Here is a 144,179-nt window from a genome sequence, read left to right on the forward strand (position 1 = left end):
TTGGAGCCTTCATTGACAGAAGGGACATAAGTAAGAGTTGTATCTCCACTGGTAGCAGCTGCTTTGTGGCCTTACATGGTCAACTTACTATTCCTGGTTTAATTCTGTGAATGCCTTATGGGAGATATATATAGGTTTTCTTTATCATCCTGGTGTTCCTAAACTTAGGCTGTGGCTGAACAAAGCACTTGAACATTAACTAGAAGTCCTGCTAGAGTTAACCCTGGCCTACAGACAGCAAGGTTATAGATACACAACATGCACCTGGGTTAATGGTCTCACACCCATGCCCCTAAGGGAAGTGTGGCAACCTCCTACTGCACATTAATGCTTTTGCAGGGACTCTCTGGCCTCAGTGAAAATGGGGAAATGTTATTCAAACAAAAAATAAACATGGTTTTAATGCTGGACATAGCTTTTTGTGCTTAGTGTTGAGATAGCTGTCCTTCAAAATCAAGCACAAGTTGAAGTGTAGTATTCAGCTGGACCTTAGTGAATGTAGTCATGCCTAACTATATGTTTTCTTGGAATCATTCCTCAGGATATACTGTAATAAATAAGATTGTGGAAGGCCTTTTTTTCTTAATCCCTGAAAAGTGACACACTGAAAAATTTGGCCTCAGTTGACAGTTCACTACAAACCTTCACAGAAACATGATGCAGTATCATAAGCAATTTTGTTGTATTCAAGCAGACAAAATGTAAACTTACTCTTTGCTCATTGCCTGGTACTTTCTATCTTTAACCACAACGTTTGAGTTGATATTTGAACAAATTATTGTTCCTGAAGTAATGAACCCATCACTGATAATGCCATACTTAATACCAGTATAAACTGAAGGATACACATACTTTAAAATTAGGTTAAATGAAATATTTCAAGACTTGTATTCCATTTTTCATGTTGATGTACAGACAGTACACAGGGGCTAACTATAAGGAGAGCTTCAGTTCATAAATCTTATTACTCTCTTAATTTAACACAAAAGATTTAAAGACTATGGTGAGATTTTGCATGTGGAAAAAATAGCACATTACAAACAATTTAATCTCATTGGCCAGGAACAGTGTCTGCTTATAGCAAAATTTTAAACACTAGCTAAGTCTGAGCATAAAACATCTTTTAGTATTTGATATATTTTTGAAATGCTGTGAGATGCAAAGCTGACCACCCAAGGGGCTAACAATTAGCACTTGCCTTGCTCAAATCCAGCAGTTTCTTTTACTGGGTGTTGCAACCCTTCAGTTTTGCTTTATGTGCTGGCCTTGCATGAATTTAAAAACCGTGACAGTCAGCAGAATCAACCCCTTTTTAACAGAGCAACCCGGATCACCCTGAATCAAAGACCTAACTTCAAAAAATACACCCTGAAGGATAACGAGTCTGGGCCATGGAAGGATGCAATTAATTTTCATGGCTATTGTGGTTACAAAAGTAGTGCCTGCGGAGAGCAGTGATGTTCCCTGGGTGAGGAAGGCACTGAGCCCCAAACTGCGACAGCCCTTTGCAGTCACTCCAGTTGCCATTACTCAATTTAATGATCTTTGCAGTAGACCTCAGACCATAAAACCAAGAAATACAATTTCACTTTGGCCCACACAGAAATTGGCTTTCTTATCCTTACTACTAAGCCAAAATTTAACAACAGTAGGAAACAAAGTAAACTCCTGCAATGATAAGGTACCCTAATTTTTACAAATTATCCCCAAGAACATTTGTCAGTACTGCTTGATGGATCCATAATTAGCACTGAAATTTATTTGTCAAAATAAATCAGTTTGGTGATGCCTGATGGGTTTTTTTCTCCTCCCCCCAACCCCCCCCGTGTTTATTTGTTTCCTCAGTGGGAACTGAAGACTTTTGAATCAGAGAAAGCCTTTCTCTTAACCCTCCCTATTCATAAATTCAAAGTGCAGGAGGGATCACTAGATTATCCTGTCTGACCCCCTGAGCAACATATGCCATGATATCATGCACAGTTACTCCTGCACTGAGCCCAGAAAAGTGTGTTGATGCTAACATATATCCTCCAGAAAACTACAGCATGTTTGTGGGTAGAAGTAATGTCTTCAGTTGGAACAACTCTTTTTTAGAGTGGAAAAAAAAGTGTGTTAAAACTTTTTTAAAGGCATATAGAGAATCCATCACATTTTTGTTTGCCTCTTTGATTTTTTTACAACCTAAGTGTTTAAATGTTAAAATTATTGGTAGCCATAACTAAAGTATGGAGAATGTTTTCCTTGAATGCATGTTTTTTATCTCTTTTACACTGCAGCATGTCTTGATGGATGTCTAACATATTCCTTTCACTGTTAATTGGTAACTCATCAGCAGTCTAAGAGTCCTCAGCCAGAAACCTACTCAATATTTATTTAAAAATACTTAGTAATTTTAAATCTTTCTTTAAATCCAAGCCACTTTGTGATATGTCCTGACTGTGAGTGCCTCAGTCCCAGTGGCTATTTCTCTTGGACAGCACTGATCTCATCTCTGCAGGCTAAATCTCTCTACACTGTCCAATAAGGGAATGTGGGAACATATTTTATCTTTTCTGTCCAGATATCACATGAGAAATCTTTAATTTTTTTTCAAAGAATTCTTCAGGGGAAGTAGAAACAATTCAGAAAGATAGGGCCAGGAAGCATTATTAATATGCTAGGGGTATTAGAAATTGTTGCCTATCAAGTTAGATTAGTCTAGATGTGATGTAAACTCACATACATGGAAAATATATTTTAACGAAAGCATTTGGGGGAGGAAAAGTTAACTCTCACTTGACTATGCAAACAACCAGGACTAGGAGATTTAGATAAGTGGAAATTTGCTCCATCATGCTGAATTTCACTGCCATCCATCCAATACCTTCCTGCAAAGGATGCTATTCAAAGCATATGAGGAGCCACAGTGCTTCCAAGTCTTCTCCTGGGGACAGGCCACCAGCTCAGGGCACAAACACCAGGGTCCTTGCTGCCTCTAGCCCCAACCCAGCATCACCCCACGTAGAGTCTGGTGACCACAGCTTCTGGAGCAGGCACCACCGTGAACCCCCAGTATCACGTTCTCTGACTGCAAGCATCCAGAGGCCAGGCTGCTGCACACTTGCAGGATGCCATGCTGCAGCTACAAACCCCTGTTGCTAATAGCAGCACAGCACAGAATCAGAGTCCAACAAGATATGATTTATTGTTTGATAGTGCCTTCCAAACCCTCACCAGTGTTTTGAAAATACCAGGCTCTGCCAAGAACACAATTTGTCAAAAATAATGAAAGCTTTGTTCCTTTCATCGTATAATATCTAATGTTTTTTTTTTTCTCGAGTCAAAGTTCTTTTCTGGCCTTGGACTAACTACATTCTCAGCTTGCAGCAACAAACATTTGCTAATAATAATCACTGGAGAGCTTGGAAACTGGTTTCACAAAGTGTCCTTGATCTCTAGTTTGTGAAGGAAAAGAGATGCAGAATTAGCTGTACTTTTTTTCAGTCAGCCAGAATGGTGTGTGCATGTCACCTTCCATATGGAAAAGCCTGAGCTTTTTGCAATATAGATAAAGATGCATGATTTTGTGAAATATATTCAAGATGGCTGTGAGGTAAGTTGAGCCCTATGCCTCTGAAATGACCCAGTGGACTACAGTAAGACACGGTGTTAGGGTAAAGGCCCATTGCATACATGAGGTGTTAATTAAGTCTGAATATACTTCTGACTGTCTTACTGTATGATGTCTTGAGTATCCCAGAAATCTTGGGTTAACCTTTCTGTGGGTGGAATCAGGGAGTTGTATTTGCAAGGGCAAATTGCTGCGGTGCAACATGTGCCCATGAAGCATTATTCAGGAGGGGGATTGTTTTACAAGGCATGCTAAGTGTTATGGAAAGGCTCAAAGTGTGGCTTGTAGCAGGCTTTAGTGTGGTTTGGTACACAGAGCAGGATGGAGCTGTGTGCACGGGCAGTTAGCGCTCGTCCAGTCTTGGCTTGAAAGGTAACTCTGCTGCCTTTCCTGCTGTGCAGACTACTCCAACAGCCCTGCTCAGCCAAGTTACCCACTCCAGCAGGCATCCCCAAACCCCACATTGACCCCTGTCTGGTTCAGCAGTGCTGTCCTCCATGCCATGAGCACTGAGAGTTCCTCCCTGGAACCAGAATTTTTGGGCTCTGGGCAGCACTCAATGACTCACTGACATTGCACATCATAGCAAGACTTGGCTGCAGCTGGGGGGGTCTCCAGTGGCTGGCTTCACTGCAGGGTTTCATGGCATCATTCTGGGTGGCAGGAAGGGAAGAACTCTTGTGTTTGCAGTCTGCCAGCCCTCAAGCAGAGTTCTGATCTGCCTATGCTGATCAGGGCCCCTGCCTCTGTCCCTGCCTCAGACCAGGTGTTGCAAATGAGAGCACTAGAAATCCTGAAGGTGACAGCTACAGAATAACCTGCCAACAGGGAAAGTTTCCTCCAAATCCTATTACTCAGATGTTGGCTTTGACCCTGGAGCATTAAGCTTTATATTCCCTGTAAGCACTGCCTCTGTTTGGTCTCTGTGTCCCCACTATGGTAACTGAATCTTCTGGGTGTCTAAAGAAAGGACAAACGGTCTCACTGCCATTTTTCTGTTTAAAATAGAGCAGTTCTTTTAAGTTAAGAAAGGAACATAGAAAGAAAAAATAAAGTACAGTGCCACATATCACTCCTATCCTGGAAGGACTTCATAATCACTTTCCTACCCTTGGGGAATAGTTCTGCTCTAGAGTGACAACTGCCTGGTAGGCTGTTCAAAGAGAAAAAGTATATGAAATACACAGAATAAGTGATGTTGAATAAACGCAGTTCCAATTACATTATGTTACAGGAGGATGGGAATAGTAGGGACACAAGTAAGCGTGAAGGGATGGCAGTCAGATAATGCTTATACATTATTACTTCTAATTTTCTAAGTTATCAATGAGAAGGACAGAAAGTTAAATGCTTGCATGGACTGTCAGCAGTATTTGGTAGAAATATCAACTGTCATTCTGAACTTGGCTGAGTACTTTAAACATAGAAAACTTAGACTTATAATAAAGCCCCTTTCATCTGATAAAGTTATCAGGGAGTATAAAGTAATTAAACATATTGAACCATGGTGCTGCCAGCTCATGCCCTCTCAGCAGGCATGGTGCTGCAAAACTGGGCCTGAAACCTGTTCTTCAGTTGGCATGCGGCCCCCAGTCCCAAAATCTCCCCTCCGCCCTCCATGGCTGGCCAGGCAGTTTATCCTGACTGCTTCTGCCACCAGCCTCTTCCAAGTCTGCAAGACTTGTTCAAGAAAAGGGTTTTGCACTAAGGGATTTTCTGCAAGGAACAGGAGGACAGCTGTATGAACACGACATTTATGACACAAGGGTCTGCCTTGTATAACTGTTTGGCATCCTTGCATAAGACTGAGGTGTTAGTGTTACCTTAAGATACCAATATCCCTGTAACAGTCTTACAGGAAAGAGAGTACATCAGGTGTAAAGCAGCGAGAGAGATGAAGGCAAAATAAAAATTGGAAGAAGGAGTGTACTTAAGGAGAAAATGGTTGTCAGCTGAAGTCCTGAGAGAGTATTGAGGTAATACAAAATTATCACTCTAAAGGACTGGGGGAAAGGCTGGGATACAAGAAGGATTAAGAGTATAGAAGAATGAATGGAGAATAAAGAGGTAAGAAGTAGGGAAAAATCAGAGATGGAAGAAATCATTATTGTCATTTTTTTATTTTGTAGAAAATGTGCTTTTGTACAGCATCTGATTTAACCATATATCAAACAGACAGCCTCAAAGAAATTCACAATGCTGGAAATAGAGGCCAGAGACAAACTGTGTATGCTTTGCTCTGACTTTTCTTGGAGGCTACAGATGTTCATTGTTTGAACACACAATGGACACATTAGTATCTCCAGATGTTCACCATCCATCCTCCCAGAACAGTAATGGGCAGGCCAGGGAATGAATGCTTTTAGCACAAACTTCAGTTTCCGCTACTGCTTCAGATGAAGTATTTTGTCAGTGTTTACGTTCTGGAAAGCACCTGCTGTAAATGTAGGGAGCCTATGCTACAGAGCAGTGCCCCTCTGTGCCACCAGCCAACACTGCACAAAGCCTGCAAACCATCCATACAGGTGCTGATGAACTGACTTCCAAAGAGAATGAGAATCCAGCATTGCTTTTGACTATTTTACCTGATAAGAATAAGGAAACATTTAAAATTACAAAAGAATGTAAGTAATTTAATGGCACAGAGATTCAGCGCAAGGGTAGTACTTCTCCTTAGCCACAGACATAATAAGACAACTTTTGTAAGCGATTTGAACAGGAGTTTGTCCATAATTATACTTCTTATTCCCAGAGGAAAACAGCATGCCGTCAAATTAGATACAACTGGTTGTCATGCATTTACTTATTCTTGCAAAAAACCTTGTAATGGTATTTTTTGTGAAGTCTCTAAAGCGGCTTACCACCAATTCTTGATGTCATATTATATAAAATCACAGGTGAAATGCTGCTGAAAACCAGTAATTCAGCAGTAGCACCCAAGTCTCCCTGAAAATTATTGAGATAGTTTTGAAAATGCTACCTTAATTATGATTGGCATGGTTCCCTCTCATTCTCATTCATGAATTCTCATTCATGAATTCTCACTGGCCAAAAGTAACCTGCTGAAGCAGATTTAGTCCTACAAAAAATGCTGTAAGTGAAGGAAGTACACTTGTTTGCAGTGTATGAATCTGTAAGAGAAAACAGGACAGGATTTGGTCTTTCACTGATATGAAGAGGATGTTTAAGAGGCGTGTGCTTTTTCCAACATGCATCATTTCAGTGCAACGGATGCTCAGCTGGCAGCTGGGAGAACTTGAGTTTCTCAGATTGGGCCAGAGCTACATTACAGATGCATGCTGTCCTGCACTGGAGCATCTCACCCTGAGAAGAGCAGTGCCCTACAAGAGGCCATGCTGTTCCACTGTTTTTAATGCCCGTGCTGCCTGGAGTGGCACCCGTTTTCCTGTGGGATGGTCAGGTCACTTCAGCTGACCTGAATTTGCTCTCAAAATGCCTTTGCAATAAACCAATGGAAAGAAAAAAGTTCTGGAAAACTGAATATAAGATACTGTCTCTTCTTCAGTGAAATCATAGAAGAATTTAGCTACTCCTTTCAAGAGAACAAGGAATTCACCCCCAAAAGATCAATATCCAAGAAACCCACATAAAATCTGTGGGAGCTGTTGTATGCAGCTGTTTTGAAAAAGCACTCACTTCTGCCTGCAGGAGGGTAACCCACTTACACAGGAAAAAAAGCATATTTTGTGACAGTCAGCAGAAGATAAGAAAGAGACCCTTGACAGAAAGAATGCAATTAAAAAAATTAGCATGCCATTAAACCAAGTATAAATACACATTGTATTACATGAGTGAACAGTGTTTTCTTTAGTGTATGTGCCATTTTCTATTAATTCATACACTAAGTGCTAAAGTGTTTCCTAATGCCATTAGGTGGTGCTTTCAGTAAATAACAGAATAAATATTTCTTACACAGTTCTTTTCTGCACTGTGGTCTCATTTTCTGAAGTAAGAGGAAATTTAAACAAAACACCAAAGGTGCCTCCTTCTTCCAAAGCCCACCAACCTCTCACAAAGCTGTGTATCATGTTTCTGAGGCACTCTGGCTCCCCTCGGGTGTGATAAACTGCACTTTGGGCACGATGAGGGAGGCATTGGTTCTCCGCATGGAATTGCTCCTTCGAATGGAGTTGTTCCTCCTCATGGAGTTGCGTTTCCGCAGGGAGTTTTGGTGGGACAGCTCGCTCTTCTGCAGTGTCTGGATGAGAATGGATGGCTTCTCATCGAGCTCTCGAGCGCTGCAGCGTGGTGCTGCCACTTTGACAGTGTTGCCAAACTTGGAGTAGTCGACTGAGTACACGCCTTCCTCTTCAGTGACAATGGGCACAAAGCGGTGACCCCACAGGATCTCCTCTGCTATGTAGGAGGTTCTTGCCTGCGTTGTAATGCCAGTTGTTTCTACGACTCCCTCAAGTATCACGATGAGCTCCAGGTCCTGGAGTGCCAGGTCAGCAGCAGAGATATCGTAAAGAGGACTCCGCTTGTCTATAATGTGACAAATGATTAAGGGAGCCACGAGGAATATATTATTGCTTTCAATGGGGTTATCCACAGGGATATCTACTTGGTGAATGGGTATGACTTCTCCTTCAGGGGTCGTAGTCTTCCTCACAACCTGGATTCTCACTGAGGCACTAATGATCATGCTTTTCCTCAGGTCTCCCACTCGAAACATGAAGCAAAGTTTGCCATTTCGAACTGCAATGACTGCCTGCCGGCTGAAAATCAAGGTCTCAGCCCGCCTGTGAGCTTGTGCGGTTTTCATGAATATGCAGCCCAGCATGACAGCATTGATGATCAGACCTACAATGTTCTGCAGGATCAAGACTGTGATGGCCAAGGGACATTCCTCTGTCATCATTCTGCCCCCAAAACCAATGGTCACCTGAACTTCAATGGAGAAAAGGAAAGCGGAGGTGAAAGACCTGGAGAAGAAGACAAAGTTAATGCTAAGGATATTGAATACAAACCAAGAAGCTATTACCATATACTTTCTAGAAATTAAGGATCTCTTTGTAGAGTTCTGGTACATTTATGCCTTCCGTTAACACCAGAAAAAGCATTGCATGCTCAGTGACTCTGTTTTTGTATGATCAGTGCAGATTCTGATGGTGACAAGGAAGACCTCAGAGCCTGAGCTCCTAAAACATAATCTGTAAGCTAGGTGACCTTGAGAAGATCACTAGATCCTCCGTTCAGGAACACATGGTGACCACTGTGTTAGTCAACAGTGCAGTAACACCTGAACTTTCCACCTTCCCAAACCATGAAGCTCTTGGTGGAGAGTGGTGTTTTTGGCAATAGTGAGCAATTGGCCAGCACAGCGGAATTCTTCCACCAGCCTGTGCAGGGAAAGGAAACAGGGAAAACTGCAGCATTTCACTCATACTACCTGGAACACTCCCAGATTCATGACACCTCCCAAACCCTTGCTCGCACTGCAACTGAGCCCTTAAGATCTGGCTGCTGAGAGAGATCAGTGGCTTCTGTGGTCCCTTCTGCACATCCCGGCAGGAGGACAATGCTGTGACCCAGGGTTTGGGTTCATCTCACTGCTGTGGCAAGACTAGCTGGAAAATTTCAGTACAGAAGTGGGTTGTAGAAGTTAGAAGTGGTTTAACTTAAATGTCCCTAACACGCTGTAGTGCTGGACATTAGAGGATGCTGTCCACAAGTTTTCCACAATACATTATTTATAGTAGTCCACAATGGCCTATATGCTGTATATACCAGGGCCTTTAGTTTCCTTTATAATCAGATACATCCTTCAGAAGAATCTCTTGGTCTAAAATCAGTACCTTGGGGTTTATTGAGGAGAGGTGCAGCACATTGGGTCTCATATGAACTAGTGTCATAGTCATCCTTTTTACACAGTGCTATACACCAACATTTGAAGCACTGCCATGCTCAGCACAGTTTTACCTATGGAAAATATGTCTTCCCCAGGAATATGGATCTAAACTATTCATTTGGTTTCATTTACTTTTAAATTAATCTGCTTTCAAATATTTTTTTCTCTTTGTTCCTAACCATATTTTCATTGAGCCTGATGTCAGAAATAGACATTAAAATAGCTTAGGCAATATTAGGGATAATCTTCAGTAGAATGAGAAAGTCCATGTCTCAGAAATCCAGTACAGATATCTTTGAAAGATCTTTGTCTTTCTTTTTTTCCCTTTTTGATTTCTTGTAGTTTTAGAGATTCCCTTGTATTGAGGGGTTTATTTTTGCATTTCACACTGAAGAAATCAGGAATGAAGGAGTTAATTAATAGAATCCATGGAAGGACTTCTTATGTTTATGAATGTTTAGTTACATGGAGAATGCAGATTCTGGTTTAAACTTAATTCAGCTTAATTCAACTTAAAGCTTTGTGGAGTAAATATTCTGATTTCCCTAAACAATACTGCTTCTTAAAAAAAAAGAGAGAATCCATCTTTTTACAGTGTAAGCAGTGTAAGCAGCAAGTTTATACAGCATTTTCAACACGTGAAGAGGGAGCCAGAAACACCAAACCATGCTATAGCCAGGTCTTTCTCTTTAGACCTGTGTAAAATGTTTCCTCTTTGTAGAATGTTTGCTTTGTGTGGCAAAGAGATGCAAGACTTAGGCATTTCTCCAGTTCTTTGAAAAATTAAAGTGCTGTGCATGGTCTAGGCACTAGCTAAAATTTCCAAAGGCAGGTTTCCTGTAAGTCTGTAATGGCACCTACCCAAGAAAGCTCTCCTGAAATATCCATGCGCTTAAATCTCAGGAAAGTATGTTAAAAAATATTTGCCTGTATTTTGGCACACATATCATTGCAATATGAAATATAGTTTACATCCAACAACACACCATTCTTCAAAATGTTAACAATCATGTTGCTATTCTATTGCTTTGTCTAAAGAGGTAGCCAGATTTAACAAGATGAAGTATTTCGTTATGAAAGGAAAAGATTTTCCATGGCTTGGGCATGGGTACTTGAGCAGATGTTACCTGAACCACCCCAAGTATTTGCATGAGGGAGTGATGTGTTTTCTTTCATCATGGGCTAAAACAGAAAGTTACATGGACTCATCTGCTCTTTTTTTTTCCCACCTCCCAGCACACGGCTGCCACAGCTATGGGGAGGGTGCAGGTCTCAGATCTGTAGCCATGGTCCCCCATTTCGTAGTGGCACAAAGCCCAGGCAACCAGCTCAGGCTCTGCAGGGTGGCCCAGGAGAGCTGTGGGGAGTCCCACGAGGTGGCCAAGCTGAGGGGGCCACCAAGCAAGCAGAGGGATATCCTCCCACCTTACCCTGAAGAGCTGGTGGGGTGTAGCTACTTGATAATGCAGGTTGGATGATTTCCACAAATCCCAGAAATGCCAGGGGTAACACCCCAGTGGGCGCAAGCTGGGTGATGAAGTCTCATTCCATTGCCACCAGTAATTGGAAAAGAAATAAAACAGCACCCCCTCCATCCCAGCCTAATGAAAGTTAGCTTGGAAAAATCCCTACTTCCTTTGTTTTGGAAAATCCCAGTTTAGCAAAAAATGTCAAAATCAAAGAAGAATGAAACCTCTGCTCCCTCATGAGCCAGATACGATATCCATTCAAACTTGGAGAGGTGCCTTAAAACTATGTGCAGGAGGAAAGAGAAAAGGGAAGTGGATACTCTAATATCTCAGCAGACCCTGTAGACCCCCCAGTCCCTCACAGTACTTAATGTGTAAAGGTAGCTGATCTGGGGCAGTCCGGAGGTACCAAATCAGGATTTTTCTGCTGAAAAACTTAGTGCTATAAATATAGATTTTACTGATGAGATGACAAAGCGTTCTTACTGCTTACCCCACCTTCCGATTACACTCTCTTCTGTGTGCAGATGTGTCAGTTTATCAGTGCCTTGAAAATTGTCATGGCTTTGGGGAAGGGGAATAAAACACTTTAACAGGTGACATTCAGTCTGCTACTCCCTTAAGCTTTCACTGTCTGTCACATCATGCACACTGTGGAAACTGTTCCTCTGTCAAACTACTGGCCTATGGCTTCATCAAGGTATTTTGAAGCACCACATTTTTATCTGTCTCATGAGAGTCATCTTGAAAGACTAGTTTTGCCTTAAGCAGTGCTTTTCTTGCTAGCCCTGCCTGACACCCATGGTTCATACCCTGCTTCTCAGACACTGTTCCCGAGGTGGCCACCTTTCAATGGCATGGCAAGTGGCTTGCACCACGCTGGGGATGCTCCCACTGCCGTAGACAAGGTTACAATACATACAACACATACCCACTCTTGTAGCAGGCTCTTATCTCGACAGGCAAGGTATGTTACCCCCAGAGTGTGGAGACACATGAAAAGCAGCAGGTCTCCCTTTCTTTCAGATCCTGTAAGGAATCAAAGAAATCTAGAGTACAGTATTTTCCAAGCCCAGAAGGCTTGCTGAATTTATGTAATCTGGAGGAAAACACTGCACTTTTCAACTGTCTCAACCAAACACAATGGTTCATGTAAACCAAAAGATGCATTTTAGCATCATTAGGACAGCAGGCAGCCCTGTTCCACCCCCTTTCTTCATCCCACTGACCATATTTTACCTCACACATGTCACACATGGTGTCCACTTTGTGCTGTTTGCAGTGCTTTCTGTGCTTGGGTCCATGTCACCATGGGCAAAAGCCACCAGCCACCACATCATGGCAAAGAGCAGCCAGCTGCACAGGAAGGACATTGTGAAGATGACCAGTGTATGACGCCACTTCAGGTCCACCAAGGTGGTGAAAATGTCTTGCAGGAATCGCCCCTGCTCGCGGATGTTCTTGTGTGCCAGGTTGCATGCCCCGTTCTTGGCGATGAAGCGGGCTTTGCGAGGCCGGTCTCGGATGCGTGGCTTGCGCAGGTTCTCTGCAGCAATCCGTGCCAACACATACTCTTCAGGGATGATACTCTTCCGAGCCAACATCTTCCTGCCACCATAGTCCACTCAGCTAGATGCGAAATGGGGGGTGGCCCCTCTACTGTGTCTCCGTAGGGCTCACTCTACCCTGAAAAAAGAGAGAACCTGGTTAGATTTGTGCACTACAGGAAGTAGCCCTGATGAGATGCCACAACATTGAATGTCACTGCATGACTACTTATTCTACAGTGCACAACCTCTTTCAGATCATCATTTTTATATGAGTAATTGGCAATTGCTCGTAGCAGAAACAAACTATGCTCTTTTGACACTCCTTGCAGGGAGGCTGCAGAACAGTCTTGCAAACTTGGCATAAAGTAACACGACGTACAACGGGTCAGTTTCTCAGGTTGTTTCTCCAGGAGTCAGCAGTGCCCAGGTGAGTACTTCAACACAGAACTCTAAGTTACTCGCATCCTTCAGGACCTGAAGAATCAGACTTCCCTGGTTTAAACCAAAGCTAGTCTGTGGAGATCGTGAAGACTCATTTCTGATGGCCACGGCCTCACAGCGCAGCCCTGCCGAAAGCCCCTGTCCTGTCCCCCAAAAGCATCACAAGCAGGAACTGAGCAGGCACAGAGGGAGGCAGGGAACGGGACTCCACGGAGCAGGCGACAGCACTTTCCCTTCGCAGCTCTCCGTCCTTTTCCGGGATAAGGTGGGAAAACCCTCCCCTTTATTCCCAAACTTATGTTCCCAGAAGGGTGACAGAACAAACCTACGGAAAGCGCGGCTCCCCTCCGGTTGGCCCGTCCCACCGCCGGACGGGAGGGGAGGACAGGGGCTGCCTGAACCCCCGCCGCTTCGCTGGGAGCCCCCACCCCGGCGCGGAGTTCAGTCGGGCCCACGGAGCTCAATCGGCCCCCTCCCTGTCACCAGCCCCCCGCCCGGCCGTCGCGTACCGCAGAGCGGCGGGGCAGGGCAGACCGGGAGGGGCGGAGCGGGGCGGAGCGGAGCGGCGAGGAGCCGGGGGGCGGCGGGGAGGGCTACCCCGCGTGGTTGGGTCTGAGCCGTGCGGGGCGCAGGCGGTACGCACGCTTTTTCTTCTTTTCTGTGCGCCCGACCTGCGGCAGATGAGGCGGTGGGGCATCTCGGGCTGAGCCCAGCAGATGTAGCAGAGGAGTGAGGTGCTTATTTAGTTGGTTTGAGCATTTCCGTTCGGGAGCTGGCTCCGTCCAGGCAAGCAAAGCCAACCCCCGGCTGCAGCAGGGCACGCTCCTCGCTTCCTCTGCTAATCCCAGAGTTGTGCCTTTGTAACTTTATCTCGGATCTGGCTGAGGCAGTTTGCATGCAGAAAGCGAAGCGTGTGAGTAAGAGTCTGGAGGACCAAAGCCAGAATCTCGCGGCCTTTACTGCTTTTGACAAACTTAACTACCTGTTTCTGCAAGAAAAGAAAGAAGTATTCCTTTTTATGGTTCACGACTCTCACTGGGCACAGTCAGCCCCCTTATAATGTTCAGCTGGTGAAACGGGCTGTATGAGTGTTTGTACATGGGATGGATATAGGAGAAATTATGACTAATGGCAGAAACGAAACAGTGAAATCAAAGTTCATTCTTTTTGCCACAGGTAGAGGTTGACAGTTTTGGCTCTTGTATTTAATGGAAGCTTGCATTCTTGGAAATTGCAGCTTTTTTTTTTCCAAAGTCTTAGGGTTTGTAGTAAGAAGAATAAACTGTATATCAACTCTATGAAAAGATCTAAATTTAGATTTTAATGAAGTAAAGTGCAGAGATTTCATTGTGTCAGATTAACTCCCCCATGTCCAGGGAATGTGTGCGTGTGTGTGTGTGTACAGTGGGGAGGTTTCTTAACTTTTCTCTGTATGACTCAAGCAAATGACCTATATGGTATAAAATTTACACAGAACAAAGTACTCTCTGTAAACTAGAGAAAAAAAGAAATGCTTGACAGGCCTGCTGCAATCAGGAAGGTTTTTAGTGTATTCAGGCTTGGAAAAATTGAGAAGGCGTGTTTGACAGGCAGTGTAATCCTCAGCTTGAAGATATCCACCCTGTTGAACACATGCACGTGCTCAACTTTAAATAGATGAGTGATTCTTGGAAACTTTTCTAACACTATCCTTTTCTAATACCAGATATCCAGTAGTCAGAAAAGAGACTGGCTTAAAGCCCCAGTCACATCAGGCCATTAGCTAGGCATTTGAAATTAACTTTAAGCAGATGACCAGCTCCAGTATGAAAAACGGGGATATAATTACCTTTATCTTTAGATGCTAACCAGACTCAGAGTACACATACATAGTCACTTGGGTGGGTATCTACAGGATCAGCATTGTTGCTGCCAGCTATGGGACTTCATGGGCTGGGCCTGGAGAACTTGTGACTTTACAGTCAACACTACAGATGGGGTGGCAGATGCAGCCTCCAAAAGTGCATCTCAGCTGGGTGTAACTGTTGGAAATAACTTACTTAATTCACATGAAAAAAAAAAAATCAATTTCCTTCTCCCTTTTTCCTTTTATTTATCCTTTTCCTCCTCCTTTCTCCCTTTTAGCTCCTATGAAGTATTTGTTCCATGCTAGGGCTAGAAACAAGATTGAGGTCCCCTAGTATGGCTGCTAGAGGGTTCTCCAAAAATAAAGAACTGTCTGGGAACTGCATGGAAACCCCCATCGTTTTTCACAAAATTCTTGAATTGTATTATTTTGCTTCTGACACAAAGTGCTCATAAAATCCCATCTTTCCATCTCTGTCTGCTCAATACTGAAGGAGATTCCCCCTAACAAGAGGGGATGCCTTCCTCCTCTCTCACACCTGAGATTATCTGTGAGGAAGCATGCTGGGCCAGTACCACTGGGGTGTGTAGATCAGAAGCACCAGAACTATTCCCTTTTCCTTGTTAAACATTGTGAAACCTGATTTTGAGCACAGCATCAGCCTCCCCAAGTTACAGTGGATGAATATGCTCTGGAGAGTGACAGCTACTAAAAATGTTCCCCTTTGCCCTCTTAAATACTTGCTTGTTTGCCACATGCACATTTAAGTCTAAGATTTAAGTAATAGCTGGGAAAATCTCCCAAATGTCTCCTAACCCATTTTGTAAGGAACATAGTGTCTGAGTGCTGTGAACACAGCCTTTTCAGGCAAAAAATGATCAGAATTGATGGTGGGTTTGGGTGTCCAGTTTTGTTATGGCCCATCATGTTCCTGCTTTTTCCCTCCACTCACAAGAGCTACTGATATTATGGTAAATATAACTTTGCAATTATCTTTATCTAAAAAAAGGATTAAATAACATGCTTAGACATGAATCTGAAATTTCCATGTTATAGCTGTGTCCAGCCCTTTCAGAAAATCCTGCTTTGTAATAAGTTTTGTTTGAAATTCTAATCTTAGCTTAGAGATAGGATGACTCTGCAGGCATCCAGAGATGTCATGCACTCAGCACAAGGCTTCCACAAAGACACAGAGCTGATAAGCTGTATTTGGACAGCATGGATGAACTCTTCCCCAGCTGGCAGTAGATCCATCAAACATGAAAGAGCAGAAACTGCAAAGTAAGGGCATCTATTACCCTGAACCAGCTTTTTTCTCCTCCTGTTTCATGCAAAAGCAGCAGAGCAAAAATTAGTCTTTATCATCAAAATACATGTAATTAGTGCCTCTCACCCAATATTACGAATTTGCATGTGAAGTTTGTTCATTACATGCCCCTTTCCTGGAGCAGGAGGTTCTTCTAAGGCACTGGGAAGAGACCAGTTTGGTATTGTTTGTTCGCCTCCCCGTCATAGTTTATGGAAACGTTGTAAATCAGTTTCTAGGTAGATTTAACATGGTTACAGTATTTGTCTAGCTGTGTTAATTTGCTGCAGTATTCTTTACCCTAAGGACTTCTCCCCTCTGGCTCACTCACTATTTCTCTAATGACTTTTTTTCCTGTGGGAAAACTGTCTGCTGATCCATCTCTCTATGATGCTTCTCATTTCTGAGTTTATGGGCCAGACCAGCCCCTGAATAGGCTGAGTATATAGGTGAACTCTTTGCCTCCTCTAGCTCGTGGAGATACGGATGCTCCTTTTCCTCTCTTTGCCAAAGTCTTATGATCAGTCATCAAATGGAGGTATCAAATGGTTTAAGTTCACTGATGGGAGAAACCAAAGAGTAGGAGCTCTTCCTACAAGATTCTAACCTGTGGCACAGTGCCAAAGTGGCTCCCTCCAGCTGCGGTGGAAGAGCTGGTGGGAAGCTTCAGTGCTGTATTTCATACCACTAGGGCACTGGGGAAAAGGTAAACAAGTGTTTGGGATCCTTAGCATCTTCCTCTTGCATTGCTCCATTTTTCCCCCATAGGTCTACACCTAAAACAGCAGAGCTCTCCAAATATCTGAGCTGTTCCCAAGCTCAAAGGAGTCTCAAAGCAAGATCTGTTAACCTGATTCTCAGCAGCCAGGCACGGCTCTGTGGTTCCCTGGATGTCATTGCTCTCTGTCCTTTGCTCCATCTCATCTCAGATTTCCATGCAACATTTGAATTTTGAGTCTTGTAGAGCACGGATTTCCTCACTAAATGACATCTCAAAGTGTCTAACACCTGTTTTTTGTTAAAACATTTTCCACTGCAGTGTTGTTTTTCCAATTTTTCATGGCAGGGTTTTGGCTTGTGTTGGGTGGGACATTCCCCACCCACTAACCATGCACAGTTTGGATGTGGAAAGCCTCAGACATGTTTCAGAGTCTCTTCTAAATGCACAGGATGGACAAGGCAACCTTCTTTTGGGAAAGCTATGATTTTAGACATATGGATAGTCTCACAAGTAGGCTGTGGCACTTTTCCCATTTTATTTAGTAGTATAGGCAGCACCTAAGAGTAGACTCTAGGAACAGGTCTACTTGTGGCAAAATGCTGGAGGTGGCAAAATGCTGGAGGCAGCAAAAGGGCTTTTTGGAAGGAAACTAAGAGAGGACAGGTACTTCTACTGCTGAGACAATCTATATATACCATCTCTCTTCTCCTTTTTTTCTGCTGGTATCTGGAGCAACAAAGCCAGGTATTGGTGGAGTCAAGGGCTTTTCATTCCATCTCCTTGTCCAAACTGTGCTTATTCCTCTAATGTTGCAGGAGCCAGAAAGCTTCTGACTGGCTTCAGCCTCAGAGTAGTATAGTAGAATTTTTTTCTTCTGAGAATCCCAGAGCTGGCTCAGAAGGCTGTATCACCAGCTGAAGGTGATTTTTCTTCTGATTCGTGAAATAGAATGTTTTTGTATTTTCATCCTTGTGCTTCCAGGTCCCCTTGCTTGCAACTGATTGATATCTCTGCTTGCTGCAGAGTGAGGGTTAAATTAAGATGTCACTGATGAAGATAGAGGTCATCTCTCTTCTTAAAATTGTATTACAGAATAACTAGCAGCTCCAAGCCTTCTGATCTCAGATGCCAAGACCTGGGGAAGTAGATGGCCCCAAACCCAAATGATTCACCCATGAAAATCTGCAATATTCAGAGACTCTTAGAACCTCACATTTCTGTCATTGATGGAGAAGTCTAATGGTCATAGATGGTATTTCTGAAAAAGGAAGGGCCTAATCTAGCTGGAACAATAAAACCACGTATAACTATTAAATATGAACCTCTAAGTTTCTGCTTTTCAAAGAATATGCTGCTTTGAGGCATCTGTAACTGCGATACTTAAGGGTGGTGGTTCTGGACCATGTCATTTACACTAAGCTGCATTAGTTCCTTAGTTACATGGTTAAATATTTTACTGGATGTTGAAGTGGTATTTATGTATGTAAGCTGGTACAGCCAGAAAACCCTGAAGTAAATTAAAAGGAGAGCTGAGAAATGTCATGGGAATAGCTATGAGTTGCTCTTATGGGCAGTGCTAGCTGGTGCTGTTCATTACTTATTTATACCATTTATCCAAAGGTCGTATAACTATGTAAAGTAATGTATTGGTATATTAAACGGGCTAATATACATACAAGGGAATGAATGCATTGGGCAGTGAAATGTGCAACATGGTAATATGTGAGCTGAATGCTGCATTGTTACATAGGAATTCATAGGATGAATAACTGTGTTCGATGAAGATGAGAGAAAGCATCTTGCACATTATGAATGTCAGTTGAACCAAATGAAAATTGATTTAAAAATGTATTTTATTAGAAATGTATATATATTTTGTTAATGACTGTTTGTTTCTTGTCTCTTCAGAGTGTGGCTTATTATATGAGAGAAATAAACAGCTCCTGCTAGGAATGTCCGTTAACGTTTGCATGGGTAGTGTCTAGTAGCAGACAGATGCTATCAATAGGGAAAATCTAATAATAACTATGTAGTAAATAAATTAAGACTTTTCTAAAAATCTCTTCTCTTGAAGGATTGCATTTGGAAGCTTCTCTGAACTCTACAGTTTTCTACAAGCTGTCCTGCCAAAACAGCATCAGCACATTGTTAATTTGTAAGAGTGAGAGAACTTCTGCCTCACAACAATCTTTTGACAATTTGAAAACCTGATAATCTTTCCCAACAATACCACATAGCGGTCAGTTCTGGTGGAGAAAAAATAAAGCAGTAAAAAACCAATGTGGAAATGACTGGGATGTTTGCATGGCAATGAAGAATTTGATTTACAGTTTTGTTTTCAGACTTTTTTTAGTACTCTGTTAGTTTTGCCTTTGAAAAGATTTATTTCCAAAGAAACTGAAGAGTGCTTCACATGTCATCATGGAATCCATATGAAAGAATTTGCATTATTAATTTTAAATGAGGCTTTTTAAAGATACTACTTGAGGATATAAACTAGTACATGTGCTGAAATAATTTTTGCTTTTAAACACATTTTATGGGAGAATAATTGCTCCAGAGAGATTTTAACAAGTAGCGCTGTGGTTTCAATAGCTATTTTAGAGCTGATTTCTATTGGCAGTGCCAAGCTGGGGATACTGGGCCATAGTGCTTGCAAGGGAAACATACTCCAACTTTTGCCACTATATAATGGAAATATGATAATGGAAAATGGCCCTTGTCCGTAGTTTTTTATAAAGGGAGTTTTCATCTCAGATATATTATACCTCTATTTGTGATAAAATGCCTACACAGCTTGTGTAAAATACAAGTGTGATGTGAAATGTATGTGTGATGTATGTTCAGCTTCTCATGACATGTTAGCAGAATGGTATGTCAAAGTATTGCCATCTTGTTGTTATCAATATTGTAGCCAATTTCGGTTTAAAGTATAAGTTTTATTAAACTGAGTAAGTGATAGCAGATAAAACAGCCCTGGGTGCGCCAGGGAGCCCTCCGCTCCGCCCAAGATGCGCACACGCGGTCCCCGGGAGGTGCTCCTTTATCTTTTCCGGTTCAAGGCCCTGGCCAATCCTGTCGCCCCTCCTCACTCGGATGTTGACATGGCTCTTCCCCATTGGTTCCCTTTGTTGCAGGGGGTCTCATTACCGAGAAGTTTCTGGAAGTTTCGAGAAGCTCCGAGAAGCGTCCACTGGCAGCCTCCTCACCGCCGCAGCCCCCTCCCCTCAAGCGTTGCAACAAGACACCACTTCGAGCCACCCAGCCTCCTTTTCTCTCTCACAATCCTGTGCAACAATACAACTGACCTCCCCCCCATTACTTACGGAGTACAACAGTTACAGAGTCAAAAAGGAGTATTGTTTCACATAAGGACAGCCACAGAGAGCCTTCCTCCCCCCAGACTTCTTGATGAACAAACCCCACACATTACATTGTCATAAGGAAGTACTAAAGCCAATAGCAAAATTAATTTTTTGCATAAGAAGTTTGAAGAAATATGTTTTACATATAATAAATCCTTTAGGGCATATTCATGTTGGTACTAATTGAATTTAGTGGAGGTGTATTAATTTACAGCAGAAGTATTCTTCTAGTTTACACTAACCTAAAAGGGGCTCATTCAAGTGCTTGAGAAGATTTTGATAAAATATTCTTTCAGCAGAATGATTCAGTTGGGAAAAGCAGACACACCTTTGCAAATAAAGAGCTTTTTCAGGTCTGCAAGGAAATTGGAATCTATGAACCCATGAGATACCTCTTTTGCATATCAATTTGTTTAACAAAACAGTGATTTCTCCCTGCAGACTTTGCCTTGCTTATGCCCCTGGCTTATCAGAGCTATCCCAAACTCCTATGGGGAAGTTTCCTGCCTTGCAGGAAATGCCTGTGGATTAGTCCATCCCCTTTGGTTAATACATGGCTAAAAATCACACACTGATTGTCTATCTATACCTGTCAGGGACTCCCTGAGGCTGTAAAGCTAGCAATCAAAAAAGCAGACATCTAGTTCAAGCTCATTGCCTGGACTCCTTCTGCATACTTGGGTGAAAGACAAGCACCTCCAGAGGGAGAATCATCCCTTTGGCTGATGTGATGTGGATCTCTGCCTGACATAGAGAAATACATACAAAAGGTTCTTTAGAAACCTTTCTTCTGAATACAAAGGAAATGAACCTTACTTGTACCACATGCTTCTTTAAAGAAAAGATTACATACGTGTTTGTGTGTATAAGCATACACACATACAGATAACATACTGTATATCAAATAGAAAACATCCAGGTGGTTTTAAGAGGTCTTCGTATCACAGCAAAGGGAGTCTGAAGTTAGTTACAAGGGACTCTTTGAAGTAACATATAATATTAATCTAAAACAATTTTGAAGTTGCAAAACCTCAGGAACAAGCTCAGCTCTTGCAACTTTCCTATTTGGTAAGTGTATTGTTTGAAATATTAAGTCCAAATAATTGTCATGCTCCCCAAATCCCTGAAGCATAAATAATAATTAGCAGAACACAAGTGGTTCAGGCAAAGATATTCTTAAGGAGATTCTTATAATCCTGCAATTGCCTGGAAAAATTCATCAAAATAATTCACCTTACATGAATTCCAGCATCCACTGTGCTGATGTAGAACCCCAGCAATGTGAATAAATGGAGAGTTTTCTGATTTAAGTCGTGGATCTTGAGGAGGAAAAGCTTCCTCTTGCTACCTGTCAACAGTGCTGCTTCATCACAGAGGCTCGAAGACCTGTTTCAAAAAGTGCTTAAAATCCCTACAGTGTGTTTCCCAGCACAATTAAGTTTTGGCTCAGTAATAAACACAAAGGTTGTGTGGGATATTAGCAGTTTAGAAGAAGCAGTAATAAGTAGATAGATGTCATGAGTCTGATGAAAGGCCATGTATAGGAAGGGAGCAGTCTCCTTTCTGCCAGGCACTGGACCCAGCTCAGGGAGTGGGAAAGATAACCCACTGGTTGCAAATCAGATGTTGAGAAATGCTGTTGTGGCTCCACAAGCAGCTGCACAAGAAGTTTCAGTGTTTAAAGGGGGCGTACAGGAAAGATGGGGAGGGACTCCTTATGAGGTAGCATAGTGATAGGACAAGGGGTAGTAGTTTTAAACTGAAAGAGGGTAGATTTAGATTAGATATTAGGAAAAAATTCTTTGCTGTGGGGGTGCTGAGGCACTGGCACAGGTTGCCCAGAGCAGCTGTGGCTGCACCATCCCTGGAAGTTTTCAAGGCCAGGCTGGATGGTGCTTTGAGAAATCTGAGTTAGAGGAAGGTGCCCTTGCCCATGGTAGGGAGGTTGGAACTGGATGATTTTTAGGATCTCTCACAGAGATGATTTTCCTCAATCCATAGTTAAAAGAAATATATCCATGGTCAATATTTGCATTCATAGCTCCCTTGTAAACAGAAGACCTTAATAGTTCTGGAGCATAAAACAGCAATAATGAAAGCTTGCTTAGTTTAATGCTTGGGAAAAAGAACAAATGCCATAACATGATGACACTACAATAAGTGTCTCCCTGAAAAGGAGGGGTGCTATGATAGAAAGCTAGAGAAAGGCAGGGTGGAAGGAGAGTGAGTGCAGATCTGTGTCAGAGAGGAAACGGAGCAGAGGGTATGGAGGTAAATCAGGAAGGAATGGGAGGCTACAGGCAGAATAAGGAGCATTCAGCAATACAAGCAGGAGCCTCAATACAAGCAGGAGCCTCAAAGAGGGTATGATATAAGGAGATGGAAAGAGAAAGGGCTGACTAGCAGAAGAGTCAGTGTAATAAGTCAAAGAAAGAAAATCTCCTTTACCATATGCACCACAGCTTAAGGGAACTGCTCCTAAAGGGCACATATTTAAGACCTTTACATGAAATGAAATTTATTTCAAAGTCTTCATCAGTCCTGCACACTTCTTAGTAACGAAACAGCTGTGCAACTGTTGGGAACACCCTCTCCGTTACAGGAAAACACAAAAAAGCAAAGTTCAGCGTAAGCCCTTGGGACGTATCATGTGCACAACATATGCACAGTGGCTATAATGTGAGGAGATCTGGTATGTCTATAGCAGTTGGTTGATGTTTGCTATTTCTCTTGGGATTTGTCTGTGTTCAATAGGATTCATTGCTTCAAGAATGAAATAGTGCTTTTAAACCTTCTAGGCAGCTGTGGGATATATTACAACAATCATCAAATATTTTGATGATTGTTAATGTTGCACTAGGGCCAACACTGCACACCTCCATCAAAATGAATGAAGCAAGCTGGTAGGTTTTTCTCATGTCATATTGTATATTCTTTTCCAACTGCTCAAACAGCAGTGTGAAGTTCTATAGGTAGGAGGGTTGGATGAGCAAAGAAGGTGATTCTTATGCCTGCAATGGCTCTGTAACAAATGCAGGTGGAAAGAGCTACTAATTATTGATCCCTCTTAAGTACTGGATCTCAGTGAACTAGTTGTCACCACTTAAAATCAATCAGGATTGCATCATCATCAAAGATACACAGACAAGCAAAGTTACTTGTACTTCATACTGACTGAGTTTGACAGCAATGAATCCAGTTAGCTTTTTGCTGAAGACAATGAAATTAAGAATGATTCTGGCATTTTGGTTTTGAAATCTGTATAACAACATATACTTCCACTGGAAACACCTGCTTTATTTTTTTATTTTCTTTGTATGACAAAGGTTGACAAAGGGAATTAATCCAGAAAAGAGAAAACACATTTCACAGCAGTAGCCAGGGAAATCACAGAAGTACTCTCCTTCATACAATGTTCAAGACTGAGGTTTTTTTTTTGTTTAGTTGCATCACACTGCTTTTATTTCCAATAGTTAAGGTGGGAAAAAAATATATAAACAAAAGAAGGCAAACCATTTTACTATTTTTACATGACCAGGCTAAATTGAATCCTAAATCCTACAACTTCTCCAAAATTTATAGCATTTTTTTTTTGTGCCAAGTAGTCTGCCTTTTGTTCTTTTAATTACAATAGAAATAGGCTTAAGTGCACCTTATGATCTTCCTATATCTTACAACAACAAATGAGTAAGATTCACGTTGAGTGCTAGTGAAGCTGATGTCTCAAGCTGTGCAGTTGGAATTATGTCTGTGAAACTCCTTCTGGAGGTTTACTTTCCATTGTGCAGTTGTCATGGTTCAAGATCTAGCCATATGCATTAGTCAGGTACATGCAAGCTTTTCAAAGCTGTATGATTTAAATACATATCTAGATTCACCTGAATTCTTAAAGATATAGCAATAATTTGAAAATCATACCTTTTTGGACTAGATCTGATTTAGAGATGCCAGAAACGTGTAAAGGAGAAGAAAGATTGTCCCAGGATAAAAAATAATGTGAAGGACTAAAACCATACAAAACAATTAGTGGTTGGCTAATTATATGCCATATTATGTAGAAAATTGTAGGGACATTTTTAAAAGATTGGGTAATACAAAGTTTATAAATTCATACTGATTTGAATACAAAGCCTTAAGATACTGTACAAAATTCCTCTATAGGCCTACCAAAGCATGCATAGTTATAGTATGATTTGCATCTTTGATGGAAGAAAGTCTGCAGAACAAATACGGATTTAGGAATTGACTGTAGGGATAATACATCGCTGCACTGAAAATAGTACTGTGACAAATATCGTGTGCTAGCTGAACTGAAGGACAGGAGGAGTTTCCTTATTTCTGATGGAATTCCTTTCACTCTTTCAATGCTCCTCCACAACAATTTGAAGAGCAAAGGTTATGCCTTTGGAATGCAGCAGATTGCCCCAAGTGTTATGGGTTTGGATTTGATTTTTTTACATTTTGCCCCTCTGGGGACAGAATGCTCGTGCGGATCTCTTGTTTCCTTGACAAACTGCACAATTTGATTGCCAGTTCCAGCATAACATATGCAGTTCATAACAGCAGTGCATTTTTTTGCTTTCTGTAAAAGAAAATAAAGTCACTAAAAAGTCTAAGGAAATGTCACATTCCCAGGAAATAAAAAATGCTGTGTGTGCATGTGTGTGCATGTGTGTGTAGTTTAATAGCTTTTGAAAGAAGTGACATTTTTATTGCTTTGAGGCATACATGTATTGCAATAGGTTTTATTATTTTGGAAGTTGGAAGCATGAAGAAAAAATCTCTAAAAAATAAAAGATAAAAGTGATGTTACATTGAATAAAAAATATTTGCATTTCATTTGTTTGAAAATAAGCTATTAAGATGCATCATGCAATTCTTCACATGTCAGCCCGGACAAATGAAGCAAAGATGCCATCTTCTTGAGAAAGTAGGTTCTCAGGTGTATCATATTCTAAAATGTTCCCTCGCTTCATGACGATGACCAGGTCTGCAGTTAGGATGGTGTGAACCCGATGCTGCCATACAGAAAAGCATACAGAAGTTGTCATTATGATAATTCTCAATGCAGTTAATTAATGGGCCTAATCCAAGGCACACTAGGTTAGTGACAGGCTATCCTTGCTTACAGTCTCTGTACTATACAACTTTAATCTGAAGAGATCTCCACTTACTTTACCGCCTCTGCCACCAAGCCTGCAAATACTTCACTTTTGGTCCACTAATTGCCATCCTGGACAGCACAGCTGTTGGAATAAATCCTACAGCATGACTGAAATACATCTTCCCCTTTAGGAGATATGGGCGATAAGTATCTTGCGTATGCCTGCACTGTCAGGAGGCTTAGTGTCCTACTTCAGTCCTTGGTGTCTGTGCATCTATCTTATGGCACTCCTGCGCTGTCTCCATCTGTAAATGAACTAGCTCCCTCTGAGATTAAATTTGAGTGTGCTACAGGCAATAGTTAAACCCTGTAGGCAACAGGAATGTAATGAGCCTGAGTTTTGATTTCAGTGCCATATGAATACAGCCAGTCAACTATAGACAGGGTGAACTCTTAAAGTGGGATATTTCACTATACAGACTAAAAGTCAGGGATTGGTCCGGGGGTGGATTCCTTTGACGTGATAAATTCAACGCTAGCTGCATGTCTAAGCTTTACTGAAATATGATTAGCATAAATAGTCTCGAAATTAAACAAACCTAGGAACCACACAATAAACACCTTCTTGCACTGTCATCTCTGAAGCTGTGCAGTAGAAAGGAAGCAGAGTGAAAGGAGTGAAAGGAAACTAAAGAGTTAAAAATACCAAAGAGCCTGAAGTCTCGTGAACAGTGTGGACTGAGAAAGTCTACTTGTGAGTCTTCACCAAAGTGGTGAACAGGCCATCCTCTTTGAGGAGTAGGTTTGAGGCAGTGTCACATTCAACTAGAAAGCCCTCGGAAAGGACTAGGACAATACTGGCATCCAAGATGTGAGATACGCGGTGCTGGAAAAAAAGAAGAGAAAAACGGGTGGGTGAAGAAAGGATCAGCCATGAATGAAGAGAGGAAGGAAATGAAGCCAACTTTGTGATGAAACATAAATATTAACAGGTGGTATTCTGCTTGAGACACCGACTTTGGAAAGGCAAAGCAAATGAAAAGTGAGATTCCAGTCAGAAAGACAATGCTGCAAACTTACATGCAAAGCATGTAACTGAAGACTATGCTTACCGATAGCATCTTCAGCATTTACACATCCAAGAACATTAGAGCCTATTGTCAGTGAGCTAGGTTAAGTGGTTTGCCTGACACAAACTAGTCACTAACAAACAGACTTGAAACCAGAGACCAGGAGGCATAGCTCTTATCTCTAACCACAGGACTAGATTCCAGACAAAGCAAATGGAACAGCTGTTGAAACACGTATTTATCTCATGGATAAAACATTCACTTGTTGAGTAAGTCTGCTGTCACAAGGTGGAACTATTCCTAATGGTATCCACTGTATATGTGTGCATGTATATGCATACCTGCACACATATATGGAACTTCTGGGCTCTAGAAATGGCAGGAAAACAGGCAAAAAATGAGTCATAAACCCTTAGTTGAACAAATATAAATTTTTGAGAAATTCCCATTGATTCAGATTTTTAAAATCTTTATCACAAACCCAACTTTTATTCTGAAAGACAGAAAAGATAACCCAATTTAAGAAACCACACCAAAAAAGATTTTGAAATCTTATCTCCCTTTATATAGTTGTGCCACTATTATAAGCACTACATAGACTTTCAGAGGTAAATTTCAAATCTGGATTTCGATGCAACTTTCAATCAAGGTTTAACCCATGGGTTTTGTTTCAATTTTTTTAGTGAGAATGAGCTCAAATCTTCTTGGAGACAGTGTAGAGGCTGAAGTCCCCTGTAAAGTCCTTCTTCAGGGAAGCAGTGTTTCAGATTTGGCCCACTTCGTAGCAAGATAGCATTCACTGCAAAATTTCAGGTTGATTGTCTTCACTTGTTCTAGTACCTGGAAATATTCCTACCTTGTGTCCTAGTTTTATTTTGTGATGTTTTTAATTTTATCTAGTGATGTTTAATGGTGAAAGGCGAGATTAACTGCCTGAAGAATGAGGAAATAAAGCATTTGCTGGCATCAATACTCACTGCTATTGTTACAACTGTGCGGTCTGCAAAGGCAGTCATCACGACTTTCTGCAAAATGTTTTCCTAAAAACCAAAAAGGCTCACTTCAGTTACTTCACCTTTTTACACATCCAGTAAGCATCCAGTAACATTCAGTTATACATCCTTTTAATTCATGTGTCTTCAAGCACACAGGAGGGAGGATCATGTTCCATACTATCTATGATCTGCGCACTAGATTCTTACTAAGGAAATGTCACACCTGTGAAAGCTGAGATTTTTTATAACATTTTGTCTTTTTTCCTCTTACCATAAGCATCAATCCCCAAAACACATCAACAGCAATGGATGAAACCAAATGCAAGAGAAAAGCAAAAAAGCTGTAATTTTTTTCCTGCTAAGAGGTCTCATGGCTGACGTTTAGGAAAGATGCCTCTTATACATCCACACATCAGTGGTGCTAATTGTAATACTTACTGTGGCCATGTCAATAGATGCCGTGGCTTCATCCATGATAAGAATACTGCTCTTGCGGACAAAGGCTCGGGCCAGACAGAAGAGCTGCCTTTGCCCTACACTGAAGTTCTCTCCTCCTTCCGTGACCATTGCGTCTGTAATAAAGTCAATTACTTTGAATGTAACACCACTGAAATGCTATACTTTCATACCTAGTGATTTTGAGTAGGTACCATGAAAGCTCTGACTGTGCAGATTTCCAGTAAAAGCCAATTAGCATAATCCTGACTGTACACTGGAAGGGAATGATACCAAAAAAAGTGAGTACAGCTTCTTGGGAAAGGAGCAATATATCATTAAGCAAATAGTTGGCAAAAATAGCAGATCTGGTAGTGTGCAGGATAATGTCTTAGTAATATGAAACACACAATATGAAAGAAATATGTGAGTTTCCTTCATGAACCAGAACTAAAATGATAAGAAAAATACTCTGTCAGTGTTCTAGACAAGAGCTACAGCTCTGCTGGCAAAGCCAAATTCTCCTGAAGGTATGGAGGTAAAGTTGCTCTTTTTTAACTCTTTAATGACTAGTCACACCATTATGATGCTGAGATGCTGAGGGTTTTTCTGCAGTGAGTGGAAAACCAGACTACTCTTCAGCTTTTTAGTAAGAATAGCATGGAAACAGAATATTCATTAGGTGCCTGTCAACTCCTATATGGTTCAAAGTGTGAGATCCCTGGATCTCTTTATATGTGTGCATGCTCATGCACGTGTAATTTCATTATTGGCCTATGTTTCCAGAGACTTGGTTCAGACTTACCAAGGCCTCCTGGCAACGACTTGACCATGTTCTTCAATTGGGCAATCTCCAAAGCTTCCCAGAGTCTATCATCAGTGCACTTGCATTCTGGATCCAAATTAAAGCTGCAAAGAAAACCATAAAAGGAGTCTCGTTACTGCAATTGCAGCTCATTCAGGTCTTCTGCAAAGGAATACTTTGGCATTATGTGTATCACTTGACTTCTCTTGGATATGACTGGATGCAGCTAGAAAGGTTTCTACCCTTTTCCATCCCTTCCTGTTCCACAGTGCCCATCACAAATATGCCATGCAATGCTACTTCTCCCCCACTACGGCATATACCTACCGGATGGAGCCACTGAACAATATTGGATCCTGGAGAATAATGGACAGTCGGGAACGGAGAGTATGAAGAGGCAATTTGCTGATGTCTATTCCATCAATCACTATCCTCCCTATTTAAAACAATGTGCAGAAGATATGTGAGGGAATTGCACAAAGCATGTGATCTGCAAGTAGGAGACAGAAAGATAAAACAGCTGGATTGGGCTGGACTCCAGTGAGGAGGCAGCTTGTCTCTGTGATCTCTCAGCACTACCATATAAACACAGGGAAGGTGAGTGGATGTAGTAATGCAAGCTAGAGGGAATGCAGCTTGTTATTAGTGACACTGTTGCCTTGCTGTCTTTCTTTCCCTGCTCCTCCCTTAGAGGAAATAGGTGGCTTCCATGCTATGTGATTAATGATAGCACCAGAAGGAAATTTTATTTTGGATCAATCTCAGCTTTACAGCCAAAGTGAGTATGAGAGCCGCTTCCATAAGTAGCTACATCCTGTGCCTTTCTTTGTTCCCGTTGACTTTAACAGTTGCCAAAGGTATTTAATTTGACATTGTGCACAATTTCTTTTGCATGATATATGCATGTATCTGCAATCCATTCATCAGGAGCCAAAACACCCAAGGAACAAGGTAGCATTAACTTTTTAATGAGAGGCAGATCAGAAAAACAAAAAGGATGTCCTAATCCAAGGCATTTTAATACTATTCATGCTGGTTCCTACAGCTTAGTTTCATCTGAGCATTTGGTTGTGAATTAGCCACATACTGTTCTGCTAGCATAATATTACTGGAAGCAGTCACATTAATCACCCCTTAACCAAGTATTTCATTCCCTGGCAAGAAGTTGCTGCAACAGCTAGGATACTTGGTGAAGTAAGAGGATTTTCCTTTTCTAGTCACCACTTCAGGTCAATGAGCCTATGGATCTCATCTGAAAATCCAATTTATGATGTGCAGGGTGTGGCAACTGCTGATATTAAAGCCAGGGAGATACAGGAAACGTACAAGAGAAACTGGTTGGCTACTTTGAAAATAGAGGGTGAGAAGGGCAGAAGGAATGTTTTTCCTTAAATCTTCAAAGAAAAGCCAAGAACTATTGGCCACACTGACTTTCACTGGACACAAAAACCTCCTCCATGTTACGGGGAAGGGATGGGCAGCAATGAGGTAGCAGTCATTGCATAAACTTAAACAATTCCTTTTCTTCATAAATGAGAACATAAGGTGGACTAATCAGGGAAAAAATTAGTATGTCATGCCTTGGGAATAGAGGAGTGCATTTTTGATAGAAGCCAGGGTGCTCGAGGAAAAGAACAGAGTGGATGAAGAGGCTTATGGGAAAAAGTAAATTAGAGATGAGTTGGGAAAGCGGGAAAGTAATGAAGGGCATCCAAGCAAGACAGATGAGAAATGAGACATAGTTTGAACAGAGGGCAAGAAAAGAGAAACACTAAAGAACAAAGAAAGAAGCAAGAGTAGGGGAATAAAATGGAACACATACACATTTAAAGAAATAACGGAGACATAAGGAACCAAAATGGACAACATGAATAAAATCTTGGTCCTAGTAAAGTTACTTCAAATCTTGCTATGTAACTTTTGTTAGAGCCAGGACTCTACCCAGAAGTGGACGAGCATAAAGGCCAAATAAGGGTCTAGCTGAGAGAGAGAAAGAAGTGCACGAAGAATAAACGGAAGTCAATTAGAAAAGATTTAGGCATTCCCATTGGGAAAAATCAGAATTCTGAAGGAACAGACAACGAAAAGATACATAAAGGAGATTAAAGTAGAAGGAAACTTCAAGCTGGCTATGAACATAATTACTATTTGTTTGCATTACTTACATATCCAGGAACCCTGGTCATGAATCAGAAACCTATTACCATAGATACATATAGACACAGAACCACAGCAAAAGCATGTATTAGCTGCATCAGATTTACTTATCCTCCTACATCCTACTGGGGTTTCCCTAGCAAATATTCCATGCAAAACAGCTAGACTAGAAACATGGAAATCTTTGAAACAAAAAGATAACTTTCCAGTAGGTTTCCATATTCCCATAATAGTATACATGCATGTGTATTATAATTTGCGAGGGTTTGTATTGCAGCATATAAGTTCAGGCCAGTTAGCTGGGAGAGTGAAGTGCCACAGGAGCGAAAACACAGCAAAATGTTTCCAAACCGTTTAGGCATTTTCTGCTGCAACTGTGGGAAACCACAATAAAATAAAAAATAAATACCAAGGGAATGGACTTGTTGAGTTCTAGCTTCTATTCTGCTAATATTTTAACAGCTATCAAAAGTTAATGCAATTATTCATTAGAGAAAAATTTAGAGGCGAGAGAGAGTTGCACATTTTCCCCTCCTATCTCAAAATGGCATATTATATTGTCAGAATATATGTAAAAAGTTCCAAAAAAAATACAAGTATAACCTGTGCATAACATTTCCTGGAAGAACTGAGCACTACTCACAATAGACACTTTGTACTTGGAATGATAAGACATAACAAGCCTCATTCTAATCAAGTATCTTCTGAGCAAGACAGCCAAACTAGCAAAATGTTTCCTCAGTTTTTCTGAAGAAAAAAGCGGGGAGCAGGTCAGGAGTCAAACATACTACATTGAAAACTAACCATCAAATATGTCCACCATTCTGAAGAAGGCCAAAGACAGGGATGACTTGCCGCTGCCAGTACGACCACAGATCCCAACCTGCAAGAGAAAGGAGGATGTTACTTATTTATAGAGGGAAGCCATAAATCAGACTTGCAGTCCATTTGGGAAAACTGGACTGGATTGCCCTTCTATTGAGGAGAAATATCCTTCCCAATGGCCAGTCACAGACTCCAGGGGGAAAAAAAGACAAGACAGCACAGCAAGCACACTTTTCTGCCTCTCAGCATCATGGGGACTTGTCCCAGGAGCATTTTTTATACTTCAGCATTTTGACCTGGACTCCAATGATACTATACACTGAAATGTGAGATATTCTTGCATTTTCTGCTCAGTTCCAGTCTGATATCTGTCTAATCTCGTCTGGCCACCTAGACTCACTCTACGTGGAGAGATGGGCTTGGAAAGAAGTAGAACTGCCAGAAGGAAAATTGAGCCCAGCCAAGAATAAGATATCATCTGTGTAAGTTTCTTGACCCATGCCCAGGGACTTCAGAGAAAACCATCAATATATGTAGCTGTCACTGCAAGTTATTATTCTTGCTTTTCTGCCACTTTAGAAAGGGAAAAACAATAAAGAAGGATCTGCTCCAGAATGAGGATGATAGGCAATTGCTTCACACTGTACCTACCTTTTGCCCTGGTTTGATATACGCCTTAACATGCTTAAGAACAGGCTTCAGGTTGTTTTCGTACCGAACACACAAATTTTCAATCTTGATTTCCCCCTCCTGGGGCCAATCTTTGGGGACTTGAGAGGGATCTGAAATAGTTACAGTAAAACCAAAATGAATCTATCTGAGGGACACTCTTTACAACATTCCCCTTTTTGCCTCTCTCTGGGCACCCTCCTGAAGCCACTCAAGAAATGGAGTTGCAGTTCCCTGCCAAGAGTGAGCTGGGATCAGCCTGGTGTGCACATTAGCACTTAGCTTCCAGATCATAACACATATGAAGACAGAGCAGATGCTAAAGTGGCTCTTGGCAACAAAACCGGGAGAAGCCAAATGAGGGGAGAAGAATGTAGTGTCAGTGCAGTGTTAACATGTTCCTCGGTCAGTAACCCGCACAGGAAGGGCAGTGCAAGGAAGAATGTTGCGGCCATACTACATTATCACAGCTAGCATTTCATCCCGATTTCCAAATACACGGGCAGGTTTTCTCTCCAGACTAAGGGGCTTGCCTTTCCAGGGAAGTTTGCTGATCTGCAAGCCTTTTTGGTCTTGCACTTCAAGCACTTCTAAAATACCGATCAAAGCGTGGAGTATGAACACCAATGTGCAGTTCAAGGAAGAGCTGTTGAGGTCTGGTGTCCTCAACAACTGATCAGTCCTGTCCTGTAGTCCCCATTTGCTGCAAAGATCAGAGATTTTGAAGCATGTGACTGATGGCACATTTCTAATTTTTATCCATATTTTTGTTTTCTAAACAGCTATATGGATGTTTTGTTCATCCCATCCACAACTGTGCCCTGGTATTTTCTGTTTGTACTACAGGGCCATGCTCTGTCTCCCTGGAATTTGGTAGAGAGTTTTTTTATGTTGAGTAGCATGGGCTACATATCTTAGAGCTTTTTTTTGGCTACCCTTGTCACTCAGATCAGTGGGAGTTCCTACACGTAAATAAGAACAGATTTTGGCCAAAGAGGAGTTTATATTTTGCATGACCAAGAATACCACACTTTCACATTACCACCTTAAAACCCTAAAAGATTTGAGAGCAATACCCAAGTAGCCATCGTAGTTCTCCGACTCCATGTTCAGGAAGCTGTGTACTTTTTTTACTGCACCCATTTGCACCTCCAGATCAGCCAGATTCCTCACCACCCAGTTCAAATAGTTGGTTATCTGCATCATAAAATGAAAACCAGGACAGTGCTCAGCTTTCTGTCTGTTCATCTATTTGCAAATAAAAGTTGGATAAATATGCAAAAGTTTTTGACCTGAATCAATACCGTAGGTCTCTTATTGATGTTGCAACAGTTCAAGACTCTGTGCAACACCATCAAATACATAAGCCAGTCATCCTCCAACACAAACAAATCTGACAAAGTTTTTTTGAAGGAGAACTATGGAAACGTTGTACCGACAATCTGAAGGTGTGACTGACTAAGGGAATCTCTTGTTCTCAGCATTTAGTGATCAGTACTGAAAGGCATATTTAAGCACACAAGCAGAAAAAAAAATAATCAAAATTAGCAGCGCTATGTGTAAATATTACATTTTCTAATCTTTCAAAGACTGCAACTAAGGATTAAGAAAGTTCACTATTTGCAAATAGATTGAAAAAAATGATAGGCATTTCATTTCTGTTTCTGTCGTATTTAAATAATTAATTTCTCTCTGTGGAAAATGTGAAGGGCTTTTAGCAGAAAAATATATGAAAAAAAAGTGTTATCAGCTCAGCAGTACTTCCTTCTTGCTTTTTATTCTCATTTGTAATGAAAAGGATTTGATCAATAGTAAAGGTATTACTTGTAGTAGATAATAGCTGATAATTAGTTGTCTAACAATAGCCAGTAGCTCAGACAAGCTGATCTCTAGTCAGGACTGACTATTTAAAGCTGAAAATTGTAAATCAATTTCCTAAATGTTCTTAAGTCCGTATTTAGGTGCTCATCTAAAGAAAAACTGATCTTACTTAAAAAATTGAGATACTTCACGTACCTGAACAAAGGTTTAGAAAGGTAACACAGTGAAAATATCCTATACATATACATTCAGAGAAAATTTTTGTTGTTTATTTGCGGGAGATTGCTGAATCTGCCAAATAAGAACTTTTTTATGAACAAGTTACCTAGCCCCACTTCTTTTCCACAAACCTAATATTGATGCAATAGGCATAGAGTAAATAATTTTCACTGAGTTTCATCAATAACATTATTTTTGATTTAGAAGATTTAGTTGCTTGCTTTATACTTAAGATAGAGTTAGTCAAGGGGATGTTATTTTCTTTGTTGTTCAGAAACCTGCTCATTTGGTGCCCAGCCTTTGAGTCAGAAATGCATACATTTGCAGATAAGCTAAACACTGCAGAACTGCTGCTTGTGGAGTAGCAGACTGTAATCATAGACCTGGCAGATCTGATAACAGATCCTGCCATCTGAAAGGCTCTACCCATTATTTCAGCCTTCACTGTAGTTGTACAAGGGAGCTGGCAGCGCTTATGCAAGGGGAGAGAATAAGCTTATGGATGTCTATTGTAAACACAATGTCACTGCAGTTTGCTGTCATCCAGGTCCAAACCTCAGCCCTCTCTTACCTCCAAAGAGAAATTACACAAAAGCATGTGTGAGGGCACACAGGTAATAATCCAACTGTATTCAAAATTTCATAAATGCTGTTGTGGGGCAGAAGAGACAGGTAATCACTTGGTGCCAACAGCATTTTTTCTCTGCTATGCCAGATGTCAGCACATGGCTGATTTACACTAACAATCTGTTTGCAAACACAGACTAAATACAGAGAAGCCAAAGATGATGCAGACATGCTGGCACTTCCAGATCTCTGCTAATGAAGCAGGATTACCAGGAATGTTTTCAAAGTGATGTTGAAGCACTAGGACTAATTCTCAGTTGCTGTCAGGTTCTCACACTGCTGCAACAGCATCACGAAGGGGATCTAAGTCCACCCTAAGGCAGCTGCTGAGAACTTTCTGCTGTCAGCATTTACATGCAAAGCCACCCTCAGTGTTAGACCCCCCTACCCATATCCCTCCCTCATACCAGTGCCATAAAGCAGCCATATTTTTGACATGCCACCCATGATTTAAAAAATTCTTTCTGCCACTACCTGAATCCTGCTTTTGTCTCCACTCTCATGGTTAATTTAATGGTATTTTTACTTTCTATGGTGATGGTAATCTGTGCTCATGATGCACTCTCAGCCTCTTTTAAAAGCCTCATACCCTAAATCACTGTTCCTTCTCCATGACTTAGCTCAAACTGCTCAGTATTAATGGCAGTGTCACAATGAATCAGCTAGTGTGCCACCAAAATCTCATTATTCCTAACCCCACCACCTCTGCTACCTGTCATGATGAACCATGCCTACCAGCCCCAAAGGTGCCAATCCCCAAATCCATTCAGAGTTGCATGGACAATACTGGATGTCTGAATGGCTTCCCTCTAAAGGCAGAACTGGTATTTCTTATTCTTTAGCAATTATTTTATTTGGTCTTCAGTTAAAGGTTATGCAGATTATGAGTATTTTCAGGGAGGTTTTGCTATATACAGATGGAGCCAATACTGTGTTGTGCAAAACAGGGTGCACAGCAGGTCCTCTTACGCATTTTTAATTTTCCTGCTCTGCTTGGGAGCACACGGGGCCTGGGAATGGTTGTGTTTTTTTAATTGGCTCATAAAAACTGAAGCAAGTCCAAGTTGCCCTGAACTCTCTCAGCTTTGGCTTGAATCCATTATTTGCAAGATTGTTTTTTTCAAGATTAAGAAAGCTGGGAGATAACCATGTATATGTGGTTTTGAAAATATTATAAAATGAATACATTAGTCTGAAGGCTCTTACGCTTTGCCTTGGTACGTACCGTTAGAGCATACAGGAGACCCAGCCCCACAAACCCTGAGTGAGGTCCTTCGGTGATGGAAGTGACAGCTGCAGTCAGAACTATGCAAGCACCAAGGTAATCCTGGAAGGAGAGGGAGAGAAAGATTCATTAGTCATAAAGCAGACTCACTTTACTGAGGATTATTTCTGTAATGATACCTAGTCCTTAATTCTGTTTTGTTCTTTTTTTCCTGGGAAAGGTTATGGGTTCTGGTGCCCCACCTGAAACACTCTAAAGGAAGTTGCTGAAGCCAAGTGAAACAGGCCAGTGTATTCTAGAAATCCATTTGGGCTAGGGTATCTTATTGTGTCCACCCCAAAAATCTAATAAGCTCATAAAATGGTAAAATATAATAATGGCATAACAGTTCTTCCACCCCTAATTCCTACCACTAAACCAATTCCTCAACCTCTACTCTTCTTCACGTCTTCTTAAACGTGGGTTTACCTTCCCAGAAGGAGAAGTATCGATGACTGCACAGAGTCCATGAAGAATTTTGGAAGAGTTTATACAGGTCATGCAACATGTTTTATTGGCACAAGTGGGCAGACTGACATACAGTGTCTACATCATGCAAGGGGACACTGTGCATGGTGAAGGCATCCCTAAGCCTTCTATACACTCACAGCCTGTGGTGAAACACCATGTGGGTGTTGGCAGTGTGGACTTTGAAAGCAGTATAGCTGTGTAGTTGTGGTGCTGCAAATGGGCTACTAAGCCTTGCTCCTGCCACAGCACTTGGAGTTTCACAGTGATTCCGTGGTAGATACCTGAAGGATCTCAGCTCTGTTGCATGTTGATGACTTGCTTTAAAGAAATTGCTGTGTAGGCTGTATTAGAAAGATCTGACTTCTCACAAGCTTTGCAGGAGCTTGAACCCATCTTCTTGATGTACATCTCAGTTTTGAAGTGAATGCCACATGTGATCTCATGCAGTTGTCAAGGTGCCTGATTCATGAGACTGCTGGTATTCCCACTGCTCCCTGCATTATATTTACTTTGGATTACAGGGTTAGCATTTTCCATCCATTCTTTTTTTCTTCCTGTCTGATAATATTCTGCCTGGAATCTTTCCTGCTGAGATTTGAAACAAGGGCTGCCTAGTTCATCTGTCTGTAAAAAGCGTTGATGAGCAGATGGCAGACTCACAGAAGCACAATGGTCTCAAGTCTCCGTCAGCAACTGGGACAGGACTTTGCTCTTGCTATTAAATCCTGCAAACTTTTGAGTGATCTTAGTACCATTGTGACACTAGGCAGGGCTAAATGAGCTATTCCTTGGAAAGCCCTCATTATTTCTAATGCTATGATGAAGCAATGATGAAGCTTTGATCAAATTAATTCTGCATGTAAGAAAGCCTAAGACTATGAGACATTAACAGGCATCATCACAGCTTATTCCAGGACTGACTGTTGCTCTGTTATTTATCTGTCTTGATTTGGAAGCAAGTTCAGCTTGATCTTGAATGCTGTAGGAATCTGAAAGCTTCATGCACAAGGGAAGGTTTTGCCACCATGAGAAATGGAGCACAACTTTGTTGCTCCACCAGCATATCAAGACGTGAAGGTGAGGATACAGGCTTTGATGTGAGGATTAATCATGCCTCTTACTACTTGTGTCTAGCAGAATCAGGTCACTGTTGTGTTTATTCACTGCTCTTTCAGTGTCAGGTAAATAAATCACAGTGGCTTTGCTTGCGTCTCTTGGCTTGCAGATCAGAAAAGTTCCATGTGTGCTGTCCCTAGGGAGCCCCTGTAAAACCCAGGAGCCTGTCCCACTGGCAGTGGCTGTGTTTTGCCCTACGTTCATTTAGTTTTCAGTTGGAGTCTAGTTCTGCCATCTTTCATGATACTGATCAGAAAAATCACAGAGGGTATGGCCTCATGGCTGCAGTAAGGGCACTGCAAAAAAGGGGTTTAAATTACAGCTGTGGGATTAAACCTGTTACTGGAGAGATACTTCAGGACCTGAAAAATCAGCGGTGCCTAGAACAGACCTGGCAGAATGACGGCACAAAGCTACTAAATAGTCATGCTCTGCTTTAAAAGTAGTTCCTGCTGCAACAGGTCTGCAGATGCTGCACAGTAGTAGAGCAAACCTCATTTAAAGTTATGTAAATGTTTGTCCTTGCACTTTCTTCAGGCGCTAGACATCACAACAGCAAAAGATGAGGGAGACTTGTATTTTCTTACTCCTGGCCAAGGCAGCTGAAAAACCTTTATGGGTTTAACATAAACAATCCTGATCTATTTTAAGGAACAGTGTGTATAATCTCATCGTGAGATTAATTCTCATTATCATCTTCTCTGCATCAGGCAAAGTCTTTGTTTGCTTCCAAGGTTTCAAAACCACGGCTGGGACGAAACTGAACGTACCGTCCTGACCTCCAGCCATCTGTTGGCAGCTGATAGAAATAAGTAGGCAATGTTGTTCGTGTCCGTTAGTTCCAGCATACGTTGTTTAAATCTGGCTTCGTGCCTGCCAAGAGCAAGGTTGTTACAACACATTACACACTCATACACACAAGGATTAAGCATTAAACTTCTGTCCTTCCCCTCCTGCCAAACCAAAACTTTCTATCCCTTCTGCTTTTGCCAGACTTTGGGTTAAAAACTCTTCCCTAAGGAGTTGTACCTGCTGCCAAGGCTTTCCTTAACCAGGCGGAGCAACATGTACAGCAGCGAGGAATTTGTGCAACAAGATTTGGATCAGAGACTGTCCCTTTAAAGAGACAGAAGTGCCAACGTGCTAAGGACAGGTTTTACTCCCCAGAGAATATCCACTTCCATAGCTGTGGACTGTGGCTGCTGCTGCCCTCCAGTCCTCTCACTGGTGAGTGCTGTCATGGTCCCTCACTTTCTCCTCACAAGCCAGTTACCTGGCCAGCTTCAGGAGTGCTCAACAGGAGTGACATATCTAAAGTCTCAACTAATGCAGAGTGTAGATTGAGCAATAGATCAGTGCCTTTCAGCTACTCAGCTCAGCTGTTTTCTCAGGCAGCCACACATTGCCTGAGCAACTCGGAAAACTGCAATGAGGGAGAGCTACAGATCATTCCTGAATTACAAAAATGAATGCTGGAACCTCCACACTGTCACTTGTTTCTTTGTACCCCACATAATGTCTCTCACATTTAAAAAGCAGTGCAAGAATATTATAGTGCTAAGAGCTGAAGTACACTTTGGGAAAGGTGGGGAAAATCTGTGTTGCTGTAAGTATATTCATGGCACCTTGCAGTACTTCAGGTATGACCTGCAGGCAGATGGAAGCCATTTTGTTGTTTCACGTTCTACTGTCTGTTAAATGCCCCCACCTGAATAAACTATCTGAACTTCATTTAGCAGATTATCATCTGTTTTATCAGGGCAAGCTCTTCCATTTTAAAGTCTCAGGCCCTGCTGTGAACCACCTGTAACACCTGTTCTGCCACAAACTGCTTTTTACTTTTATTTGCTTTTCCCACTGATATTCTGTTTCCTTCCGCACAGCTTGTAAACATGGCAAGCGACCTCCCTAAAACAACAACTGGTAACAGGAGTGACGCTGGGAGGAACAAAGATGCAAGGACTATTCTGCTTGTCTGCTTTTCTGGCAGCAAAACTCCTGTTTTCCTAATGGAAAATCTGACATGCTCAATCTGTATCTTTTCATCCACATCCAGCTCATCTTCTAGGCAGTTTTAGACTTTTATCCTGTCAGATGACAAACAGCAAAGGTCACTGAAATTGCTTTCTGATCCAATTCAACTTACTCTGGTAAGTTGTGTGAGGGACTACTCTATCCTGGAACATACTGAACTAAAACTGCAGAGGATGACTAACAGGAGTATTAGTAAATATGAGTCTGCTGACAAAAAACACCAGGGACTTTAGGTTTGGTTGACAGTGGAGGAGAGGCAGGGAAATGAACTGGATTTTATTAGCACCAGAGATACTGGAATTTTCAAGTGATGGTTATGATGCTTAGTCCTTCCCTGGGGCTGCCTCTTGCTCTCTGTCATCCAAGCCGACATTGTCTTTTCATAAGGTAAGGAAAGGTTAAACCACTCCCAAGAAGTGCTAACCTCCTCCATCTTTTTCAGGAGATAATGTGATGAAAGGCCACTCTGAACCTCTCAGGAAGCACTCAGCATACATCAGCATCAGGCCTTAATTATGAATTACTGCTTCAATATATCATTCTGGTTGATAAAGCTTGTTAAAACGTTTCTTCTTGACCACTGGCTCACATCTCTTCAACATAGCAACATTTTTTCTTATCCTGCCACAGCACTGTACTAATACCTTAGGGAGTAAAGCTAGCTTGAAGGGATGAAACAGTGTTAAAATTGATCAAATAGCTGTGTAAATAGCACATCTCCACTGGCTCGAAATACTATGTTGTACAGAATGAACACAAGTTACACTTACTGAGGAGTAACATCAAGCTGGCACTTTGACAAAGTCATGATAGCTATAATGTAGTGAATACACGAGGAGATTTTGGCCTATAGTTTTTGTAGGAAGTAGAGAAAAAAATATATGCATGGAAAACTGGAAAAATTCTCAGAATCTTGTGGAATTTAGTTTTCAGGTTTGATTGACAGGCTGGGTTTTGCAATACTAACATCAAGTTCTGTTCTGCTGTAGTTTTCTTGGAAAGTCTGTCAATGTTGCATACTGACTTTCAGTTGGAGAGTGGTACAGTAATGTTTGCCTGACTGAGGAGTGGGTTAAATACAGAAATTGTTCAGGTGTACTTGGATAGCACAGCTTGTGGGATGTAGCAGGAGGGTCTGAAGAAGTGGTGCCTGTGCCTGCTCCCTGCTGTCCAAGTAAGGCATGGTTAAACTAGACACCTTGTAAGTTTAAATTATTGTGTCCTAAAAAGGTCATAATCTTTAATTCAGTGTAAAAGCCATACAGATAAATCAGTGTTCCTGAAAATATGCACAAGTGTTTAGAGACATGGCAAAGCAACAGGAAAACAACATCTCTTCTCTTTTTTGAGATGTCTTATTTAAAGTTTACCAAATCCAACAATTTGCCCTCAGACATGCTCCAAGCAAGCTTCATGGGCCAGACCAAACCCCAAGCCTCCCTCATCATTCATTTTTCTCACCTGAATGCTCTAATGGTGGTAAGGCCTTCCGCTGTCTCAGAGAAGTGACAGAGTAAAGGTAGCTGGGTGCTGTCATCAAGTTCCTGGAGGTCCCTGGGAGTATGAAAAACAAGACAGCCATTACAATGTGAATATCTTTGTAGAAATTTTATTGCATAGCAGATAAGAACAGACATTTTATGTATTGCACATATTCTTTTCAGGATCACACAAAATAGTGTTTCTGTAGTATAGAAAGACATTGACATGGGAATATCACATTTCCCTTTTGCCATAGGAGCCTTTGAATCATCTCCCAGCTCCTCCATGACTTAGCTTTTAGTCACACCTAGGCTTCTCTTTGTCCCACAGTGATAATGACATTATCATGTCTCTCCTGGATAAGAACCTGCTGCCCATTTTAGTCAGATCTTAATTACCTTTTCTTCTCAAACATTCTAATTTATTAATATAATTACTTAAATTTAGAACAGCTGATTTTAAACTTTATAGCATATTACTTGTGGCTTTTAGATCAGGTATAAAATAGAGTTTGTATATGTGTAAATTTATCTATTTTATTGAAACTCTATCTGCTGGCCTAACAAAAAGGATGCCTTTCCATATAAACTTTGCGTTGCTTTGAGTATCTGTAAATAGCACAAAATGCTGAACATAAAGTATAACAGTAGTGTTAACATTACCACATTGGTTAAATAGAGACAGCAATGACAGAGAAATAATATGAATGAGAAATTCCCTCAATTATTCAGCCATGGTGTTTTCAAGACATGCATGGGACAAGGATATGTAAGTCTAAATTTCCAGTCTTCTGAAACAGGAATGTTTTCCAACCACAGAGACAAATACATCTTTCTCTAACACTCTGCCATTGGCATAGCAGCCAGTTGTATAAACAGAAAAGAAGCCAGATCTTTAGATATTTAAACTCTTTATCAAACTCTTACTATGCACACTGTTTTAGCTAGGCCAGGAGAAATAACTGCTCCATGATGCTGAATGTTACAGTATACAGAACTGAATTTGCTGCTTATGTTTTGATGATAAGTATGCCCTCTTTCAAATTTATGATGGAGAATACACAGAAGTTTTTGAGAGATATAGCGGAATATACAACAAAGAGTCAAAGTGCTACAAGAAATCTGTAAATATTTGCATTTCTAAAAATTAGTGAAGTTTATATGCCTAGAAAGTACAGCATGCAACCAAGTTATAAATACTGGCTGAAGCTATTCCTTCATCCTACATTTCCCAAGACTATTTTTTCTAGAAATAAATTGGATATATTAATTTCTGTTATGGATTGAAAGAACACAAATCAGCCTTGAATGCTTCACAAATGATTTAAGAGAGGTCAATTTAAACAGATTTTTTAAAAAAAGGAAAAAAAAGCATTTGCTGATAGATTTCCCCAGAAAACTGTAAGGGAATAAAATGGGTGAGGTAGTTATGCACTTGCAGGGCCAATGGGTGTATGTGTGTGTGTGCTGATTTAAGCTGATTAACCTTTTGCAGTCTTGCATGGTATGACTACTAGTACAGCATGCGGGAAAACTGAGTTTGGAGACAGATGGAGAATTTACTCTCGTATATTAAATAAAGAAATAGTAGTATTTCCCTGAGGTCTAATACATCAGATTTTGCCTACTTTTGTGTATTTTAAGTAAGAAGTTTAAACTGTGTGCACTGCTATGTGAGGCAAGACAGGGTGTCACTCATAAGACTACAATGGCTTTAAAACCAAAAATTAGGTCTGCTGATTCCTCAGTCACCCTGAGACCTGGTGTACTGCCACATACAGCTTTACTTTGGAAACCCAGGGGGGAAAGAACAAAGTTTCTGAAAAAAAATCAGAGAATTTAAGCAAATTATTTCAGAATTAAACATTTTTTGTTTGTGCTTTCTGATTGTAGGGTTTTCTCATGAATAAATCTCCTCATAAATTCTGAGGAAAGGTGATGAAAAGTAGGGTAAGGTGAAGCTAAATTAGTGACATGTTACTCTGTGCCCCTCCTGCTCCATTGATTTAAGATGAATAACTGACACAATTATTTCTCAGGCTACCTAAGAGTTTTCTCTGTGAAACCAACTGTACTGCTATGCTCAGTTGAAAATCACTGTCTTTTAACTGGATACTGCAAAACAGCAGCTAATGCTTTACCCCGTGCCTACTGCAAAGACAGGACCAGAAGAGACAGCTGCTAACTGTTCTGCCTTCCCTGATGGTCAGCAGGCACCTTGATTGGTATTTTTAAGTATTAGAAAGTGGAGTAAATCCAGCTATAAATCATGACTGAATTTAAGAAAAAACTTCTAATGGCTTTCTTAAGATGTTTTACCAAATTATGTGATTAATTTAGCACTAGAAGCATGACTAAGAAATCATCACACTCGTTCTCCTAAAAAATTGTACTCTTTATAACCAGCCAAGCCGTTCTGAATATGAAATGTTGCTGTACAGTGGGAATTATATTCTGTGGAGTTTTTTTTCCCAATATGAAGAAAAATCCATGACTGATGTTATCCAGGAAGTTATTTTCCATTCTCTACTAACCCTCAAAAGATCAAAGAGGAGCTTTGACCAGATGCAAGCTGGCTCAGTTGATTAACAAACTTCATGCTCATCTGACTCTACAGCCAATGGTGTACAAAAGTGATACAACTAGTATTACTTCCCAAATACCCCATTTGTAGTCATATCAGCTGGAAACATCCTCCACTGTATGTTTCACAATCATCTCAGGATCAAAAGTGGGATGCCATGGCCATTTTCTTATACTAGCTCCTATAGCTTCACAATACATCGCAATTCTTATGTACAATTTTTTTCTAGAAGAAATTTTCGGGTCAGCTTTTTAATACGTACTTGGAAGCAACTCTGAAGTATTTCTGGATGAAATAAAATGCTATCCCAAGTGGCACAAGGGCAACAAGGAACCATGGAGTGGCATAGGAGATCATTCCGATGGCTGACAGGCACAGTAAGGTGGACCGGGTAAGAGACTCCAGTGTAGGTGGAATGTGCTAGAGTGAAATACATAACACAAAAGACACTGGTAATACCCCTATATGCCTTTTTCTATAGAGGACCATAGGGAAAGAGGAATGATATCACCTTGTGCTCACTGATTTTCCTTATGTCAGGAGCCTTTATATTTCTGTGTGTTTATTATTAAAATAAGCAAGGGTTAAAAAGTCAGTAGTGTTTTTTTTTAAAGGTCAGTGATTCAAAGATCACAGGGAAATAGGAGACATTTGCACCTCATTTAACTGGATAGAAAGAGAAAATTATTCTTGATATCCCAAATATTTAGAGGAACAGAATGTTCTTTCTCAGAGCCTCGTATTTTTCCTTCCATGTTCTCATCACCCTTACATTCAGGATTATTGTTCATCCAGGCATTTTAATTCAGAGCCATAGTGAAAGCATCCCTTTCTCTCCCTGAATGTTGTAAATTCACATTTGCTACAGCCAGGATGCAACATTTACTTGTCAAGTATAACCCCATACAGTTAGTTATTATATTCTATACGGTTTTGAGCCCAAAATCTAGTGTTTTTCTAATCCATATCTTCCAACATAAGCAACCAGACTGCATCTGAGGAAATTAAGAGCCACCATCTCCCACCAGGCCTATTCTAACAGTTACCCACCTTTATTACTAATGTGTGTGCTTTCTATTTTGTGTTTTCTATTATCATTCCCAGAGCTTCTTTTTGCCTTTCTCCACTGAATATTTTAATAAATCACCTTATTCAGTAGCTAAATGAAAATTTACAAAGCCAAGATGTAATAAACCAGAATGTATTGATATGTCTACCTGATCAATGATATTTGTATCAGCAGAGAAGCGATTTAGAATTAGCCCCAATGGAGTCATATCAAAGAATCTGTTGAAAAAATTAGAAACAAAAAGTTACCTTAAAAGGAATTCTAGTTTTGGATAAAGAGCCCAGTCAGACAGAACACAGAGCTATGTGCAGCCATTTTCTAAAACCAAGTGATAAATAACATATCAAAATGTCTGCACCCTGACTTTCTAAATGCTTCTTTTGCCATTCTCCCCAAAAACTAAGTCTCCTCTTCCAAAAACTTACCATCTTGCCTCCTGCTCTTTCATTCTGCTCCTTCATCCATGCTCCCTCAAGACTGAAGATCCCCTCTAAAGATTATGACATTTCCCTGGCTGCTACTTAACCTTCCTGCATAGTACTGGGCCCCAGAACTCAGCTAAATTTCACATGCTTTTACATGGATTTTTTTCTCCTGATGATCTTACTAGTCATTTCCATTTTTTAGGGCTTGAAAAAAACAGGGCAATTGCAAGAACTTTTCACAAGACTAACCTCCCATTTACAAAACCAATAGGTTTTGACTATAACATTGACTGTAACTCTTCAGGAGGAACATTATTTTTGTTGTACCTAATTGGCCCAAGGATGATCTTGTTAAGGAGATTATGGTGTAGGTTCTTGGCTGCTGTGAGGCCCATCCATTCCACAGTCAGAGATGTGATGAGACAAAGGACAATTCCTGCTCCAGAGAGGATGCTGAAGACAGCTACATGATAAGTCTAATAAAATGACAAATAAATCAATCCTAGAAATAAACACACATTTCTCTTTTCCACTAGGAAGTTCCCAAGGTATGTGGTACCAAGTAGCTAGTATGTCACATTTCTTATATGACATAATTCTGTTAATAGAATCTTTCATAAATAAAAGAACTATGATGGAACTGCAATTCATTAAGTTCACATAATTAGAAGATCTGGCAGTACTAAGATCCCTCAACCTACTGATGAGTAACTTTCAAGACCTTGAAGTCATAGTACTTAGAACTGTTAGGATTGACTAACTAGACAAATACAAAAGTACACAAACTGAAGTCAAGAAGCTTAAATAACCAAAGTAGAACCTCTCAAGATTTAAAGCATTTGAGAGATGTTAGAAAGTTCCACTTTATTAAATTCAAGCACCACAAAAATTCCCAGAGCAGATCCCAAACTAATCTACCAGGGTTACAACATATTTCAGTCTTCTGAAAGTACACTAAGTGGATTCCAGTGAGATATTTGTATATGACTCAAATTTACAGTTATAAGCAGTTTGTATTTAAGCAGTACATTTGAAGACTAATTTTTTCCCCTTGACAGGACATTACTGGAGAGCCAGTACTTAGGAAAATGGGGTCATTGACTTAGGTGTTAAAAAATACAGATGAAAAAGTTTACTATGAGATTCATTTCTTCAAAAAGTCAACATTTTTCTTACATCAAACACCGGCTTCTGTTTCAGTTTTGCATGTTTGAAAAGATTAATAAAATTTGAATTGTCTTATTTTTTAGCATGAACAATTCATCCATCCTATATAATAATCTATCTCAGTATATGTATCTGTCCAGTCTAGCTGGCTTCTAGATGAACAGCAAATAATTACTTTCGAACATATATTTTTCTTCTATTTTTGCCCTGTCAAGCATCAAGATGTGGCCTACCTTATTTGTGCTCTTATCATCGTCAGCATTCCTGACTTCATTTGCATTGTCCCTGGATGTCCAAGTAGCAAGCCAGTAATCTATGGCCACTATAACTGAGTGTTTCAACAACTTTGAGAAAATCATCAGAAAGAGCAAGAAAAATCCTCCAGAGGTTAGATATCTCCAGCAGGTTTTCCATGGCATCTTTGTCCTGAGCCTCATGACAGTTGACATATTATCATCTTCATCTTCTTCCTCTTCTTCCTCTGTGAGTCAGACATTTGATCAAGTTAGCACAGAGTCAATATTAGGAATTATATTTGGTTTTACTGGATTTGGTTAACTTCTTTTGTTTTGAATTTTAGTTTTAATGGCAAAATTCAATTTGTCATTTAAAACAAACACTTCAGACATATTTTCATAAGACTTCCCTTGTGCTCTTTGCACAACTCTATAGATTTTGTTAATATTTTTGTAAATCAGGTCTTCAGTACTGACTATTTATAGTAGACACTAGGCCTTTCCCAATTTGTTCAGCTGCTTTTATTATACAGTCAGCAGAGCACTTTGGGTAGCATGGGGAAGATTCTAGAAAGCTACCCAAACCTTTCTATCCAGGGTCTCCATCATCTGTTGCATGAGAGTTGAATATTCCCTTTATTCAAGAGTTTTGACTATGAAAAAATGATAATAGTTCCCATTATACTGAAATACAACTGGTGGACGACTGCTGCCACAGGAAATATGTATTTCAGAGGTGCATGAACATGACATTTAAAAATTGTTTTTTTCCAAGTAATAAGTATACATCTCACAGGCTTAAAGGCTGTGCCTGGGGAAGAAAAATAGTGACTTGCTCTTGACAGCCCTGAACTAACAGCATTTCCACTCATTTCTTATTTTGAACTTTAAAAATTAATTAGTGATTTTGTCATTTCTTGAAAGGTGAAATTCTACACTTCTGGGGACACAGAGACTTTGTGTACATTCCCTAGGTCACATAATAAGTATGGATGACCTGGAATGCAGTGCCAGGTTATATTTCTGTCCTGAAGAAATTATTTTCTGTTATGTGTTTTCTGATCTGAGTGATGTGATGTCTGCTTTTTGCAGGCCTTCTGTGGACTATATGAACATGCCTTCTTTTTCCTGTGTTTTCTATCGTACTCCACAATGAAGATACAGGTTTTTGTCAAAGTTTTCTTCCACCGAGCGAAATGAGGGGCTTGGGAATAACCTCAACCTAAACTCCTCAGGAATTAAACTGAGAAAGTGTACTGATGACTGCGCACAGAAAAAGGTGCTCTGCTCAGCTCTGCTAAAGAAGCATGAAGCCAACAAAATATTTCCATCTTAAGGGCTCTGGCTCCAGCTCTGCCTATTGTACAGTGATTGGGGATCTCTTCAAAATGGAGCAATCCAGGATCTAAAGACCTATGACTTCAGATGGCAATCCATTGTGAGCATTGCCAGATGAATCACAAGGAAGCACTATTAATAGCCAGTGGCCATTCTGTGATCACTCCAGTCAACATGATGGTGATAATCCCTGCAATTAGGACTCCTGCTGAGTTAAGGTGAAGGCTGCAGTTTGCCTGTTCTCTTCCCCAGCACAAGCTTTCTGCTTGCCAGGGATGACAACTCCTTTTGGGCCTGGTCTAACATCCCAGGGATGTTCTTGATGGGTCTCATTCCCAGCTGCTAATATCCAACTCTTCTGCTTCCTGCCCCACTTTAGAGGTGTTACAATTCTTCCACTCATTTTACTTCTGTCTTGCTCCTCAATAACTCTAGGCAGTATGAGTTAGCAAGAAATTAACTTCTTTTGGCACACTCTAATTGCTGCATAATTGTTGACAAACATATGGAGAATCCCTTAAACAAGTCATATTTTAACAAGTAGAAGTATTGGACTTTCCACTGTTGATATCAAATGTTATTAAACATCCTTATACTTCGTTGCTAAGAACTGCTAGCTATTCAAGTGAAAAGAGAATGAAACACAGTAATAAAGAAAATAAGGTGAAATGATAAAACATACCTTCATCTTCATCTTCCAGTTGTGATTTGGATTCTCTGGGGTACATGGCCCTTCTAAGGGTTTTTCTCTCAAGGGTAGTCTGGTCAGCTTCCATATCCTGTAATAAAGAAATTTATTCATTGAGAGCTTATCTGCCTGCCACTGTGGTCGCACCAACAGTAACCTCAAAGAGACTTTATTTGGATCTTTTAGTTCATAGAATGTGAAAGCACAATATTTTAAAATTTGTCTTTCAGAAAAATTTGCTTTATTCACTTCCCTCTCTCTTTCTTCTATTCTTTCATTCCCACTCTTCTGAAGTTAAAAACTTCAAAAATAATTTTTAGGTAAATGCTCATGGCAATAACAGAATAAAAGGCTAAGAGACACTTTAAGAAGACTCTTACTCCATCCTTTGCCCCAGCAAAGGATCAGTTGTGAACCATATTACAAAAGCATGTTTCCTTAATGTAATTATACTTCCCACCCATGACAGATATATCACAGACTTCTTAGACAACCTATTCCAGTCCTTAAAGTTCCTTAGAGTTTATGTGTTATTTTTTCCTAATGTCTAATTTAAAACTTGCTTTCTGACATGGCTTTTTTTCAGAATTTAACTGAAAATGATTTCTTTTTAGAAATATCATCCTTCCCCAAAATGCTCCCTTTTACCTTTTCCAATTCTTGATCTTGGCGATTCATCAAGGTTTTCCAGTGTTCATATAGCTCAATATCCTTGTTTTGGATATCCTTTAGCGTCCCTTCTCTAAGCACCATGCCATCTTTCATTGCTATGATCTAGGGAGGAAAGCAGCCAATAGCTCTACTCAGCAACATAGATACCATAATCACTGACTTGGATCCTACAACACATAGAATCATAGAATCATTAGGATTGGAAAGGACCTTAAGATCATCTAGTTCCAACCCCCCTGCCGTGGGCAGGGACACCTCACACTAAACCATATCACCCAAGGCCTCATCCAACCTGGTCTTGAACACCACCAGGGATGGAGCATTCACAACCTCCCTGGGCAACCTATTCCAGTGCCTCACCACCCTAACAGGAAAGAATTTCCTCCTTATATCCAATCTAAACTTCCCCTGTTTAAGTTTTAACCCGTTACCCCTTGTCCTATCACTACAGTCTCTAATGAAGAGTCTCTCCCCAGCATCCCTATAGGCCCCTTCAGATACTGGAAGGCTGCTATGAGGTCTCCACGCAGCCTTCTCTTCTCCGGGCTCAACAGCCCCAACTTCCTCAGCCTGTCTTCATATGGGAGGTGTTCCAGTTCCCTGATCATTCTCGTGGCCCTTCTCTGGACTTGCTCTAACAGTTCCATGTCCTTTTTATGTTGAGGACACCAGAACTGCACACAATACTCCAGGTGAGGTCTCACAAGAGCAGAATAGAGGGGCAGGATCACCTCCTTCCACCTGCTGGTCATGCTCCTTTTGATGCAGCCCAGGATACGGTTGGCTTTCTGGGCCGCAAGCAGACACTGCCAGCTCATGTTCATTTTCTCATCAACCAGCACCCCCAAGTCCTTCTCCACAGGGCTGCTCTGAATCTCTTCTCTGCCCAACCTGTAGCTGTGCCTGGGATTGCTCTGACCAAGGTGTAGGACCTTGCACTTGTCATGGTTAAACTTCATGAGGTTGGCATCAGCCCACCTCACAAGCGTGTCAAGGTCCCTCTGGATGGCATTCCTTCCCTCCAGGGTATCAACCAAACCACACAGCTTGGTGTCATTGGCAAAGTTGCTGAGGGCGCACTCAATCCCACTGTCCATGTCAGCGACAAAGATGTTGAACAAGCCCGGTCCCAACACCGATCCCCGAAGGACACCACTTGTTACTGGTCTCCAGCAGGACATTGAGCCATTGACCACAACTCTTTGTGTGTAGCCATCCAGCCAGTTCTTTATCCACCGAGTGGTCCATCCATCAAATTGATGTCGCTCCAATTTAGAGACAAGGATGTCGTGTGGGACAGTGTCGAACGCTTTACACAAGTCCAGGTAGATGACATCAACTGCTCTACCCCTGTCCACCAGTTCTGTAGCCCCATCATAGAAGGCCACCAAATTGGTCAGGCAGGATTTCCCCTTAGTGAAGCCATGCTGGCTGTCACCAAGCACCTCGTTGATTTTCATGTGCCTTAGCATGCCTTCCAGGAGAATCTGCTCCAAGATTTTGCCAGGCACAGAGGTGAGACTGACTGGTCTGTAATTCCCCAGGTCATCCATTTTCCCCTTCTTGAAAATGGGGGTTATATTTCCTTTTTCCCAGTCACCGGGAACTTCACCTGACTGCCATGATTTCTCAAATATGATGGCCAGGGGCTTAGCAACTTCATTCCCCAGCTCCTTCAGGACCCATGGATGGATTTCATCAGGACCCATGGACCTGTGCACGTTCAGATTTTTAAGATGGTCTCAAACCAGTTCCTCTCCTACAGTGGACCCGAGGTCTTCATTCTCACAGTCCCTGCGTCTGCCTTCCAAGACTTTTGTGGTGTGGTCAGAGCCTTTGCCAGTAAAGACTGAGGCAAAGAAGTCATTCAGAACCTCAGCCTTCTCCAAATCCTGTGTAGACAGTTCTCCCAAGAGCTTCCTGAGGGGGCCTACGTTCTCCCTTGTCTGTTTTTTATTTGCTATGTACCTGTAGAATCCCTTCCTGTTATCCTTAACATCTCTAGCCAAGTTTAATTCGAACTGGGCCTTAGCTTTCCTAACCTGGTCCCTAGCTTCCTGGACAACATCCCTGTACTCTTCCCAGGCCGCCTGTCCTTGCTTCCACTTTTTATAAGCCTCTTTTCTCATTTGAATTTTCCTCAGGAGCTCCTTATTCATCCAAGGAGGTCTCCTGTGCCTCCTGCACTTCCTTCTAGGGATGCAACACTCCTGAGCTTGTAGTAGGTGATCCTTGAATATCAACCAAGAGTCTTGGCCCCCCCCTGCCCTCTAGAGCTATATCCCATGGAACCTTACTAAGCAGATTCCTGAAGAGGCCAAAGTCTGCTCTCTTGAAGTCCAGGGCAGTGAGCTTGCTGCATGCTCCTCTCACTGTCCTGAGGATCTCAAATTTGACCATCTCATGATCGCTGCATCCAAGGCTGCCCTGGAGTATCACATTTCCAATGAGCCTTTCGCTGTTGGTGAGCACAAGGTCAAGCATGGCACCTCTCCTTGTTGGCTCCTCTATTACTTGCAGAAGGAAGTTGTCTTCCACACAATCGAGGAACCGCCTGGATTGCTTGTGCCGGGCCGTACCGTCCTTCCAACAGATGTCAGGGTGGTTGAAGTCACCCATGAGAAAAAGGGCCTGTGAGTGTGAGGCTTTTCCTATCTGTCTATGGAGTGCTTCATTGGCAGGTTCTCCTTGATCAGGCGGTCTGTAACAGATCCCCACAGTAATGTCTCCCATCGCTATATTCCCTTTAACCCTGACCCACAGACTCTCTGTGGACTGCTCACCTGTCCCCAGACACAGTTCCATACTCTCCAGCCTATCCCTAACATAAAGAGCAACTCCCCCTCCCCGCCTGCCAGGCCTGTCTTTTCTAAAGAGCCTGTAACCTTCAATTCCAACACTCCAGTCATAGGAGCCATCCCACCATGTTTCGGTTATGCCTATTATATCATACCCCCGTAGACGTGCACACATCTCTAATTCCTCTTGTTTGTTCCCCATGCTATGGGCATTTGTATAGAGGCATCTGAGCCGAGCTCCAACTGAAGCCGGCTCATCGGCTGGAGGGGCTGGAATATCTCTACATTGCTCCAAGCATTTATTATAGGTGCTGGCAACTGACTGGGTGTGTTGGGATGGAATGATGCCCCCCTCCCCCAACACATCTAGTTTAAAGCCTCCTTGACCAGTCTGGCAAGCCTCCTACCAAAACTGCTCTTTCCCTTCTTTATCAGGCCAGCTCCACCAGCCCCCACTAGACCTGGTCTACAAGCTTGGGTCCTGTGTTCAAGACACCCAACCCCCTGACTATGACACCACCCTTTTAACCATTTATTAACTTGGTTAATCCTCCTAGCTTTTTTTACGTCCTCTCCTGTATCCTGGAGAATTGATGAAAAGACTATCTGAGCTCCAGAGGCCCTAACAACCTCCCCCAGGGCTCTGTAGTCCTTCTTTATGTTCCCCAGGCTACTACTACCACATGTCTCAGTATTGGTGAGATTACCATTATGGAAATTTCTGTGTTAATTTTATTCAGTATTTTATTAATAACTTCTTCAGTTTGTTGACACAGTTGATAAATTTCTATAAGCCATGCTTACTTGTACTTGTAAAAAGCATGGGCAAGACATAATAAGTAATAGTCATATTTTCAATCAAGTCGTAATTCTCTGGTGGCTTTCAATAAAAAAAAACCTGCACAAATAATATAAAAATAAAATTGCTCCTTCTATTATAAGATCTATATTATATAAAGTGGCAGTTAGCCACATGACATATGGAATTAAGAAGGAGAGACTCTATTACAGAGAAACGTAGTGATCTCATTAAGTGTCATGTTGCTAACTTCAAGTGGACGTTCCTCATTAGCAAATCTGCATCATGGCATCTCTTCTCTTACCCAGTCAGCATGTGGTAGATATTGTAACTTATGTGTCACCAGAACAAGAGTCCTCTTGTCTTCTTGCAGAAACTTCAGAATCCCTTCCTGCATTAAATGGTCACTTAGGTGAATATCCAGTGCAGAGAATGGGTCATCCTGTAATTAAATAAAAATAAAAAAATATATTAGAACAGGATACAAAAATTGGTTTTATTTCTTTCAAGAGTTTTTCTTTTCAATAGAAAGCATTTGCTATTACAAACGTTTCATCACTCTAATGGCTTAGACCTAGTCAGAAAGCTGCACTATGAAAGTAAGCTATAATCCATTGCTCTTCAGTTCATAGCAATGGACTCAGTTTTTCACATCTAGGTGTGTTCAGTGCTAGGGCCACACTGACAGTATGGAGTCATCCTGCTCAGGAAAACCAGAACTGAAATTACTCATACAAATTTGAGAATGCCAGGATCCAGAGCCAAACTTAGGCCTAATTTTGATGGGAAACTGACACAGTAAAATTAAAGCAGAGTTAGGAACAGTTCTAATGTCCTCCAAAGTAAGCTGCAGATGTGTCAGTCTTTGAGTGAGTGTGGCTACTAAAAAGACAGATAAGGATGTTAATATGGAAACACTTTTTCTCTAAGAACAGAAGTTCTTGGTTGATTTTGAAGAGGCTCAAACAGCCCTTCCATGAACAATAACCTCCTGAAATTCCTGACATGTCCTGAAATAAGTAACAGAGAAGGAAAAGTTTGTCCAAATTCACAGCACTCTGCACGAGAGTGCTGAACCCTCAGTCTGCTCATTGCTCACAAGTAGTTGTATTATGGTGCTTTTTCTTATCAGAAGTCCTGCTGATTTCAGTGGGACTATGTTGATAGCAGGTCACCACTGACACTGTGCAGAAGTTAAGACAATCTGTTCTACTCTTCCAGTGCTAATCTCTGTAGGAAATCCCACCTTCACCAGCCTCCCAGTATGTGCTGACACTGCCTCTGGTGGATATTTATTTGCTAACTCTATAATTTGGATCTGGAGTTCAGTACAAGTCCCTTTAGTTTTCTAATCTAACATACATTTTTCTAAAGCTAAATATAACGAATGACAGTTTTATTACTAACTTTCCATGCTCCACGTGAAAAAGAAAAATCTTACCAAGAAGACAATGTTGGTGTTCTGATAGAGTGCTCGAGCTACACAGATTCTCTGTCGTTGTCCGCCACTTAAATTAATCCCCTAATGAATATAATGGATGAGAAATACCCATCTTTGAATAAACATAATGATAGGACTTTGGAAATGTGATTTTCTTTACAACTGTGTCGAGTCAAATAAAAATAAAAAGCTTCATTAAAATGCTAATGCTGTTGATAAACAAACATAATCCTCATATAACATCAGAAGAAAAATTATTACTCAGCAACTAATTATGGATAAGTGTAAATTATGAAGAGCTTCTTTAAGCACAGAAGGCTTCTTAGATTGAAAAATGCAACCAATACTAGCATCAAATTCTGCAGACAGAACATAGGAGACTCATCAAAAAATACCATTTGAGAAACATCTGGAGAAGGAAAATGGTTTCAACTTTTTTTCAGTAACTCCTGGTGTATTACAATTCTCTGTCAGGTTGGAAGCCTGATACGGACTTGATCTGTCTGAGTGACATCAGAGAGCACCCTCTTAATACTTAGTCTTAAGCAGACAAAACCGCATTTATATTATTTACCCTTTCTCCAATTTCTGTCTGATCACCAAATGGCAATAAGTCAATGTCAGGCTGCAGAGAGCATGCATCTGTAACAGCTTTGTACCTGTAAAAACAACATGAGCATTGTAATTGATTAATCAGCCACTTACTTTGTTAACATAAAAGCCTCCAGCTTGAATTTACTGCCAAGTTATTATGGCTCTGATGGTCGGGTAATTGCAAAAAATTAATGGGGCAAAATGATTATTCAGTGACTAATCATGGAGCATTGTAAACTAAGCATCTAAAACTTGACATTTATTAGAGATCTTTATTGGCAAGCCTGCTTTTTAAAGATTCAATTATGTAAGTTATTGAGTACATTCCTCCTTATCATGGAGCTGCTTTGCTGGACTCCAGAGTATCCGGACCGGTATTATTTAATATATTCATCAATGATTTAGATGAGGGAATTGAGTGTACTATCAGCAAGTTTGCTGATGACACTAAGCTGGGAGGAGTGGCTGACACGCCAGAAGGCTGTGCTGCCATCCAGCGAGACCTGGACAGGCTGGAGAGTTGGGCAGGGAGTAACTTGATGAAATATAACAAGGGAAAGTGTAGAGTCCTGCATCTGGGCTGGAACAACCCCAGGTTCCAGTATAGGTTGGGGAACAACCTGTTAGAGAGCAGTGTAGGGGAGAGGGACCTGGGGGTCCTAGTGGACGACAGGATGACCATGAGCCAACACGGTGCCCTTGTGGCCAAGAAGGCCAATGGCATCCTGGGGTGTATTAGAAGGGCGGTGGTTAGTAGGTCGAGGGAGGTCCTCCTTCCCCTCTACTCTGCCCTGGTGAGACCGCATCTGGAATATCGTGTCCAGTTCTGGGCCCCTCAGTTCAAGAAGGACAGGGAGCTGCTGGAGAGAGTCCAGTGCAGGGCAACGAAGATGATTAAGGGAGTGGAGCATCTCCCTTATGAGGAAAGACTGAGGGAGCTGGGTCTCTATAGTTTGGAGAAGAGGAGACTGAGGGGTGACCTTATTAGTGTATATAAATATATAAAGGGGGAGTGTCACGAGGACGGAGCCAGGCTCTACTCAGTGGCAAACAATGATAGGACAAGGGGTAATGGGTACAAACTGGAACACAAGAGGTTCCACTTAAACTTGAGAAGAAACTTCTTCTCAGTGAGGGTGACGGAACACTGGAACAGACTGCCCAGGGAGGTTGTGGAGTCTCCTTCCCTGGAGACATTCAAAACCTGCCTGGACGCATTCCTGTGTAACATTACCTAGGTGTTCCTGCTCCGGCAGGGGGATTGGACTAGATGATCTTTCGAGGTCACTTCCAATCTCTAACATACTGTGATACTGTGATACTGTGATCTGAAGCCATTTTTCAATGTGCTATTATTTTTTCCCTTTTAGATGCCCCTTCATTTACTTCTGTGTGATATTACAGAACAAATACATCCTTATGATCTTGCCAGAACCAGGAAAACACTTGCAAAACCTTGAAATTTGTTGTTAGATTTCTAGGTCTGCGGGGTATTGCAGATGATCTGCTGAAATGAGATTATTTGAATGGTGTAATTCAGCCTGGCCCTTTTGGTATGCTTGAAGTTAGGCTGACGGATGCAGTAGCTGAAGAATCTGGTCCCTGAAATTTTAGATACTTATCTGGATTTTAAGCTACTTGCTAACTTTTACCAAATAGGATGGAGTCATACATGTTAACAAAGCGCACTCTGAGACGAATGAGATGTATTTTTAATAACTTTAAACAGAGAGAGTGTTGCCTTTGAAAACATCAGCAATTTGTTTTCCTCGAGCCAAGTCACTTTTTCCACTGCATTTGTCAGCTGACCTTTTCGAAGAACACAGGAAGCAAGTGCTGGATAGGAACAACAGAAGCTTTTGTACCTCAGCTTTTACACTCCTTTCTCCTGTATTTCTCAAGGAAGAATTAAGGTTATTTTCTTGAGGCACCCTATCTTCATACATGCAGGGTTTTTGTAAAGTGGCTACTCCAGTAACTTGATCACAGCAGGATTAGCACATAAACTCAGTCGAAACATGCCTAGAATCCCTATTTCCAGATTCCTCTGGCAACCTCAGGCTCCATTAAACAAAACAAAAACATGTCAGTAGTCTTCAAAGATGGGATTCATCTCACCTAACTTTAGCTGCTTGAAAAATACACATATGGCTTCCGCTGTATTCCATGGAGAGCCACTGCTGTTGTGTGATTTCTCACAAACATCTTAGACATGCACTCTGGTTGGAAGGGGAGACTTGAAAGACTGATTTAAAACAGAAACCTTCCCTTGACATGGGTAGAGTCAGGTTAGCTAAATCTCTCTGTGTTATTGTCCATTGATATTTTTTGGAACCTACAAACTTCTTCCAGAAGGAGAAGCCAAAAAACCCTTTAGAAGAAGCTGCCAGCTATTTTTGCAAGGGAGTTGATACTTACCTCTGCTTATTAAATGGGCTCCCAAAGATAATGTTTTCCTCCACAGTTGCATTCAGCAGCCACGGCTTCTGAGCTGCATAAGCCACTGAGTATCGGTTTCTGCTGCAGATAGATAAAGAGCATTAGTAAAAAGCAAAGCATCCATATTATGAAATGTCTGAAAATCGGTTTAAAATTACTTTTATGAATGTGCATTCATAGAAATACGGTGAAACACATAGGCCAAGCAACTGTTACAAAAGTGAAGGGAAGGATTTTAAGTTAGATTCTTCTGTTAGAACAGCACCCACTCTCACCTGATGGCAAAATCTACACTCTCAGTTGTATGCTTTCTATACATGGATGGTACCTACCTCAATCTAGTAAGTGAAATTTCAACCCAAAGGCAAATTATAAATAATCAAAATAATTAAATACTCACAAGAATAGATTTATTTTTTTTTTCTCTAACATCATAACAGGTAAGGAAAAGGCACTGTTCTAATGGCATTGGTACACTTGACTTGCTGCTTTCTGAACTTTTAGATTCTTTTACATGGCCATACACACAAAATACTTCTTTCTTAGTGAGTGCTTTTTTCCTTTAAGTCTTTAGATCTTCAGTGGATTAATATGATGTTGGAAAAGAGGGCAGTTCAATACAGGTTAGGAAGGAATCACTATAATCTCCCAGGTATTTTTTAGACATACTTTAAACATGTTTAAATACCTAATGACGTGTTAAATAGGGATATGAAGAGTCTTTACGTCTGGTGGTTTTGCCTATGTACAGCAGCAAAAAAGGTCATGTCATTTTAGACATTTTTCTAAGATGCCCAAGACATGTGAGGAAGGTGAAGTGAACTGGTACCAGCTTGTGGATCTGAACACCCATCTTCCTTCTCAGTCTCTTTGACAGTATTTCTTCCAACCAACCATTTGATACAGCTTTGTGTGTAAGCATCTAGGAATTGCTGAGAGAGAAGGTGCTAGAGTATGAGAAATAGCTAGTTAGAAGCAGCCAGTAGTATCCCCAGAATTTTAGGAGTTTTAGCAGTTCAGTATGCACTAGTATGAAATCTGCCCTCAGGGTTATCAGGTAGCAAATCATGATGTGGGCTCCCAACCACAGCTATGTGTGCCACTACTTCTCTATCATTTATGACATGTTTTTAGTTTAGTTTGTCCTTTTCAACTTGCAGGCCCTTTCTCTAAAGCTAGGGCTGGAGTCACCACTTGCCTTCAGCAGGAGCACAACCAGCTCCCTTTCTTGCTCCATCACACAACTGTTAAACTGGGTTACAAGCAGCATGAAACCCAGTGCTGATCAGAAAATATGCAATCACATGGGAGAGTACATGTAATGACGTCTTACATCTGAAGTCCTGGCATACAAGATATGGAGCACACTAAACTCCCAGCAATGTCAAATGGGAGCTGAGAGCACTGAACATCTTTCATACAAGACTGAGGTAGTGGTACAATGGCTGGAGAAGATTGGGATCCACTAGGTTTAACACAATCTGTCGGTTAATCATAAGGTAAATGATCATCGACACAAAAAGAAAACACAGAGATGGCTGAAGGCTACAAAGATGAAGGTTTGAGGAAATTCTGAAGGAATGAATGAGTGTATTATGATACACTAAAAATAGAAACAATACCTTCTGGGTGCTTCAAAAGAAGATTCAGTTTCATTTACACTGTAAGTTACGATAAATGACATTTAGTAAGCAGAAGCTAGAGAATAGCATTTTGTGCTAGCTTTACATATGGAAACTGGAGTTAAGTACATATTTTAAGGACTCAACATCAGTTTATTTTTTTTGTTGTTGTTGCTCTTAAAGGGAAAATCATTTCTAAGTAAAAGCATAGATCTTTTCTAAATACAACAGTTTCATATCTATAGTGCACAGTGGCTAAACAGGCAAGTTATGTTATGAAATGCATTAAAAAGGAAAAGTGTATTGCAAAGCCTATAAAAAATGGAATTACTAATACTGCCCGGGCATATAAAAGGTTGACAAGCAAATCAGTTAGCTTCTTCACACAGACCTGCAAAAGTTGGCAACTACTGTCAAATTTCTCCTGGAGCAAAGGTAAGCTTTGCAGATACACTTTTGAATCAGAACAGATTTTGAACCTATTTATAACACTGAGGCTGCATCAAGCCATGCATGGCACTATAACACATAGGCTTTCCTTGTCAACCTCCACTTCTTAAGGATCATACCCATGAAATATGTTTTGAAGAGCATGCAATAGCAGTAATAACATGGATGACTTTGCAGTTCCCTCTGTTAATTGACTTAATAACAGTGTTGAGGACATGAAATGGTAGTCAAACCAGTTCTGGACCAGCAATAGGGCTCATGTCCAGGCATAACGACACATCACTGCAAAGTGCAAAACCTAAAAGAGTAAGTTTATGCCAGGTAAATGAAAGCAGGCATTAGAAGGGACTAGAAAACTGATACTGATGTATTATTTGACTGACATAAAAAAAAAAAAAAAAAAAAATGAAACAAACAAATCCTCCTCCCCCAAGTCTATGAATCGTCCAGATGAAATATTTTACTGCTGAGAGAGAAATGTCTGCTTCTTGCTGGGGTATCAGTAACTGCAGCTGCACTTATAAGCAGAGGATCCAAGTCTGGCAAAGGGCATAAAAATTCTAATAGCAGAGCCCTTGTAATGCCAGACTTATGTATGCACCTTCCCAAAATGCCGGAACTGAAACATGTTCCTTTCTTTGCTGCACATCAACTCTCTGAGAACTTTGATAATTCATGCCTCCTAAAGGACACAGTCAGTGGGTTTCCTTCATGCACCAATCAAAAGATTCTACATCAGAGGTGAACAGGCCCTGATGGTTATCTCAGAAGAACTATAAATTGTGGCTGAAAATAAACATGCCTTCACTAGAGTTGGTCCTTTATTCAGCAGAAGCTTCCAGTCTTCTCTACAATGGAAACAAGTTACAAGAAAGCAAAAGATGGGTTCTAAAGAGAGATTTGAAAGAGGCTGGAAATTAGGTCAAGCCAAACAAAAAAGAAGACGACCTAAATTTTCTGTGTTGAAAAGCCCCAAGCTTTTATCAGCAGAGCATTTGAACAGTAAAGAAAGGCATAATGCTTTCATGTATATATTTGGGAGTGCCCTGTAAAGTACAATTTAACAAAAACTGGACACAGCCTTGCAAGACTTTTTGCAGTTCAAAACCAGATTTAATATGCTTGTCATTATAATCAAATAGATTATCTGAGTGAGTATTTAGGATCTCAGTTTCTTAAGCACTTCTTTCTTGGTTTCTTCTTTCATTCCATGCTTAGCTTGAAAAATACATTTTCATTCTCCCAAATTACAAGATTTCTGTGAGAATCCACATTCAGTAATAATCTCATGAATAAACACATGTAAGATTTTTACTGAACTGGGGCCCTCACAAATAAGGACATTAAGTATTTGGTCTTATACTTCATCACTCTACTGACTCTGAAAGAGTGATGCATGCGATTGCAGAGCATGGGAGTGGGCTGAAACGGAAACTCCTGAGGTTTTTAAAAAGAGTATTTTATTTGCCCACTGGGATTAGTAATCTTTGCTTTAATTGCCTTATTTATTGAAATGTGGCTATTTATACTTATTTTTTATCTGTACTATAAAATATACATATTCCCTAAAATGGGGCATGATAAGTTCAAGTCTGAAACAGTAGGAAAGACCAAACAGTAGATGAATTAGTCATTTTTATAGGATTTTGAATATATAAGATAAAATAAAATAGATATAAATCTAAATCAAGGTTTTAAAGAAAAGTCAAAAAGAAGTTTGAATCACTTTTAACATTAAGCTCTGGACTTTTAAAAATGGACTAATGCGTCTCTAACCAGGTCTGGATTCCATTGGCCTACAAAATGCAGAGGAAGGAGAACAAAGGGATAGAAAATCTCTAGGATATCACTGTAAAAGCAGAACAAACCACCTCTTCTGCTAATATAGTCTAGAAATTTGAGGCAAGACAAGGACCAAACGTCTACACAAATACTATCCAGCACAACAACCTGTTTGCACGGAAACCAGTTCAATGTGCAGAAAATGTATACCAGATAAAGGGCTTCCACTTAGCTACTCTTCCCTGCTTGGCAGCTGGAGACTATTCTGACTGTTCAGCTTGGTGTGCATGAGGGGAATATATGTCTCTGCATATTCCCCACATCTGTTCCTGTACAGACTTAATAACTGAGATCTGAAACAACATCAGCTGAACCACTGCATCCTGACAGCTTATGCTTCAGTGTTTAAAAAGTTTCTCTAGCTGATTGTGCACTGGGAAAACAAAAAGGCAGCTCCTTCTCTAAGGCCTGTAATATGTCTGAGGCATATCTTATATAAGTGGGGAAGAACTGAGATCTGGCCCTTAAGATTTACCCTGGCCAAGATCTCTTACAGAAAGTTACATTAAGATGCTTTCTTTCCCTAAGATCCCAAACCAGTGCCAAACTTAGCAGCAGGACATACAGCTCTCACTGCAGTCAATCACAACAGCAACAGGGTATTCAAGCCCCATGATGGGCTTTCACAATGATGCATTACAGGATTACCACAATATAGCGGGCTGTTATATTGTGTTATAATGTTTCCATCATTACTATTATTGTGTTATTATACCTGAATTTGCTGGGGAATTCACTTAGCCTGCATTTCACCCCTGGATCAGTAGCTGCATTAGTCATGCATGTGGAGTCACATGGAAAGGGATTTAAGAGTGTAAATAGGACCTTTATTATGGTTTTGTAAAATACAGGATCCACTTGGTTAAATACCTGAAGTATCCTTCTGTATTCATCTGTCTGTCAGGCAGTCTGAAATTATCAGCAGAACATAACTGTGTTTGCATCAGCTATATCACAGTATCAAGTTGTAGTTTGCAATGAAAAAAGTCACTCAGTAGGGCCTGAGATGCTTGCTAAAACTTGAGTTGCCTCATTATGTATAGACTGCTAATCAACTGACAATATGATCTTAATATCTCTCAAACAATGTGAAACTTATACAATATTTCATAAACTTCCATTAATATCTTTCTAAGATTTTCTCATTTTCTCTAATATTCCCAAAATTTCATATCTTTCTATAGGAAAAATGTGAGCATTTTCAAATATATCTTTAAAAACAATTGTGAGAATAATTTTAAGGTACACTCTACTCATTCCTTGTATTTTAAATACTCAGAAAAAAATGCCAGATTGTGATGTCAAAATCTTCATTATATATCCCAAAGAAATTAACTATGATAAGACACATATTTATTTTCCTTCAAAGCTTAAACTCACATATAGTTAAAGTTAAAGTTAGTCTTGCCTTGGCTCCAAGTGTACCTGCTACTCCAGTGAGATCATATGTTTAGAATAGCAGTCAGTGAAATATAGCTAGAGAACAAAAATGCCATGCATACTAACACAGGAGAAGCAAAAAAATCCAGCTTGCAACACTGCTGTAAGAAAAAGATGACAGACGAGGTCACTAGTCAAGGGATGGGGCACCTAAATATTGGTCTCTGTGACAAAATTAACCCTTTCTCCTTGAAAAGCTAATTAAGAAGAGTTTGGATTGATAGTTTAAAGGAAACAGAATTGATCTTTAAAATCAAAGAACAAGCCTTGAGGTTACAGCACATCCCTTCCACTGATTCTGCCCTGCCTAGGCTGGAAGTGTAGTTGCTGCCCCACTTAGTTTCTGTAGGAAGTTCTCATTCACTGGGTCTGAATCCATGTGGATCCCAAGGCCTGACCTCACTGGCAGTCCCTCTTCAGCAACAGCTTCTTCATAGCCTTTACTCTTTAGGTATTTGGCATTCTCAGGCTGCTTTCTGAATATGTGAAGGGTAACACCGACTTTCATAAGTGAGGCTTGGGCAGATACCAGGGAAGTGGAAAAGCATTGCTCACGTGTTTGTTGTTATATCACCTGTTCTTTTCCAGCAGCAGCATTACTGAGTAAGAAATACAACCTTCTGGGTATGCTGGTGCCCTACACATACTACTTGACTGAAGAAGTTCCATCCTGTCATGCTTTCACTGGTGCATACAGTAGCATCATAATAATGCTGACTTCAATTATAGTGAGTATTGAAGCCTATTTGATAGCAGAAATAGTATATCCTTTCTATTCAGATCATTTGCTAGGTCTAATATTAGATATTAATTGTCAGATTAACCTCTTTCTCTTCCTGAGGCATTTTGTTCTGCCTGCTCTGAACCATGGCAAAATAGCACAGAAAATCCTCAATAAGTTTGCAGGTAACTTATTCCAGTGAAGATCTGGGTGATAAAAATCATTCAACATGCAGTTCTGAGACATCAAGTTCACCTTTCTCACAGCAAATCCCAACTACCTCCTTCTTAAATGAATACAGGAATTAGTGACTATATGAAACATACTTGCTCCAGTGAACTTTTCCTTCCAGTGTCTGCATCTCTCCCAGTATAGCAAGTAGAAGTGATGACTTTCCACAGCCAACTTGACCCACAATCATTGTCATCTGACCTATGAGAATAAGAATAACAAACGCATTTTCAAGAAAGGAAAAAACCTCAAGTCGACAAGGCCCAAACAGATCCAGTTCTAGATCATTTGAACTAGCTGGTTAAATTTGTTAGCATCCACTACATAAATGGGCAATATTGCATGTATTAATCTATGGAAATATATAGTAATGGACAGTAAAAGTACAGACTAATCTCCAAAGGAATGAGACTACTACTTTGACATACTTTATCACATGTATGGGACCCTGTTATTGTATGGAAGTTATGTAGGGTCAAACGATACAACATGGGGAGTGTCTATCCAGTGTGGGGTTGCATGTAAATTTGGGCCAATCTATTAAAAGTGACCAAAACTGAAAGAAGATCCATTGCTCTCTTCTGTTTTGCTGTACTCCTCCTTCCCTCCCACACCACCTTCCTATTGCAATAGTACTTCTCAGATGTTCCCGAAAACTAATTCCCAACTCATTAACTGTGCTAGCTAGTGCATTTGCCAGGTAAGCTTCTTGCCAGCTAGGGAGTTATGGGTCTTATTTCTTCCAAAGGAGGAAATCTCTCAGGCTGGAGCATCCAGCTGGGGTGCCCATGGCCTTAGATAAAAATTCCTTCAAGCAAAGACCTTCTGCTGGTGTCATATGAGGCACTGGGCCAGCACAAAGAAATATTCATATATTTCTAGGATACCTAATGCTACAGTGAAAGATGTGATACAGACTTTGGGAATATTTAGTACTTATATCTAAAATGTGTCAACATAAAGTAGTAAGCTGTTTTAAAACCAAGTACTTGATAAGACATAAAAATAACAGACTATTTAATAACATGATATATCAACAGGTGGGAATTCTACAGCATTAATAATGATTACCATCGCCACCACCACCACCACAATAATAAGAAATAATAGTTGCTACTTTTCACATTTGCTATGCAAGTCTTCCAAAACAAATAAATGTTTTGTAAACCTGTGGAACTTCCAGGTAATTGAGGATGCAAGAAATTACAGGAACTCAGCTGGACAAAGATATATTCTTTGAAAGAGAAAATAATTGAGGATTTCTTGACAGACAAAATGCATAAGGCTCAAAGAATTTTCTGAGATTAAAACAGTTGTGAACTGAGAGACTGTAAAGTTGAAGAATGGCAGGAGAAGTATGACTTCTGCGCCCCTGTGCAGGCACTGGTAGCCACTGCTGGAAATAAAATACTGAATTAGATGGACCCTTGGTTTGAATGCGTGTGGAGCTCTCCCTCATTCTTCTTTTTAAAGTCTATTAAAAATAATAACAATTTTTTTTATAACCATCTTTTTGATATTTATTCTTACTCAACTTTGTTCCTGCTATTATAAAAACTATAAAGGTATATAAAAATGTAATTTATTTCTTATTTATAATACTTTAAGTATTCTATTATATATATTATGGGTCGATATTGAATATATATTATGGGTCATAGCTATATGACCAATACAGTTCATGATCTTGTATACATTTTTAACCTTAATTTTTTCTTATAAAAATCTTAATGCATGGTTTTCTGTTTCTCACAACATCAAGGAATGGGATTAATAACAATTTAATATTACATATTTCATGATTGAGGTATACATTTATCCTACCTGTTGGGATTCTAATGTTTATGTTGGACAGTGTCGCTAAACCACTTCCCCATGAAAAGTACCCATTGGTCACCTACAAAACAATTACCATATGTCAGTTACACTAACACATGAGGAAAATGAAAAAAAGAACATTTAGTTTGGATTCAAAATATGTTACTAAAATAAATCTGTGCTTAATAGACGTGGTGAGGCAGGCTTATAAACAAAACCAAACCCAAAGTTAGGTTAGTAAACATTGCAAAGCCCAGAAAAGTTTGTGAATGTTATGTACACAAGTATATATACTGTATGAAACGCAATAAAGGGATGATCTTGAGCTGATCTTTTTTTACCAAATATTTTCATTCTGTCAAGCGTAGAATAAGAATCATAAGACCTCACAGGTGATAAATAGCATAGCTTATCAAGGAATGAATCACTCTGCATATTGTGATATATAGCCACTTGTGAATGTATTCCCAAAGTACAAATAGAATATTCATAAGGTTTAGGCTGGACAAAAGTAAAGTGTTCCCTACTGGACCCTCCCCTTTTTGTGCAAACTTCCTGACAGGGCCATGAAATGTTCTTTGCACAGAGCACATATATGGGGAAAAGCTGGCAACATGACTTTAAATACTGTCATAATAAATGGCACCTCAATAATAATTGTCAAAAAATGACTCAAAAGTTTTGTCTTGGTTCTAAGAGTGAAAGAGCAGTGCATGGAGGGAAAGTAAAAAAAATGTGTATTAATTTCTGCATTTCAGATTGTCTAAGTTTTGTTCCTTTTGTTCCTCTGATGATGCCTCTGTTTCGTGATAAGACAGGGAATATCTATAAAGACCTCGTCAGCAGCCAAATCTTCTCACTTAATTTTTTGCCAAACTGCTAATTTATTTAGAGGCTTGCTCATACAATGGGCAATTTGCCTTTGGAAGAACAGCACCATCTGTTCAACTATCTGTTGGGCACTATCTGGTACTGTGCAGAGGGACCTACTTCTTGTAAAGAACAAGATAATATTTTCAGTGTTACCACCTTGATTGCAATATCGTCTATCTCCACAGGACGTGTTTGCTTCCTTGTTGGCTGCTCATAGCTTTCAAGCTGATACCTTAAGGGCTGCCTCCTGTTGATGGCCTTGGTGTGCTACATAGTGAAATGAAGAAAGGAGAAAAGTTGGAATTCTCAGGAGAGTATAGCATTTGGTTTCCAATAAAACAAACAATCCATTCCCTTTCTTACCACCATTCTAGGTGAGAAGAAGAAACCAGTGTTTTTCAACATCCGTGATAATAAAGACACCTATTGTGATGGACATAGGGTAATGTTTTAAACACGTTCACTGAAGCATAGGAAATATCTGATTTTTGGTTTCCCATGCATAACCATCCCAAACTTCAGCTTTCTCATCCTCCTCAAACCGCTAGGTAAGTCTGCCCCACCCTCCAAACAAAACTGTCAGTACAAGTGTAATGATACGCAGTTACCAGTTTGGTTATTGCAAGCAGAATAGCTACAGGAGCAAGAAGCATATCAAATTAGCTTGTGCAAAGTACCTCACTAATGCATAACAGGGATTATGGAACTAGCTCGTTCAGAGCTACCTGTGGTATTCATGAGTGCCACTGTATTGAGCTAAATTGGTGTAATCTTAGTGATTCCTTATAGCTGGGCTGTATACAGTGATTGATTTAACCTTTACAAATATTACCTTTAGTTTTCCCTCTCCTCATCATCTAGACTTTGTCTCTTTCTGTATGGCTAAGCAAAAGGTGGACAAGGGTAATAAAACAAATGCTGAAACAGTTTAATTTTTGTTCCCTTTATTATAATTGCTGACCCAGAAAAACATTCTTTCAGGTTTGTAAACTAATGTAATTCACTCCAGAATAAAACTTATTTTGTGCTAATCCTTTCTTTCTGTTGCTGTCTACAAGTTTCAGTCACGTTTCGGTGTATGTAATCAGATTGAAACAGGTGAAATATCTAGTTTTAGAAAAATGTCAAAATGAAAAAAACACCAGCTTTTCCCAAATCATCTCTCTTGGGTTATTTCTCTCTTCATATTTTACTCAAATTCACTGTACGTTTAGCACTCCAGAAAAAGAATTTTGGAACTAATTCCTATTTCACAAAGTTTGGTGTTGTTTTTCCCACCTCCAATTCTGAAGGTGTAGGAATTGGTGTAGGTGTAGGAATTCCCAGAGTAGGAATTGGTCCTACCTAAAGATGCTCAACGTATGATGGGTTGCACTGGTAATACATGGTATAAACCCCATCAGTTTATGATCACAGGAAATGCATGAATTTGAGCCATGTGCAAATGTGTTGGTGTGTTATGGGGTTTTTATAACTGCTGGCACTTCAGCAATGCTTACATGTGTTTGGGGGACCCTTCAGGTCATAGAAAAACAGAGATCCTGACATAGGAGGCAAAACTGGTTTATATTAGAGTCAGAATAAAAGCCAAAACTCACAAGCCCTATCAGCTTGGCCAGTGGCCTTGTATAGGGCTATATGGCCTCTCTGCTTTGAAATTCATTGTCATAAATCAGAACTTACAAGTCCTGTGTGCTTCTTACAAGATTCATAAGCTACAGAGCTGTCCCCGCCTCTCCAGCTGTCATCTCCAATCTCATCACTCAGGAGAAACTCATTCAACTTCTGTACACTTGAAAGAAAAGAGGACAGTGAGTTAAATAAACCCAGGTTTCCATGAGTACATTTCCATTTTTGTGCAGTTCAGGCAGCAGGACGTATCAGAAATGTTCCAAAAGAAGTTCATAAGATTGGACTGTCTGCCACCCTGATGGCAAGTGAAAATTTATTTCTGTGGAAGGACACATGAAAATAATTAAACATCATACTGGTAGCTGAGAATGAAGAGGAGAGCTAGTCATGTGAGTGGCACTAGAGCTCTGTGGATATGGTTTCCACCTTGGCAGACTTATCTCTCTGTGCGTTTCTCATGCCTACACAAGTCATGATTTATAACTGAGTCATTCACCCACCTACATCCTCTGAAAATGACAATGCGCTAGGTGCATCCTGAACATAACTTTTGCACAGCTCAGAACAGCCATGGCCAGCCTTGGAGAAATGCAGCAAGAGCTCTTTTGCTTCCTTCTTAAAACTGTCCATTGGGAAATACAGCACACAGGTTCAATTCATTCTTTATCGCAAAAAGATCTGACCGTCTTTCCTTTGTTGAAAGGAAAATTTATATGTCTAACCCCCATACCAGAATTTCAGTCTTAAATAAGTGTGCCAAACAAGAATTTATTCTTGTAGAAGATGAGAGACCTTGTTCTGATCATCTGTCTAAGAAGACATCAACCATTACTTTGCATTTGAATGACCTGAGAAGCTTTCATGGTGTTAGAACTACTCTTTAACATAAAATGGAGATTCTGACCGAAGTATAAGCACCTAATCATAACACAAATGAGTGCATAACTCGTATACATGTATGTGATTGATGACACAGCCAGGTGGCCACGCATGCCTTCTTCATTCTTCACTTGCAGGACATGATGCTCATGGGAGAAAGATGTTAGGAAATAAATTTGCCAAAGAGTAACATTTGTTTTGGCAAATATGGTCTTAGGGGTGGCCGGCAGTGTAAAGGAAACCGTACACATCATTTTGATATTAGGACCATGCTAAATATAGTGCATAGTGCATAGGCGGGGATGATTTATGAAGGAGCATTGAGATTTTCCACTAATCAGAAATCATTTTAAACCTAGGGAAAATGTCTCATGTGGCCCTGCTGCTGCTCTGATAAAACTAAACCATATTTAATTATATACATTTCTTTAAAGTGAGTGTGATGCTGGCAAATCACAGCTGTGGAGACTGATGTCCCCATGACTACTATTTGTTATTATTGTTACCCACCAAAACCACGCAGTGGCAGCTGAAATGCAATACCTTGCCAATGTCCCTCAGTCTTGGCAAAAAGGAACTGTTTCTGGGTGGGAAGATTAGTTGTGTCCTTGGCATCTGACACCTTAATGCCAGTCAGGTATCAGTTTTTGCCTCGTGGGGCATCCTGGCAGTGTGTGTGTCTACATAACTGCCCCATGACCATCAGCCGTTCCATACAGACCTCTGAAGCAACAGCCAAAAGTCTGAAATTTGACTTACTACCAACCAGCTCCCTTGACATTAACTGCTCTATAGCCCAGCACACAGGAAGTTGTTTTGTTGGGCTGTTTGCAGAAATGAATGCCTGGAACATACTTGTTTCTGATGAAGCAACATTTTTCATGAGTTCCGTTTTGTTTTTTTTTTTTATATCTTTTCCACTTTGTGCCAAATTTTTCGCTGTCCTGTCATGCAGATCTCTAACCCTCACAGATGAAACTCCCAAATATCTGCTTTGCCATGTTTCCTCTCCTGCATCTCTCTCCTGTCATTCAGGGGAAAGGAATTTCCCCTGTAAGAGAAGTCCTGTGTATTTCAGTTTCTTTTGACTAATTCATCCTCCATTGTCCAATGTTCCTCCACCCACTCTGATTCCTAAAAAAGTCCATGCTAGTGCTAGAATATGAGAATATGGTAAATATGAGCTCAAGACAATACCAAACTCTCCCTTAAAGCCCAATTCACCCTTTGTGGAGGTAGGTAAGAGTTAAGCCAGTTGCTCTTCCTTGAAGCAGCAAGGTCAGTCTTGCAGGTAGAAACACCTTCCCTGTTGTATTACTAAACATAAGTGCCCAAGAGTTGGAGAAACTAGAAAGGCCCCTTACCTTATGATAGCCTTCACAGCAAAGCGAACCACCGTGGAGAGCAGGAACAGTGGTGTGACCAGGATGTGAAACAACGAGAGTGATGCAAAGGCCTGGGCGGGCTGCAGCGGCTTCTCATTGGTATATGCATAAGTCACAAAGGTCTGTCACATCAGGAAAAGAGCACGTCAGGATAAGGACTGTAGATGGACAAGGACTGCAAGCAAAACATTTTACTCAACTAAGGCCAATAATTATTGGGAATCCCAGTAAACTGAAGATAAAGGTGTCTTCTATTAAAGTGAAAGAGATTTTAAAAACTTGACAGTGATTTCAAGAGATTTACACATTTAAGAATTAAAAAAAATTCTTTGTAAAGGTTTGTAACTGACTTCAGGGTTTAGAGGGAACACACAACCCATAAAAATCATTAAGAATCTAATAAATCTTACAGTTTTTTTCACAGATGCATAACTATGGTCATACTTCATCCAATTCTGATACATGCTGTCAGCATATTCTGAGTAATGCCCTCAGAATTTGGTCTATGAAGACTCCTTGCTGACCAGCATACCATAGTTCCTCTAGTTCATTAGGCTGAGGTTTAAACATGGCCCTTTTTGTAAGAAAAAGTGAAAAAAAACATATCTTACTGCAAGAACAGCTGCTATTGGTATGGCCGCATTCATAAATACTGTGAAAGAGAAATAAAAAAAGGAACAGATTATATGGAATACGAGAAAACAGTTGTACAATTAGTTGCATGGTGCTAGACAAATCTAATTATTTCCAATTCAAATAACTGAAACTCCCAAAGGAAAACTGCTCTGCAGGAAGAAGTTTCCTTCCATGACAGAAATCTTAAACACACAAACAAATAAACAAAGGAATTATCTCATTTGCATACTTTAGTGAAGTGGGATAAAAAATTTTTTGTGTTCACAATTATTATGCAACACAACCAGAAGACTACCCTCTCAGCTTTCCTACATTTCAGAAAGTACAATTTATTTCAGACACTGATTTATCTTTGCTATAGTCGGAGCTGCTAATATTATCTGGAGTCTCCTTACTATAAAGCAACTCATAGCTGTAATGTCATAATGGTGGTGACAGAAAACTTGCTACAGAACAATCAGAAGACATGCTCTGTATTTTCAAGTTTCTTTGTCATATATTAGTCATGACTTTTTATTTTAATCACGTTACACACACACAAAATAGTGTCATAGGCACAGCTGTATCTCGCTTTAGTTGAAGTCAGAAGGAATGTTGACATGAAGAACTGGATCCATTTCTGATCACTAAAACCAGTTACTTACTGGACAGAGATGTGTGAAGTGCAAAGGTTTTGAGACTGGTGAGTTCCTTCATTCTCGTTTCTTCCACACTAGTACAAAATATGTGCTCCCAGGCATACAGCTTTAATAACTTAATGCCTTTCAATATCTCATTGGTTTTCTTTAATCTCTCAGTAGAATAGTCCTTAATTTCAAAAGAAAACAAGGATAAGACATTGGTTTGTAGTTTTAATAAAATGCTTTTTTTTCCCTTCTGTTGTAAAATTCATTAAAGAGCTATAATTTCATTTGTTTGTGATTTTGTATAGCCTTTCAGTTGCCATACTGAGTAAAACAATATAAAATTCCATGTTCTTTGGAGATACTAAAATGCTTACAATCATGAGGGGAAATTAAGTGACCCTATTCTGAAAAAAAAATAAATAATCTGAATCCTTCAAATAGAGGATAAAACTCAGGGAGGTGGATTATTAAGTCAATGATGTCTGCAACAATAGACAGACGACTACATGTGTGTAATTGCTGATACAAGATCCATTCTGGGATTCATAAAACAGGTAAAGAAAATAAGTGAGATGTTTATTGGAGAGGGACTTTTTACAAGGGCATGTAGTGACAGGACAAGTGGGAATGGCTTTAAACTGACAGAGGGGAGATTTAGATTAGGCATTAGGAAAAAACTCTTAATGTGAGGGTGGTGAGGCACTGGCACAGGTTGCCTAGAGAAGCTGTGGCTGCCTCATCCCTGGCTGCGTTCAAGGCAGCCAAGCTGGACAGGACTTTGAGGAACCTGGTCTAGTGGAAGGTTTTGGTAAAATCATAATCCAAAAGATGTTATGAGTCAGAGGAACTCAGAGCAAAAAGAAAGATTCAGAATATTTGTCAAATTATGCAAAGATAGATCCTTTGTTGGTATACATTGGCATAACTCAACAGGACCTAAGTGTGCCGAAGTTTAGATCCATGCCTAGAATCATGGAATCATAGAATCATTTAGGTTGGAAAAGACTTTTAAGTTCATGCAGTCCAATTTCTAACCTAGCACTGCCAAGTGCACCACTAAACCATGTCACTGACACATCTACATGTCTTTTAACTATGGCAGCCTGTTCCAATGCTTGACAACCCTTTTGATGAAGAAATTTTTTTCTAATATCCAATCTAAACCTCCCCTGGCACAGCTTGAGGCCACATATGTATAATTTGCTTACTGAATATTAAGATAAAAAGGACCTTTAAATGTTTGACAAACATCAAAGGTTGATTAAAACAGTTCAAGGGTTGTGAGAATAAAGTTAAAAATTAGACAAAGTACCAGAAAACATTTCTAATGGGTGAACAAAATTAGGCAAGAACATAAACTTACAGCACTCAAGAATGTACAATAGATATTAATCCAGCAGTATCAGCTGATTTTTAGAGAATACCAAAGCCTGGGGTGAGAGCATAAAGTCTCTAGCCATTTTAGGGGGCAGTTGTACACATTCCCTAGTAAAGTCCTCCTATAATTTGTCAGTCATATGTACTGTTTCCTAACATCATATGAAATACCACATCTGAATGTAGGAATAACACCCTTCCATGGAATTGAACTGAGACGAAACTGTGCTAGCTGGGTGAAAAATACTCTCCGTAAAGAAGGCAGGTCAATGCTTTTTTTTTCACGTTCTTGTCTGACAAATGTTTGGAAGGAAGAGATACTCACCCACAGAAAAACAGAGAGGGAGAGACGACGGAATTAAGAGATGGCTTGCCCAAACCTCCACAGTAAATGTTCCCTAACAACAAGAATGGAATCCAGTACTCCTGTTTCCCTGTTCCCTGTCATTTCTGGATGACAAATGTCACTGAAATAATTTACTTACAAGGGTGCTCTTCTGAGCCTCAGCCAACTTTGTAGCTATGAAGTACTGTATTGGAGCTAACAGTACAATGACAGCAGCACCCACCAAGGCACTCACTCCGAGTAAATTATAGAGCAGGATCACACCCATTATTATCTGTGAAGAAAAAAGCAACATGGAAAAAAAATATGGATTTCAGTATGCCAAAATTATAGCAAGAAAAAATATTTGTTATTCTAATAAACAGTTAGATAGTTCCAAGGAATCAGCTGAGCCCATATTTCAGAAGGTCATATTTGGAAAGTGTGGGAAATTAATCCAGAAGCCTTTATTTTTGACATTAACTGCATAGTTTGTGTTACTGCCTAGTAGTTCTAATTCCAGATAAGGTTTCCACAGAGCTAAAAGAGACTAAAATGATGGTGCTTTCCCCAAGGCATTTTACAGAATCACTGGCCTCAAGTCTTATTTACATGAGAGCTCCTTACATCACTCTGGAAGTATTCAAAGGTCTTAGGACTGCCCTGAATCACAGCTGCATTCTGTTGTATTGGTCCTCTTGCAACTGGAGACAGAGGCACATCTAAGACAGGTACTAAAGCACAAAGCAGATGTGCAGGCAGTGACACAAACCTGAACTTGGTCATCAATGCCATGTAGCTCTGTAGGAAAATATCAAGATGCTAGCTTAGCTCTGCAAAGAGCATAGGAACACTTCCCACAAAGGTTTACCTGGGAATGGCTCTGATGAAACTACTGTGATTCTGGTTTCCAAGTTAATGCAAGCTATACTAAGCAAGTATTTAATTAAAAGCTCCACTTTGTGGTACAGAGATGTCCTCAGTTATAACAGGGCATAGAGATCTAGTTCCCTATTTCTTGTTTTATCCTTATTATCTTTTAAGTCAGTTCTGTCTTTAAATCTGCCTTCTTATTATACAATATCAGAAATAAGGATCAGCAGAGTTCAACATTTCGAAATCATTATTAGCTTTTCAGGTTTCTGTAATGTAAATTAGCATACCTAGATGCCATTTTCTTGGGAGAATAATACAAGGTTACAAGTACTTATGTAAACTGAAGCCTTTACTGCGGGACTGATCCTGCAATTAATTTTTCCCCTTGGTACATAATTTATTTTCAAAGAAAGATATATATGTGTATACATACGTACATAATACAATATATATATATATATATGCCATATATTTTCTTAGATTCACCCCAATTGTCAGCAGGCTACGGCTATATTTGACCACATTGGATGGATATAAGTTCAGTATTTGCTACAAGCTGTTCTGCTGCTAAACGGTGGAATATTCCTTGAAGCTCAGCTCCTTTGCATAAGGCAAAACAGGACAGTCCTATCACCCTTTCCAGAGTGGTATAGCTATAATCCAGCTCATATTTACCAAAGGCTAGTTTCTACCCTTCTTTTTCCAAAAAACAGCCAATTGAGTATATCAGGCAGAAAGATATATTACCACAAAATCAGTGTCAGTGTCAGCTACATGGTATTTTGAGAAGGAAGAAGTAAGTATTCACCTTTCAATTGCTATGATTAAGAACTAAAGAGCAGAAAGAACCCTGTATAGCCACAGATGCTCATTCACTGAGTGCACTCAAAAGGTGCAAATTCATGGGCGAATCATTAGAAGCTTCCTCAAGCCAGTGTTTTATAGTAGTGGTGAGGAAGGCCATTACTTTTCTACAGTAGCTGGGGCAGAAATTTCATTGAAGAGACAAATGAGTGGTGAATGTAGACTACATGCAATTTTTCACTAGCCACAGCAAACAAACCACCCGTTCACTGAATAACATTCAAAGTATTAACAGCAACAGTTCCAGATAAACCTGGATGCAAAACACTGACTTAAAATGAAACCCTCTGTATTATTTTTAATTTCCTCTACCATGTAATCTTTTTAGTCTTTTTCTCCAGAAATTGATTTATGACTCTCTAAACCATACCTGATCCATTAGTAATAGTAATATTAGTAATATTGCTATTATAAGAAATTACTGATATAGTTTCAGGAATTTCAGCAAAACAAATCTACTACAAGAGTGGGTTCTATCCCTTTTTAAACTTGTATAATGTCAGCAGGATCACCCATAACTAAAGACCATGCCAATCCCACCCCAAAATGAAAATTCTGAAGGTGCTACAGAAGCCCAAACTTCATGGAAAAAATCAGCATGGCTTAGGTGACTACATCATTTAGAACTTCTGAAGGTTCCTTTCAGGCTAATAATCTTTACCTTTCCTTCCCACAGATCTGCCTACAGATCTTTCCCAGCCTGGTTAAGAACCAGACCTTTACAGTAAGTAAGCTTGTTTAGACGAGAGCTCTTCTGAGCATTTTGTGCAGTGCATTGTCAGTGCTGCTGTCAGTCACTGAGCAGGATTCAATTACTTTTCACTCCTACCACAAAACTCAGTTACAAGTGGGCACTGCAAATGCAATATTTAGCGCTGGGCAGGTGCCTGTGCTGCTGCCATGTGGCAGAAGTAATAGCAATGACTTTTGGCAGAAGTGGAAGAAATATGAGCCAAGAAAGGATGACAGGTCATTATTCTTAAAGTCACAGACCACACCCGTGACATGGAAATCCTGCTCACAAAGATCCTTTCTCTTCACTGGCCTTCAAAGAGACACTCCCAGCCCTTGGAGGAGATGTTGGGCCACATTTCTGCTTGTTAGTTTTCCTCACAAATGAGTGCGAAGTCCAGGTTCCCCTCTAGTTTTTGTAGTAGTCTCACAGACATATACTCTTTTCAACAAGGCTGGAGGATCTCTGAAATCAGGCCCTTTGATGCTCTACCTGAACAGGCATTGCCCACAGATTGGGGCACAGGAACAAGAACCACATTAATTGATTTGTTTCTATGGCAACCAAGTTATTGATTTGTCCCAGCGTCATCTCTCCCATGGACAAGTTGGATGTAGAAAGCCTCAGGATCTTATTATATATCATTGCCTGCAGGGAAGGAATAAAATGGAAGATATGAAAATGATGTAATTATAAAACAACAGTAGCAGCAGGATGTTTTGAACTGCGGTATCAGTCTTTACCTAACAAAGCCCTTCTCCCAGTCTCTCACCTGAGACAGAGAGAGATATGGAGATAGAGCGAGAGAAAGCACAAGAGAGAGAACTGACTTTTAAAAACTCCAATTCCTCTTAAAAGGTTTGTTGCTTAACGCAGACCTAAAACAGAAAAAAATGACAACAAAACATCAAAATTTAGGAGGCAGGGCAAAGATCTTTTTTAACAAACATTTGGTGAGCCTGCTTTTCTGTGACATGGTCTGTCAAAGAGATCTTTGTTTCCAATATGACAGTTAAACTCATGTTATGAAATTCTGATCAGGGTAGGTATGTATTCCTTTGGGTTTCTCTCCTTTACCTATTTCCATAAAATAGGAACCTAACAGGGTTGAAAATTAAACAGGACTTCTACCTACCAGAATTTTCAAGATAAATATTGTGAGCCCAGTTTGCAGCTATGACCAAAATATCAAACACTGAAGCTTCAAGAAAGTTTTTAAAAATCTTTTTTTTGGCTCTGTTTTGTCCAAGAGCAAGGTAGATCCCATTGAATTAATCAGAAATGCCTACAGACTATGATGAATTACATCAGCTGCATATGGTTATAAGAGTCCCCATTTTGTTAAGAGGGAACCACAAAAGCACAAGGAAAGTTTGCACTATCTACTCTGGGAGAAGGCAGAAAATGTTTGAAACAGCTACATCAATCAAAGTGAGCACAAAGCTCAAAAGAAGCTTCCACACTGAAATGATATTCCTATGGTTAGTTACATCTGGCAAAGCATCAGTTCCAGCTTCTGTTTTGCACACAGTGCTACTGCTGGCTGTGGAGTTTGGTCTGTGGAGATACCTGCTACAACCCACACACATGCTGAGCTGGAGCTGCTGAGTCCAGTTCATAAACGTGACTTTCACAGGGGGTTAATAGGTGCTGGTTTTGGAGACAGTTTTGCAGATGAATTGCTCCTGTCCCATGTCACAGGGCTCAGTGCAAAAGGGCATAAATACTCAGCATCATCACTCACGATACATGGACCATGTTCCCACAAAACATAGCTCAGCCAAGGTACTCTGCAGATGACTCTATCCACAGTCAGCAGAAGTAACCTCATGAGCAAATGAACAAAGCAGATGCCAGAGCCAAAACAACTATCTTTATATACCTAATGTCATCTGCTATGTTCTTACATGCACAGAGTGAGTACTACTTCAACATGTAAGTATGATGGGCTTAATTTTTAGCAAAACCAATTGCTGGCATCACTTTGGCTATGCCAGTGATACTACTTTTCTATATAAAAATACATAGTTTTTGTATAAAGATACATACAGTTTTCTGTATAAAAATACAGCGCATATCTTCTCTTAAACAACTGTTAACAAAGTCTTCAGATAAAGACAAGATGAAAATACAAAGCTGAAGCTATTATTAGTGAATTTCTTCGCAGATCATGGGAACATATTTGCTCACCAGTAAAGCACCTCGTAGGTTGATGCCGGTTTCTGTAGTCACATAATAGGATGCCTGCAGGAATGTCCTCTGCAAGATAAGGGCCAGGAAGAGAAGAACTGCTAAAACATAAACATTCCTGAGGAATTCCTCAGAGGAAAGATATGAATTTGATGGATCCTTCACCTGAAAAGATAGGAAAAAATTCCCAGGCTGAAAGTCAAAAACCACAGCACTGCACCAGCTACTAAGAAGGAGAAAAATGACTGCTATAGCTGAACCTGGGACAGTGGCATAGGAGGGACGGTATATCCTTGAGACAATGGAAATTCAGTTATTGCAATAGAATACAAAATATTGATGATATTAAGGGAAAGTTACAGAAGTCAGATTTCTCACTGTCCTATGTATCAAAATAATTTGAATACAAATTACATACTCTATGCATGCTAAAAGTCTTGGAACTTTACTTTTAGCAGTTCTAAAATGAATTTTTTATAGCAGGAAAGTGATAATGAGATCACCATGTCTGCCTTATCTTTAGTTTCGCCATCAAATTCTGATGATTTGTAGGATAGAAATGCTACTAAGTAGAAAATAAACCTCATTCCACCTGCACCACAAAGAAGCTGCAAGACAATATTATTATTACATGTGATTAATTACTTACATTGCATTTGCATATTGTGGAAACAATTCCTTCCAGAATTCTAGTCTGGAATTCTGAATAAAATAAGAATATATATGCCAGTACTCCCCATAAAATAAGGTTTAAATGCCTCAACAGGGGCAAAAAAACCTCACCAAACAAACAACTCTATTTGTTTTAATTTTCTGATATTTATGTTCACCATTCTGCTCTGTTTCATGTAGAAAAGGAACTAAACTACTGCAAGGAAGGCTGTTCCTTTGGTATTTCCAATCCAGCTGGAAGCAGGATATACACAAATTCTTTAAAAAAGAGAAAAGGAAAGGATAAAGCCTCTTCTACTGAAAACTGAAATACCCAGCCTGATTCTGAGATGAAAGGTTTGGGAAGCAAGCCATTACCCACCCTCTTGAAGATTCCTTCATCTCTCTGGATTACTGTCAGCCATCATGAGCCTGCAGGCAGGAGAGGGGTGCTCCAAGCCATCCAGGCTCACCTCACTGCAGTGGCCCCAGCCTCTCCTCACGACACACTCTTCCCTCTGCCACAGGCAGCTGACACCCAAAAGGTGTGTATAAGCACCCAATAGTCTTTTCAAAAGGTCCAATGTCTGTAAAACACCTAAATCCCACCGAAATAATACAACTAAACAGCTCAATGAGCCCAACTCCTTAAAAATGAGGTTGCTTAAGTGCATGATTGGTCAGATAAAACATATTTGAAAACTCTTTTTGTAATGTTCTGCTGCATCTGACTTCCCCATGTGTACACAGTGGGGATATCAATAATAAAATGACATTTGTAGATACCTCAATGTATAGAGAGTTCTCACGTAAAAGGGGGAATAAACATAAAATTAAATTAATTCATATTAATTGAAACTAGACAAAAAGGAGAAATGCATAATAGCAAGAGCAACCAAGAGAAAGGGTGTCCAAATCCATAAATTAAAAGCAAATGTATTGTGAAATGTATCCAAGAGAAACAGCGATTGTCACCAAGCCATGCTCTTGGAGTAGTTTCAAGTTTGCCATTGATTTTAATCTTCCCTTTAGATAGTGTTAAAACTTACACCCCCCCCCCCCCCAACTAAAACCTCTTCTCTAAAGAGTACAAAAGATAAAGGAAGCTCTCAAGGTGCAGATTCCTAAATCCGAGACTGAGAAATTATCGCTTTTCATGCTAAAAATAACTTGTTTCCTGTACATGCAAAACCTCACTATTTTTGAAGCCAAAATAGGCACTTTGCCTTTTAACTCTGTGGCTCAAATCCAATACATAGAGGTTCAAAGATGATAAAGAGCTTTATTTGATAAACTGCACAATTAAACTCTCTTTCAGTGCAATGGCTGAGCATATCTAAAGCCAAATTCAGACCATCAGTCAAGAAAATGAATGTCAGGAGTCAGCAGCCAGAGGAAGATATTTGGATAGTGATGACAGTGAAATGCTTTATCTGGAGGGGAAAATGTTATTCCATTACATACCTATCTGCTCATTCAAATACAAAGCACTTACTGCATAAAGCATACAGGATGTTTCTGTGTCAGAAGACAGATGTAGGAAAATTTCTTCATCATGTCTTCTCTGCTGTCAGCTAGTAAAATAATTTTACCTGTGTCTTTTCACTAGCTACTACTAGGATAGAACTAGGATAGTTCTGTGTCGGATGCTTGCTCAGTGCTCTGAGATCTCTCAAAAATCAGTCTCAGTGAAACTTGAAATGAGCTGTGAGCTATCATATTTTGTGCATTTCTAGTATCAAGAATGCCACTAAAGTGGATGCTTTTCAACTTCTCATGCGCCAATGCATTTCAGCAGTATAACCAGTCATAAAGAGGGAGTGACTACTGTCAACTTCCCAGTGGCAAACAGATTCCAGAGAGCTCAAACTTGCCAATGAACTACAAATGGACAGATGGACAGAAATTAAGCAAAATTCACAGGCTCCTACTTGCTGGATGCATCGCTGAGGCACCACCAGCAGATGTCCTGCCTGAAACAAAGAGGCACATTTGAAGAGAAGCAGAAAAGCTGTTCCTTCTCCCTAGAACTGCTGGTATGACTCCACTAAGAGGCAGTCAGGTGGGCAATGGGTGGAAGCCTCCACCACCTGTGCTGCATTCACACCAAAGACTTCCACTATTCAGGTTCATAACTTGACTGTCTCTCACAAAAAAACCCTACTAAATTTGCTGGAAAAAAAACAGTGGAACAATACAATGACAATATCACAGACAATATCATAGACATATAAAAGCATGCAGCCAGGCAAATTAAATACCATGTATGAATCTAGAACTACTATTAAACAAAGTCTTTCAATCCATGTTGTCAGGTTACCTTTTCTGTTGTATTTGTATTATTGGTTGTATTCTGGAAGCCCTGGACAATGCCAGAAATGCATAATGGCCCAGCAAAACCCAACAAGTCAGCCAAGTAACGGAACGTGCTGCTGAGAAGAATTGGTCGTCCAAAAGCACTATACATGGCTAACCATATGGAGGGACTCCGATTGGGCTGGTCTGCTACCTTTTTCTAGAAAACAGAGAAACAGGTATCACTGCATCAAGAACAGACCTCCCTGACAACTTCCATTTTATTCCTGCCTGGATGCCCAAATGGTTCCTGAAGGGTGTTTTGGGTAGGTGAGGTAGCAAATATGTTATAGGTATCAACAGATTTCTGAGATAACTGTTTTCTCACCGCTAAATCCTACCACTTTTCTGAACCTGTGAACACAGGAATGCAAACACAGGTTAATCAAACTGGCATTTAGCCCTTGCTCCTTGTCACATGTGCACTCAGGAAAAGGTCTGACCTTTCCATCCTTTGCTCATAGGGGTAATCTTGGCTTTCACAGTAGCTGCGAAACCACTTAATCCAGTAAAGGCTTCCAATGAGAGAAAGGGATTAAAGAAAAAAACATGCACAGACACCACAAGAATATAGTTTAATTTAATTTACCTGGACTTTTTTTCTATCTCTTGCATGCCTTCCAGGAAGACAAAATTCAGCTGATCTCTAATTACTGTGCTCAAAAAGATGAAGCAGGCTACATTGGGAGGTAAGACTAAATCAAGGCTAGAAAGCCTTCAGTTCTGTGAATTGATGCAGTATCACAACTCCTGCCCTAAAACACCAACCAGCAGTTACCCTTTATCTAGTCAGAGGAATTCTGATATTTATGAGATTCTCTTAATCTGTAGAAGAAAGAGTTTTACTGAACAGATCCATGGTCTGCAGAGCACTTCCCTGTGCTCCAGGCAGCAGCTTTTGACACTTCAAAAAAGCATCTGTCATTTTTCAAGTAGCACACATGCTTGCAAGTTGTAACTCAAGCCAAGCCCTCTTGACTGTTCACCAAGACATTTTAAGTATAGCCCGGTAATAACAACTCCCTACCCCCACAAATTAACCAAAGAAAAGCCAGTATGAGGTACCCTGCTGGGCTGCCTCATGTCTCATTTTCTCTTTTTTCCTTTTATGCCTCTTTAGCAGTGAGATAGAATATGTGCATGGTGCCAGAAATGTACAAGTGTAGAGGAGGGCCAGATCGCTGTTTACTGGCTTCTGGAGACTAGGCCAGCCTGGTCATACCCAGTGCCAGGAAGCTTGAGAAATAAGCAACATATAGACAAATTAGAGCTAACATTTCAGAAACTGCTAAGAATAAAACTGCAGCTTCTGATGAGGGAAACAGCACATGCGAGTTTCCCAGATATAAGGCTCTGAATTTGTTGCCTAATGCGTTGTGAGCTAGACTGCACTTACAGGGGCTACTGTCATCCTTCTGAAATAAAAGATATGCACTTTAACAGTGTGATAGGAGCTAAAGTACCTCATCAGAAAAACACATTTAAGTAAGCATACTTACCAAAAGAGGTTGTTTTACTTGTGGTTTTATAGTATCTTCAAATTTGAAAGGACATACGCTATGTTGTTATACACATTCCAAGCACAAACTACATATAAAACCAGTAACGATCTATATTTTACAGTAAGAGTAGGAAGGATTTTGCAGTAGTGACTACCAGACTAATAGTTGATCACTAGTTATTTAGCATCGTATTGTATTGTTTTATATTACTTAATATTATAATAAATTACTGATAACTGGCTTTAAACTTCTATAAATTATACAAGAAAGTGACAGTACTTGATACTTTGAAAAAAATTACTGGTAACTGAAGATTTTTGAGTAGTGAATGTATTCACAATGCTAAGACATGCTTGATGAAAATTTGAAAATGTAAAAAACCTAGAACAGAATAGTGAATTTAGTTTTGACACTGAGAAGTGTTAGCTTGGGTACTGTGTCAGTGGGCAAACCTTCAAATGGCAGGAGCCAGAAGAATTCTGTCTAAACAGCTGGGTATGGATTTCAGGAGTTATCTACTGACATCATGGTTATGCAAGTGACAATAATGCTATTTTAGCAGAATATAGCAGTGATAAAAAGTTAATCTCAGTCCCTCTAGTTTACACTCATATATGACTGGGACTAAAGTTTGGAAAACAGTGATTTTGAAAAAACAGTCATCAAAATTCAACCTGACTCATTTAACTCATGCTACTAGTTGGTACAGAACCTCAACTGGTTTCAATTTTTGTAGCATGCAGAAGGGGTAGCAAGGCAATGCCATGTGAGTCATCTCAAAGGCATTTTACAATACAGAATATTCATGGTCATGTTGAGCATCTTTCATCAAGGCATGATAAGAAGGGTTTGGAAAAGAACAGAAGCTTGCTTTCTGCAGGGCCATGGAGCACAGCTGAGATCAACTCTCACCAGGCACAGGCAGGGATAACCCCATTTAATCCAGAGGATTCTGGGGGGCTCCCCTCACCAGCTGCAGAAGATTAGTGTAAAATACACTCCAGCAGCAGAGACAAGTGACATACCAACTCATCCAGATTGCGGACCACGCTTCAACCTGGAGAATTTTCCTAATTCTGTGGTTGTGTTCTGGCCAACATATTTCTCTGTTGGGAATGAACTGCAGTGACTTTCACTGCCTGCCTCTTTGGATTGGCTTTAGCCCTTTGGTTTACTTTATCTGTGAGTATCAGTTTACTTTAGAGTTACAGCCTGTTTTTGAAGATTGGCACAAATGTGCTATAGACTGTGGTAATCTCAAGACTTTAAACAACAACGGAAACCAAAATATCTGATGTAAGACAGCTTTATAAATGTAGGCGCATGTAACAGCATGGGTACCTATGCAAGTCATAATACATGCATGACACACACCAAGGGAAACTACACACTGAAAGTGTGTTCATGCACCTGAGCAATAGCACTCTTAACTTGCATTTTGGCATCTGAACCACATATTTGTGCAGGCACACACAGTGTCTGCAAATGTAAATGAGCTACAAACAAATGCTTGCACCCAGTCGTCATGGCTGTCATTAAGAATGGCACAGAGAGTCAGATTTTTGGGGTATGCAGGTGCCTAAGACTCTTTGGCTTCTTAAAGTAGAATTTAGGCATCAAATGCTTCTTTAAGGAGCTGGCCTAGGGGATGCACTTCTTGCTATAAATAGCTCAGTTCCAGTTACTCAGTAGTTTTCTGCTTACAGCAGAAGGGTCTTGGTCTCCAAGCATTGAATACAAAAGGAAAGAGAAGCAACCTAAATCTATTAAAATAGAAATAATTGTACTGATTATGGTTTCATTTCAGAGGGCACAGAAAGGAGCCTGCAGCTCCATCAGTTGATGTGAGCAGAGAGCTGCTCCTCCTGGCTTTTCTTCGCATTGCAGTTCTAAATCATATCCTGTGTGGAAGCCTGTTTCTCTGGTGTGTGCAGGAACAGGATTGGTATGCTTTTGTCCTCTGGGCTACATTTTCCAAAGTGGCCTCTGAATGACGGTATTCTCTCTGTTTATGCTTGAGAATGGATATGCATGTAAAAATCAGGGATGCAGGCTGTCAAATCCTTCCTCCTTTCTGCAAAACAAAATCTTCCTGTCTTTGTCAGGAATCACCAGCTTGAAGCACAAATGAAACACCAGAATTTTGCCTAAATGTATTCAGAAGTTTTTCTGGAAACTCCTGCCCTAGACAGTGAATTTGCCCACCATGAATTTTGCACTGTGTCTGGCTGCGATAGAGTTAATTTTCTTCATAGCAGCCTGTCTGGTGCTGTGTTTTGTATTGGTGACATAAAATGCTGTTAAGACACAAGTGTTTTGGCTATTCTTGATGTGTGGTTTTGGCTATTTCTCTTTCTGGAGGAAAAAGTGAAGATGAGTGTTTCCAGCTGAAACTATGGACAGAATGTCATCTAATTTAAGATGCTGCCATAAGAGGCTAAGATTTAAACAATGCTTTCACTTTTAAAATGAAAGCTAGCAAGTCTGTTATGGTTTTAGTTTTCAGTTGCTCTCAACCTGGCAACTCTCCCCTGCTGTAAATTCACTTAAAACTAAACAGTATCCATTGGATTGGAACTTCCTAACCTAAGTTTCACTTCGGAACAAACAGTCCCAAGTTAAAGATTCCTAAAACTAGGATTTCATAAAAGCAGAATAAATTCAAAGTGACGCTATAGTTTCTAAGGCCAAAGAGTGAAATGAACATCTTTGGTTACCTTTTGTTCCTCATACGCTTCTTTAAGACAGACATAATTTGTCAGTGCTCTCATTGCAATTGGAAGCTTTCCGATTGCCTTCAGGTCCACGGGTTTCTTGTGAGCAGATATAATAAGAGTATTCATCCACCAATAAGTCGCTTTTGAGAGCAAGTTGACAAATGGCTGCAGAAACCTCACCCCCAAGTCCTGTAGATCCTCTGGTGGCTTTACTTTCTGAGGGTTCATGAAAAAAACATACCTCTGGAGAAGAAATAGAGAGCCTGTGATCAGGAATGATCTTATTGATGGTAATTTTTAGTAAAAATTATGTATAATACAACTATGGTGTCAAAACAGTATTTAAAGGTAATCTACCTTGAATTTAAACATAAATTTGCATGTAAATAAGAGCATTTCCATTTTGACAGCATAACTGGCAAGAAATTGAGCAATATGAAATGTGTACACAGCTCTATAGCCTATCAGTACACCAAAACCAACATAAAAGAATTCTTGAGATATAACTGTATTTTAAGTTATTATGGGTAAGAACATATGCTAAGTTATACATTCACTACATACACAGTTTATCTGCATTAACATAGCATATACTGTATAGCTTCCATTCACATATATACCCTTACATGCACAAATATGCATGTGTATCTATATAAATCATATGTACTCTCTGTGTGTATATGTATACACAGGCACACACACATATGATGTCTAGGGGACACATTAAGGACATATATTTTAAGGAGATGACTGCTCCCATTGATTTCTATAGAATTAACCAGACATTTATAGTTAAGCTAAACTTGGGCCTACACTTGACACAAGCCAGAGTTATTGAGACTAAAGACCCATCTTTATCCCCAAGATACTACAGGTATTTTTTTTATATCATGATAAAGAATCCACATACCCTAACTCGAATGACATTGATCTCCACAGCCATAAGCAGCCCATAGAGAATGACCATAATTCCAGTGATGCAGAAACGCAACTGAGAAAAAGGCACACCATCCTGGCAGTATCTGACAAGCTTGATCGTTTTGGTGACAAAGGCCATTATCCAGTAAAGAAAGAGAGCTGTAAAAAAGGTGCACATGCATGAATAAATAAATACATAATCACACCTGTCCTGCAGAAATGTTGGCTCTCTCAAACAGACTTATTCCATGGTTTTGTGGAATGCAGCCATGGTGACCCTCTTTGTCACCAGTCTGCAGGCTGGCAATTCGTGATCTCAGCCAGTCAGGAACTCAGATTCAAGAGATTTGCTTAGCAGTTCCTTTATCCAAGTCATTGTTCTCTTTCCTGGTGCCATGTGAGGTGATGACACCCTTCAAAGAGATCCACAATGGTGGATCTTTGCACAATTACAAAAGTCCACTGAAGATATTCTGGAGGGGAACATTGTTATTCAAATTAAGTAAAAGTCACTTAACTTTACAAATATATCCTTTGAAAAAACAGGATGCATCCCAGATAAGGATATGGATATGTGCTCATTTTGAAACAGAGTTTATAAAGTTTAATTATATCCTGCAGCATGGCTGGTACCTGTCAATGGCTCATTCAGGCTGTTGAGTTATAAGTAATTTGGATAGTATATTCGTATGAAGCATTACCCTGCTATGCTAGTCAGATTCTTCTGACCATCTCCTGACTGAGAGAGTAAACTCAGAAGCAGACTGGGTAATCTCAAAAGCAATTGCAAAGGATGCTGAGAAACAGTAGCCATCTGCACAGGATGGCTTGTGATCAGACAACTATTAAAAGTGACCTTTCAAAATAGCCCTTTCAAACGAAAGCAAGATTTTGCCTCAAAATAATGAGCAGTGTTAAAAAATACCTAAAAGCTCATGCTAGAAATATGATAGGCATACAGTTTGTTTCCTTTTGTAATCATTTTTAAAAACAATTTTCATTGCATACTTTATAAAAGGTGCAGTAACTTCTACAATAATAGTAATTTGAAAAGCAGAGGATTATTCCTCTTTCTTTTAATAGTCTCACACATTTCATATATCAATATACCCCAGCTGATTTTGGCTAAACTGCTGGGGTTTGTAAGGTTTTGTACATAAATATCAGAATGAGACTTACCCAACAGTAGCTTTGGGAAGTTAGATGTTTCAATATTATGGTAATAGACTATTGACACAGTGGCAGCCACAAATCCCATTATAGCTGGTAGAAAAAGATGCAGATGGCGTGATTTCATTTGTCTGAAAATAAACAAGGTATGAATTAGTGATTTTGATGTCTCTTTTCAATGTAACATTTTGACATTCCTAGGTGTTCAGCTATTTAAGAGGAAAAAATATGATTTTCCTAAAGATAAAAAGGTATTTTCCATGTGAATGTTTCAAATTTTGTCAGTATTTACTTGACATTATAGCTTGAGAGAAGAATAACAAAGTGCTAAGAACAGTCATTTCATTCACCTTCATCTCATGAAAATCCTGACAGGTCATGAAATGATGCCCCATTTTTGGGGGGAAAAACTCCACGCCTTACTAGCCAGCCCATTACATATTATCACTAGGCACTAATGAACACAGTTACTTTGGCCATCCATCAAACAACCTCACTTACGTATCGGAAACTATTCCCTCTGCTATTTCACACACGTGTACAAACAGTAGGGTGAATGTCAGGATCCACCGCAGGTTGTGCCCAGGGAAGTGCAGCCAGGTATTGTGGTGAATCTGGACTTTGGAGCTTTGGCTTCCCCAGCCTAGGAAATAACAGTAATGAAAGAGGAAAGTTATCACACAGCCAGACCTCGAGTGACCTGGTTATCAGTTCCCTACTCTAATCCATAGGTCATAGTTACTGGTACACAATCAATGCAAAAATACCACAAGACTATGGGTGCTGTTGTTACTAATAAGATGACGAGGGGTGTCTGAGTTGCCATGCAGCCCCCCATAATTTCAATCTAACTCTATAGACAATGGGACAACAGCCTTCTCACAATTGTAACCAAAGATAAGAGATCCCTGGCCAAGAACACAGATGAGAAAACCAAAATAAACATCTCAGAGTCTTGGCCTCGCAACAGGGACTGACAGATCTTAATTCATGGCGTCACAGTGTTTCTCCTAGCCGCAGACAAGAATGGGCAAAGATTCCAATTGTTATGGTCAATGAGACCTCAAATAAATACATTTACTTCAAACAAATAACATTTATTATCTCTGTTTCAGGCACTGTCTCAGGGGATGCTGAATGGCAATTTCTCAGTCTCAGCTCCTCAGGCATGGCCCAGCCTTCTTGCCCTGTGCATTCTTGGCACATTAAAGCTCCCAGCACAGCACCAGCACTCAGCTAATTCAATCAACAAATTAATCTTGAATCTTATTTCCATGTCATCACCTCAGATGGCACCTATCCTTTTCAGGCAAGATCCTGTCTGAGGCCAGCAACCTGGCAAGAAGCAGAGCACTGAGGAATTGAGAGAAATGGCAGTGTTGGGGGGAGCTGAGGACTGACTAGGAGTCATGACAGTAAGTCTTGTCCTGCATGTTGCTTTGGCTCTTGTTCCTTTCTTCCCTGCTAGAGGGCTGTCCTAATTCAGTCAGCCTACATGGCTCTTACATGTAGCTCCTGGAACTCCCTGACAGAATTTCCAAAGCCCATAGAGAATCTGAAGAACAGCACGTTTTGGGGAAGTAAAAAAAAAACCTAAAAATATCCCCCCCCCCCCAAGCTGAGTTTAAAATCCAGGATATGCTTTCGATATGCATGGATGCAGCATCTTATCATGTCTAGAAGCTCATCAGGTGACTCAGAAACACCTAAACCAGAATGCAGGTTTATTAATTCTTAGAAACTGTCAGGATTTTACCACTTCATCCTTGTTTAATATGCAAAACACCACAGGAACAAAATGTTCTCTCTTCTCCATATCCGTCTCAAGCACTTTCCAGTTTCCTGAGATTTTCCTAATCTAACATGGCTTTCTTTGACCTTGCTCCTATCTTTGTCTCTCCCAAGCTGCTTTTCATTATTTCCTCTTTGCATCTGCACAAATATGGTTCATCATCAATTTTCAGTTTTGGAGTCAGTCAATACTGTGGACTCCAGCTGGCTTTTAATGCTCTATTCAACAACTATTTGTCCTGATAATTAAGGTACAAGATAGAAAACAAAGAATTACATACAAAGAATGACAGGATCATAGAACATACATAACACAAAATTTAAGCTATTTTTTTTTTTTTTCATTTTTTCTAACATTGTTAGAAAACAGATGGAATTTTTAGTGGCTGCAATATTATTTCAAAATTAATTGGGTAATACCTGTAAGGAAATTGAAGTGTCTTTCTACCACTCAATGCGTAACACAGATTGTCGTAAAAGATTCCCTCTGCTCTAAAACCTTGCATTGCATTTCCAGCAAACACTTCTGCAGAAAGCCCATGTAATTCAAGGATGACTTGCCTCTCACCTCAAAGAAAGAGCCAGCAGTGAAATAAAGATCCAGCACTGTTGGAGAGAGTTCTCCATAATTCCTACAATTTTTCCCAGTCTTTAGTTACTCTTTTTGTTAGAACTTGTGTCTTACTCCCCTCCTCAAAGATTTAATTAGTTTACAGTCACTGGATCTTGTTATCCTTGATTGGTAGGTACTGTATGTCTCAGCCCACAGGATCCTGTAGCCTATTATTCAATCACTTCAGAGTCTTTTTGCATAGTGGAAGCCCTTAAATATTTAGTTCAAATATAGTCCCAAATTAAGATCTTCCTCATAGAAGAAACGCATTAGTATGTACATACATGACACCAGAAAGGTAACATGGAATAACTGATATGCCATTTCTCATGCAGTAATAATACATATTGCCTATTGACAATTATTCAAGTCTCTTTATCTCTTATGATCAGTTAAAATGCCACTGGTTGACAGCTCTGAAAAATAACTGCAAATAACTGGGATAAAGAGACAACTATAGAGAAAAAGTCTAATTAGAGTTCTAGTTTAGATGGGGATTTTTACAAATGAGTTAGAACCACTTCCCTGTCCTAAATTCTTTAAGACAGATTTATCATTTCCTATCTTCACTGTTGTGGAAAAATATTATCTCTTTTGCTTTACTTCTGTTTACAAATATTGGTAAAAGAAGAAATAATTCTGTTTTAAAAGTTTCCTACACTTTTCCTAGCATTAGATCCAAGTTGCACATTTTGGATATTCTCTGAAATTCATGTAACTTAAAGGGAATCCAGACCCACTGCCCTAAGTCTCCTAATACCCAATAATAGCAAAGGTTGCAAGTTGCCAATTTCAAATCTGAGTAAAACTTCTCCAGAGAGACGTTTCAAAGCATTTGGATCTGTTTCCTCTGGTTTTTAGCCATCTTTTCATGCTGTTTAGTTCAGATTTGCTTCTAATATCCCCAACATTTCAAGCGGGCTGGCGTCATGTGCTCTGGGTCAAGCCATTCTGTCTTTTTTAAATTTAGCAAATACAAAGCATCAAATGGTTTGCACCACAGGCCTCCAAGCACGTATAAACATGACTGAGTATAAATACATGCTTAAGCATTTGTAGAATTGCACAGCTCCATTGAATAACTCACCAATGAATAAAATTGGGAAGGTGATAAATAGCAAGAAGACATGGGGAACCAAATTGAGGGCATCCACAAAGCAGACATTTCTTAGGACACCAGCACTGATGTTATAGGCTGAAGCATTGTCATTACCACAAAATGCAAGCCTCATTGCTTCCAGAAGGTCCAGTTACTACAAAAAAAGAGAGAATAGTTAACTACCAAGACTGCTAGCATTCCCTTTAGCTAAACACAAAATGAACAGACAGATACAGAAGGAACACACTGAACAATCCATACAGAATAATTCAGTTGTATTTTGAAAATTCTTTTGTGCTCTGTTGGGTATAAGTACATTAGAATGAAGGCTGTGTTTATGTTATTTGTATGCAGTTATTGTTACTTATTCTTTATTATAAGTACTATTACAGTATGCTATGTCTTCTACTGTTCATTATATGCACAAATGCAATGCTGCAAATGTTTTATAAGAATATAGAGAAAGAACAAAAACGTTTTGAAAAAAATGTATTTCAATTTCTCATGAGAAAACTCAAACACACATAAGCTGACTCCTGTGTGTAACTGCTTATTTGATGAGCTAACATTCTCTGTGCAACATCTCTGTTTATACAAGTTGTTGCATTACATTCTCAATGCAAGCTCTGAACCTTTGATATTTGTGATTTGGCAGGTCTGCATTCACTGATATTTCGTATTTCTTCATTGTCCCACAGAAAAATGGTCACATACATGAGTCATGACAGATAATTGCCAAACTCTCAATCAAAGTGGATTGTAATGAAGATTGCATAGCCAGTAAGTCAGCATTTGTGCTTGATCCTGCAAATCCTTCTGCATGTGCTTAGTCTCATCTAAGCAGTTCTCTGGCTTCTGTGATTTCTTAGGAGGTTATCTTTGTGCAACGAGATAAGCTCATGCGTTCATGCTTGCAGAGTGTGGGCCATCGAATGAGCAAGAGTTACGTCCAGCTTCTGGCTTTTATCAACCTCTTCATCATTTTTTCATTCTTCTTTATAAGAAGATAAGACTGCAACCACAATGTTTCCTTGCGGACTTCTTTGCCCAAGACTTACACACAGCAACATAGTGCTTTACAGTATGTTGGGTAAACTCAATTGCTCACCTGCTTTTTTTCCTAAATTTTACATACTAAAACGGAAAGGATATCTTCAATTAAGCAATGCATATGTATGCTTTGGTGAATGCATCTTTCTGCAACAATATTGGCATTAATGAGTTCTATGGAATCAGAACAATATAGACATGCGAAAAATGCATGAACAGATTTTTAAAAAAAATATACTTGATTAAGGAGAAAAAGGCTCTTCTTCATTCCTCAAACAGTTTATATTATTTTGATGAGCCTTGCTGTTTAAACAAGGTAGCATAACAAGGTAAGCATAGACCACTCAAGTACTCCCTTAGAAAGAGCAGAAACATAGATCTTCAAAACAATACAGAATTCAAAGAGGAACTTTCTGCTAAACTCACTTTTTGCTTTTAATTGTTTTTTTTTCTGGATCTGAAAAGCATAATCCATATTGAAATACATCAGTGAAATTTGTAAAGGAGTTTCATCAAAAAGAATGTGATAAATGCAGACCCTTTTCCAAACACACTAGCAATTTCTGGTCTGAGATTTGCCATAACTGAGACTTGTATGGTGGACCACATCCTGCAAAAATGCATGCATGTACTTACTGTGGTACAACAGCTGACAGGCAACCCACTCAATCTTCAGTAGAACACAGTTTGATGGAGACGTTGGACCATTCTCTAGAATGAACAGAGTGGTATGACCACTATCATTCTATCATTTTTTTTTTAAACAAAAATATATTCATAAATGCATATGATGACTAGTAACAAAAAAGAAACATCTGTGAGCTCTGTCTGAATAGACTGCGGAGTTATTAGCAAAACAAATATGAAACTTAAAAAACAACTACACAGAGATTGTTTGTTTTTAATTTGTTAAAGCTTGACATGTCCCCTTTAAGGGAAACATAATGGTAATGTTAATCTCTTGAAAATCAGAAGTGTTGCTTCCTCATTTTTATTGAGGGTCAGACATCCAAGGGAGTTCTGCTGGGAATTTTCCTCCCTTTCCCACAAAGAGGACTCTTTTCTGAGGCAGCATAAGATGCTTTTGTGGTCTAGTTATCGGATTGGTACTGAAAGGCAGAAGGATCCTGGGTTCAAATGAGCACTGAATCATTGACTTGCACTGTAGCTTTTGGCTTTTGGTCAAAAATAAATCTTGGAGAAAGGATTAAAACTATACAGCTCTCAAGGAAAATACATCTTTCAAGAATTACATCTGAGTCTTCACAAGAATATGTCCTGTGCCTGGTTTTGCGATGGAGTATGTCCAGCAATGTAGTCTTAAAACCCACTGTCCTTTACATGTTTGCAGGGCTGGGGAAAGAATCTGGTCTCATCGTTAATATTGATGTATAGAGACAGTGCCCATAATACTAATGATAGTTTCCAAGAGCAGGTATAATAAGCAGTCTATCCACAATACTTTTGTTACAGGTTCGTCTCCAAAATGAGGTAGAATTTAATGGTCTTCTCTTAAAATGAAAGAGAAAATTGAAGAGGCTAGGTTGGTTAGTTTATAAAAAAAAAAAAAAACACAGAAAATTGAAAAGATTGCATTGCCAGTGAAATGAGATAGGCTAATTGGTAATAAATTCTCAAGTTTCTAAATCAGAGAACACGTCTTCATTATTCAGAACATCCAGTGACCATGTTCATTAAACCTCCACAGGTTTCAAATCTATCAAAACATTCTGGTCAGTGTCATGGTATTGGTTGACCCTATTCGGCTTATGATTTAGCCTCATAAAACGCCCACCAGGAACAACTTCCCTTTTCAGCAGCACCAACTTCAGGACACACATCTAGTATGGCACTGATAGGGAACAGAAGAGATAAAAATTGTAGAATCATTAATAGTCCAGTGATGCTTGCTCCCTTCCTTTTTTCCATCCAATTGTCCATCACCACTGTGCTAGAAATGAACTATGACTGGACGCAGAGGAATCTTGTTCTGCATCTGTTGATGTATGCCAATTTTCCTAGACACCTTCTGCTGTTTACACAGACAAGCTGCTAGTAGTTCTTTGTATCGTCAAAAGCAGTGTATAAGTATACATTGCAGTACTTTAGAGCTCTAAGAAATAATTTTATGTCCAGTGTGCCTCACAGGGATCAAGAAAAGTCATTCCCTTCCCATCCATTTTTGGTGCAAAAGGCAGATCCAATACACCCTCCACAATTCTTCCCATATACTGGATGAAATTTTACTGAGATGTAAGGAGGATACTTTGCATTAACAGTCCATGTGAGTGACTTCCCATTCAGTTTGAAGCTGGAATTAGCCAATATTTTCTGCTGCATCAGGGAATGCCTCATTTTCATTGCCTCAAGGTTTAACATGCTGTGTTCATTTCCAAAGAAGGACAGAAATAAGAGCCCCTAAGGCAGAAGAACAAGCCCTTGATTTCTCTAGACAGACATTATGGGCCATTTTAAACAACACTTGCGCAGTTCCACCAAAGTTAATAGGAGTTGGACCGTGACAGGTTTCCAGATTCAATTGTTCATCCAAGGAAACAGTGTAACCTTCAGTCTTCTTCAAAGGAAAATTTGATAATATAACGGCAAAGATTCTTGTGCCCACATCCCGTGCTTGCAAAGTTCAGCACAGCTACAGATGTACGCATTCTTTGGGCTGTAAACAGTGCAAGTAGCATGTTCAAAAGCTTCAGACTTTTGAGAGACTAAGTTGCATTTTTAAACAGTATTTCAGTATTGGGAGTTAAGGATAAGAGGATCTTAAATACTTCTAAAAATTGTCAGGTTTTAAAAGGGCTCAGCTATACTGACTTGTAATGAGTTCTAGTTTTGAAAATTTTTACTGAGAAAACTGAACCTGGATATTAAGACAGTTTGGAAGATCTTGACTGCAGATAACCAATACAAGGCAGAGTGAAAAGACCCTATTCCCTACTCTACTGTAAAACAGTAAGATTTCATTTCATGAAATGAAAATGTGAAAGGTAAGAACAACAAATTTAGAAAAAGCATTAAGAATTTCACTTGTTCTTACTGTTGTATCTCCAACTGCAGATGGACAGGAAGATGGAACACTCTAATGACCGATCACTGACCAAATTTGGTTATTTTAATAATAATTAAACTATTCTTCCACTGGCTTTAACTCTCCTGGTAAGCCAGTGCTGGGCTTCAAGCAGAACTAGATCTGTAGAGAGGTGAATACAGGTACCTTGCCTGTGTGTTGGAAGTGCTGCTTGTTTTACTCAGTGCTGAGCATTGTGCAAATACGTAATTAAATGCACTGACAACTTCTTCTATTTTTCCTGAGCACCAGTGGTTGATCATTGCCAAAGACAGAATGCTGACCACACTAAACAGCAACTGTAATGAATAGCCATGCTGAAGATCTTTGAATCAGCCCTAAGCGAGTCAGAATACAGCATTGACTCAAGATTTCCCACAGAGTAGCCAAAAGTGATCTCCTTACTAAAAATGAGAGACAGACTTCTTAGACCCCAGTTAGTATACAGGGAAAGATAAAAGGGAAAAAACTGGGCTGCAGAGCCACACGAGGAGAAATTTAGAGACTTCTGCTGTCAAGGGATTGAAGAAATAAAAGCAGTTATTTCTGCAGCCCAAAGAGGTTACCACATCTTATAGCAGCAGTTGACCTCCTAAACCTGCCAAGACCCCTTCCTTGGTAACACTGGCAGCAGCACAAAGCTGGGCTTCCTGGGACTGTACATAAGTGAATTAAGCAGCAAAGCCAGATGGTTTTATCCTCCCCAGCAGACTGTTGCTATAGGCAGCTGCCTGCTTCACTGTAGGCTATGCCATCAAGTGGAGAGCCACACAAATATTATTTCAGCCTCAGAATTTGTGGTCTTCATCACCATGGTGCTGTTCCCTAGATAAGAAGCCCTGCTCACAGTAAGCTTAACACTGGTGTGGAGTTGTTGCAGCTGTCATACTTCAATTCTGAAGTTGGCTCGTGCATAACTACCTCAAGGGCCCATGAACCATAGGGCGTAACAGCAGAGAAATTTCCACTATTTTTTTTAGCAATTTTTTATCTGTGGGTCCTAAAGGAAGGGATAGTCACTGGAAAGCAAAGGCCTCTTCTTTTCATACAGATTGCCAAGACTTTTCTCTAAGCTTATGTTCAGATTGGAATCTTTGGAGCTGAAGGTTCCTTCACAGGCAGATGGCTTCATCTAGTGAACAGCAAAACATGGGAGCAGTCTGACTGCCACATTAAAACAATAAATTGCATAACCCAAACAGATGAAAGGGTATTAAGTTGTTTTGAAATTTTTTGGTCATCTGAAGTTATTGACCGCTGTTTCTCATCACATAGTAGCACCCTTTCAGAATAACTGTTGAGATCCTCAAATACTCATTTAAGAAGACAATATTATTCATAGTGGTTACAAATAATGGTTTTCTGAGTTTCCTTTCTGTCAAATATAGTAGACCATTGAGTCATGCTTGGGTGATTACACCAAAGCAAGCACCTCACATTATATTTGCTTCACTACTGATTGTAGAAGGAATGTTGTCAAGCATACTAGGTTTAACCTAGCATTTCAGCCAGGAGAAATGCAGTGATGTGATAGAGATCACCTGATAACAACCACATGGTATCTGAGGGTACCGGGTATATTCAGCATCCCAACAGGGGTGCCAAGTGCCACGTAGTTTTTTTATTTTAACATTTCTAAGCTGGAAGGCCTTTGTCCTTCAAAGTTATTGACAAATTTCTCACTTTAACTTAACAACCTCTAGAACTGATCAGAAATTTTCAGAGGTGCTTTATTTTTCCTTCTGCTTTTGAAAATGGTCTTTGCTGAGTAGTCAACTACAAGCTAAAGCCACAAGCAAAACTCTATAGAAGAGGGGAATGCAAAGAACAATCAGGATGATGGATCCATGATGGTGCCACTGGAAGGCAAGTTTCAGCTCCCCTTTACATAATTTGGGAATCTGATTCCCTGTTGGTTTATTTTAATGAGGATGTGAATCATCTTAACAGCAGTTCACCCTGCAATGAAATAGCTAAAAAAGCTTGTGTCCTTTGAACATTCAAATTTTAATGCTAAAATCCCCATCACTGGCAAGTTGAGACTTTCTGAATGGGGGCTAAGGTGTACAGTTATATTCATGATAAGATTAAAAGAAACCAGTACAAATGAGAGTCAGGAATAAACACTGTGAATAAGAAAAAGGTTTTTGGAAGAAAACAATAGGACAAATTTGTAAACATGAACATGACATAGCATTGAATCTAAACACAAGTCTCATGTTAATAAGCATAAATGGGGATTCTCAGGGCACTAAGCCAGTTCCTGAGATATATTTTCCACAAGCAGTAGTGAAGAAGACAACTGGAAAATTATTGAGAATTTAAATTTCCATAAAAATTATGAGCACATCCTCACCCAATGCAAAACTGTAAGAATCCCTGTTAAAGACATTTTGATTACTTTAGGGTCTTTTAAAGCGGACACAAAAGTTGTCATACTCAAGATTTCATCTTACCTGGATTATCACTCTGTTCAGCATGCTTTGCAAGATATTTATGACTATATAGAAAAGAGTATAAATACAGTCCTCAGGTAGACCTTATTTGGGGGAAATAAGAATATTTTGAAAAACATTTATTTCAGTAGTTCTGCTGCCTATATTAAAAAGAAACTAACAGCTGCACTTACTAATTAAAATATATCAGCTTACAGAGCATTCTTGGGTATCAGTTCAGTTTTTTTTTGGGGCAGTGTCTTACATATAATGTCCATATATGCACATATACATGTATATATGTACATGTACAAAAATAGTCAGTTCTTATCTTCTGAATAATTACGTAATTACAAAAGCAATAGCTTGTCTTCTTGAACTTCACAGAGAAAATTTTAATTAAGAACAAATGATGAAGTTATAGGTTTGGATAAGCACAATGGAAGGCCTCACTCTGAGTTTTGCCACAGATTTTAGGTTAATGCTCTGAATCTTTTTCCTTTCTAGATACAAACCTATTTGTTCCTACTTTCCTAAAAGCAATTTAATGTGATCTATATGCAATCTATGAACCTAATGCAATCTATGTGATCTCTAGTTATGCATTTTTTGCAGAGTTCTGATAAGGTAAAGGCAAAAAGTGCTGCCCCTTTAAAATCTATTTTATAAAAAAATGACCCTTCACAAAATATCATTTTCCTTTTTATTCCTATTTAAGTTGTGACCACCTACTGTAGATAGACCCAACTTCCTTGCTAATCACTGTCTCAGTTTCCTTGGGCCTCAAGGTGATGAATTACCTGCAAATTACTTGTCGATGACTGCCGCATATCAGCAGCCCGATCCAAACCTTACTGAAGTCAATGCAAAGAATCTCATTGACTTTGGTAGGATTTTGAATCAGGCTCCAAACACAGAGAAAATCACAGCAGCAGTGGTGCTAAACAGGCTAGTGGCATTGCAAAGCATTTCACACAAACATCTGCAGTGGTCTCCCACATCTAATACATTGCTTTTTTTTTTGGTAAGCTGCTTAACAGAATGCAATTTCCAACATCAGCCTGCTACCCTGCCTGCTGTAAAACCTTCGACTTCACATGCCAAGACAGGACAGCTTATAAAAAGAAACATAACCCTGTGAACAGCGGCAAAGAAAACAGCAGGAGGGGATGGTAAAGGCTGAGAATGCCTGCGGATGGAAAAGGAAAAGGGAAAAGAGACTGGAGTTGTAATCCCAGGAAAGAACGAGGCACAGCCCTGTCCCACAAATATAAAGGGAAGGAGGAGGAGGTGGTTAGTGGGAGATAATGGGGGAGGGTCATCGCATGCCCCGTTTGGTTGCTGAATGTTAGATCAAACTCTGTAGCTTACCTTTGTAAACACAAAAACAAAATACCAACCCAATTGTCACTCGGTTGTGCTATGTGATCAATATCATCCCGATGGCAGGATTTTCCTCCACTTAGTGAAGCTGCTCCAAGCCCTGGAGTGGATTATTTTTAGGCTGGTGATGGGAAGATCAGCTGCTGCCTCCTATCGAGTTTCCAAAGTGCATAAACTCTTCTTGTCTTTCTCATACGCTGAAGGGGGCAGGAAACTGGGAAGAGACAGGCAAGCAAAAAGCACCAATTTTTCGCCTCCTGAAGCTACGGTCCCCTGGGATTTCTTCTGCTTGCTTTTATTTTCGTTTTTTTCCTCACTGGAGTAGCAAGATTCCAAAAAGCTGCATTACAGCATATGGACTATTAGCACGTGGCTATTCCAAAGTAACTGATTTAGACAAGATAGTCTAACTTTTGACAAGCTTGCAGAGATTCAGCTTTTGATTTCTTTTGAAATAATCTTGGATAATTAGAACCTGACAACATCATTTTGCATGTCTCCCATCATCATGAGCAGAAGAGAAAAAGAAGCCTACTCAGATATTTTACTTTACCCTAGATTCCTCCAGACTCTTCTGCTTAAAACACAGACAAATTGCGCTTTTTGATCACACAGATCTGCTTCCTTCAAAACACATTTTTTTTAAATGGCAATAAAATAAAAAACAAATTTGATGCTCATACCAGGAATATAGTTTCCACTAGAATATTCCTTATTTACATGGGATAACATTTTTTGGCTGCAAAACCAGCAGAGCTGTTCAGTCCTTAGGTACCAGAGCTGGAGGCCCTTGGGACAGAATTTGCTTAGAGCTTCCAGAATCCCGAGGTTGCAACTAGATCACTAGAAAGCAAATGGTTTACAATGGATTGAGGTCAAAGATGTTTTCATGCCACAAAAGGGATTACAGTGAGCTCTGAGTTTAGAATATAGTTGGATGGCTGAGGCCAAACACTGGCAGGACTCACCAAAATCTTGGCAAACTCAACTTGTTCCTTCTTCTCTGATGTTTCCTTACCTGATAACTGTAGGGATAAGAAATCAGAAACCTCAGATCTAGAGAAAATTAGCGCCTTTTGTTATCTCCCACTGACTCAAAACAACAGAGCATTACACTGAGGCAGTCCTCAGCAGTCCTCCACAGCACCTGAAGTCTTTTATTGCATTCACTTTCTTTTTTTTTTTACTTCCCTTTCATGTATTAAAGTACAGTGCTTTAGAAAAAAAGATTGTGGATTGAAAGCTTCTGAGCTCTGCTATATGTTTCATTAGAGAAGATACAAAATAAAATCTTAATCCTTATAATCATCATCTAAAATACCATTGTCGCGCGATATTTCTGAGGAATCACATAAGTTCAGACAGAAGTGAGCAGCATTTATGGTCACAATTTTCTTTACCAAAACAGGCAAATTTTCTTCAATGTCATTCTGCTCTGTCATTTCTAGCAAATTATGTAAACAGGATGGAAAAACCAAAAAAAAACAACCCCTCCCCCCACACCCCCCTCCAAAAAAAAAAAAAAAAAAAAGGAGGTAAACTGAGCTTGGAAGCGTGTTTCATTTTGCTGTTTCTACATGACATGCTTTCATTCCTCTACATGATAAGCTAAACTGTTTTCAAACGCATTTTCAAAAGGATTAAGAAAAACAAGAAGCTCAGTGTCAGAACACCTTCTGCTCTGACCTGAAATATTTATTATTATTTTTTTTTAATCTGGCCTTTTCAATTTGCCAGAGGAAAAAAAAAACCAAACAAGCCGAACCAACAGCAAAACCAACCAAACCCCACAACAACAAAGCAATAACGGGAATTCAGACTGTTACAGGGTATATTTGGACCTGTGAGTGCGTGTTAAAACCCACAAGCAGGGTCCCAGATATGTACGACATGCCACCGCTTTTCCCACCGCTGAGCCTGCCAGGACCAGCGCTCCGCTACCGAACCCTCCTGCGGCTGGAGTTACCCCGGCGTGACGCTGCGGTGACAGCCGCACGGAACCAAACCGGGCCCCGGCAGCGCCGGGGAATGCGCCGCCCCCCGCCCACACAGCCACGCGGACCTGGCCCCGGCACTCACCGGCGGCGACGGGGTGGGGAGTCCGTCCACCCGGGGATGGGGGAGCGTGCGGACGTGACCATGGCCATGGCGGATGGGCAGCTTCAAGACAGCAGTTGCTTTACATGATGGGCTGGGGGGCGGCAGGCGGGGGTGGTGAGGAGACACGACTGGGGCGGATATGCAGCCACTTCTAAGCGGATCTTAACGAAAGGTCTGAGTTTTGGTTCCTCACTCCGAGGCAGGGGAAGCCCATGTCCCAGCTAGCAGTGATTTCCATGGTGTGGTGAGCTTCCATGTGTGTGACCTGCTCAAACCCAAAGTGGTTCAGGAATAGCAGGAGTGGGAAAATGTTTTAATAAATGAGGACTCACCGATGTGAGGAAAATGACCTGAGCCATTGCGGGTGTAGGCTAATTTGCCATCTCTTCCCAGCTGAGCATTCTCCACTTTAATTGTCTTGGTTTATGTAACTCACTAAAGAGGAAAGGAAGGGTATCTGCACTGTGGACAGTGTTCACATAGCAAGCTATTCTGGTTTCAGCTGACGAGCTCGCTCTGCTGTTTTCCATGTTGCAGACCATTCCACGTGTCTCCATCTGCATGCACATTACAGCACACCAACACTAAGCAGTCAGCTCACTGGACCATAACAAGATACCACTTACTAGCCAAACTCAGGTAGTTGTATGCCAGCTCCAAGTCGCTCCCATTTCTTAGGTGAAGAGCTGAAATGACCATTCTTTCACTCATGCATGCAGGTTATTTTCTTTGAACGGTTGACACTGAAGTAGCTGTTTTGGAGAAAACCTCTCATGCGTATTGTGATAAGCAAGCAGGGATAAATTCCGTGACTTACTTTAAACCCACATATACCATTTATACCAGGGCTTTATGCTGATATAGCAATATAAACAAATGTTTGGAGTAAATCATGTAATTTATGGCCTATCAAGACATTATTTTACTTCTGCATTTGTCACAGTGACTGAATTCCCACAGTAAAGTGTCAGAACTCACGCCATCGTATAAAAATATCAGATTGACACAGCTTCAAGTTTAATCTTATGTATGTTTACAACCCTATTTTAAACAAAATATAAAGGTTTGTTGTATTTGTTTTAATTGCACATTGCACATTTTATCTAAAAAAAAAAATGGATCTACCAAAAAAATGTTAATGAAGAGGCAACAACTTCATTTTATTTTATTTTTATTTTTTAATGTAATGGAAAATGTAGCCTGGTCTTTGAATAACTTCTCTGTCCTTTTTAAATATTTATTGTGATTAAGCTTGGAGGGGGGGAAGCAGTAGAAGCTTAGTATTATTTGAAATATTTTCCACAGCTTTTTTGAAAGTTATTATTCCTGGTTTCTATGGAGAAAACTGTTGTGGAAAATATATACAGCAAAATTTCAACAGAGCAACCTAGTGTAGAGAAGGACCCTATATGGGGAACTACAAGAAAATCCCAGACCTCAGAGTTCATCACTATAAGAAGTGTATAAAGCCACAGGACTTGAACAGGGATTTACAAACCTTCTGATCTTTGATGGACAACTGCTTTTAAGTGGTGCAATGGTGGAGTCCGAGGCACCAAATGCAATGCTACAATTTGTCTTGGTAGTTCTTGATCTTGGCCAAATCTGCATGCAAAGTTGCAGCTTAGATTCTACACACAATGTAACAGTTCATATGTCCAGTCTTCTCTCTTCTGTTTGGTAAAAGTTGTTTAAAAAAAAAAAAAAATCAGTCACATTGTTGATCAAATACATATGGTTTGGATTACACTCTTTTTTTTGCTTCAAAAACCACACGAAACCTAAGAGCTATACTTTTAATATTGGACGGCTTTTCAAGGCTCTCAAGAGCAAAGTAAGATTTCCACATCTTCTAAGTGTAGAGGAGTTTCATCCTAAATATCATAAACTAGACTGTTTGTACTACTATTTAAATTCTACCAAACACATAGACCCACTTGTATTATAAATTACAGTTATACTGTGGAGGTTGCATGTGTGCGTGTGGAGCTGGAAGAAAGGGTTTTCTTTGGTTTTCTCTCTGGTGTATTGAATTTGCACTCCCTAGGATGACAATTCAGACTATTCTTGTGTGTTCATTTATTTCTAAGCCAGCAAACCTACCAGCTGCATTTTATCCTCTCTGCAAACAAAACAGGAGTAAACTAGGAACAAGGCACATATATTTTTAGTCCTATTTACAAATTTTAGCTTTTAGATACATATTAGTCAGAAACAAAAATATGTTTAGGTGTCTAGTTTCAGTGTGGATGCCTGAAAGGGGAGTTAGATACTAAACACAGAACTTGCCTCACCCAGGATTAGATGGCAGATTGCTTATGTCTTTGCCCATTGCCTACACTCCCTATATGGCATTTGGAGTAATAAATACATTTTCAGATGGCAATTCTTTTCATTCTAAAACAGGTATAGAAGATACTGGGAACTCATTGCTCTCTGGGTATGACTATCTCACCCCATGGAGAAGTACAGAATCTATACAGAATCATAGAATAGTTAGGGTTGGAAAGGACTTTAAGATCATCTAGTTCCAAACCCCCTGCCATGGGCAGGGACACCTCACATTAAACCATTAAAAGTCATTAATGGACTTTTGTGTCTTCTGATAAGACATTGTCTTCCACTAAGACATTGTCTTCCACTGTTTTGCCATTGACACATCCTACTGGCAAACTTTTATTGCAGGTTTTAAACCATGTAAGCATGGGATTTAATAAAATTCTGTGCGCTATAAGATGGACTTTAGACTTACCTTACCATTTCCTCATTTCCAGAAAGAGTCACAGGTGACATCAGCAAAAGAGGTGAGGTCCAGAACATCAGTATTTAGTACCCACTACATACAGGGGAAGCTAATAATGCGAAGAACAGGGCAATGCATATTAAAGCCTCAATTATTACACTGCAGCAGTTAAGTGACCCAAATGACATGTAATTTTAACTGAATTGCAACATAAATTGTGACCATGATGATTTTAAATATATTTGGGGTTTGCCTTTTTTATGAAAGTGAATTTTAACAGAAATTCTTTTTTGTTCCCAGAAACCTGAACACTTAGCTAAAAAGCTTCAGCTTTAAGACATGCAACTCCAGAGACTGGAGTATGAGGATTTAGATAAAAGCAGATGTGGGACCCTTTGCAGTTGAATGTTCTGCTGGAAAGCAGAACTGCATTATACATCTTGCCTGAAAAAGAAGACATGGATCTTCTTAGGGATTGAATGAATCCTCTTATGGTAGTGGTTTTCTGAAAAATGCATTATAATTGGTGCAAATAAAAAAAAACAAACTGTATTTTGTATACAGCATATGTCAGATTTCAAGTTTAGAATCAGCAAACGAATTTCATCTTTTCCTACTAAAAAGATTTCTTACAGTTCTGATGATTCATCTTTCCTTGTGCTATACATTTATCCCAGCATAGGATGTAGCAGTGCTCAAGTATGACAGCTTCTGGAATTACAATCAGAGATGGTAAGGGGTGTGGGACAACTCTGTGTGTTCTACCAGGTCTAGTAAAATTGGTAGGGATGACTTCTATGAGATACTTGCCATGAATATTAGCTTTTTAAAATATTCTCTTGCTGTATGCAATTACATAAAGTAGATGCATGTAAAACTACCTCACGCTAAAAATTTATTTCCATACCCCCAAAAAGAATCATAGAACAGTTAGGGTTGGAAAGGACCTTAAGATCATCAAGTTCCAACCCCCCTGCCATGGGCAGGGACACCTCACGCTAAACCATATCACCCAAGTCCTCGTCCAGCCTGGTCTTGAACACTGCCAGGGATGGAGCATTCACAACCTCCCTGGGCAACCTATTCCAGTGCCACACCACCCTAACAGGAAAGAAGAGCAGAGTAAAGAGACAGGATCACCTCCTTCCATCTGCTGGTCACGCTCCTTTTGATGCAGCCCAGGATACAGTTGGCTTTCTGGGCTGCAAGAGCACACTGAAGCTGGCTCATGTTCATTTTCTCAACAGCCAGCAGCCCAAGTCCTTCACCGCAGGGCTGCTCTGAATCTCTTCTCTGTCCAACCTGTAGCTGTGCCTGGGATTGCTCTGACCCACGTGTAGGACCTTGCACTTGGCATGGTTAAACTTCATAAGGCTGGCATCAGCCCACCTCACAAGCGTGAGGAGGTCCCTCTGGATGGCATTCCTCCCTCCAGCATATCAACCGAACCACACAGCTTGGTGTCATCGGCAAACTTGCTGAGGGCGCACTCAATCCCACTGTCCATGTCAGCGACGAAGATGTTGAACAAGACCGGTCCCAACACCGATCCTTGAGGGATGCCACTCGTTACTGGTCTCCAGCTGGACATTGAGCCATTGACCACAACTCTTTGTGTGCGGCCATCCAGCCAGTTCTTTATCCACTGACTGGTCCATCCATCAAATTTATGTCTCTCCAATTTAGAGACAAGGATGTCGTGTGGGACAGTGTCGAACGCTTTACACAAGTCCAGGTAGATGACATCAACTGCTCTACCCCTGTCCATCAGTTCTGTAGCCCCATCACAGAAGGCCACCAAATTGGTCAGGCAGGATTTCCCCTTAGTGAAGCCATGCTGGCTGTCACCAAGCACCTTGTTGATTTTCATGTGCCTTAGCATGCCTTCCAGGAGAATATGCTCCACGATTTTGCCAGTGTCGTGGTTTAAACCCAGTCAGGTAACTTGTTCACTCACTCCCAGTGAGTGGTGCCGAGCTGCCAACAATCGAGGTCCGTGTCCGTCTCCCCCCCCCCCCGCCCCGCACCGGGGCTCTCCCCTTCCCCGCTCCCGGAGGAACGGGGAGGAGGATCGAGAGAGTGCAACTCCTACGGGTTGAGACAAGAAGAGTCCAGCAACAAATCACCACCGCTACTATCAGCTAAAACAGTGATAAGGGAAAATAACAAGGGAAGAGAATACAACACCTCAGCACCAGCTGACTGATAACTCGCCCCCCCAAGCCCGACCAAGCTCCAACCGATACCTCCTCCAACCCTGCAGTCCCCCAGCCCTTCCGGCTAACTCCCAGTTACATCCTGGGCATGACGTGCTGTGGTATGAAATAGCTCTTTGGTCAGTTTGGGTCAGGTGTCCTGTCTCTGCTTCCTCCTGGCTTCCCCTCCTCCCTGGCAGAGCATGACACAAAGTCCTTGGCCAAACCAAAACATCGCTATCAGCTCTGTTCCCGAGCTGAAAGTCAAAACACAGCACTGCACCAGCTACCAAGAAGGAGAAACATGACTGCTACTGCTGAATCCAGGACAGCCAGGCACAGAGGCGAGACTGACTGGTCTGGAATTCCCTGAGTCATCCATTTTCCCCTTCTTGAAAATGGGGATTATATTTCCCTTTTTCCAGTCATTGGGAACTTCACCTGACTGCCATGATTTCTCAAATATGATGGCCAGAGGCTTAGCAACTTAATTCCCCAGCTCCTTCAGGACCCATGGATGGATTTCATCAGGACGCACGGACTTGTGCACGTTCAGATTTTTAAGGTGGTCTCAAACCAGATCCTCTCCTACAGTGGGCCCAAGGTCTTCATTCTCACAGTCCCTGCATCTGCTTTCCAAGACTTGGGTGGCTTGGTCAGAGCCTTTGCCAGTAAAGACCGAGGCAAAGAAGTCATTCAGAACCTCAGCCTTCCCCAAATCCTGTGTAGACAGTTCTCCCAAGAGCTTCCTGAGGTGGCCTATTCTCCCTTGTCTGTTTTTTATTTGCTATGTACCTGTAGAATCCCTTCCTGTTATCCTTAACATCCCTAGCCAAGTTTAATTCGAACTGGGCCTTAGCTTTCCTAACCTGGTCCCTAGCTTCCTGGACAACATCCCTGTACTCTTCCCAGGCCGCCTGTCCTTGCTTCCACTTATTATAAGCCTCTTTTCTCATTTGAATTTTCCTCAGGAGCTCCTTATCCATCCAAGGAGGTCTCCTGGCCCTCCTGCTGCACTTCCTTCTAGTTGGGATGCAACACTCCTGAGCTTGTAGCAGGTGATCCTTGAATATCAGCTAACAGTCCTGGCCCCCCCTGCCCTCTAGGGCTATATGCCATGGAACCTTACTAAGCAGGTTCCTGAAGAGGCCAAAGTCTGCTCTTTTGAAGTCCAGGGCACTGAGCTTGCTGCATGCTCTTCTCACTGTCCTGAGGATCTCAAATTCAACCATCTCGTGACTGCTGCATCCAAGGCTGCCCTGGAGAGTCACATTTCCAACGAGCCCTTCCCTGTTGGTGAGCACGAGGTCAAGCATGGCACCTCTCCTTGTCGGCTCCTCTGTTACTTGCAGAAGGAAGTTGTCTTCCACACAATCGAGGAACCGCCTGGATTGCTTGTACTGGGCCGTACCGTCCTTCCAACAGATGTCAGGGTGGTTGAAGTCACCCATGAGAACAAGGGCCTGTGAGCGTGAGGCTTTTCCTATCTGTCTATGGAGTGCTTCATCCGCAGGTTCCTCTTGATCAGGTGGTCTGTAACAGATCCCCACAGTAATGTCTCCCATAGCTATATTCACTTTAACCCTGACCCACAAACTCTCTGTTAACTGCTCACCTGTCCCCGGACAGAGTTCCATACTCTCCAGCCTATCCCTAACATAAAGGGCAACTCCCCCTCCCCACCTGCCAGGCCTGTCTTTTCTAAAGAGCCTGTAACCTTCCATTCCAACACTCCAGTCATAGGAGCCATCCCACCATGTTTCGGTGATGCCTATTATATCATACCCCCATAGATGTGCACACATCTCTAATTCCTCTTGTTTGTTCCCCATGCTACAGGCATTTGTATAGAGGCATCTGAGCCGAACTCCAACTGAAGCCGGCTCATTGTCTGGAGTGGCTGGGATATCTCTACATTGCTCCGAGCATTTATTATAGGTGCTGGCAACTGACTGGGTGTGTTGGGATGGAATGATGCCCCCCTCCCCCAGCACAACTAGTTTAAAGCCTCCTTGACCAATGTGGCAAACCTCCTACCAAAACTGCTCTTTGCCTTAGACCAGCTCCACCAGCCCCCACTAGGCCTGGCCTACAAGCTTGGGTCCCGTGTTTAAGACACCCAAACCCCTGACTATGACACCACTTTTTTAACCATTTATTAACCTGGCTAATCCTCCTAGCTTTTTTTAAGTCCTCTCCTGTACCCTGGAGAATTGACGTAAAGACTATCTGAGCTCCAGAGCCCCTAACCACCTCCCCCAGGGCTCTGTAGTCCTTCTTTATGTTCCCCAGGCTACTACTATCTATATCCCTAGCACCCACATGTATCACCAGAAGTGGGTAATAGTCTGTGGGACTTAACTACAGCAGGCAGCCTCTCTGCCACATCCCTGATCCATGCCCCTGGTAGGCAACACACCTCCTTGAGACGGGGTCAGGCCAACAGACGAGTGCTTCTGTCCCTTTCAATGTAGAGTCCCCTACTACTATGACCTGCCGCTTTTTCCTAGCAGCACCAGTAGAGATCTTCTTTAGCAGTGCATCAGCCGGCTGTTTCTGGCTCAAGTGCGCTTCCTCATTAGCCCCCTGCAGGACAGCAAAGCGGTTCTGCGTGGGGACAGGGAATTTAGGAGGAAGCCCCTTGCTTTTGGTTCTCCTTTTCCTCCTTTTTTTGTAGTTGTTTGTTTTTTTGTTTTTTTTTTGTCACTAATTCCCAGCTTCCCGGGTTAACGGCCTCCTTCTTTCCTTCATGAGGCAGAGGTGAAGCTCGAGGCCCCTGCACAGTTTGGGCTGGGAGCAAGCATTCCCGCTTACTCTCAGCTTCCCTGACATCTCGCAGTCTATTAACAGCATCCCGCAGCTCAGCCACCTGCTGCAGGAGGACCTCCACCAGGGAGCACCGAGTGCAGCCCTGCCCATTGAGCACTCTCCCCTCTCCAGACCAGTGCAGGCACTCTCTGCACCCTGAGCTCTGCACTGCAGCCTCCCCTCTCACCGGCTCTGTCTGGATGCCTACGCTGCCACCGCCGCGGCAGCCAGAGCAGAGCTCCCGGACGGGGCCCTGCTCACACAACAAATGCTCGCCATCCCGCTCGCCATCCTGCTCGCCATCCCGCACAAACTGCCTCGCCGCACACCTGATCGCTCGCGCTCCCTGGGGCAGGTTTTTACCCAGTCAGGGCTGGTGCCGCTGCTTCAGGCTCCGCCCCGTGTGAGTCAGCTGCTCGCTCTCGTCAGCTGAGCTGCCGGCTCCTGGGCAGGTCCTGTCGAGGACTTGAGGCTCCCTCGGTGGCTCTTGTCGCTCTGAGTTGAGGCTCCTGGACGCTGATATCCCCCCCGCTCCGGTGTTGAAGGCGTCCTCTCTCGAGCTACTCACCTCGGCAATTGACCCATCAATTACATCATTACATTGTATTTGCTGTAATAAAGCAAATGGTCTGAGAAATGTAAAAGGGAATTAAGCAGACTTTCGTCAGTGTACATTCTCTGCTTTACATCTTGTCCCTGTAGCAGTCACAGGCTTGAGAGGGAGTACTATCTCATTTCAAGTGGACCAATGGATTCTTTTGTAACTTAGTATACGAAGCACTGACATGCTGAGGCAACCTGGAGTTCATTGAACAAACACGACCAGAATCACTCTATTCAGATTTGCAGTCTGTGAATTGGTATGTCAATTGACTGCATGTGATCCTGCATTCAGCTGTTCGGATGAATTGATTTATCCTTCCAACTATCACAGAGATAGGAAGATCAAACTGGTATATGTGCATGAGTGTGTGTTATGTGTAAAGTAATGTATTGCTTATCACTCCACCTGCAATTAAAAATGAACTCCATCTGCACAACGGATCCAAATCTGATGCATGATTGTAGATGCATCATCATACAGCAGGTGTTTCAAACTAAAGGGTGTTTTTTTATCTACAGTGAAAAAGATTCCGTGAGCCAACTTGCAGCAACTAACTGCTGGCTAATGCATGTCTGAAAGCAGTTGGGTGTAATTTGGTTTAGATTTGAAACATAAGGCAATAGCCACTACTGATGAAAATCATATAGTCATGACATGTTACATTTGAACAGATTAAATTATATCTTCAAGAGGTCAAACTCCCATTTCCCTCTTCAGAAAATCCTAGATGGAAATATGAGTTCATGAAACCAGAATGTCATATGCCCAATATGCATTTCATACATTGTATTATGTCCTCAGCAGCTGATGTGTATGCACACTCTTTTATTTAGACTGAAAAAAAACCCAAACTCACTATATCTATTGCTATGGCAATATTATGTTGTTGGAAAAAGTAGCTAATGATATTCTGATTCATGTTGTTCCATAGAACAGGAGAAGAAACTGTGAGAAAAAATGAGGGGAAGAGAAAGGATAGATGCTTCAGGGCATGCCTACAGGAACATTTGTGACTTTGAAGAATAATACAGCTGCACATCCTTCTTACCTTTATTAAGCAGACCCTCTTGTAAGATAAGGTGGCTTTGACTATAGTAATGTTTGGCTAAAATACCCCAGTGAGATCCAAAGAAAAAAGAAAGGAATCTGGTCATTTTCAGGATTGATGAAGACAAGCAGATCCGCTGTGGAGCAGCTGTGTTCTGAAGTTTCTCAGGTTCATATGCTGCCTAATCCTTACCACTCAGCCCAAGTAACAAGTGTTTAATTAAGCTGGTTCAATACAAGCTGATATGAAAACCATGACTAGTAGAGTTAGTTGGATTTTTGCTTTGAGAAGCTTTTGTCTTACTCATAAAAAAGAATTCAAAGTATTTTTGTAATGTTTTTACTTTTTACTTATGAGAAATGTAGGCTCATTTTCTTATTTCTATTTTTTCTTTCTCATTTGTATATTTTCTACTATTTATATTATTTTCTACTCTTTTTTAGTAGAAAAACACAGAGAAGAAGTTGGAAAACCTTTTTTCTCACATCTTGAGAGTCCTTAGTATCTCATATTTGTTGAGATGAAAATTATGATAATATTGTGAGAAGTCTTACGTGGGAAAAACGTATCTTTCAGATTCCTATGACATTTGTTCTAGCATTTTCAAAATGCAAAACAGAAACTTTAGGCCCTATATTTTGAAAATCTTAACTTCTTAACAACCAGTGCTAACACTGTTAAGTACATTTCCACTGAAGGTCGGAGAAGATGCAGATTCCTGATACCCCTGAGAACCAATTTTCTGAGGAAATCTCCAGAGCTGAGAAAAAAGATATATATATGAATTTAAGTTAAAGAGGATGGGGAATGTATGGGAAGATGCAGTTACTTAATGTGCTAACACATTTTATTATGCATGGGGGAACCCAGTAAAATGGGATCTTGATAAAACAAACTGAAATACTAATTTTTAATACATGATATTCCTACTACTTTTACCACAGTTTATGGACACACTTTGAATAGTAAACAAGATTCTTCTTCAGAAAGTTTTCTCTCCTGCAAATATGCATTTCAGCTTTCACCATGAAAATTGAAAATGCTTTTAACAATGGCAGAATAGTTCTCTTATAAAATATTGTGTTTCATTATCAGGTTTCACCAATAAAAGTGTTCAATACAACAATATTCTTCTGTAATCCTTTTGAAACAAGTATTGAGGTTGCTGGAATCTCAGAAGCTAAAACATGATGTTCATTCAATAAATAAAACACAAAGGCATTAACAGTCTCAGATTTATAATCTTTCTCTTTCACAGACAGAAGCTGATGAAGTCTCCCAAGGAAGGTGAGTTTGCTTACTAGCACTGTACCTTCCTCTAAGTTCCTGGCCTGTATCTGTTAATAATGATCCTGCTATAATTCTAAAACAACCTCCTTTTCATGCATAGTTTGAAGCATTCACCACTGGTACAAAAAAAAAAATTAAAAAAAAAAATTAAAAAGGTACCAGTATCCAGGCATCTTCCACCTATGTAAGGAAGAAAGGAGAGTGATACAGGGGAAAGTTTCTCCTCTCTGTCAACCATGCTTGCTATCAGACCAAAAGGTCTTTGAACAATAAGACATGCATCAATGAAAACAAAAGGTTCATGGCCTGAGTTGACTACTTTATTAGGGAAAATGAGAAGAAAGAAAATTACCCTGCAATGATATTTCCATGAGCAATTGAGCCTGAAGACAAAAATGATTGACAAAACAGTTGGATGCTTGTGGTCAGAGTGGCCACGGTCAGCATCAGGAGAAGGTCTGGCTCCAGAATGTCAGCTCTGCACTTTCTGCCTAAGCACACTTAAGCCAGCCTAGGAAAAATATCTGTTGATCTGCGCAATATCATGTTGAACAGATATTTTTAGGTAGCTTTCACAGTTAGTGACAGCTAAAGGAGATTTAATGCATTTCAAATACTCCAACAGGGAAGAGATCTAATCGGCACCATGCAAGGGACAGGTCCTTGCAAGTGCTGTGTTGTCAGTCGTTACTAATGTTTTCCAGGAGTTCTTTCCTTAGAGATAAGGCACAGGAGTGATACCTGATTTGCCTTAGGCTTCCCAGGAAAGCTTGTTTTGTGCGCTTGACAATCTCCTAAATTGTTTTAAGACATGGTATACAACACATGCCATATAATAAAAGCAAGTTGTAGCCTAAATAATTGAAAGCAGAGCACTGTGTGGTACTGAATGGTAGAATATTTAAAAGACCAGCTCTGTACCAGGCTTGGACTGCAGTCTGAAAAACAATTTGACATGGTAGGACAGATTTAGGTTTTAGTCCCACATTTCTAAAACCTCCTGAACTGTTTTCAGAGATTTTATTGAAAAAGTGACAACAAACTTGCAAAGGGTAAGCATATCGCAAGATAAAGGACAATAAGATGACTAGCTAAAGCCTGTTTCCATAAAGTAGAGGTTTCTATGTCCAACTCTTTTCCAAGATGCAGCAAGGAAAAAGTCTACAGTAAATGAATCACCTGAAGTCCCTTTAGACACCTCCTGACCATAATGGTCACCTCAGCTACCTGTTTCCCCTTGGGAGGCACTTCAACCAAAATTGCATGTATTAAGTTGATTTTTTTTTTAAATATAAATATATAAAATCATTCTATATTATAGATATTTTGAATGCTCTATGTCTTCACTAACAAAATAAAATAATTCTTTACTCCATGATCAGCATAGTGCTACTTTTGGGTAGTGTTAATGAAGAATTAAAATTTATCTCAAATACCTATGACTGTGTCTACAAATGCGTATTATAGAATCATAGAATGTTTTGGGTTAAAAAGGACCTTAAGATTACCTAGTTCCAACCCCCCACATGGGCAGGGACATCTCACACTAGACCATGGTGCATAAGGCTCTGTCCAGCCTGGCCTTGAACACTGCCAGGGATGGGGAATTTGCTATTTATTTGGGCAACCTGTTCCAGTGCCTCACCACCCTCACAGAACTTCTGTGAAAGAACTTCTTCCTTACATCTAGCCTGAACTTCCCTGCTTTAGCTTAAACCTGTTACCCTTTGTTCTGTCACTACAGTCCCTGATGAGGAGTCCCTCTCTGGTATCCTTGTAAGCCCCCTTCACATACTGGTGAGTGAGGTGTGGCTCATATGTTTGTATGGGTAGTCCAAAATGACCATTTCCTAAGTGATTGGCTAGAGTGTGAGAACCATCTTCCAAAAATTTCCATTGTAGTGAAACAGGAAGATTGTACGTGCAGACCTGGACTCTGTAATACCCTCTCAGCAGCTGCATTGAGGCAAGTGACGCTACAGAAATGTGACACAAAATATCTCTGGGTCTGAGAAGACAGCTAGCTAAACATGGGGGCACGAGAGCAACAAGGACTTTCTGACATTGCGCAAGCAATGGGCAGTGGGAAGCAGATTTCCTAATCGTGTGAATTACAAAGGTAGCATCAGAAGACCCTGATCTCTGCCTGATCTTTTGTACAGTCTCCATGATTCACATGCTCATAGAGAAATTATTAAAAGGACTATTTATCTGACCCCACAAAATTATGTTCAAGCTGTGCATGAGCTTTCCTGTCCAGGGCTTGCTCCATGGGTCATCAGCCAGTGATGAGATTGGAAATAGGAACTGGCCCAAACAACAACACTTTACTGTACTTGTTTCCCATCCAGCTTGAGGCCTAGACAGAGGGAGGGTGTTTACACTGAAAGGAAGAGGAGCTACATGCATGCACAGGGGATTGATTTCACTTAAAGGGAAAGTACTGTTTGCGCGATACCTGCAAATTGTGCTCTGTGCAGGATAAGAATTCCAATTCAGCATAACTGCAAAAGAAGCAAAAAATACGGTAATAAGAAACTGCAAGCAGTAATAGCATAACAGCATCTGCAGAAGCTATTTCATGTGCAATAATCATAGGTAACTGTCTTGGAAATCTATTGGCAGAAAAAATAGCTGGTGATTTTACGGATTTATCCATGGACACATCTTGACATTATTGTTAGAATAAGAAGGATAATTTAAGCAGAGTTCTTATTGCACCTCTGATGATTTTCTCAGTTGATTATTACTTGCTTCTGTACCACATAGTATTAATGCTGTTATAATAACGGCACTAGATGGCACTGTTCCCACCAGCTGCCGAAATGGCATGCAGCCACTACTATGGATTGCTAATTCTGATTTATGCAGAGTTATACAGGGCAATGTTACAGAAGCAGTTTCAGAAGACATGTCAGACTATCAGCTGTTTGAATCTATAACTAAATCTACTGCTTTAGAGAAAGGAAGGTATAAACTGCTTTAGACTAGGTACAACTAAAGCAAGCTCTGTTCTGATTGTGGATTTCTCTTCTACTAAGAAGCAACGCGCAAAGCCTTGTACTTGCAAACCAAAACCATTAGTAGCAGTCAGTGATGTTCAGTGTCAGACAAAAAAGGAGGCACCATATACACATTGCTGTGTATCAAGTGAAAGAATTTGTTAATGTGCAAAATAAGCATGCATTTCATAGTTTTGACACATACAGTGGACAAATGGCAGCAGCAGATTGAGGATGTTTATGAACTCAGATAAACTGTTTAATGACTCAGTGCACAGATAAAATGAGTAAGCTGGCTGCTAAAGTTGTAGAGATTTGTAACAAAAAAAATATCAAGAGTTATGAACACAATATGAATGGAAACGTGTGTGAAAGCACCAGATGAGACAGTAGAACAAGGGGTAAAAGAATAGCCTGTACTGATAATGAAGAACATCGTTCCCTTGACACTGTTCCCAGAACATTGTTCTCAGCAGTAAAATTGAGTAATGTGGTGTTCAGGTCAAGCCCAAAAAGCCTGCACTCTTCAGAAGACTTCCCAGCAGAAGATGCTGCATCCTCAGAACAGAAGAATAGCAACAAGGCTACAGCATATGACATAAATAATTTCTTTTCCCATCAGCCTGTTGAAAAAGCAGATGTACATTTCCAACAAATACGAAAAAATGGGCAAAACCAGCAACTTCGACTAAGATTTGTGGAGGCTGAAGGAAACAAAAACCCAAAGCAAAGGACAGCCCTATAACAAGCATTTATTCCTAAAGGTTATCAAAGATTTGTCAAAAAACAAGTTCAGTCTTATCAATCAAGAAGAACTCCAGAGAAATGATGAACACATAACAGACAATGTCCTTTGCTATCTATGTTGCACACAAGCAATCCTTCCCAGGGGGGCAGATGTAGGTGCTTGTAACTGTGATGTGGGACTGTCAGCAAGTGAAATATTTGAGGGAATATTAGTGCATAACATCAACTTGCACAGAGATTTGTAAATAGATAGAAAGTTATCTTTCTCTAAGATCTAGCACTGGGTTTTGTTATGATGAATTTAAACTTATATTCCCATGTCCCCTGGCTCCTTCACCTCTTTTAACTCCTCTCTGTTACAATGTTCTCTCAGACTTGTGTGTATTAGTGAGTTTGAGTTCTCTCTCTGTTTTCTTCTTGAGAATGTCTTCTTTGCAAATCATAATATTAAGAAATTAAACAGAAAGGGAGATGGAAGGGACTCAAAAAGTTTGTCTGGGTCACCCAATGCTGCCCAAACCAAATCCTAATACCATGTCAGTGTCAGCTGCCAATGAGGAAGATGTCACATCCTCCCTAAGTAATGTAGGGGTAAATCTCCTTCCAATTACCATTTCTAATATCTGTTCTGAATATCCTGTGATTTAACTCAAGCTTGTAAGTTCTTGTCCTAAACACACTCACATGACAAAGAATGTTTTCTCATTTGTTTTCTTGCAGCAATCTTTTACCTGTGTGATGATTACTGCCATGTTCCCTCTCAGTTTCTCCTTTTGATAAAAGAGCTCCATTTCCCTCAATGTTTCTTCAGTTTCAGCCTAAGAAGGAAAACCTGGCAGGAATTTTGGTCCTTTACTTTACCAGCTGGCAACAACTATCACACAGTTTTGGGATTCAGCTAGCCTCTCATAGGCTACTTGGTGGAGGGAAGATATAAGAACAGTAGGCTAGAAAAAACAATCACAATATGCTGAACCATGAGGTTTCCTGACATTGTAACAACACATGCAAGTTGGAATAAAAAGGGTGAAAAGCCATCAACCACAGGAAGAAAATATCATTCCTATACTAAGTCCCTTAAGTAGGAAGGAACTTTTGAAGAAGGTTTTAGGGAGGATCACAACTAAATCATACTACAGAAGAAAAACAAACCAACCAAGGTAACAGATTCTTTCTGCTTGCAGATCTGGCTAAAAGCATAACCTTATCCATGTTATCAGGACACACTAACCTGGCATCTGAAATAGGAGAGTATTATAGGATAAATACTCTAAATACTCTGGTAAAACTAATTTTCCAGCTGGGGCAAGCTGCTGATGTACCCTTTCTGAGGGCAATGGAAAGTTTAGGTGCCTTCTACTGTTCTCTAAAGGTACCTTCTGAAGGCTACTTGAACTATATACTATGGCTATACAAAGCACCTGAGGTATTTAGGCTCAGTTTATTGTCTCATACACCTAGAGTTAAGTAGGATGAATCTTAGTCACATCAAAAATTATGTACAAGTGTAAACATCCACAATGCTGACTTGATTTACAAAGTTGTTTGGATTATTTTGGGTAAAAATTAAATATAAATCAGTGTTGTTATCACAAGATTTAGTAATTATTTTACAGCCAGATAGGCAATATCAACACCATTTGTCAAATAATGTTATAGTTTTGGTAATAATAATAAAGACTTCACTTCAGCAGTTTGAAATGACTCTGAAATATACATATTTCATTTATGATTTCTTCTGTGTACATGTGATTGCCAACAATCTATCCAGCAGGCACTGAATGAAACACTGCATTTCAGTATGCTACAGCAGTTTGTTCCATTTAATTTCTACAGAATTTCTACAGTAATACACTAGGTCAAGTGTAAGCTCCAAGTAATCATATTTCTATCTATCTTTTTTTTAAGAAACCTGAGACCCTTGAAGACTTCCTTGGCCTTTTTTATAAGCATATGTTATCCTTTATTCTAGCTCTCATGTATAGGCAGACTGCATTAGCCCAAGACTTGCATGAAGCTTCCAGTAACAGGAACAGGTGATTTTTAGACTTGCCCAGGCCCATTCCTTATTTCCTTTACACTGGTTTGGAGCTATCCATCGTTCAGTGCCAGGAAAGAAGATCTGAATCTCTGAGATTTCCTGTTGCTGCAGGGAGGTCTAGAAAGAGTAACTCCCAGTTTACCCAAAGGTAGCATATCCCTGAGGTTTCCTCTACATGCTTCCACTGAGTCTTTCTTACCTGTTTCTGTAGTACTTGTCATTACATCCTAGAAAAAGATAAGACCTTGCAACCGGACCCACTATATACTTACTTATGGAGCCCTACTAATGTAAAAGAAATTAGACCCATGCACACAAAATTAAATCCTAGCCCCACCTAGGTTATCAGCAGTTTTACCACTGCTTTTTTAAAGGCATTTGGCTTTGACCAGCGCACTTAAGGCTCTTCTCATGAAGCTCCAATGTAAGCTTTAGAGAATCACTATTACATATTTTCCCTAAAGCTTGTGAAGAGTGTTATCACCAGGGTGAATGTCAGAAAAAGCAGAGCAGAGCAGATCTCAAGACTGGCAATTCAGAAAATGAAAGGGCAGGGTAGATCTTGTGACTGGCAAAGCAGATGCCAGCTATGGTTACTAGTGAGGTTTCCTTCATTAAATTAATAGCTTAAGTTCCATGATGTGCTCCCTGTTAGTAGATTATAACCTTTGAACAGTGATCACAGTAACATTCAAGCACAGACCTACTGAATGTCTTCAGTTTTGTTCATTTGCTTTTGCATACATGAATGAATGGACTTCTTTCTTGAAATTACAATACAATATTTTATAGCAACTGAATAGTGGCCAGAAAGGAAATTCACAGATTTTATTATCCCCAATGGAATCATATGGCATGGAACATACTTTAAAAATAGATTTATTCCCACTAATTTTACTAGTATACCAGTATTTCCTTGAAATGAGCCAGTTTGGCCCTACTTGTTTAGGGACAATTGGGCATGATAGGACTTAACAGTCTCAAGACCATGACCAGTTTACGTGATGTAGGATGTGGTGATGAGAAAGCTGAAATCCCTTCCTCCATGCTGGAAAACCTGTGCCTGCAGGCCACTTCATGATTACATAAAACAGGGTACATGTTCCAAAGAAGCGGAAAGCATTAAATTCTTTGCTTTGCTCTCTACTGCTCTATTATTAGAATAGCAAATGTTCTTATCTCACTGAATACTGTTACCCACGCAGTCCCTTCAGGAGCAAGATGTCAATAAAAATACAGAAGAAGCGAGTCAGAATGTATTTAGGTGAGTAATATGTACTCAAACTAGCTCAGAGCTGAGTTTCATCCTTGGATACTGAAGCAGCTGGCTAATGAAATTTCAGAGCCAGGTACAGTTACCATGACTAGAAAGCATAAAATACCACTGTGTTAAAAAATGGGGAGAAAGGAAGACCATGGAGACTATCTGCAATGTCTGCTTTAGCAAATAGTATGAAGCAGTAATAGTTTGTATATGCTTTGAGACTCAGTTCAGAAGTGCATTATTGATCTGAACAGAAATTTTATACGGATGCATTTGAACCATTAGTCAAACACTTCATACTAGTAAAAAATCCCTGCGGGAATAAATAATCAACAAGTTTGGAAAGCACATAAAATAAATCGAAGCAATCAGTCAATAATAACTTACCTAGAATGAGTCAAATAAGTATAATTGCAACCTACAAAACCAGGCCTGTGGCTAGAGGAAAGTGGAGTAAATACCATGTACCTTGAGCTTAGTAAAACTATTGACAAGGTCTCACATAGCTTTCACATCAATAAACTAGAGGAATGTGGTTTATATTAAAATATTTTAAGATAGGGATAGATCTGGTTGCTGCAGAAATAAATTCAAGATAATGCACTTGGGCAGATATAGCCAGGTGCAAAGGCAGAGGTTGGAAGCATCTGACTATGTAAAAGCTCTTGCAGAATCAAATATTAGGTCATAGTGAACCACTGGCTGAATCATGACAATATTGTGCAAGAAAAGGTAAATCGAATCATAGAGAGATGTATGACTGAGAGTACAGCCCTCAAAGTATATGAAGTAGTCATCTTTCTGCTTCACCCACTTAAAATATTCTGTTTAATTTTGAGTACTATAATATAAGATTTCCAAAGGAGAATAATGGTGATGGTTGGAAGTCTGGAAGATTTGAACTAGGAGAAAGACTTAACTAGTGGGTATGATCCTGAAATGGAAATGTCTAAGAGGTGAGATGGTGCCCGTTTTTAAGTACACGTGTGCTACAGAAAGATAGGAAATAATATGTTTTCGAGATCTGTTTTGAATAAGATGGGAATTAATGGTCTTATGTTACAGAAAAGAAGATTCAGTGAAGATTAGGAAAAGCTTTGCTTTCATATGAATCTCTAGATTGCCTGGAGAGGTTATGCAGTCAACATTACTGCTAGTCTTTAGGACTGGGTTAGACTCATGTCTATGGAGAAGGACAAATGTATTTAAGATACTTGCTTGAGGACCATTTCAGTCCTACATGTGACAGATTTGCTTTTGAAGTTAAAAAAAAAAACAGGTTTTAATTATGTACAGACCTTCAAAAGAAATTCTTACTAGATGAACTATGAACCCTATCTAGATCTATGATGTAGGCCAGATCTTCTGATGTCATTTCTTTTCTCTGTAAATGAAAGTCGAATCCAGACTCAGCTCCCTGCTTGTGATATTCCTGGACTATGAGAAAGTACTGAAGTGAATTATGTAGCTGAAATACTGTTGTTGAGAAATCATCCGATTTTCACAATGTGATGAAACAACATACAGATTTTTTAACCCATTGCTACTGAACAGGTAGGTATTTTGAATATTGTTACAATTATCTAAGAAACTCTGAAAGACATTTAATACAGCATGTGATTTCTCATTCTTCAATTGTTAAAGCTTTGTATATTTATAAAAGTGTCATCTCTGGCTGCTTTAAACGAATTTCTCAGAGAACTGCCCAAAATAACATGATTTAGTGTAAAAGTCAGTCCAGAAATCTGACCTCAGAAGGACTTCTATCTTCTAAAAAAACCCAAAAAAGGGCCCTTGTTTGCAGCAGAAGTGCACCATGTAGCTGTTGTGTTTGTTCAGAAGTTTGATATTCCTTTTTCTTATAGCTATGTCTAAAAGGGTTGACAGGTAGGATCTAGCAAACTAGTTGTGCCAGATTAAAAAGTTAGCACTGACACATTCTCCTGGAGATTCCAGCCTGTGCTCCAGAATTGGCAGCTCTCAGCAAGACCATCAGACTTCACACTGAAGTTGACCTTGTCCAGGCACATGTTTCATTGCACTCAGTCTGCTGTGAGCACAGAGGCCTCTAACAGAAAAGTAGTGCTAGGTAGGAATTTACAATGTGAGAAAGGCTTGAAACTCTAGAATTAAAAAAAAATCGATTATGTGCATGAAAAGTGGCCTGCAGGAAACACTGTACTTAGCAGATTACAGCTATGAGTTTCAATCTCATCTAAAAAAAAAGAAAGAGCTCTGAAAGCTGCTACCTTGATCTGCACAGCAGAAGAGCAAGCTGTCTCTCTGCTGTCTGCCATTCTTTGAACAGATGTCCACTTCAGAAAGAAACAACAGAACACCCAACAGTTACTCTTCTCAAATGTCTGCTTACCACTGAACATAACTTTTGTCAGTGGTAGATGAGGTCCTTCTGCTCTGCAACACATCTCAAATAACCTGAAGAGGATTTCAGTGAGTGGCATGTGATACGTTTCCACTACAAACCGATACCAGAGTGTCCAGGAGTGACTTTATGATGCTGTCCAACAGCCTCAACTTTCCATTTTGCAAATTACATTAAAAGACAAATTCCTGTGCAGCCTTGTATTGGTTGTGGTATTACTTTATTTTATCTATCCGGTTTCTACATGCAAATTCGCGTAACTTAACGTCGCGCTGTTACTTATTTATGGTTTATGCTTTAACACACTTTCCACGAGGTGGCGCAGTGAGGGAAGGTTTCCCTTCCACGCCGACGGGCTTCGGTGTGACCACGCTGCCCTCTGCCGGATGCATTAGGCGGTAAGGGCACGACGCAGGAGACACCCCTGAAGTGTGAGGGTTTACGTCAGTGGATGATGAAAAACCCACTGGATCCGGCCGTATGCAGCACTCCGGACGCTGCGGACCGCACGGACCCTCCGTCCCGCCTTGACAGTGTTACCCAAGAAGACACGGAGCCTTCATTCCTTTGCAGGACAGGGCTTTGCACAGCCCTCTGTGACAAATAGGGCCCCTGTCTTCATAACGAGGGGGCAGGCTGCCGCTCTTCCCCTAAGCGAGGTGCCCCTTGGTGCCAGACCCCTTCACCCAAGTAGCAACCCTGCTCTATAAAACAGAAAGGCCCTGCAGAGGGATCTCTACAGGCCGGATCAATGGGCTGTGAGCAGCGGTATGAGGTTCAACAAGACAAAGTGCCGGGTCGTGCATTTAGGTCACAACAACCCCATGCAATGCTACAGGCTTGGAGAAGAGTGGCTGGAAAGCTGCTCCGTGGAAAAGGACCTGGGAGTGCTGATGGATGGCCACTGAACATGCGCCAGCTTGTGCCCAGGCAGCCAGGAAGCCCAACGGCATCCTGGCCTGTATCAAAAATAGCATTGCCAGCAGGACCAGGGCAGTGATCATCGCCCTGTACTCAGCACCGGTGAGGCCACACCTGGAATACTGGTTCAGCTCTGGGCCCCTCACTACAAGAGAGATGTTGAGGTGCTGGACCATGTCCAGATAAAGGCAACAAAGCTGGTGAAGGGTCTGGAGAATAAGTCTTATGAGAAACAGCTGAGGGAATTGCGGTTATTTAGTCTGGAGAAGAGAAGGCTCAGAGGAGACCTTACTGCTCCCTACAGCTACCTGAAAGGAGGTTGTAGCGAGGTGGGCATCAGTCTCTTCTCCCAGGTAACAGGTGACAGGACAAGAAGAAATGGCTTCAAGCTGCACCAAATAAGGTTCAGAGTGGATATTAAGAAAAATTTCTTCACCAACAGGGTGATCAGGCATTGGCATAGGCTGCTCAGGGCAGCGATGGAATCACCATCCCTGGAGGTGTTCAAAACCCACTTAGATGAGGGTCTTAGTGACACACTATTGGTGGACTCAGCAGACCTTGGGGTCACAGTTGGACTCGATGACCTTAAAGGCCTTCTTTCAACCCAGCTGATCCTTCAACTCCCGGACACCCACCACAGCGCCTTTCCCCGCCCCGCGCTCCCAGCACGCACGCGCGGACATGCCGGGCCGCGTCGTCCCTCCCCGGCGCAGGACTACACTTCCCAGCGTGCACGGCGGGCCGCGGGGCTGTGTTGGGCAATGGATCGCGACGCGGCGGCAGGACAGGGGCGGCCGAGCACCCACCTGGCCGCGCTGGTGCTGGCGCGCGGCGGCAGTAAGGGCATCCCGCTGAAGAACATCAAGCTGCTGGCGGGCGTGCCGCTCGTGGGCTGGGTGCTGCGTGCTGCCGCCGACGCCGGCGTTTTCCACAGGTGCGCATGTGCTGTCCCGCTTCCCGCCGTCCTGGGCTCGTCGGGGGGTGGGTAGGGGTTGCCGGCGGCGGATTCCGAGGGACTGCGGTGCTCCGAGGGGTGGGGGGAGCGGTCTCTGTCCGCAGCGGGCTCCTGGGGCAGCCTTCCCTTCTGTGCTGCCTTCTCTCTGACAGGCTCTGAAGCGCCTGTCGTGGGGCGGGTGGTCCCACACCAGGACGTCTTCAGGCTCGGTGAATGAGGGGGGTGTGTAGTAGGAGTCCCTCACTGAAGGCAGAGGTGGGCGGCTAACGTGGCCTTGCGTTGGGGATCGGGCCGGGCGAGGCAAACAGTCTGCACCCTGACGGGAACTCTGCCATCCCTTCCTGGTTAGGGTGAGCTGCGAAGGAATGAAGGAATTAGTCGTGCAGTGCAGTACTTTGAAATTTAAGTTGTTCTCATTCGTGGTTGGGAGCCACTGATTGAGGATGGTTGTCAGTAAGTGTTGAACGGGGCTTTGAGCAACCTGGTCTAGTGAAAGGTGTCCCTTCCCGTGGCAGGGGGATTGGAACTAGGTGATCTTTTAAGGTCCTTTTTCAACCCTAACCAGTCTATGATTTTATTATGGTTTTACTTCTTAAAGATGTCTGCATTGAATAAAACTGCCAGGCTGTAGGTAACATCCTATGATTCACTGGATTGCAGGCTGACTCCAGTGGCCCACTGTGGAAAGCCAGGCTCGTTAGGATTGCTTGGAGCCACATGCAGCTGAGGTTGAGTATCTCCAAGGATAGAGACTCTACAGCTGTTCTGGGCACTGGTTCCATTGATGGACAACCCTTAATGAAACCGGTTGAATTGGCTCTTCTGTTCTTGCAGTATGTGTCTGTGTCCTATTACTGTGCTCATCCAGGAGAAGTTTCTTTTGTTTTCTCTCCACCTGCTCACCAGGTACTTGAAGATGGCAATAAAGTCACCCCCTCACCTTCTCTTCATAAGTCTGAATCAAGACAGGTCTTTCTGCATCTCCTGGTATGCATGTGCTCTGAGGTTCCAGTCATCATGCTGGCTCTTTGCTCTGCTTGCTCTAGTTTTTCCTTTTTGTATTAAGGAGCCCACAGCTGTACACAGCCCATTAGAGGCAATCTTGTAAATGTCAAATGGAAGGAAATAACCATGTGTGCCCATGTGACACAGAACAGAAGCTTAGTTTGTGGCAAAGTGCAGGAAACTGTGGTAGCAATGATTAGAGCTAGATAGACAGTATTTTGATAGTACTAACAATATGGGCATTAGAGATTTCTTTTGTCTGCCGGAACAAAACTGGGAGTCTTCTACCCACATACTGATAAACTTAATTAAAACCAGTGCTTGGTTAGGATGCACTTGGTATGTAGCGTACCTAGGTGCAGGTTCCCAATGCAAACCTACTGCATTACATCAAAGGAGGAGGGACTTGATATAGTAAAGTAGCAGTGTAGCCCAGCAAGATTCAGAGCTGGAAGCAAGCATGAGCCTTCTGTGTCTCATAACTGCCGTACCATTATCTATTCTGGGAAACCTTTTTAACTGTATCTCAAAAGTTGAGGAAGTTGAGTTGGTTTATTAAAGAAGCAGTCAAAACCATTTCTGACCTGGAATTTTTTAATAATTGATAATTATTTAATGTATGTGAATCTGTATTGCTTAATGACCTATGGTGGTTTGAGCGACCTTCTCATTTTCTGTCTAGTACTTGAATTTGCCCAACAGGAAGCCACTTAGGGTTATGCAGCATAACTCATGAGGCGTAACAAGTGCATTAGATGGGATATTAGGTTTTTCTAGTCACCTTTGAAACAGCTGTGTTGATGGGATACATGTTACACAACAAAACTGTTAGTTGACTGGGGAGTCTGTGTTTAAGCTAACCAGCCTGAAGAAGTTTATGGAGAATACCTCTTCTGCATTTGTTCAGCTGGGTGTGACTTGACATTGCTGTCGCTGTCATACATATTTTTATTTTGATGATTCCATGATGTCTTTGCGTGAAGAATACTTAACAAAAGCACCATTTGCTATGTAGAATGCATTGAGAATGCCAGTGTTGCTGAGAGAAGGGCTATTTTTTGTATTTTTTTGTTTTTATATCTCACATGCTTTTTTGTCATAGTGATGGGAGTAATGGCCTCACAGTTCTCAGCCAGTGTTTATCATCGCATAATATTCAGACTTGGCCCTTCCTTTTGTAAATGTTTATTAACCCTGAACAGTCGCAATCTTGTTTTACCAGTACTGAAGGTTTTCTGTGCCAAAACATATGTGGCTGTAACTTGAACAGCTCTTTCTCTGGGATTGTATTGAGCCTAATTAACACATTTTAAAACACTTGCAGATAAGTTCATCTTCTATCTGTGTGGCAGCTCTTGTCAGCCTCGTTTCTGAACTCTTAGATGATATTTAATGCCTCATTCAACCCATTCACAATTTATTGATCTGTTAGCATGTCTAAAAACTTGTGGTGTGCTGATACTGGATTTTTCTGGTAACACTTCTGAATTTTATATTGCTTAAGCTTCCTACATGGAAGCTAGATCAAGCACCCTACAGGATTAAACTGAAATGCAGCCCAATCTTGAGATTTTTACAGTCTGGTGAATGTGAATCTGTATGTTTTATCCTTATTGTTAAAAGTTGCTTTATAGTCTTACTAATGCAAATAAAAGAGCTAATTCCTTTCATTGCAAGGTGTAGTGCGTGCATAAGCCAGAGTGTCATTCAGGTTAGATTATGGTGGGCAAGTCAACAGTGCTGGGGTTTATTCTTTATATTCATTTCTGTCACTGTCTGCCAACAGTATATGGGTTTCTACGGACCATGATGAAATTGAGAAGGTTGCAAAGCAGTTTGGTGCTCGAGTTCATCGAAGAAGCCCTGAAGTTTCTCAAGACTCCTCAACATCTCTAGAAGCTATCAGAGAGTTTCTTAATCATCATCATGGTAAATCAGTAGTCAAATATGCTGACCTTTTATGTTGTAGCCCCAGAGTGAAGATGCACTTACTGTTCAGAAACATAAGTAAAACTGCTTATTACTTAGAAAAATAAAGCCTTTAGTAAATAAAAGCTAAAGATTTTTTTTTTCGTGTGTGTGTGTTGCATCTACTCATACCAGTAAAGAATATTGTTTCATAAGCATTTCTTTCTTTTTCTTTAGAGGTTGATATTGTAGGAAATATTCAAGCAACATCTCCCTGTTTACATCCGAGTGATCTTATAAAAGTGGCGGATATGATCCAGAAGGAGGGGTTTGATTCCGTCTTCTCTGTTGTGAGACGACATCAATTCAGATGGAGTGAAGTAAAAAAAGGAGGTAATGTTTAGGTGTTTCTGGTTGCGCTTAATTTTTTTTTTCAAATGTTTTATTTTTCATGCCAATAATATTTACATTTGGAAGTGGTATCCTTCCTAGTGTAAAAGGCGGGAGATGTGGAATGGCTTAGAAATTCCTTCTAAGTAGTGCTGTTTTGATATTACTGATCGTTGCTCAGCCTTTCTGTAATTGTTTTGTAGAACTGCTAAGGTATTGAAAATTAAAATGTTATTAGCTTGCCTAGGCTCAAAATAACTTCTGCTTAGTGGGTACTCATGTGCATGTAGACATGACACTGAGTCCTTGTCTTCACTAGGAAAGTGTTCTTACTCTGCAGTAGCTAACAAATGACAAATAATGTGAAGTAAAGTCTTAGGGAAGATGGGATGGCAACCTCTTAGCCTGGAGACTTAGGGTGTGTTTCAGCCTGCGAATTTGGCTGCTGACATATGTGAAATTGCAGACTGCCTTTGAGTCATGAGGGCAGAGCTCATGTTAATTAGCTCATACAGAAGGATGTGACTCTTTTTCCCAGTGAAAATATGCCTCTCAGCTACAGCTGCCTAGATGATGAAAGGCTGAGCTCTACTTGCAAATAAAGATTGTACCTTGTAGCTATAGAAGTACCTTGTAGCTATAGAAGTACCTTTTGTCCTTATACAAAGAACTATTCTGCACATTATCTGTATTAGTTTTGTTGCTGTGAGTGAAGTAGAAATGTTTGCTGCTTTTTCAAAAATAGTTGATTCAGATACTGTCACGTTATTATTTAAAAATGAGTGTGTTACTTGGACATTAGAATTATTCTGTTGTGATATAAGTTGCTTCAGATGAAAATTTTTTTGAGCTTGCAAAGCATCATACAGTTTAGTATTGTACTCTTTTTGTTTATTTATTTATAGTCTTTGTCCAGATGGCTTTAAAATACTGATTATGTTAAAAGAATTTTGTATCTTTTCCTGTGTCTTTCTGTTGTTCCTTCTGCATGAAGGTTTAATATTGATGCATTCTGAAAGAGAAAGGTGTCTCTCTGAAAGTGTTTTACTTCATTGAGCCCACAGCTCTAGTGTATTTATGAAGTACAAGGTGTGTGTATATATACTAAAGCCTCAGGATGTTTTAGGTGTTTGAGAATGCCCTCTAACTTTTTTGTAGTTCCTAGATCATGAGACCTGGTGAATTTCAGCTGCTTTGTATGTGTATGTGTGTGTGTGTGAATTTGAGTGGCATAAGGACGGAAGTGTGGTTCCTGGTTCAGTTTCTGCTGCATGCACTACTGGCATTGATAACAATATGGGATCTTATGGGATCATGTTTGTTCAAAGTCACTTGTTTATTCATTGTGGGTACTGATTAAACCAGTTATGAAAAGTTAACGTAATGTGTGTCCTTAAATAGGAAATATTTTTGGGAAGTGCCAAGATGTTTTCACAGGCAAAATTTCTTCTTGTACGCTCTTCAAGATTTCAGGTTAGTCCCCTCAGCTCTTGGAGTTCATTCAGGGCATTCCTGGTTTTAGGCATAGGTAGTTGAATTGGGGTTTTTGGCTCTTTAGAAGAGTGTCTTCCAATGGTCAGTTTTGGAGCTGATGACCTCTCAGGTTTTTTTTTGTGGTGGTTTTTTTTGTTATTGTTTTGGTTTGTTGTTGTTTTTAAAAAAAGTTGGAACGAAAGATTTTTCTTTCCTCTCCTAGAACGCAAGGCAGTCCTCTGTTTGTTATCCACAGCTCCAAGAAAGAGAGGCAACTCAATGATCCTTTATAAAGCTAAGCAATGAGAGGCCATATTGAAAGAAGTTGGTGACTGCATTGTGTCCTTCATTTTTCAATAGAAAACTATTTAAAGAAAGTTCATTGATGCTGAACAGAGATGCTAGAAAATTTATTTTGTAATTTTTCTTTGTTAACAGAAAACAAAATGACAGAACCCCAGAACCTGAATCCAGCAAAACGATATCGAAGGCAAGATTGGCCCGGGGAACTGTATGAAAATGGTTCATTTTATTTTGCCAGGAGACAGTTGATCGAGAAGGGCTACTTACAGGTTAGTGCTTCTGGTTTTCGTGCTCATTAGAATAATACACCTTTTACTGTTGTTGTAGAGGGTTCTAAATTCATTAATGTACTTCTGTTTCTGATGCAGTCAGTGTGAAGTAACAGCACTTTAACCTCAGGACCTACTTATTATTTGGAACTTAACAGGGCTAGATGCGTTCCAGTAATGGCATCCTCCACGGGAATCAGATTTATACAAACAATATTGAGCAGTATATAGCTATAAGCCTAAAACAATACATTACTGAGTTTTGCATCAGTTCACCAGGATGTAAGCAAACATCTTGTAATTCATTTTAGTGTTACTAAGGGTGCGAAACTTCATGCAGTGTTATAGGCTTCTCATTTAACCTATAGACTTGTATTCTTGGCCAGTTTTGTCTTAGGCCGTTTTATACTGTCACTTAAAGAGTCTTTTTCCCTTTCCTGATGTTTACATCCCAATGTAGTAATACAGAACAAATGCATTTACTTCAGCTTTCACTTCATTTGTTTATTTGTCTACAAGTATATCTCTTCATTTTCTCATGCAAGACAAGTTCTCCATCTTACAGGTCATTTCCAGTATTTGTTAGCAGAACTGCAAAAAAAGCCCAGTGTAAATATTTCCATATTTCTGACAGGAATACCTTACTAGGTGTGTCAAGAATACCAGGTTCTTGCTTTACCCTTTTTCAGATACGTCACTAATGCAGAAATGCTAGCTTTAGGTCTGTAGTTTGTAAAGACCCATGCAGTACCAGCTAGTGCTGTGTGGACTTGCAAGCATTGATGTGGGTAGTACAGTTGTGTTAAATTCTACATTTTGTGCAGATTGGGCCACTAACTCTCAGAGGATTGGGGCTTTTGGTTCTTTTCAATTACATTGGGATGTGGTGGATATTTTTCCAGTTGACATTGTTTGTGTAAACAGGAAACAAAATATAAGCCTACTCTTACTAGATAAGTGCTAAAGGCATTTCTGTTTTACTGTAGTAAAAGACCTGGTAAAATCGGTGTGACGTAATGACTACAATGCATAACAGCTTTCTTGCACGCTTTCTATAGTAGTAAAATAAAAATAACCTGAAGTTCCTTCGCATGATTGGTTCTGTGTCACTGACAAAAACATAATTATTGATGGTTCACATATACAAGCTGTTGTGACCAATGTTTAACCAGATACTTAGCTTTCATTACATGGTGCTAAATTGTATGAGTTTCTTAATCTTGTATTAAGCCAAGCAGAATATTTTAAAGGGTTCTGTTTTATTTAGGGTGGCAAAATGGCCTACTATGAAATGCGTGCAGAGCACAGTGTGGATATTGATATAGACATTGATTGGCCTATTGCAGAGCAGAGAGTATTGAGGTAAAACCACTTTTTATTCCTTTATTTCTTTGATATCTCTGATAGTTTCAGAGTGTGCTCATGAGAATTCATAATGTATGTAATATAGGTAATCAAAGATAATTGGACAACTTGCTTTCTATGCATTTTTTCTTATATCTGTTTAAATCATCTAAATTACCTTTGCTATATGTTTGGGTTTGTGTTGGGTTTGGATTTTGTTCGTTTGTTTGTTGGTTGTTTTTTTGAAAACTCAGCCTGGGGAAAATTGTAAGCCTCACTGTACTATAGCAGTGTATTAGCATCATCTCTGGCCTTTCCAGCTGAGTTGTCCTAGGCTTCCATGGTCTGGAGCAAGTTTACTGATGCACGTGACTGAAGAGTATTTGCGTCTAAGGCATGAGCTGACTACATCTTATCAGCTGCCTTTTGTTTGCAGCTACTCTGCCCTTCTCTAAGGAGTTAATTGGTGGGAAAGGAGTATGTTTCTGTGCCTTTTTCATCTGTTGCTCCATTTTGGTTTTGCCCCACATAAATGCTACAGAACATCAGAGGTTATGCTAAGGAAATAAATCTCATCCTAATTTTTAAATAGACACCATAACTGAACTATCTTTGGATCATTCTGTTTTTTTCTTTGAAGAGGGAGAATATAGTTGGAGAGGGACGATGGTGAGAAAAGATATTAGAAAAACAATGAATTTCAAAGTTGATTATCTGAAGATCACATGTGTATTTTAAATATTTGGGGTTTGGAGTGTGCAGAAACTTCCCTCCTAAAAAACAACTTCTTTATCTAGCTTTGGATATTTTGGCAAAGAGCCATTAAAAGAGGTGAAGCTATTGGTTTGCAGTATTGATGGATGCCTGACAAATGGTCGCATTTATGTGACAGAAGATCGGAAGGAAATGGTCTGCTACGATTATAGAGACATTGTTGGTATCAACCTATTAAAGAAAAGAGGAATCCAGGTATGTGGTGTTCTGAAGTGTGAGGATTTATGCCTGATGTAAACTGAACACTGAAAGATTCTAAAACCCTGCAGCATGTAAGTTGAAATTTCTTCAAAGTAGTCATGATCAAGCAGCATAGTACATTGGTTCAGGGTTGGGACAAATGTTGTTCTTGCATTCCATATTGGAAAATTAAAATGTTTTGACAAAGTTTTCAATCTCATTCACAGTAGCTATAGCATCTTTTTGTCCTGGAAAAATGTGTGAAGAAGTCTTTATAGTGTTTTGCTAGCACTGATCTTGTTGTTTTGTATAGCCTAGACACTCATTAATTAGAAGTCAGCTTTACTAAGCAGGGATATGTTGTTACCTCTTACTATAGAGAGGAAGAAATACCCAGACAAATCAATTGGTTCATCCTAGATCACAGTGATTGTTGCAGAGAGGGGAAATCAAACCCCAAACACGTTCATCTTCATAGTTGTTTTAACCATAACTTACATGCTTTGAAATTGTAAGAATTCAGTGTGAATGAAAAATGGAATCAACCCAGATCGTAACATGCCTACTTTGACTACTTTTATAACTACTATTCAGTTCTACTGATCTAAATCTTTGCTTGGATTTATGTAGCCTCCTGGCTACTTTCTGTCTGTGCTGCTGCCTTTGATACAGCTGGAAGAATTTTTTTGGGGTAAGAACTACGTAAAGATTTAGGTTACCTTCAAAGGGCCTTAACCCAGTTCTGTTGCAGGTAAAGATAGGCATGGATAAGACAGAAGTAACTTTACCCCAAGTAGACTTCTCCAGATACATTTTTGGAGTCTCCATCGTAGGATTCTTTCGGAACAGGTTGGAGGAGACATTCATGACATACTTTGCAGCTGTTGCTGTGTTGGGGCAGTAAAATGGAGTAGATGGTTTTTCAAAACTCCCTCAGCTTTATTTTCTATGAGGCAAAAGGGGAAGGAAGCTTGTAATCATTGTTTTGTTGCATCTAGGAGCCATTTCCATACTTGCTGTGACTTGGAGTCTTTCCTTAAAAACCTCCTGGCTTTTGTGCCACACTTTATGTATTTCTGGTATATGTTGCTGATCGGCTGCTTTGTGTACCACTTCTGTTCATTCTGTACTTAAAAAAAGTCCAAGTATTTCTTAGTATTTAAAAGCAGTAGGGAATTTAAGCTTGTCTACAGCTTAAACAGAAAACTTGGAGGGGTTGTGTCTGAATTTTTTTAAAATTTTGCTGCAAAAATCTTCTGGGTTTAACTTACCTTGTATATCATTTCCAAAACGTCAAATTTGGAATGAACTGTGGGAGATTTATCTGCTGTGCTACGTCAGTTTGTTTGGTGTTCTGTTGATGTTCTGAAGTCCTACAGTAAATAAAATGTTATTAGGTAAAGGAGTCATAGAAAATACTTTGTAATATTATACTTCTGCAAGTATTACAGAAATCTTCCTTGGTAATTCTCATATTCCACACTGTAGCTTAACTAGATACTATTGCACTCAATAGTCAGCATGCTACTCTACTGTGATACCCAGTATTTTATTCAGTACATGTTGCATTTAAAAAGACATGCAAATTTATATTTTTGAACCTCAGGGAAGCCTGCAGAATGGTGTTTCACTTTCCCAAAGTAACTTCAGAACTCTAGTGTTGGTTTTGAATGCTAATCACATCTGCTGTGAGTTTTGATTGAAGAAACCAGTTATTCAGTGCTTTTCTGATGTCTGAGGGAGCTTTTATGAGAAAAACTTCTGTTTTCTTAATAAATAATCTTACATGTTTTATTTCTTTGTATACGGAGTTTATTCTAACTTGACTTTATTTTAATAGGTTCGACTCATCTCTGACAGAAACTGTTCAAAAACACTGTCAGCCATGCAGCTGGGGTGTATAGCAAAAGTTAGTGCAACAAATAAATTAGAAGTCCTAGAGGAATGGCAAAAAGACATGGGTTTAAGCTGGAAAGAAGTCTCTTACTTAGGTCAGTTCCTTTTTTTTGATAGTAAAATTTTATATGGTATACACAAATTAAAAACTTCACAGTGCTGCTCAGCTTCAAAACACTTTGATCTTTGTTAATATGCTGAACTTAATGTGATTGACATGTAACTTATAGCACCCAATCACTGCAGGCAGTTACGTATTTTTAGGCTTTTTAGGGTACAATCTGATTATTAAAGACATTGATGAATCAGTGTCTAATTTGGTAAGGAGGTATTGGCTGTTTTTATAGAATCATAGAATAGTTAGGGTTGGAAAGGACCTTAAGATCATCTAGTTCCAACCCCCCTGCCATGGGCAGGGACACCTCATGCCAAACCATGTCACCCAAGGCTCTGTCCAACCTGGTCTTGAACACTGCCAGGGGTGGAGCATTCGCAGCTTCCCTGGGCAACCCATTCCAGTGCCTCACCACCCTAACAGGAAAAAACTTCTTCCTCATATCCAATCTAAACTTCCACTGTTTAAGTTTTAACCCGTTATCCCTTTTCCTGTCACTACAGTCTGTAATGAAGAGTCACTCTCCAGCATCCCTATAGGGCCCCTTCAGATACTGGAAGGCTGCTATGAGGTCTCCACACAGCCTTCTCTTCTCCAGGCTGAACAGCCCCAACTTTCTCAGTCTGTCTTCATAGGGCAGGTGCTCCAGTTCCCTGATCATCCTCGTGGCCCTCCTCTGGACTTGTTCCAACAGTTCCATGTCCTTTTTATGTTGACGACACCAGAACTGCACACAATACTCCAAGTGAGGTCTCATGAGAGCAGAGTAGAGGGGCAGGATCACTTAAAGGAGATTTATAATGCGATACAGGAAAGAGATATATTTATTTTATAATGAGATTTAGGAAAGTTTTTGATATTACACAAGCATGGAGCTACTGCCCATAATTTTGAGCTGTAGTTCGTTTCAGATGGATGTTGTATAGATTATATTCTGAAATTGAAACCAATGAACAGAATTAAAATTGAAAGCCATATGATTCTGTACAAAACTATATTTCAGTAACAGCTTAAGTGTATAGTTTGCAAATACTTATTCAGCTGCTCAGATAATTTTACTGCTCTTAAAAGTACCATTCTCTTACCTGAAGATTGTGTGAAGTATGATCAGCATTTACATCTGTCACTAAGATTTTCCAAGAACTCACATGTGCAAACTGCTGTTGAGCTGCTCAGATGAAAATTGTGTCATGAATACAAATTTTAATTTTATTTTTTTTTTAATATGTGCACAATAAGATAGTGAGTCCGCTCAGCTTTTTCCCTCTGTGATATTTTGCCTTGTCTGTCATCTTTCTCTGTAGGAAATGAAGAGTCTGATGTGGAATGCCTGAAGAAAGCTGGCATGAGTGGTGTGCCTGCTGATGCTTGTGTAGTCGCTCAGAAAGCTGCTGGTTATATTTGTAAAAGCAATGGTGGCTGTGGAGCTGTCCGGGAGTTTGCAGAACACATATTCCTGTTGTTAGAAAAGGTGAACTCATCAAGGAAGCAAATGGAAGAAATGAGTTCAGCAGGAGAGAAAATGGGGAAATGAGAACAGCAGGAGAGGAAATAAGGAATGAATGAAAAAGGACTAACACAGTTGGTCAGTCCTGCCTTTTTTCTCTTCCTCTCTCATTAAGTTTGTATCCCAAAGGATGGTTTATCTTCAAGTTTTACATTGCCATGAGTTACAAAGATGTTTCCCTCTAATTTAAGGTCTCACTTCAACTAAGTGCCGATATGGGTGATTGTATGCTGATAATAATTATCATATTCAGAATTATTTTAAAAGCCATTAAAGAAATGCTACAAAAAGTAGTGTTCCGTAAATCTAATCTTAATCTTTACACCTGTCCTACAGGAATGATGTGTCTTTAGATCATAATCCAGGCATTTTTCAGGGATCAATGATTTTACATGACTTGAAGATCTGTAATTCAGACTTTAAAAAAAAAAAAAATTGATCATTTTTCTCATTTGGATTACATTTTCTTTATCAAATGTCAGCATGGTATTGTAGTCGTGTGCTATCTTTTTTGCAGGATTCATCTCCATAAGGAAGAATTTTAACATGCTGGAGAGATGAGGAGAAAAATAAATATCAAACTTCTTCCTGTATTTTTAAAAGAAAGCTCAGTTACTGTAAACCCAGTTAATATTAGTTAAGAAAAGCACTTTAAGTGTGTGTTAAATTTCAAGCTCATAAATAATTAAATGGCATTTGGAATTGTGCCTCTTTGAGTCTGTTTATATTGGGATTTATGAAAGTGCTTAAATTAACATACCTGAATGCTTTGTCAAATTTGGGGTTAAATTTCACACTAACATTGAAATCGTTCCATTGTAGAAACTCAGTTTCTATCTGTGAAGGCCTTTATTACAAGCACTGAGTTAAAAACACTCTAACGTTTAACGTGTATTGTATGGAAAACTAAATGCTGTTTAAAAACAAAAGGCAAAAAACAGAAAACAACCAAAACATAGTTGTTGATTGTGGTTTTATAAAAACTGTATATATACAGACTTTTTAGCATGTTAATTTAAAGCTGGTGTATATGTATGCTTGTATTTATGGAAAATACGATTTTTACTGTGTCTTGCTTTAAAGAACTTGGTATCTGTAAAAATTCATAGAACTGACTCTAAAAATAAGCATCAGTTTTCAATCCTAGTATTTATCAGTGAATCAAGTTCTGCTTTGGGTTATGCTAAAAAATAAAAAATAGCTGTGGTACAAAGGTAATTGCTACTGATTTTAATAATGGATTGACATTTTATTTTGTTTCTCTGCTAAATAGACACTCCCACTATAATATCACCCGACAGATGGCCCTCTGATTAAATTTGTGTTTACTTCCTTTTACGAAGGAAAATTTTAAACTGAATTTCTTTTACTGTCTATCTGCAGTAGGAAGAGTAACAGATGAATAGTTTACTAATCAGCTCTAACTTATCATTTAAGTATTTCTTGTCAGTGAAGTTTTAGGGTTCTGTGCTGGATAAATCCTATGAACTTTGATAACAGGAGAGACACATTTTAGACTGAACTGTGGACTTTGGTGCAGCGAGATGGATTATTTAGTTTTATAGACTTATGTGGTAAAGCTTCAGAAGTCCAGACTCAGTGATCAATTCAGGTTTGATAATGTCATAGAATTGGCCAAGTTTTTTCATTACTTCACTTTGTGTCATTATCCATAACTTGCTGACTTAAATTTCAACAAGAGTTCACTGTGAATAGATTGCTTTAAACCAGATGACTGTGATTCCCATTCCTTTTATGTTAGAGAAAGCAAAAATGAGTAAGTGCAATTGTAATAAAAATATGAGCTGGCAGTACTGTTTTTAGCTTACTGTTTGAATCAATAACTCTTCTAATGTTTCAGCTGCTTGCTGAATGTACTCCGTATACATTGCGTCTTTACCCAAAATTTCTGCATGAATCAAAAATAAATGCAGAGATGTTTTTATATGAGTGTTGGTAACACTTTGGCACAAGGAGTAGTGGTTAGCCCTTCACCTACTTCTGGATCCATTAATTTATTTTTATATGATCTTTGTCCTATTCAGTGTGTGCTTCTCTCCAGTTCTGTGCTGTTTCCCGTAGGGTAATCCAATGTATTCTGACCTTAGTTCATTTCAGATCGATATGAATTATATATCGCTCAACCTTTTGAGGTTAAAGAGATTTTATAAGACTTGGTGATTTAAGCTGCTTAATAATTTTAAACCATGAGCACACATTAGTTAATCTTTTCCAGAGCCTATGTAAGATGGTTGTTCTGTTGTTTTTTGTTTTTTTTTTTAATTATATTTTCTATTAGTATTCTCTTAAAACACTATTTCCTGTTTCCAGAAATAACTCCAATGAGTTTGGTTTATACCGAGCAGGATTAATTATCCTAAATGTCAGCATTCTAAGAGCAATAATAAAGTATGTCCAGTGGAAGAAAGCCACCATTATGGAGGAACCTGTTGCATAGATGAGTTAGTTAGAAAAATCTTGTCATTAATGCACTTGTCTTAAAAATCCTTGGTTGGTACGTTTGTTTCTCTCTTTTTCTCAGATAGGTTTGTCTGTCCCCATTGCTGATCCTAGATGCATTTGTGTATGTGGCTCTGTTTTAGTAGAGCTTTTCCCACTGCTAGGTACTGGAGGAAAGGGAAACAGTTGAGAGCGGCCCCCTTCTATAGCTGTCTCCCACACCTCCATGGCATTACAGACCACTTCCCTAAAAGGGGTGCCATTATTTCTTTTTGCAGATGGAAGGATTTTTTTAGTTGCTTATAAAAAAAAAAGGCGTTATAGGGAATGAGCAGTGAGCAATGTGGAGGCAAAGATACCAAATCATTTAGGTTAGTAAAGAACAGCTAACAGTAAAAAAGCAAACTGAATTTTAGGAATTAAGAACACAAAGATAAAAAAGGATAAAGGTAATTATTCCACTGTATAAGTCAGTGATTTACATGTATCTTAACACTGTGTTTTGTTTCATGCACGTTAAAGAGGTTGTAGTACTCAAATGGTTTGTGGGAGGATAAAATGGATGACGAAGGAATCGGGTTCAGTGTGAGCACCAACCAGGTAAGAATTCTTCAATTTGGAAGAAGGAGGGCTGCAGGGAGTTGTGTTAGATGTCTAACAGGGAAAGACTGCCGAACAAACTAGCAGAGACCAACAGCATATGCCTAAGGAATATGAATTTATTGTGTTGTGTTAGGCAGTGCTTTCCAGTTTTCCTGTGGCCTCAAAACGTTTGCAGCTCAGGAATTTCCATAGCTGGACATGGCTTATGGACATTTAATAAATGTCTGTAAGCATACTTAAAATGGCCTTTGGCCATGTGTTCCATGAATCTGACACTTGATAGGATTCCTCTGGTTCTGAGCCTTGGTTTCTTCCTCCTCTTACTCGTACAGGAAATACCCAAGTGCATTTTTAGCCTTATTTCAGAATATACATTCTAAAACGCTCATTCTAAAATGTCAGTGTGTAGCTCTGACACAGCATGGATCAGGACATGGCATTGCTATTGCCGATAGGAATTAATCCTTTAATCCTCAAAACTCATTGTAAATAAGGCAGAAGTACACACACAGAACTGTGTAAAAGCGCATGACATAAGCTGAATTAACATCTGTCGTTCATAGATACTAATGGTAAATTGCTCATGAAGTTCTTGGACAAAACGTAATTGGAGGTTGGGAGAATATTCAGGAAAATACCACGTTTGTCCTGTTTGCTCACATACTTTTGCAGACAAGTTGCTGAGCTAAATTGATGTATATCTGAGCTAACACGGCCATTTTTGTCTTAAATGTGGATATAGTCTCTTCAGGGGTGTAACTTCTGCCTAAGGCTGTAGTTGCACAAGGTTTTATTGCCTGTACAGTCTACATAAGAGTGTGGCTGGTTTTGTTCTCACACCTTTTTTTCCTAGTTACATCTTGTCCTCAGCAGCACAGTCTCAAGTTGGAAGGGGATGTGTCATCAGTCACTGATCTTTCTGATCAGTGATGCCCTTCCTAAGTGGTGTGATTGATTTGGTGAAGCCCAATCTAAAAAACTGAAGGATGGGATGAAATAATTGATTTAGACAAATATAAAACACTCCAATTAATCTGACTTAATGAACTTACTTCAGAATGTTTTTCATGATCTGTCTTTGGATTCATTCAATTTTATGAATTCGGCCATTTGTTGATATCTTTTGTGCACTCTCACTGTAAAACATCTGTGGGCTGTCTGCAAGCCATACTGCTTTTTACTTCTTATTCTTGCATGCTTCATACCCTGCTAGGTTTTTACTAAATGACTTTGAGCACCTTGCAGTTAGGAAGTGCATAGCAATGTCGAGAACAAGCTAACAGGATCTGTGCCTTGCAGTGCATCTGTACTGATGCCCCTGCTGAGAAGCAGGGGAGCTAACCTCTGGGCTGCTTCAGTTAAGGTACTGTCATCCGTGTCTGGGTTTGGATAGCACAGAGATACATGAGCTAGCTCTTACTGCATTTCATTCACCTGCTAATGAAGTCATGCTGTACCTTTTGATTTTAATTATTATTATTATAATATAGCTAAATCCTTAATTTAGCCAGCAGGCAATGCTGCAGACTAATTAATTCCTCCTCCCTCTTAAGTAGCTAGGCAACTAACTGCAGTTTTTGTAGCACAGTGATACCTACCTGGCTGTTGGGTTAGGTCTAAGTAGTTTACCAAGGTCACAAATGACAGAGTACAACAAACCACTTTTATCCTTTGTTTTAGTGAAAGGTCCTGCAGGCAGAAAAGGAAAATCTGATTTTATTACTCCTCAGTATTTATATTTATTTATTTATATGGGAGTGCCATCATCTGTCCCATTGTCCTGTCTCTACTGTGGCTGCTGGTAGATTCTGAGTGGTGCGGATTGGTCATTCCAGGGTAAAGTCTTGCAGACACAGGCAGTCAGAAATGACAGAGTTCATAAGCAGGCTGTGCATCAGGACTGTCCCTAGGTACACAGACACAGACCTGCTCCCCCCAAACCTGTGTCTGATTCCCTTTAGAGTGCTGTTTTTGAGCATCCTGCAAAAATGAATGCCTAGTTCTTGTGCAGAGCTTTGTGGTTAAAACACTGCAGTCAATAGATGTCAGTGAAGAGCAAGCATTTCTGTTCCTTTCAGAGGCAGCTCTGCTCCCCTTTTACTGGCAGAAAGCCTGAGCGGCTGCGAAGCCCGCACCAGAGTGGACATGTCTGGTGCCTTGGGATTTCAGCTGTTTCCAAGGTAGCTGCTTCCAAGGCAGCTGCTTCTCTGCTTAGCATTGGCCTGTGAGACCAGTTTGGAAAAAGGACAGAAGGAGGCACAGCAATGTAAGTTCTGACTTCATGTTTTTATGTTGCTGGGATTTTCACTGAAGCAGCTGTAGGGAGCTCCTGCTGGTTCCCTGCTGGGACCATGAGGTGCCGCTGCTCCTCACTGCTTGGCCAAGGAGAAGACTCTTCCATGGGAGCCCAGGAAGGGCAATGTCTCACCACACACGTGCTATCCCTGCCCGTTCTTTCCTACAGTATAGTCTCTGTGGTATGCAGGATGGGCAAACAGATACAGGAAAAGGGGAGGACTGTCTCCAAGTTAGTAGAGAAGCTGCTGCAGAATTGTGTCTTATGGTTGCAGGTCCCTTGAAAAAGGGTGGGTTGTCATCACCTGTGAAGCTGGAACTGGTAGCAGAGTGACACAGCCATTCAGTTTTTTCCCCTTTCTGAACACGATCTTTCAGTGATTGTCCTCACCACCATGCTCAGCCCTTTCTGCCAGGCTTGATTTCTTCTGCCCCATCCCCACTGGTCTTTGCAGCAGGAGCATCCTTGGCTCTTTGACTGTGATCTGTGACTGTCTTTCATCAGCTGGTCATGAAGCAATCCCCTGGAAATTCCTTCTGTTCCTCCATGTTTATTTTTCCAACTGACAGATGATTACACATAAACCCTTGTCTTGATCCCCTGAGCATCTCTGCTTTACTTAGACCCAGTGTAGAAACCCACCAATTGATCTGCCTTGAGTTTTCTCTGTTTTCCTATGACTTATGGTTTCAAAGATTACCAGATCTGACTCAGATTCCTTCCCCCACCTGCTTTCCCCCCTCATTTCTCCAGACTCACTTGCATCATCTACAAGGCACAAGAAGCTATTCAGAGAGATTTTTTTTTTTTTTCTTCACCAGTCATTGTTTTCCTCCAAGAAACTGCTTTAGGTATCAAACTTACTGTACTAGAACTAGTGTAACTTTAAGTCAGGTCACTAGGATGTTTATCTGAGCGCCTTTTCTTCTTTGAGAGCCACTTCAGAAGCTAGTTGTGTGCTGTTTTCAGGAAAAAGATCCTTGAAGCAAGGCCTGAAATTCACATGTTCCTCTCACAGGAGTTCTGGCTCTCCAAATGGTCTTGCTCTCTTTTTGATCTGACCTGAAGGCCAGGTAAGCCTGGGTAGCAAGCAAATCAGGCTAACTTCAACAAGGGGTGGTAGAAGCCTCTTGTCTCAGCTCTGATGGCATAAATATTTAATGCTGTCTTCTCTAATTAAATCTGTCTTTAGAAGAGCCCTTAATCAGGAAGAAGGAATATATTACCCAAATAGTAAAGCAGTATTGTAGCCATTTACATGTAATAGAGATTGCACAGGGCTTTGTTTCTTCCAAACCTACTGTTGCTGTGGTCTAGGTACGTTTTAGACCAATATTTTTATATTTTGTAGGATTGAAATATCCCTCTCTCCAAAACTCTTAACTGCCATAGAAAAAAAAAAGGAAAAACGAGAGGGGAAAAGTCATTTTTACATCTTACTGTGGAAGTTTTGAAATTTTTTAACATCTCTGTGACCTGTCAAAATGACCTGTGGAGCCAGACTGACAATTCTTTGAAAAGTTCGGTTTGAATCCCTCCACTACAGTCATGGGAAGGGGAGGGGGAGTAGCAGCACAGTGGGGAGAGCAAGAGAAAAGAGGATGAAAGAAATGGTAAGTGTGGCAACTGCTGGGAGACCCTGGTTGCCAGTAGCTAGCATCACATCCCCCCATCCTTTAGTAACAGTACCCAGCCTAGCTTTCTGGACCTCTGATGTAGGCACATTTTGCTATGCTGTCCTCAGCTGTGCCAGCGCTTAGCATGAACCTGCTACCCTGTAGCTGTACTAGCAGAAGCTGCTTTCTTTCTATTACACACTGCAAACAGTTGCTGTGCTCTACCTCAGGTGTGGCTGCATTGCGTAAAGCTTGAGGAAAGCTGTATTTGGAGATTAAAAGTGCTGTAAGAGTACGAATTACTGAGAGAATCTTTATTTTGAAAGTACATTTAACTCTGCAGTGCAGTGCTAGAGGTTCCACAGCTGGCAAAGCACTCGCTACTTTATATTCTAATGCTATCTCTTCAGCCAGTTCAGGACTATATGCTTTAACCCTTGATGCACATGGAATGTCCTCACCCTGTCCCTTCACACATGGTTTCATATGGTGAATATATACACTGCTGCTGGTTTTCTTAACACAGTTAATAAACTTGCTTGCAAACTTTGTTTGCCCAAGGATCCCTGGGCTTTTTTCCACACTGAAAGGGCTAGAAAAAAGTCTTTAAGTAAAAAGTCCAAGCATCGTCATTAGCTGATCTCTTGCCACTTACTAATAGTGTTAGAATGGCACCTGAAAGGAAGGTAATGGTGGTCCATGGCATTTTAGTGGGAGAAAATGTGACTTTAGTGTCAGAATTGCATAGCACACAAACAAACTTCCGGTTTCCAAATGAGCATTTACATAAAACAGTGCTCAGGGCAGCATCTTGCTTGGATTGTGTTGAATTGGTAATTGTCAAGGGACTGCAGTTGAACCGGCTTTTTTCTCACTGATTTCTTCAGCACATAACTTCTGTATCATTTGTGAAGATGACACAAAATCAGTAGGTCAGCTTGCACAAGCAAGGTATGAAATAAGAGGGCTGTGTGGCAAGCGTGAAATGTGTGGCTAGAGAAGGCTTTAGTGTTTCTCTGTAAATAAGGCCATACCTTATTTACCTCAGAAACAGAGGACAAAGCTTACTTTACTGATGTGTACCTTCAGAGCACACAAGAGTCAGAGTAATCATGCTTGTCTGCATGAGTTTCTTTCTTTTTAAACAGCTTTTGCTATGTTTTTTCTGTCTGGTGGTGCCTTGGGATTGCATGGTTGGGGAGATCTAGTTTGGGGAGAAGCGTCTTTAAAGCCAGCCAACAAAGCAAATCGAAGGTCAGGACAGAAAATGTATCATGGAATAAACCAGAAGAAAAATCCTTTCTGGGTTCCTAGAGCAGGCCCTCAGATACAAACACAGACAACTGATTCTTGGAAAATCTGTCTTATCAGGGCAGGGTAAATAAGTAAGTCATGTTCTGATTAAACTGTCTCTCACAGTGGAACTGTTGAGTTCTGTTGCACAAGGACTGTGAAGTAAAATGCTTCCCATCAAAACACTGGAAACAAGCATTTTGCAGGAAGAAAGTCAGATGGAAAAAAACCCCATGTTTGTAGTTCCTCAACATATGGTGCAGAAGTTTACATAGAGTTCTATTAGTTGCATTTAAAACACAAGCACTATACAGTACTTAACCCAGAAATGTTACATCAAAGAACTAAATGTTATATATATAAAAAAGACATTTAAAAGACATTTTATAAACAAACTTCACTTCAGATTATCAAATGTAAAGCCGCAGTTTTCAACTTCAGTATCAATAACAGTCTGATAAAATAGGCACTTTCCAAATCATGATAGATCAAGAAGGGAACAGGGCCGGGCTCAAATCTTTGGTCATTTTCTTATGATGTGGGTTTAGACTTTTCATATATTCACGTTCTTATGGGTTTCGTTTTATGTTTTTTTTTCTTAACATCTTACATAAAATTCCTTAATTATATCTAAGACATTCATTCATATCCCTCTAGAGGAAAAAATAAATAAATTATAAGGTAGTTTTGGTTGTAGAAAAATGAGTCTGACTCCTGACTCTGTAAAACTTTATACATCTGCCCACTGAAAACTGAGTTCAACTCTGACATAGTGTCAGAATTTTCCTGTCCCCAAAATCTCATGTTTACAGTCCCTTCTACTGGGAGGCTTATAAACTGAGTGGGAGCCCCCATTCAGAATTTCCCACAAATTGCTCTGTGTTTGTTGATAACTGGATATTGTTCTTCACATGCAGTCAAAATTCATAGGTGAGACTTTTTGCCATTTTGCTGAGCTTCATTTTCTCATTAAATATCTCCTCAAACCTTCGATTCTGTTTTGGAGTGAAATGGTTCTTCCAATCACCAACAGTGCCTAGGAGAGCAGGAGCAGAAAAAGAGCAGTAAGATTAGCAATATATAGTGCAGAAAATTATTTAAATGCAGCCCAGTTTGGTTAATGTCGCTGTTGGCACAAATTGTTAATACATTATTAACCACAGTCTCTGTTGTAGGTCATGATCATAAGTAATTGTTTTATTGGTCTGGTGGAACTCTGAAGGAAGCAGCTGGTTCATCATCCATAAAGGCTGTTAACTCTCAGTCCCATACTTGGCTAGTGCCAGCAACTAAGTGGTACATGAAGAGCAGCAGGTTTCCTAGATGGATTAGAGCTTTGGTCATCTCAGCAGAGGCATCTTCTGCACCTGAGATGTATGCAGTTAAAGGTCTGCTTTGGCTCTTTCACAGGCAGTAGAGGAAATGATTACTTCCTTTCGAAGCCCATCTCATCCTACTCAATGTTTAAAACTCATCAAATGAATGGTGCCCCAGTAGCAGCCATATGTCTCCACTGGCTAAAGAAGACTCCTAAAAAAGGAGCCCAGAATGACTTGATAGATGAATCCCACCCTCACACCCACTCGTAGCCTCTAAGGCTTTCTACAGAAGAGATGTCCCACTACATAAGGGGGCAGTTAGGTGTTTCTGGGTGACCACGCACACTCATGCTCAGTAAAGTGTTTCAACTGTTACCCAGTTTCAGCAAACAGGAAATTGTTTATTAAACTGACATATTTGCTTGAGACAATGTGTACAATGCATCCTCTAAAGACCCTGCATCCTGGGGAGATTCTGACTGGAGACTAAAGGAGATTTTTTTCACCATGCGAAC

General features: G+C 40.3%; 4 protein-coding genes across 13 annotated transcripts in view; 1 reads left to right on the forward strand and 3 right to left on the reverse strand.

The window, feature by feature from the left end:
* Nucleotides 1-6,464: 6,464 nt before the first annotated feature.
* KCNJ8 (potassium inwardly rectifying channel subfamily J member 8) lies at nucleotides 6,465-13,379 on the reverse strand. 2 transcript variants are annotated; one of them, XM_061444324.1, is made up of 3 exons: nucleotides 13,259-13,379; nucleotides 12,191-12,626; nucleotides 6,465-8,556 (listed from the first exon to the last, which is right to left on the reverse strand). In XM_061444324.1, exons 2-3 carry the CDS (start codon nucleotides 12,553-12,555, stop codon nucleotides 7,656-7,658), a joined length of 1,266 nt encoding a protein of 421 aa, XP_061300308.1. In that variant the 5' UTR covers nucleotides 12,556-12,626; nucleotides 13,259-13,379; the 3' UTR covers nucleotides 6,465-7,655. The 2 variants fall into 2 exon arrangements, with proteins under 2 accessions (XP_061300308.1, XP_061300316.1); XM_061444332.1 differs by lacking the exon at nucleotides 13,259-13,379 and adding an exon at nucleotides 12,872-13,232.
* A 10,092-nt stretch (nucleotides 13,380-23,471) lies between these two features.
* Nucleotides 23,472-98,995, reverse strand: ABCC9 (ATP binding cassette subfamily C member 9). 8 transcript variants are annotated; one of them, XM_061444351.1, is made up of 42 exons: nucleotides 98,798-98,994; nucleotides 97,448-97,530; nucleotides 92,546-92,620; nucleotides 90,848-91,013; nucleotides 87,858-87,999; nucleotides 87,366-87,487; nucleotides 86,179-86,345; nucleotides 85,269-85,511; nucleotides 81,015-81,209; nucleotides 78,044-78,208; nucleotides 76,346-76,501; nucleotides 73,541-73,675; nucleotides 71,697-71,859; nucleotides 71,028-71,068; nucleotides 70,396-70,538; nucleotides 68,204-68,312; nucleotides 66,677-66,787; nucleotides 65,654-65,726; nucleotides 63,925-64,030; nucleotides 62,308-62,346; nucleotides 59,146-59,184; nucleotides 57,503-57,604; nucleotides 55,065-55,149; nucleotides 54,491-54,571; nucleotides 53,354-53,491; nucleotides 49,429-49,554; nucleotides 48,775-48,871; nucleotides 46,752-46,999; nucleotides 45,679-45,827; nucleotides 45,075-45,144; nucleotides 44,120-44,277; nucleotides 41,254-41,346; nucleotides 38,529-38,631; nucleotides 36,133-36,234; nucleotides 33,317-33,437; nucleotides 32,223-32,353; nucleotides 31,551-31,629; nucleotides 28,917-29,025; nucleotides 28,590-28,693; nucleotides 27,788-27,921; nucleotides 27,332-27,394; nucleotides 23,472-25,198 (listed from the first exon to the last, which is right to left on the reverse strand). In XM_061444351.1, the coding sequence occupies exons 4-42, from the start codon at nucleotides 90,990-90,992 to the stop codon at nucleotides 25,061-25,063; spliced, it is 4,725 nt and encodes a 1,574-aa protein (XP_061300335.1). In that variant the 5' UTR covers nucleotides 90,993-91,013; nucleotides 92,546-92,620; nucleotides 97,448-97,530; nucleotides 98,798-98,994; the 3' UTR covers nucleotides 23,472-25,060. The 8 variants fall into 8 exon arrangements, with proteins under 8 accessions (XP_061300335.1, XP_061300348.1, XP_061300327.1 ...); XM_061444358.1 differs by lacking the exon at nucleotides 97,448-97,530 and adding an exon at nucleotides 25,991-26,170 and having other exon boundaries at nucleotides 25,082-25,198; nucleotides 98,798-98,995; XM_061444364.1 differs by lacking the exon at nucleotides 97,448-97,530 and having other exon boundaries at nucleotides 57,503-57,601.
* A 23,680-nt stretch (nucleotides 98,996-122,675) lies between these two features.
* On the forward strand, nucleotides 122,676-134,784 carry CMAS (cytidine monophosphate N-acetylneuraminic acid synthetase). 2 transcript variants are annotated; one of them, XM_061444394.1, is made up of 8 exons: nucleotides 122,676-122,892; nucleotides 125,705-125,847; nucleotides 126,064-126,219; nucleotides 128,128-128,261; nucleotides 129,529-129,623; nucleotides 130,403-130,574; nucleotides 132,400-132,550; nucleotides 133,875-134,784. In XM_061444394.1, exons 1-8 carry the CDS (start codon nucleotides 122,720-122,722, stop codon nucleotides 134,102-134,104), a joined length of 1,254 nt encoding a protein of 417 aa, XP_061300378.1. In that variant the 5' UTR covers nucleotides 122,676-122,719; the 3' UTR covers nucleotides 134,105-134,784. The 2 variants fall into 2 exon arrangements, with proteins under 2 accessions (XP_061300378.1, XP_061300379.1); XM_061444395.1 differs by lacking the exon at nucleotides 126,064-126,219.
* Nucleotides 134,785-143,244: 8,460 nt separating this feature from the next.
* Nucleotides 143,245-144,179, reverse strand: part of LOC133264476 (sulfotransferase 6B1-like) — a 7,912-nt gene continuing 6,977 nt past the window's right edge. Inside the window, exon 6 of the mRNA XM_061444397.1 lies at nucleotides 143,245-143,381. Coding sequence (XP_061300381.1) covers nucleotides 143,263-143,381 — 119 coding nt within the window. The 3' untranslated portion in view covers nucleotides 143,245-143,262. The remainder of the gene's footprint in view (nucleotides 143,382-144,179) is intronic.

This window comes from Pezoporus flaviventris, unplaced genomic scaffold (assembly GCF_033815535.1).
Source record: "Pezoporus flaviventris isolate CSIRO_AGI_PZ_B2104156 unplaced genomic scaffold, CSIRO_AGI_Pfla_v1 ptg000002l, whole genome shotgun sequence".
In the NCBI taxonomy this organism is placed as follows: domain Eukaryota; kingdom Metazoa; phylum Chordata; class Aves; order Psittaciformes; family Psittacidae; genus Pezoporus; species Pezoporus flaviventris.

Bases quoted from the DNA above. Each gene is read 5' to 3' on its own strand.
- KCNJ8 (XM_061444324.1), bottom strand. From the start codon at position 12,555: ATGTTGGCTCGGAAGAGTATCATCCCTGAAGAGTATGTGTTGGCACGG. The intron at 8,557-12,190 runs GTAAAATATGGT...CTTCTTCTCCAG, and splicing joins CCATGTGTGACATGTGTGAG to GTCTTTCACCTCCGCTTTCC.
- ABCC9 (XM_061444343.1), bottom strand. From the start codon at position 90,992: ATGAGGCTTGCATTTTGTGGTAATGACAATGCTTCAGCCTATAACATC. The intron at 73,676-76,345 runs GTAGAGCATCAA...TTTTCTTCACAG, and splicing joins TGTGGGCAATGCCTGTTCAG to ATAATAATGGGTGTGATCCT. The intron at 38,632-41,253 runs GTGAGAAAAATG...TGCTCTTGGCAG, and splicing joins ACCACCATTAGAGCATTCAG to GCACGAAGCCAGATTTAAAC.
- CMAS (XM_061444394.1), top strand. From the start codon at position 122,720: ATGGATCGCGACGCGGCGGCAGGACAGGGGCGGCCGAGCACCCACCTG. The intron at 130,575-132,399 runs GTATGTGGTGTT...TTATTTTAATAG, and splicing joins TAAAGAAAAGAGGAATCCAG to GTTCGACTCATCTCTGACAG. The intron at 132,551-133,874 runs GTCAGTTCCTTT...CTTTCTCTGTAG, and splicing joins GAAAGAAGTCTCTTACTTAG to GAAATGAAGAGTCTGATGTG.